The sequence below is a fragment of the Helianthus annuus genome, chromosome 8, assembly GCF_002127325.2.
Source record: "Helianthus annuus cultivar XRQ/B chromosome 8, HanXRQr2.0-SUNRISE, whole genome shotgun sequence".
Lineage (NCBI taxonomy): Eukaryota > Viridiplantae > Streptophyta > Magnoliopsida > Asterales > Asteraceae > Helianthus > Helianthus annuus.
This window is the reverse complement of record NC_035440.2, coordinates 165,181,681-165,325,859: the sequence shown is the minus strand read 5'-3', so window position 1 is coordinate 165,325,859 and position 144,179 is coordinate 165,181,681. Positions and strand designations below refer to the sequence as shown.

At 37.9% G+C, this 144,179-nt stretch overlaps 3 protein-coding genes across 3 annotated transcripts; 2 read left to right on the top strand and 1 right to left on the bottom strand.

Annotated features, from left to right (window-relative positions):
- Nucleotides 1–7,046: 7,046 nt before the first annotated feature.
- LOC110873903 (mitochondrial import inner membrane translocase subunit TIM10) lies at nt 7,047–8,890 on the top strand. The gene is made up of 5 exons (XM_022122932.2): nt 7,047–7,207; nt 7,346–7,398; nt 8,311–8,349; nt 8,425–8,494; nt 8,604–8,890. The coding sequence occupies exons 1-5, from the start codon at nt 7,163–7,165 to the stop codon at nt 8,652–8,654; spliced, it is 258 nt and encodes an 85-aa protein (XP_021978624.1). The 5' UTR covers nt 7,047–7,162; the 3' UTR covers nt 8,655–8,890.
- A 352-nt stretch (nt 8,891–9,242) lies between these two features.
- Nucleotides 9,243–12,257, bottom strand: LOC110873902 (serine/threonine-protein kinase BSK5). The gene is made up of 10 exons (XM_022122930.2): nt 11,989–12,257; nt 11,682–11,908; nt 11,308–11,443; nt 11,097–11,230; nt 10,664–10,769; nt 10,512–10,597; nt 10,217–10,405; nt 9,959–10,123; nt 9,768–9,881; nt 9,243–9,635 (listed from the first exon to the last, which is right to left on the bottom strand). The coding sequence occupies exons 1-10, from the start codon at nt 12,065–12,067 to the stop codon at nt 9,393–9,395; spliced, it is 1,479 nt and encodes a 492-aa protein (XP_021978622.1). The 5' UTR covers nt 12,068–12,257; the 3' UTR covers nt 9,243–9,392.
- Nucleotides 12,258–33,910: 21,653 nt separating this feature from the next.
- On the top strand, nt 33,911–90,114 carry LOC110870703. The gene is made up of 5 exons (XM_035976175.1): nt 33,911–34,026; nt 34,114–34,293; nt 35,464–35,853; nt 36,094–36,191; nt 90,023–90,114. Exons 1-5 carry the CDS (start codon nt 33,911–33,913, stop codon nt 90,112–90,114), a joined length of 876 nt encoding a protein of 291 aa, XP_035832068.1.
- The last annotated feature ends 54,065 nt before the right edge of the window (nt 90,115–144,179 follow it).

Below are 144,179 nucleotides of genomic sequence, written 5' to 3'. Positions count from 1 at the left end.
TTTCGGGTCTTTATATTGGGATTTCATTCGGAGGATATCATAGTTGCTCTTCTGCTGTACGGTGGTACTGACCTAGACGCAAATGCTATGATATTCTCTTATTAATAAGTGCCTATTAAAAAAAAAAAAAAAAAAAAAGGCCAAACCTTGTATAATAAGCGCCACTATTGGCCAAAATCCATAATAAGTGCCATCTTTGGCCAAATTCTCCGATAGATCAGTAGGCAACTCTGCTGTACGGTGGTACTGACCTGTTAGCCGAACCATCTATCTTAACCCTCGATAGTTCCTGGAATCTCTGTTGTACGAAAGTACAGACCTGATCTCCGATCTATCGTTGAAGAGAATGAATCCAATATACTCACCCGTTATGAGGAATCTTTGTGCATACCCTGATCGCGGGGGTATGTCCTGATGTGGGACTCACGAGGGCGTAATGATTCTATTTTCAATAGCTTGTGTGGGGGCCATCGAAGACTTGTCAAAGTTACCGAAAACATGATAAAACACGCTCTCCGAAGGTATGTTGAAAGAAGGATGCATGGATTTAAGCGGACAAACATACTGACAGTTTTTTTCTTGTGCCCTGGTTAGTAATAAAATGTTCATGTCCTAAGAAATTGGCGAGTGTTGGCAATATGATTCTCTGCAGGTAAGTTCGGTAAGCGTCAGTCATTTCAAGAAAATCTGAGCTAAATGAATCCTCGCAATGCAAGAAAGATGAAGTTCGGAGTCAAAATGGCCCAAATTTTAGCATCACTGTAAATATTCCAAAATAAACAAGTTTTCAAACATAAACGGGCACGTTTTTCGAGATCGTTTGAAATCCTCAAGCAAGAACCAAATATTTTGAAAATATAAACAATCCGGCGAAATTAAGATACCAGCGAACATATAAGTTCGCTGGTTAGCTTTTTGACCGTACCCCTATATACTTCTTTTAACCGTCATTTTTCAAATTTTTTACTTCTTCTTCTTCATTTCATCGCAAATATCTCCCTCTCTTCATTTTTTTTACTCTGTTTTTCATATCATCAATCAACACAAGTGCATTTCAAATCAAAGAATATCAGGTATGTTTGTCGGATTAAATTTAAAGTTCATTGGCTTGATCATTATCTGTTGAAATCGCCGATCATGATGGATACCATTGTGTCAAGTCTGTTTGAAGGTCTTGGGTTGGTTAATGGGGTTTGTCTGATGAATCTGTTTTTTAAGTTTTAGAAAGCTTTTGATCATGTTCTTGTTCTCATCCGTAAATCTTGTTAACATTCGAGTCAATTTTGGGAAAGTTAATCAAAAGATTTAAGAGGAATCGATTAAACATGAACAGGTTGGGGGTTTTGAAAAGGGTTTTTCAAGAAAAACATGAACACAGCGATGAATTCAGCGACGATAGCGAATTTAAGGGAAACCCAAAAGTCTCGAACGTGAGTTCGAGCAATCAGCGAGCGATTTAATTCGCTCGGATAGTGATCAAAGTCGCTATCTTCGCTGATCATACAATTTCCAGTATTGAATCAATGTCTTCGCTAAGTTCGCTAGCGAAGAATCACGTGAAATCATGACAGATCCACCAGCGAACATAGCGAATTTATAGATGGTTACCAAGATCAGATGTATTGGCGAAGTCAGCGAAGACCGCAAGTCTTGAACGCGAGTTCAAGCACCGAGTCACATACTCTATTTCGCCCGATGGCGATATAGATTGTGATCTCCGCTGACTAGTCTGTCCCGGGTCAAAACCATGTTTTCGTTAAATTCGCCAGCGAATTTGGCTTATCTATCCGGCAATCTGTGTCTATGGCCATCATTAGCGTTGAAACCATCTGATCTGGCAGCGAAGTTATTGTATATATTCATTTTTTTAAATTGATTTCTTTTCATGGTTAAATTGTATATGTCTTATGTAAATTCTAGTCTCGTACATAGTTTATCCGGTATCCGCACACTCTAACTTGCTTCGTTTTCTGTGCAGAATGGTGAAAGTGCTCGAATGGGATAAAACCCTCAAGCATAACCAGAGTATAAATCTTGATCTAGTTCCAACCGACTTCGAGGATGTAGCTAAATGGGTTCGCGATAGCAGAATTGGTCATGCAGTGGAAGCTTCCGTTCCTGTCTATCCTCTTCACATTCGAGAATTCTGGGAGAACGTAAAGCTGGAGTCAATAAACAACAAACCAGGAATTTCTTCAACAGTACGCAACAAAAGAATAGAAGTGACTGAAGAAAGGGTACGTATAGTTCTGAAGCTCAAAGACAATGGCGATGAACCACAAAGCATGAGTCAAGACGATATTCTTGACGGTTTCAAAGGAATGGGTTACGCAGGGGATTTCAGAAATAAGAAGGAGATTAAAAGGGGCGGTCTGACTCGAGATTGGAGGTTTATTGTTTATGTAATTTCGACGAGTCTAGCGCATCGAAAAGGCGGGTTTGATGGCTTAAATTTGGAATGGTCTGCTGCTATGCTTAGCCTATGTACTAATCAAAAGTTCAATCTCTCTGGATTAATATTCAATTATATGAGAGAGAATGCAAATGGGGCGACTTGGGCAATGTACCCGAGATTTATTCAGATGCTCATTAATGATCAAGAAAAGAACCTCCCAAATGATGGAAATACCTACAAATTCCACGTGCCCACAAGTAGACAATATACTAAAATCAAAACCAACGAATGGGTTTTGTTGCACGACTGGATGTACAGAGCTGAAAGACTACCCGTCGTGAAAGCTGCATATCAGAGGTACAAAGAAGGGGTCAAAGCTAAGCAACAGAGAGCAGCACAAGCACAGGCCGAAGCAGCCGCCAAAGAAGGAAGTAGCAAAGAAAAACGAAAGGGCAAGCAACCTGCAGATGAAGAACCTCCCAAAAAGAAAAAGACAACAGGGGGTTCTGAACGTTTGATGAGTTCTGCACTCAGAGCGGCAGAAACTGAAGAACAACGGAAACATATTCAAGATCTGAAAGCCATCCATGCAATGGAGGAGAAAGCAAAAAGAGAAAAGAGTCTGAAACGTAAAGAAATATCCCCTTCCGAAATGCCCGAAGTAGTTACTGAAGAAGCTCAAAATCTCAATGATTTCGTTGATCAAATTCTTGTTGACCCTGACGAAGCACAAGCAGGCGAAGGCACTTCAAAGGTTTCCCCTGTCAAACCCACTAGAATCTCAAAACCACCTGTTGTTCCACAAAGGCTACGTCCTTTTCAAGATCTGTATGATCGGCTCATAAAAGACACCGGGCCGTCTGTGGCGAAAGAAATATGTCTTTTAAAGAATCAGGTTAATGATACGAACATTCTAAGAGAGAAACTCAAAGAGCAAAGAAAGAAGAACAAGGAATTGAAGGAATACATGGCCAAGCAAGCCAAGTTTGTCAGATTCCAGCAATCCAGCTTAGAGAAGCTCTACAGGATGATGCGGGGAATATGTGAAAAAGCAAACATTGAGCCGATGTTTACATTTGATGAAATCTTCGATTTTGAAGCTTTCATTCAAGAAGAAACGGCTCGCAAAGAAAAGGAAGCCGAAGCGAAGAAAAGAGATTGGAATCGGTTGACAAGGCATTGGAGGGAAACGAAAGCGACGAAGAGGCAGTAGATCGAGAAATCATGCCACCAACCTTTGTTGAATGGGGGCTAGAAGACGAGGTTTTATATGAGCAAGAAGATGGCAAGACTTTCGCTCCTGAACATCCCGAGTGGTTCAGAAAAGAACGAGAAAAGCTCCCTGATCTGCATCAAGTGATAAAGGTCGTTAAATCTGAGGAGACTGAGAAAATAATAAGCTGGATGTATGACAACCTCAGGGGCATGTTTGTAGTAAAGAGACGGGGTGGTGTGATACAATATTTCGCAACTGGATTTGATCTCTTCTCGCTCCCAAGGTGGGATTTAAGAGAACTTGGGCGTCTGAATTTGTTAAACCATGGCGACAGAGGTATCGGAAGAGACTTTGAACGTCTAATTACGAGCGAATGCGACAAGAACTTCCCTAATCATGCTCCACAGCGCCCAAGACGCCGAGTGTCCAAAACTTCTTTTGATCCAGTAACAGGCAAGGGAAAGGTGACGTGGGTTATTAACCCTGCTAAAGTAGTCACCAGAGTCAAGCTTCCGGAAGAAATCCCTGTGGCACTTAAGGATTTCAAGAAATGGTTCTACGATAGTCAAACCGGTGAAGCTGTGATAAGATCGAACGACAATGTTGATATTCGAATACTGGATCCTATGGACGTGTTTCAATTCGGACTCTCTGATCTCACCATGCTGAATGCCAGTCGTATCAATGTCGGAGCTGGAAACGCAAATCTTGAAGAGGCAGCACTGTTTCAGCGTGCAGTGGAGCGTGCCTGGAGACTAAAAAGGGATATGCTCGACATGGTAGATAAAATAGAGAAGCGAAAAGAGAAAGAGCAGAAAAAGAAAGAAGGTCGAAGGAAAAAGAAACATGAGAAAACCATGGAAGGAAGCTCTGCCTCAACTGCAAATCCATCCACCACCGACTCTCAAGCCACACCAACACCTCCGGCCTCATCCACATATGAGGCCGCTAAGGAGGACCCAAAATCAAGTGAAGCTGTCATTAATCAGGAACCTCCGGTAGCACCAACGGAGAGTGTCGCACCACCTGAAACAATCGTTGTGGAAGTAAATCCCACCGAGCCAGAGAAACAAACTACAGAAGATCCAATGGTTACAACAGAAGATCCAGTGCTCACCACGGAAGAATGAGAAGACAAGCACGCAACGATCTAGGGGGGATATTGTTAGAACATGTGAGATCGTTGGTACTTGTACTGGATTAGTTTAGTTGTAGTTTGTATGCCTTTTGAATGTTTAGGGGCTTGTTTTGTAATTATCTAGAAGTTATATTCCTGACCTAGTGTAGTTAAGATACCAGCAAATTTATAAATTTGCTGGTTAGTCAGGATACTAGTATATAAACCCCAAGCATTGTAACATTCTCAAGCTTTTGGCTCTTGGTGCAATAGAAGTGTTGTTTACATTCTTATTGAGCTTTGATCTGATTTCCAAGGTTGTGTATTGTTATATCTTTCTGTTTGGATTCAATACAACACTAGTTGTATTCATCAATCCATTAGCTTCACCTTCATCTTCATTCTTGATATTTCTTGACTATTCATAGTTCAAACACTTAATCAATAGGTGTTTTGGACTAAAACAACCAACCACTGTGATCCGGATACGTTTTGGGATCTACAATTATCATGTACAGGTATACACGATATGCCAACCTACATAAGACCATAAGCACAAAGGCTCCAATATCATAGAAAACTCACCAAGATAACATATATTATTGTAAAAACAAATTACATTTAATCATATCTACATAATAAATCCTAACTAATAATTACTTCAAATGTATGTGTATTAGGCAAGCGAAGCAAAAGCAAAGCAAAGCAAAGCAAAGCGAGTTGGGCATGGTCAACTAGCTAGGCTAGGCTAACATTAACTCTTACTTGAACCCGTAAGACTGGAAGGTATGGGGGCCGGCTGATGCCCGGCTAGGCCCGGCGCCGGACCCCCACACCGCCCCCCTGGGGCTCGGCCCATCACACCCGGCGACCCACAGTCGGGTCAGCCGATCCAATTGTTTGAAAAGTAGTCGTTGATCAACGGCATTATTTAATAAAAAAAATCCTTTTTCTATAAAATCACCTATTTTCACCATTATTTACCCACTTTCAACCCAAAACCCTCTCACTTTTATACCATTTTCTCCCTACTTTTATAAAAACAAAATATCTTTTCATCCACAATGGCTTCTAATCCTTGGTGGCCCTCGTCTTCGGATGACGAAGAGGAGATGTTTTTCGCAAACGCTGTACTACGGGCAGGACATATTCTAATCGAAGAGGAAGAAGAAGAGGAAGACTTCTCGTCTGAAAATGTTATTACCAGACTAATACGTATTAACAGAGACCGCCAAGGTTTTTCATTACAAAATTTCATTGTTCTTATTTTTTTTAACGCATACTTATATATTTTATACGACAGGAGCGCACGAGAAATTGGTGAACGATTATTTTTCGGATGAACCACCTTACAACGCCGACATTTTCAGGCGCAGGTTCCGAATGAGTCGCCGCTTATTCACACGGATTGCTAATGATTTGGCGGGGCTAGACCCGTTTTTCACGCAACGACCTGATGCTCGAAATGGGCCATCGTTGCACAACCGGCACGTGCGTTCACACCAAAAAGGTTGCGTCTTTGTATGTACGCTTGCATTTTGCTCCATAACATGATTATTGAAGACGAAGGTCGGACGATTTGTGAGTATGATGAGAATGTATCTTATGGGAACACTGTCCCGGTTGATCCCCCACAACAGGATTTAAACTCGTTCTCGCTAACAAACGACTTCACGCATGCAAACCTTCAACAAGATTTGGTAGAACATATTTGGAACAACGTTAACATGGTGGACGGTGATGGAGCCGAAGACGAAGACGAGTAGTGTATTTGTTTTAAATTTTTAAATCTAGTCTTTTTTTTCAAATTTTAGGCAGCGTAATTTTTTATTTTTTAGGTTATGTAATTTTTATTTATGTTATGTAATGGATTTTATTATCTTCCTTTATGTCGTATTTTTATTTAAATGTTGAATAGTTTTTATAAAGTTAAACAAATAAAAAATAAACAATAAAACTTAAACAAATAAAAGTTAAACAAATAAAATGAATTAAACATAAAAAAAATATGTGGCGGGGCCTTATCCTCCATCCCCCTCCATCCTTCAAATTGGCTCATTCCATACTAGCCGCCTACGTGACGCCTACGTGGAGGCTGGGGATGAGCCAAACCATACCTTCCAGTCTAACAATACGAGTTAAGTTGGCTATACTCGTAATCTTCAATCTCAATCAAAAACCAAACTCGAATTCAACCCAAATCATCTCCCGACATCTAACTAGTCCATTTTTAACGATCTTAATTTATGAAACGTGCAGCACAAAAATAGAGTTAAAAGGTAAAATTGCGAAATTGCAAGTAGCAAGGGCTATAAATTGTCAAGACTAAAACTATTGTGGTCTGAAGTGGAAATTCAGAAGTATTACTTACCAAAAGGGGTCGTCCTAAAACCCTAGATCTATCGCAAAAGTTGCAGGTTACTCGCAATCAATAATGGCTGCCAACAACAATATGCCGACCGCATTAGACAAAGAACAGGTAATTGCGTATGTTTATGTTCAAATTGAGCTTCCAACTGCTTAGGTTTCGAAATTGAATGCAATTTTATATGGCCACGCAAATTGATTATTGACTGATGGTGTTTTTGAAGTTTGAAGTGAATGTTTTTGTCTATAGATCTTTGGAATGGCTGAGAAGGAGATGGAATACAGGGTTGAGTTGTTTAACAAGTAAGGTTTTTCATCTTTGTTGATAAATGTTCAAGTTGGTGTGCGTAAATTACAATGTTTGCTATCTAAAAATTAGGGCTGCAAATGAACTGAACGAACACGAACAAGACCTTGTTCGTGTTCGTTTGTTAAGAAATATATGTGTTCGCGAACCGTTCACGAACACTTATCGAACGAGATTTTATGTTCTTGTTCGTTTGTTAAGGAAATGAACTTGTTCGTGTTTGTTTGTTAATTTTAGGCAATGGACAAAAACGAATGCTGACGAACACAAATGAGCACAAACTAATGTTTATGAATACAAATGGAAACAAACGAACACAAACAATCGTTCATGAACAAAATATATATAATACACTGACACTTATTAGATATTTAATTTGTCGGAATTTTGAAATATTTAAATAAATGTAAAAACTAAAGACACGAATGAACTATCGAACACAAACGAACACGTTAGTGAACGTTCACGAACATAAACGAACGAACACGACCTGTGTTCATGTTTGTTCATTTAACTAAACGAACGAAATTTCTTGTTCTTGTTCGTTTGTTTAATAAACGAACGAATCCAAACTAATTTCTCGCCGAACTGTTCTTTAACTATTCGCCAAATGTTTGGTTCGTTTGCAGCCCTACTAAGATTATATGATTTGGTAGGCTTTGCGTTCTTTAGAAAATTAATTACAACTAAACAAGCTTTAACTTCTAAACTTGGTTTAGTCATATCAAACCATTGTATGCTAAGAATAACAAGTTTCGTGTTCTTTGTAAAGCACATGGATGATCACTAGAGTTCTCACTAAATTTGATATCAAGTATCAAGTAAACACATAATGGTTAAGTGCCAAGAACCCTTTTCTTATGTTTATGTATGTTTTTGTTTGACACTTGTCTGTACTTTTGATGCAGGCTAACCCAAACATGTTTTGCAAAATGTGTCGAGAAAAGGTATCGTCTCTGGATAATGTCGGCTATATTGCTGTCTTTTTTATCATGTTAGTCTAATTTGCTTACTTGTTTTAGGTACAAAGAATCCGAGTTAAACATGGGTGAAAACAGTTGCATTGATCGTTGTGTTTCAAAATATTGGCAGGTATATTTCCATTGTACAAACTACAAACGTCTGCATCATTCTATGTCAGGTTTAACTTGTGATAACAATGATGGATGCATGCATAACATAATGTCGCAATTATTTTCAGGTCACAAATCTTGTAGGCCAACTACTTGGTTCTGGCAGACCACCCATGTGAATCTTCCACCTCGTTGTTCAACAATAATACCTGATGATTTGTTATGCGAGTATGCCTGGCCTAGAAAGTTAGTGACCACATTTTAGTTTATTTTGGCAAATTATGATTGATAAATCATATAGTTTCGTTGTACCGCCTATATGGAACAAATTTTGGGTCCCTCTCAACTATTTCTTGGAATGATTTTGTGCGAAATTTGTTAAAAACTGTTATGCAACAAAGCTTTTTAGAAACAACTAGCAACTGTGATGATGCTTCTTACAGATTGTGATTTGCTGATAATGTTTGCTTGAAGAGTCTTGGGTAAGACGACATATTACACTTGTAGAAAAACATTTAGGAGTCGGCTGTCAACGACCGCTGTCATCAGCAACCACCAGCTCCTTGTCGTCAGTTGTCGCCCCTCACTGTTGATCGTCCGTGCTATTCACCACTGCTCACTATAGCCACCGCCCACCCCTCACAACCACAAGCATAGTAAATGAGATATCAATTTAGAGAAGTAAATGATACTTGGTTCATGGTTTTCTATATAACTTTTTACCAAGTTCTATTTTTTTTTAAATAATTTGCAGGAAAAGATATCAATTTAGAGAAGTAAATGAGTCGAAATTATGAACTATATCTTCTAGCGGAAACAAACATAAAAGGTTGCAAAACAAACAGTTGATTCATTACATGCCTTTGATGGGAACAATGCACATATCAACAAACTACAACCACTTTTCCCAAGGACTTTCAGTTTCCTTTCGTTTCCAAATCCAGCGAAGCCGCGTCTTTAAGCATTTCATGCCCATCTTTGTCCATTCCTAGGCTAAACAAAGCAGCTGCCTGAAGATAAAGTGCAGTTGACCATTCCGGATTTATCACCTGCGCTTGCATTGCATCTCCTAACGCTTCTTGTGCCTTGTTTATCATCAAATAACTCAAACAACGCCTTACATACATGGTTGGTGACACCATCGTCCCACTCTCTATGAACTACAAAACAAAATTCATGATAAATGATGTAAGAGGCTTTCTGACACTTAGCCCGGCTTGCAACCCGTTACAAATAAACTATAACTTGAACCAACTCATTCATAAATAAATGGGTCAGATTACATTACTTACATTTGTGTAACATTCTATAGCAGTAGTGAAATCTTTGGCCCGAAAAGCATTGTCCCCATGCTTTTTACCGTTTAATGTATCATGTAGCTGACTAGTCCACATTTGGAACGAAAGCTACAAAAAATAGATGAATAAAACATGTATTATTAGTTTTGTTACGTATACTAGTTTATGTCTGTTTGAAGTAATACCTCATCCGTGACCCCTTCATCACCACTATATCCAATCTTTTCCAGTATCTCGTGTATGGCAGTTAAATCCATTCTTGAGCAAGCATCTCCAAGCGGTGACAGGTTAGATATTTGTGTTGCAGGTGATGATTCCTTTCCAATTCCCAGTAATACAAGGGATGAAACCTGTTAAATTATAACCAAGTTAAATTAGTAATATGGTAACTTAAAGTATATTTATTTATTTATGGTATACTTATGAATAATAGGTGCATTTACATCTGTTTGTTTCTGCAGAGGAGTAAGAGAAGCCACAACTGATTTGGCATTGGGTCTCTCTCGAGGTTCATACTGCAAACACCGTGATGCAATTCTTACTAATTCCGTTCCATCGTCATTTGAGAAATGACCCTCTAAACATGAATCCGTCAGCATTTGAAAATTCTTCCCTTTTATTAAATCAAGGGCCTGCAAACATAATATGTTTAAAGATTCATAACTTAGCTATTCAAAGCTTTAGCCGGTGTTTAGATATGCATTTTGAATACACAAATTAAAACTCAAGTGTACTTACATGGCTCGGGGGAATATGTTTTCCACTCAGAAGATCGAGTAATATAGTACCAAAGCTGTAAATTACACTTTCTGCTATCACTCTACCTGCCAAACAAGAAAACTTACATTAATAAACTTTACCTTCATCAGAATTTTTACTATGTGTTATACCTGTTCTCATATATTCTGGAGGGGTGAAAGCTAAGTTGGTGCTATAGCTTTTTCCATCTCGACTATTCTTCATTAGGCCAAAACAAGAGAGCCTCGGATTGCATTCCTATCATATACAATTATAAGAACACAAGACACAAACAATAGAGCATAAAACTGTAATAGAGCCAGAGGTAGAATTACGACCCATGGGTCAAATTAGGATGTATTTAGTCTCAAACGGGTCAAATAAAAACGTTTAGTAAAAGGCGAACAAGTCAAATGCGTTTAAAGCCGCCGAAATAGAACTGTTTCTGTAAGCACAACCTTCTAAATTAAAAAGTGGACAAAGAAACTCTCCACTCGACCCCCAACCCATCCAACCCGAACCCGGCTTGACCCACTACCAAACTAGTTCGACCCGTCAATCTTGCCACCTACAGTGCATAGTTACCTGATCAAACAAAACTCTGTACGCATTAAGGTCGTGATACAGAGCACGCCCTTTACTGCTGCAGTAATCCAAGGCTTGCGCCAAATACAGAGCAACCCGTAAGCGCATTGCCCATTTTAACGGCTGACTTTCCCCTAAATTATGTTACACATTACAAAAGAATTATTACAAATCACAAACCTTTGCAATGAAAAATTAACAAGCAACTCACAATGAAACAGATGTTTGGATAAAGTTTCATGAGGCATGAACTCAGCCACCAGCAATCTTTCATTTCCTTCATAGCAACATCCCAACAAATTGGCTAATCTAGGACTCCTAAGCTGTCCAACAGCCTTTGCTTCATCCTATAAACCCATAATTAAGTTAATTAACTCCATCATTAGTTAACTAATCCCTCCTTTAATAACATATATGCAGCAGAAATTAACAATAACCAAAAAATGGGCCAACAAGAAGATGCTAGCTAGTACTACCAGATCTGAAGTTGGTACCACTAGCCACCATGTGCCCACCACACCACACCACTGATTTGGCCTTTTGTAGTAAACAAACAAGTATCAATTGGTTGAAACATAAACATACCAAAAACTGGCGAGTATCAGGCCAAGCAGACCGGTTAAACCGCTTAACCGCAATCAAGCGATCATCATCCTCAAGCTTTCCTCTATACACAACATTTGGCGCCTTTTCACCGTGCTCAGACACAATATTTTCCACAGAAAACCCACCAGTTGCAGCTCTAAGTTGATCCAGCTTGTACTCTTTAAAAGCTGGCAGCTTTAGCTTGTCACTTTCCGCACCACCGTTCTCTGAAACATATCGTCGAACACATTATAGGCATGATAAAGACACAGTTTATAAAAGGCCATCAGAATGGATGTTTGCATACCGAGATCAGAGGGGTGGGTGTCGTTGGATTTGGGGTTAGACCACCCGCAAAAAGAAAAGTAAAAACATCGAGCAGCCATTGATGAAAGTGTTTTGTGATGCAGGGGTGGTGGTTTGTGTTTATAAAGAGAGATGAAATTAATTAAGGAAGGAGATTAGTTTTGTTTAGGTGGGTTTCTCTCTCTCTCTCTGATACAGATACAGAGTCATCATCATTCTCCTCGTATATATGTCATGTGTCGTGCTTTTTCAACCTGCAAATTCATCATTTGGTAGTAGTAGTAGTAGAGTAGGTATTTTTCTTTCTTTTTTACTTTTTATTTATTATCATTTTCCTTGATTTCTTTGATTTGATTTTCTTTATCTTTGAATTTTTCAACTTTTTTTTTTTTTTGGCTAAACTAAGTGGATTGAATTTTTCAAATGGACAAGTAAGTGTATCTTTTTGGTACTATCTTTCCTTAAAACAAGGAATTTGTTATATCTAAGTATATTTGAAAATTATCTGTTAACATCTGTCAAGGTTTTTATTGTATTTGTAAAGATATAATAATCAATATATTTTAATTGCTTGTATCATGTTTAAAGAAATAGTTTTATTGTATTATTATATATATTTTTAACAACAAAATTACATTTTTTTTTATCTTCATAGGATTTGGATCCCATGTCTTTTGAAAATGCAAAGTGTTATCCAACTTTTAGGCATCGTTAGACCAAACACCATTGAATGATATAACAACAACAACCAAACCCAGTAAATCCCACCAATAGCTTATTGGGGTCTGGAGAAGGTGAGATATAGACAAGTCTTACCTCTATCCATATGGAAAGAAAGGCTGCTTTCAAAAAAGACCCCGGCTCAAAAACAAACTTCATGCAAACAATCTGAACTAAACATTTAGCAATATAAATCTACCGTTCATAAAATACGCACCATAACATAATAAAACATATATAACACCCTAGAGCAACATATACATACACACATGATAATAATCACAATGCAAAGTCCACATTAAAAGTAGGAAATATTAACCCCTAACCCAAGAAGCTCAAAAGAAAACATACATACACAAACCCACTTCATTACCATATCCTAAAAATTCTTAACCTTAATTTTACATCTCCACGAACTCCTATCTTGGACCATGTCCTTAGAAAGGTACAACTCTAGCAAATCTTGTCTAATCCACTCATCCCAAGTTAATTTAGGTCTTCCTCTACTCCTACTACCTTCCACACAAAGGGCTTCCACTACTCTAACTGGTGTCGTCGCCTGCCTCCTTTTTACATGCCCAAACCATGTTAATCTCCTCTCCTTAATCTTATTCGATATACTAGTCACCCCTAGCCTTTCCCTTAAAACCTCATTTCTCATACAATCTAACTTTGTGTGTCTACACATCCACCGCAACATCCTCATCTCTACTACCTCCATTTTGCGCGTCTGCGTCTTTTTAATAGCCCAACAATTTGTTCTAATGCTAAGGGGGCTAGATTATTGGTATTATATCATCATAAGAAAATTATTGGTATCAACTTGTATTATATCATCATAAGAAAATTATTGGTATCAACTTCGATTTTTCTAATGCTAAGGGAGCTAGATTTTATATTATGTTTTCTATTTTACATGCATTATAATGTTATACTAGTTTTATTTTGTCGTACGTTGCGGCGAAACCGAACAAATGATAATGTAAAACAAACGTAATTTGAAAATAAAGCATGTTGTTTAGAAAGTCAAACCATCAGAACAGTTTAGTTTATAATCGTATCTTTTTATTATACCAAATAAATATTTTATTTAGAGTACAACTTCGTTTTTAACAAAACTTTTCACAGAATGTCAGGGTAAAAATCAAGCACAACTACGTACTTAAGTTTTTAGAAAAAGGTTATAAACGTAAATTATTAAAGAAATGTCAAATTTATCGATAAATTAATAGATGTTCTAAAAAAAGAAAAAAAAAAGAATTATTAAAAAAATGGTATAGGAAATATATGGTTTTAAAAAAAGGGAAAAAATTAAAAGTATTTTATTAAAAGTAAATATAATAATAATAATATATTAAATAAAAGAAAAACAAAAAACTATATATTTTTATAAAAATAAAGTTACTATTCATCGTCCTTCGTCAACCAATACCAAATAAATACTTTATTTAGAGTACAACTTCGTTTTTAACAAAATGTCGGGGAAGAATCAAGTACAACTAGGTACTTAAGTTTTTAGAAAAAAATTATAAACGTAAATCATTAAATAAGTATCAAATTAATCGATAAATTAATATATATCCAAAAAAGAAAAAAAGAATTATTAAAAAAATGTATAGGAAATATATGGTTTTAAAAAAGGGAAAAAATAAAAACATGTTATTAAAGTTAATATAATAATAAACTATTATAACATATTAAATAAAAGAAAAACAAAAACTATAAATTATTATAAAAATAAAGTTAATATTTATCATTTTTCGTCAACCATATTATTCCATATATAAGTTTGCAACTTTTTTGTTCAATATCACTTGTACATTGTGCTTTGGGTGTTTTTCAAATAAAAGTTAATTTTTTATTTTTAACATAAAGGTTTTTACTTTTTACAATTTTAACCCTACATAATTTTTTTTAACTTTAACCCAAAACTTTTCATTATTTGCAATTTAACTTCACAACTTTTGTCACTTAGACTTTTCATCTTTTGTAAATTTTCGTTTTATGCATAGTTTAAAATTTTTCGAGTTAATACGACGCAACATGTATGTATGGTTCAACGTTTTTACCTCTATTTTTCCATGTTTGACAGGTTCGTCGCAACACGCATATCCTAGGTCGAGTCAGTGTTGGTGGTCGATGACGGTTGTGTGACATTAGTATTATTTGACACCGTTTTACGCCCCGTCGCAACGCGGGGTGTGCTTTGGGGGGTTTTCAAATAAAAAATGGTTATTCATATGGTTGTCGTAACGTTGGCATTGGGGGTTTTCCAAAAAAAATGATTTTTTAAATTTTTAACCCAGAAGTATTTCATAAATTACTTTTAACTCAAAACTATTTGTTTTTTTTACTTTTAACCCAAAATTTTTTATCTTTTGCAATCTATCCTCATAACTTTTTTTACTTTCAACTTTGTTCCTTTATAGTTTTCATTTTCCGCAAATTTTTCGTTTTATGCTTGGTTCTAAATTTTGTGACTTAACACATCGCAACGTACGTCTTTGGTTTAACGTTTTTACGTTTCGTTCTAAATTTTGCGAGTTAACACGACGCAACGTGCGTGTGTGGTTGAACGTTTTTACATCGTCTATTTTTTCCCCGTTTGACAGGTTTGATTGGTTAAGGAATTTGACTTTATTACGCTTTGGTCTTAGTCAACAGACAAGGACTGACTTCGTCCTTGTCTGTTGACCAAGACCAAAGCGCCCCGCTTTGGCCATAGCGCGGCGCTTTGGATGTTTTTTTTTAAACAGATGGGATATGGGTTGATGTGGGTTAGTTTGGTAGGGAGTTTTGGTTGAATTAGTTTGGTAGAGATTTTTGGAGGAAAAATTTTTATTTTTGTTTTATTACATATAATTCATAGTTGTTTTATAATTATGTCATTACGTCATTATTTTTATAGAATGTGTATAATATAAGTTCTTAACGTTGTTTATTTTGTTAAATAAAACGAACACGTTAAATAAAATGTACAGAAAGCCATAAGAATTAAACGTAAACAATCCAAAACCAACGTGATGTAAATAGAAGATTAACTGCAATATATATATATATATATATATGTATATCAGTTTGTACATACAATACAAAACAAAAAGGTACAACTGAGTACATAATACATAACAAAACACTAAACAAACAAAGTAAGGTACTAATCCTCGTGCGGTGGGGACGGTGGGAGGGGAAGTGGAGGCAACCCAGTGAGCTCTCGTAGATCAACTAGCGTCTCGACGATCCAGTCAATGCGTGCGCCCTGACGTCTGAGGCGCCGGTCGAAGTTCAGAGCCACCTCACGCGCTGCCGGAGGCAGGTCAGCGTAAACGTGCTGCGGGTACTGTGGCGGCTCAGGAACTGGCTGAACTGGTGGTAACGGAATCTCCTCGACCTGCTCCTCCTGAGCTGGATCCTGAGGCTGAGCCTGAGCCTGAGGCTGAGCCTGAAGCACACACGGGGAATTTGACTTTATTAAGAGGGTCTATTATTTAATTATTGCGTTTGTAGTACACTTGTCCCGACAAATTAAATTTCATCATGTTAAAAATCTAAAAACTACTCATTAGCTATAAAGCACCGGCGGCGCCTTAGGCTACTTGGTATGGGTGAGACTCATCCTTGGTGTTGCGTTTTCAAAATAGATTATGCGTTTTCAAAATAGATTTTGCATTTTCAAAACTGCGTTTTGAAAAAAGCATGTAGGTGCATGCTTCTCCAAAACTGCGTTTTGGAGGCAGATAATCACTTTTCCATCCAAACATTTTTTTAGATTATTTATGTTTTACAAACGCAATAATTAAATAATCATTTTAAAACGTAATCCCAAACACCCTCTTAATAAAGTCAAATTCCTTAACCAATCAAACCCTACCCACAAATCCCAATGGTCAACACATGCCTCAATCAACAACATTTCTTATGGTTTGGGTCATCCTCAAGGGGATGGACAGCTACGTAGACCGCCACGTAAGCGGGTGTGAGGATTGGCCTAAAGGGGATGAACCTAAGGGGTGGGGGATGAGCTCCTTTATATGTATATATGTATGTATGTATGTATGTATGTATGTATGTATAGGTGTGTGTGAGGGAGTGAGGCCTGACTTGGGCGGCGAGCAGCGGACGAAGAAGACGCCCCTAGGGCGGTGACAGAGCGGGGGGTGGGGGAGCCAGGGCGGCTGTGGAGGGATGGAGCTGAGGCCGGCCCCCATACCTTCTAGGTCTTATGGATTTCTCTTGTGACAAGCCACCTCCACTCACCTAACCCGCATAGGTGAAAATGGTTTTCTGGCACTAATCCCGGGACGGGGTTACCCGGATCTGCCCCGTCCCCCCTTATTTCAACCTTGTTATTCATTTACTGTGAAGATATATACGGATTATGAAGGTCGTGTTTCTTTAGTCAACTTATTAAATCCTTTTTAGTTTTTTTTTTCTTACTTTCCTTTATTTGTCTTCTAGAATTTCGAAATATGGATTACGAGGTCAATATGTATTAAAAGACGTGTGTAAAAGCCGTTAAAAAAAGACGTGTGTAAAAGTTGATTTTTGTTTCGTGAAGCTATATTTATATTAAACATTTATTTTTATCAAAGTTATTTGTTACAAATATATTTTCTTGATTTTTTATATCATGTGAATTAATTCACAAGTTACATAATATAATAATAGCATATGATAACATATAGTAATGTTTATAGTACACAAAATAATTTGAGTTATACAGATCTGTATCTTTATCTACAAAATGAAAGTAACGAGTCAGCAAACTTTTATAACATTATAGCATCCAATCTAATGTCATTACTATGGTCTTGTCTCTTGTTTTTATGAATTAATTTTCTAAAAAAGGGCCAGCACACACAATATTCAGCTAAATCCAGTTTTCATACCAACTTTTAGTCAAACTGTTTGTGATATTACTATAACAAAATCTACTTGCAAAATTTAGAATTTGATAGAATTTTTCTCATATAATTTGAAGTATTAAAAAACTTAAGAATTAATATAATAACACAATAAAATATTTTTGAATCTTATAAGCATGAACTAATCTGATAGTATTTAGTTTACTAAAATTAAAATGAAAATGCAATTATTAAATACCATAACTATTTTAGTTTATAATTCTAAGTTAACAAATGACATGAGCAGATGATAATATATTTTATTAAGATTTTATTTGTTTAATTTAATCAAAGAGGCTTTGACCCTCATACTCATCCTACTGCATCGATGAATCTCAAAAGAAAATGTTTAAGACATCCACTCAAATCGAAGGCTTAAGATTACAATGTAATACTCTGAATCTTAATGTGCTGATTATAAACGTGTGAAATATGTAATTTATATTTCATATATTGTTAAACGAGTAAGATGATTGTATGAAAGGTGAAATATCTTGACAAACCTTGGCTAATATAGGAGACCGTTAATATTAATAATTAAATATATTATTTTATTTACCTTACTCCGTTTTTAATGAAACTTAGGTTAAAACGTAGATAAAAATATGCTCGTTCTAATGACATATTCGTCATTTTATAAAACGTCATATTTTAAAAGTTATACAAAAAAAACGAGTTAAGCAGCTGAATTAATATATATAAGCAAGCAAGCTAGCAGGTCAAGCAGGTAGGTAGGCACATTGAATCCAAAAAGATTTGAGGTGCCTGCTTGCTTGCTTTAAATAAGAGTCTCAATAGTTTGTTTAGGTATCAGTTTCTTTAACGGGAATGCTCTAGTATAGAGAATCATGAGTATACGATACCCCGTTGGGTGTTGTTAATAGTCGTTTTTGGAGCGCGAGTAGGAGCAGGAGTAGGGAAATTCTACATCAACGTGCCGTAGATAGTTTTGAGGTATACTCTCGTTTAAGTTTATGTTTAGTTATTTATTATTTATTTTTAGTAGTTAATATTAGTTTTATTATTAGTAATAATATATTAGTAGTAGTAGTGTTAGTATTATTTTTAGGTACTAGGGTTATTGTCAGGGGCGGGTATTGGGTAGCCTAGCCTTAGTTAGGCATGGACTGATCACCCATGCTTAAACAAGGTAGGGTTAACCAATATCCAACCATGATAATGACTAGTTAGGTGTACCATTACCTAACCTAGGATTATGTAATTGTGTCAGGACCTTGAGACATAACCCAGTATTACTAGCGGCTGTTAAGCAATTGCTAATCAGGTGAGTCATCATACTTGTCTTTTTAAACTGTGATAGTATACTCGTCCAAAACTGGTAATAATGAGAATGTTGCAGTATGCATGTGTCGGTAGGGGTATATGGGATCCTATTATGCTTAATGAGGTGTGTCACTCTGGGAAGGGTAATAAGGTGTTGTACCCACAGGCACTTCGTGCTTATAAGGTCCAGCGACACACACTCATACCTATGTGACGGTCGTAGGGGGACACAGCTGGAGGACCAGTATGTCTCTTGTACGGTGGTTTGTGACAAGTCAAATGTGACCTATAAGGTTCAATGAGGCCCAACCTGACTATAATGTGGTCACATGCCCATATTGTGTATGCATATAATGTAAACTGTGGTCCGTCTTTATAAAAATTGTATAGTATGAGCTCACCAGTATATATCTGACGTCGTTTTGAGTATACTTATCTCAGGTGAGTCGTGAGGAAAGCTATAGGAACTACTTGATAGTTGTGGAGTTTTAGAATATCAAGGAGTTCTTAGTTGCCAAAAGTTTGTAAATAAATAAAGTGTTGTACTCAGACTATTATAAGTTTTAATGAAAGTTTACTTTGTTTCCGCTGTAAGTGTATCAATTGTGCACAATCACCCGGGTTACGGGGTGGGTGTTACATACAACGTTAGCCCTACTTAGTATTATATTAGTAGAAGGGTGTCCGAACGATGTGATGGGAAACATAGACACTGTCAGGTCTAGTTGTGCATTGTTTGGTTAGTTCGGTTATTATTCTCAACTGAAACCAAAGTCATCGATTAGTCTATTTTATTAACCTACCGGTTTTCGGTTTTTCAGTTCGGTTTATTTAGTCAGATTGGTGGTTTTTGGTTTGATTCGTTTAATTTCAGTTAATAGCTAAAACCAAACTTAGGCCAAAACTTTTGCTTCGAAATGGAATAATAAATACATAAAAGCTAGAAATATGAAATACATGAACTGAATGTGTAAATACATGAAATGCAAGTATAAATGCATAGAAGAAGGTATAAAATATGAAATATATGAAAATATGAATCCTTCGGTTCGGTTAATTTTGGTTAAACGAGAGTACAAAAATCGATATCCGGTTTTGGTTAATTCGGGTTCGGTTAATCGGTTTTCAGTTAACTGAGCTTTTGGTTGATTTCGGTGCGTTTCGTCTATTTTCAGTCCGGATTTGGTTAATGATTCAGTTATTATTCACCCTTAGACACTGTTAATCACGTAACATATCAATTATTCTAATTTAAAAAACTACAGCAATACTATACTCAAACTAAGGAAAATAAAATACTCGTTTTTATAGTGTAATTTTTTCAAAAAAAAAATATATTAACGTATAAAAAAGTTACGATCGATTAAAAATCGTGAGGGTATTTAGTTTTTATAAGGGGATAAATTGCAACCACTAACTAGTTATCTATAGTTTTGTTAAAGATGAGGTAATTAATTTGTAATTAAGATGAGGGGATTAGAGTGTAATCAGTATTTGAAAGATTAATTTACCCTCGTTTAGGTTATATTTTACACATTAAAGCAAAAAAAAAAGTTGTTAACTATTAGGTATCTTAAAATGTCCTTGTGTTATGCATTTCGACTATGTGTAGTGGAAGAGCATGTGAAATTACTTTTTCGACACGTGTCGTCCACGTCATCTTAACCATTTCACATACTGAAATGGTGTAGTGGTGAGACATGTGAAATTAGTGGGTAATATATGTGTTTGGAATTGAAAACAAAATGACCAGTCACATTTTGGAAATCATCAACTTCATCGTGGTCTAAACTACAAGATCCGGCCAAAAATGCCAATTAACGTGAGGTGGGGTGGTGTTTCCCTCGTGGTGGTGCGTGGTCTGGCCAACCACGTGACTAGTACGTTTGGTCATATATATAGCATAGATAAAGCTATGTGTTACCAGTTTAGAATTTCACTATCACATCAATGTCACATAGCCATCAGCTCTTACTCATTTATAACCACCTTTAATGTGTAATGGTTTAACAAGTTTTCGCTACAAGTCCTTCGTTAAAATTATATTTAGTTTTAATAATTTCTTAAAAAACGAATTGTGTTGATTGGTTGAAAAGAAGGGGCCCATCAACATTCCCCATCTTCAAGCCATGTGGCTTGCAACGCCCCACGGCCTTTCACCTTTGATAGCTCCCCTTGGGTCTTGGGGCAGTGTACAACGTCAGATCACACCGACAATTTTGCCACCTTACCAAGGCGTGATCCAAAGAGTGGCCTAAGTGTATATTCATTCATCAATGGATCTTTGGGTACGAGTAATTCTAATTCTAAGTAGCATTAATCTACTTTATTCTTCAATGGTCCTTATGGGACACATAACAACATTATTTGTCTCCTCTAGATGTTAATTTAACCATTGGACGGACCTAGATCAGTGGCGAAGCTTGAGATTTTCGACTGAGGGGTCGAAAACGTATATACCTAAAATATTCTATACGAAAACTACATACCGGGCACTACTGAGCGAAAAGTTCGAGGTGTCCCCCGACCCCTACAAAGCTGAGCCCCTGACATGGATCATGGTATGCCCATGAATTACATATTTTTATTGAACGACGAATTTCTTAATCCCCTGTCGTATGTGAGACTTAAACCCAAGACCTTGCCCTTCCAAACTTAGGTGTTTTTAAAGGCTTTGCCTTTACTAATGGACCACCACCCAATTGGTACCCATGTATTACATATATCATTAGCCCATCTCTAATAAGGTTGGTTTTTGTAAGACCACATTGTAAATTTACACGATTTCAACTTTAAATTACGCATTTTAATACAAAAAATGCGACTTTACAAAAACTTAGTTGTAAGTGTTTACATAAATCACTTATAACAAAACAAAACAAGATTTAACGCGGAAGCTTTATTTAACGCGTGTTCGGTTCTTGTTCGACGCTTGATCTTCATCCGGGACTTCTTGTCATTCACCTATGATCAAAACCAACTTAAAAGTTAGCTTTGATAATTAAATAACAAGCACAACAAGGTAAATGGGTCAAATAATCAAAATAAACAAAATTTTCAAGTTTTTACGCCGTCGCCGCGCGCCACGGCAAACCCCTTTGGCCGTGGCGCGACGCCACGCCTCCAATTTGACAGAATGCTTTGATCTGCAGCTGCATACTCCCAGCCAACCTTAAGTTTACGGAAACGAGCATAACTCTTTCGTTATTCGTCCGTTTTACACAATTCTTTTTCCTACACGTCCGTAATTTAATTCCCCATCACATGGAGATAAAATCTGTCATCCGGATTAAATAAATTCGAGACTTTTAAACCTTCGGCTTATTATATTTTTACCAAATTTTGACCCGTCTATGTATTTATCAAACAAACATGTTTGTTTGACCCCATTCGTCATGAACCCTTTAATTCCAATATTGTCTATCATATTAGGTTCCGAACACGGGTTTCTACGCATTATTGACCCGCTTTTGTTTAAAATCTTATTTTGACCCATTCGGGTATTTATGTCCTTTTTAAACATAAATCACGCCCATTTCTCGTATGCCTCATAATTTCACCCATTAATATTGAATGGTCTTCCACCACAACTCTGACGGTGGTGGAGTTAATGTATTAGACTACTAATTCTGAATTTTCATCCCTTGAATATATCATTTTACGGCAAGACGCATTTAAGGCATTCAACCCTGGAAAGTTTATGCCTTCAAATTTTATACGCATCTAAGAATTATAAAATCATAATATAAGTTTCTAAACAACCTCTAAGTGTTGTTTACCGGTTTACCCATCAACGGCTTTATGGTCATTTTTAATCCTTCATTTTTACGATGAAAGACTTCACTAAATATTCGACCTTACTTGCACTTTTAACTATAAATTATTATAAGCGTACCTGGCCCGGGTCAACAAATAGACCCGAATTATATGTCGCTTTAATTATCACACAATCTATGGCGACACAATTATCCGATTTGCTAATCGCTCCTGTTAACATAAGACTGGACAACCACATTAGTCGATATTGTCAAATGGTGTTATTACCACCATTCGACCCGTTTGGCCTATATGCCCAACGTTACCTATTTAATCAAAAACATGGTTTTTGATTTCCAATTCATACATCCATCCCATCCCGGATTTTATTACCAAATCCTTTTTCTCTTAAACTCTTTTCTTGCAAATTCAACCAATTTCGGCTTACGCCATGGGTATCCTTTTAACCTCGATTTACATTAGTCGACACCTGATCAATTTCCATTTTACCCTTTTCCACATTATTAGATTACACTACTAGGTAATCTTAACGAAAATACATATTTTCGATATTATCATTATCGCATTTATAACGTATAGAATAAACAAGTATTCTACATAAGTGTGTAAATTTCACTTACCTCGCATCCCGAATACGCTTTTCCTTTATGCTTGACTCGTTTGACCCGCTTTCACCCCAAGCTTAACCTAGCTTGTTTAAGCGCCAACTATTATTCATCATTTCACAAGGTGGTTAGTTTTATCACAACTTAATATGATTTTTCCACCTTACACATTTTATATCCAAAATTATCATTCATCGTATTATAGGCCGGTTTGACCTTTTAAAAGTCAACGGTCTAGTAACATTAGTAATTACACGATGTAGCTTGACTACTCGTTTAATTACTTGGTCAATTACCCGGTAGCATCCTTCTTAGTCTACCGTTTATCCCCTTTATTAACCAAGTTTTATAACCATTATTCATCGAATTAACACTACATTAATCTTTCTTAACACAATGATGATATCAACATCATTTTAAAAACGAGTTTATCATTATTTCCATCTTTTTATACCAAACCCAATTCATGGTAATTATGATTCATGTACTCAAACACCTAAATGGTTCAAGTAGCTTGTCTTTACTAACTAATATGATGATTCTAATCGCAATTTTAATACTAACATCACCATGTCAACAAAAACCCATTTCAAATCATGTATGGTTAAATACTCAAACTTGCAAATTGTTTAAGTATCTCGCATCAACCATCAACTATGATGATTTCTGACACAAACATATCATCATCTTCATTATTTAATCAAAACCCACTTGTCTAAGTGTGGTGAATCGTCTAATTATTCAAATCATAGCAATTTTACTTCAAATTTCTACTTAGGGTTTGTCCCTAAGCAATCACACTTCATTAATTCGGCCATATTCTTCACGATTCATGCATAGATCGCATCATGCAAAATCAACTAATTTTCACAACTTCGTGAATGTTAAAAATTTAACATACCTTACGGTCCCCTTGACTTGGTGATCATTTCTATGTATTCAAATCCGAATTTGGCCTTCGATTGATCCTCCTATTTGAAGGTTTTGTTGAGTTTAGGGTTAGCTCCCATGGAGCTTGTCTCCTGATCATTCTCACGCAGGCACACACACACACACTGTGTGTAGTGTTTTGTTTTTTTTTTAATAATTAAGTTTTGAATCTTCCATTTTTAGCCCCTCTAGTTTGTAACTTTATAAAAAAGGGTTATTACCCATGTTTTCTTCATTGTTTTAAGACACCTTTTTAACTAGGTTAATAATCCTAGCTACTTGGTGAATTCGGGAAAGTTATGACTTAGTTTATTTTAAGTCCCGTTAATTCGGGCCTCTTATAAACTTATTTCTTTAAAATCTTTTATTCATGTTGTATTTAATATTAGGATTATTTATTTAAATCCTAATATTTACCGGGTTACTTTTACCACTAACGGTACTTTACCCGTCTTTTAGTGTTAACGGGGTTTGATTACCAAACCCGTTTTCGGGGTGTTACAAGTCTACCCCCTTAAAGAGGTTTCGTCCCCGAAACCTTTCTTATGTAGTTCTTTAGGTTTAACTCTACGGACTTAGTTTCGGCAACTACTTGAGCATTGCTCGTAATAAACAACCTTACTAGAAAAGTAGGGTAGTGTGCTTTTGGTTTTAAGGCGTATGACGTATGCGCCTTTCACGTGTAAGGCCTCGTAGGCCGTTACTTTCAGCTTGTATTTCTTATTTTAGTCACTTATTTGACCGAGTTGTCATCTGATCACTCGGTTGTATTTATTTTCAACATGTTTGCTTCAAGCTAATCTTATTTCAACAGGCACTTTTTATAGGTCGTAACACTATTCCGACTTTAAAAAGGTTTTACCGGCTAGACTGATTAGTCGTCGTCACCTTATTCCTCGTCTTTCGGGTATATCTTATTGCCAACCCGGCCTTTTACGTGTTTTCTGATTTTCATATCTCGTAACTCACGTTACGACTTGATTGTATTCTATGTCACTTTTTGTGACCGTGATCACATCACATTTTGTTTAAGTTTATGTCGACTTTTCATTGTCGAAAATCCTTCTTTCAAACGTATCGTTTTACACCCTTCGATGTTGAAACCTATATCCTTTAATATTAACCATTTCCGAGTTCGTCTCATAATATTCATATTTGTTAAAACGTTATTTCTCACTAAAACTGTATTTTAGTTTCACGTTTTCTCTTTAACTCATGTCAATTCCAAGGAATTTACGTCCAAGGATTTATCCCCTTCCGTTGTCATTTCGGTAATGACTTCACCCAATTTTATGACGTAACACAATTTAAATAATTGTGAATTCTTTTGTCATTTTTTTGCTCGTTTAAATGTTTTAGTGAAATTCTTCACTTTTGTCAACCAGACTTTTCACAATCTCTTCGCTTTTACCCCATTTAATTAACTTAGCGAAACCCATCGCTTTTATACTAACTTTATCTCCCGTTATTATTTTACGCGGGAAGTTACAACCAGTTTCCTTGTTTTATACTATTGACCCGTAGGTTCTTTCACTTAGCCTCGTAGGCTATTTCTTTAGATTTTCACCTTTTTACCTTATTAAGGTGAGACCCCAACAATTAGTTTCTTTCTATTTGTGACCCGAAGGTCTTTTTGGTCCCGTAGACCTTAACATCATTTATAATCTCGTAGGTTATGATAATCCCGTAGATTATCTTTTATTCGTGTCTTTATTCAAAGGTATATACATTTATATATGTATATGGCGTTAAGGCACCCTTTTTATGTTCAAAATCATTTATTTTCGTTTTTGTATTTCCTTTGACCTTGACCGTAGTCTAAGGCTACATTTGTTTTCTTTCGGGCAAATTTTCCGACTTTATGACTTCTTACATTATTCATACGTCGGTTTATTCTACGCTTACCATTATCTGGTTCTCACCTATATTTCTTTGCTACCCACTACCCGGGTTCTTTTACCTTAAGGTTTTTAGCGCCCAAAGCCCCTTGCATAGGTTTATTAATATTTCGCGCTTTTATTTATTCGGTTCGCGCTTACTTACGTTAGCAAGCGTTATTCTTTATTTAATTCGTTTGACTTGTTCGTGTGAAATTTCATCACTTATGAATGTCAAACTTCATTCTTTATTCGACCCGTTCAACTTTAAAATAGTTGAACGTAATTTATCAAAATTTCTATTTACAGTATCTTATCATCTTTTAGTCATGACTCGAAACCAGAGTCTTTTGACTTTCCATCCGAGTTCCCGTTTCTCGGTCTACGCATGTGTTTAAATCCTTACCCATCAACCGGGTGTTTTACCAAAGTCGTTATTATTGCAACCCTTCCGGTATGCATTAAGACTTCGCTTCGATTTATTTGGTCGTTTTAGCGAAATCCATCGCTTTTATTCGACCATGTCTTTTATTCTTTATGTGACCATCCTTGACGGCCTTAAAGATTATGAGTTACGATTATCATCGTCATCCTTTCTTTACTATGACCAAAGTTAACAACTTTGATTATCTTTTTCGTGTGGGCAATACCTTCGCTTTTATGATCCGACGGATCATCTATACTTTGGTTTTACTTGCCCATTTTGTCAACCATGGCTCTTTCGTCCCTTCTCTTGGGCTCATTATTCTAACGTAATACAATTCCGTCACCCGGCTTTCATTTACATTATTCTCAAGTATTTTGCTTATTTGATTCATTTGGGTACTTTTAATTTGTCCCATTTACCCTGTCCTTACTACATCGTGTGACACCTGTGTCACTGTGACCGTCAAACAAATGCCAAACCAATGAAATTTTGTATTTCATACTTGGGAATTGTGAAAATATGTGTATCATTTGCACATATCAATTCTTGTTCGATTTCGGGCTTTAAGTCGTTTTCTGGAAGGTTATACACGATCTGATGCGTAAATATAACCAGTTTAATGCAACAAACACTCCGGAATAGTGACATAGGCTTAACATACCTTAAATAACCTTTACATAACTTAGAAATAAGTTTTGGATGGTTTGGTATGCCGAAATCAAGTTTATTCGCTTATAGGGACTATTTGCGTCAACTTGCAAAAGTCTGCCGTTTCGTAAGATAACTTATAGTCCGGAACTTGATCATAAGTTAAACATACCATATATAACCTAAACATGGCTTAGAAATAAGCTTTGATAGGTTCGGTGTGTGAAAACATGCTTATATGATCTTACAGGGACTAAAAGTGTCAAAAGCGGCGTAAGTTTGCATTTTCGCGCATATCTTACGTTCTGGACACATCTGGACATCCAAAATTTTTGTACACACTAAAATATTTTTATTTTAGTGATCGCCATGCAAAATTTCCATTCGTCGCTTAATTTGGATCGATTTTGCGTTCGTTACGACTTCCGTCGTAATTAACCGAACAACGCGATTGTACGATCAAACGAACCGACATCCGAGATATTTTTGAGCATGTTTTGAGTCCCTTATACTTTAACTTCATTTTAGAGCCTTGAAATGAGGTTAACGGGGTTTAAACGCATCGAAAAAGGCTTTAAACACGTGCAGGGACCATTTCTGCCATTTTTGAAACTTGCTGAACCTGATACATGGTAGCGTAGCGCGAGCACTTACTGCCTATGCCGTCGCGCTACGCGAGCATCACATCTGGGCAGAAAGTGTGTTTTCAGCAACAGTTTGTAAATTCAGGGGCCAATCTTGCAATTTCTTTGTGTGGTAACCAAGTTACCACCTCTCCAAGGCTTTGCACCTGCTCCTAACACTTGTATGGATGAGATTTATTCCTTAATGGCTAAACAAACCACTTGTGATGATCCTAGAGCATCACCACAACTATAAATAGCCATCAACTTTCATTCATTCCTTGCTCATTCTTCTCATTCTTCTCTCTACATCTGCTTTGGGAGCATTCTCAAGCAATTGGGACTTTGTCTTCTTGTTGAAAAGATAGCAAGGACCCTTAGTGAGCATTCTTTCATTCTTTTTATGGCTTTTTCCTTATGTAGTGCAGAAAGTCAAACGTATGGCCAACAGTTTGACTTTCGGTTTTGACCATCAATTGGTCAAGTCAAAGTTCAATTGAACTTTGAAACGTGATTGTAATCACGATAGTTATAATCCTTCGCGGTTATAGCTGCTGATTACCACGTTAGCTAGTTGTAGTGTCGAGTCAAAGTTTCGGTCAAAATGCGTTTTAGCACGCATTTTGCCTCGGAACTACTTTAGGGTATCAAAACACTTTGTTTTGATACCAAATCAGTAGGTTAGACATGTTTTGACATGTCTAACACGACACTATTAGTTTGTGCTTGTTTAGGGTCGTGAGGTAAGCGGTCTAAACCACCGCTTAGCCTTTCGAACCCGACCCGTTTGGTCGATCTTTAGGATCCGACCAAGCTTAGTTAGTGATCATAGTTACATAGGGAATAACCACTGAGGTTATACCATATGATCACATAGGATTGGTTAGTCATATGCTTGTTAGCTTGTATGCCCATAGGAAATGACCAAAATGCCCTTTTGAAGCATAAATCCGTATTTTGACTATGTGAACATAATTTTGACATGTAATCTGATTTAGTAACATGTTTAGGGATTATTGGGCATGTAAGACTTGGCATAGCACATAGTTAACCATCCGAACATAGTTTTACGCTAATGACGCATTATAGTGACTTATGTTACCGTAATGGGTCGAAACGGGTCAAAAGCACTTAGGTAGGCTTTCTAATCAGAATGTTGGGACTATTAAATCATACCATATGAGTTCAATTACTCATTTGATTTATAGGACCTCATTCTATCCTATCTCCCGATTTAGGAGCCGATTATTAACATAGTTACCTATACTAGGTGCCGGTTGATTTCCGTGATACTTGGAGCTTAAATTGGTCTTATTCTCAAGACTAATTAGCAATCTCAAGTGAGTACATAGTCCCCTCTTTTACTGTTTTCAAACTGTTTTGGGGTGGAACACATGTGCCTACTTGATACTTTCATGTTTCCCATGTTTTATATCATATACTTACTATGTTCAATAGTACATTATTAGTACACGATTTCATTATGTTTTGCTATGTATGTTCACTTAACATGCTAGCACATTGATTTCCATATACTTCATTTTGTCGCATATGCTCATCCAGCATATGGACACATTGTTTTACATTTTGAACCATTGTAACCATTTGATCATTTGAACCGTTGTAACCATTTGATCATGTGAACCGTTTATAATCATTTGACTATGTGAACCGTTAGTAACCGTTGCTTATGTGAATCGTTTGCAACCGTTAACTAGATGAACCGTTGGACTATATGAACCGTTTGTGACTACTTGACTATGTGAACCGTTTGTAACCATTGATTGACATGAACCGTTGAAACCTGTTTGAACCAATGGGATAGGGAAGTGATTAGGTAACGGGGCGGGTATAATGTGTTAAAAGCATGGTGGATACGCCGCTGGTACTTCCTATATATAAGTGCTTTTAATACATTATATATCGTTGCGTTATCTAGATCACTTGGGCAATGGTAAATAAAACAAAGTTGTAATACAAGGTTTTCCAACAATATATTATACTATTCGAGTTTTATTCCATAAACGATTTACAAATCTGGATTTAATTAAACAAATGTTTTGGGGTTAAGAATCATGGCTACGAGATTTTTATAAATTATAACCAATTTGATTTGAGTTGGTTATTTATGTCGCAATACTATACTTTTCAAAACAAGGTTTTTAAATAAGTATTGCAATATGTAAAACGAGCCATGAATCTGAAACTCATACAAAACCTATGTACTCGCCGGCATTTTTATGCTGACGTACCTATTTTCACATGTGTTTCAGGTACAATAGTTGATGATGCTTGATTGATGATATTGGTGTATTCTCACATAGGAATGGACAAGGCCTTAGCGACTTTAAAACTTGGAGGATAATAGTTGTATTTATCTAATCTGTATCAAAGCATTTAGTTCAATAATTCAATAAAACGAAACTATTTATTCCATGTTTGTGAAACAATGATTCTGTTACAACACTCCCCGACGTTTCCGCCACGTTTTGTTGTTTTACGTGGTCGGGGTGTGACACATCGGATGTAAGTATGTCCATCATAAAAAGTTCATGGTACCACGTGCTCACCGCTTACTTGGCCAGAGTAAGCGATCAATACCCGGTATACATGACCTTTTTATAATTTTCACATTACACCCCATGTAAGTAATGCCTCTATTTGTTTCTCTTGGAACAATATCCCGGATAGGTTTTCTATTCGGGATTTTCCAAGTTTTTAATCTACATATGCAACTTTCAATCTCTACGTGTTTGTTGCATATTACTATTCACGTAATAATTTAAAACGTGCACCTATTAATGCTTGCACTAACAGGCTCTCCTTGCCATTAACTTATTCGCGATCGTTACGCGATTTAGGTCCTTGATGAGCATACTCTTTGGACCGTTCCTTCATCAAATCCGCAATTTGTTAAACTCTCGCTATCTTCAGATGCGAGTGTCCTTCAATTAAAACATTTACAAGAATTAGTAACATCAACTTCAATAATCGCCCATATTATAATACAAGGCTTTTCTACTATACGCGTCAACGCGCGCAATTTCGTCAACTATATTTATCATTTAATTGAGGTAACGTGTATCACATGATAGCCCTATGTGTTGTTCACAACATTTTAACTCATACTAAACCATTAATATACATGTACTTACCGGATTTGCGATCAAGCCTCGAACCGAACACACTTTATTGTTTAACCTTGAGCTCTGATTACCAACTTGTAAGACCACATTGTAAATTTACACGATTTCAACTTTAAATTACGCATTTTAATACAAAAAATGCGACTTTACAAAAACTTAGTTGTAAGCGTTTACATAAATCACTTATAACAAAACAAAACAAGATTTAACGCGGAAGCTTTATTTAACGCGTGTTCGGTTCTTGTTCGACGCTTGATCTTCATCCGGGACTTCTCGTCATTCACCTATGATCAAAACCAACTTAAAAGTTAGTTTTGATAATTAAATAACAAGCACAACAAGGTAAATGGGTCAAATAATAAAAAAAAACAAAATTTTCAAGTTTTTACGCCGTCGCCCCGCGCCACGACAAACCCCTTTGGCCGTGGCGCGACGCCACGCCTCCAATTTGACAGAATGCTTTGATCTGCAGCTGCATATTCCCAGCCAACCTTAAGTTTACGGAAACGAGCATAACACTTTTTTTATTCGTCCGTTTTACACGATTCTTTTTCCTACGCGTCCGTAATTTAATTCCCCATCATATGGAGATAAAATCTGTCATCCGGATTAAATAAATTCGAGACTTTTAAGCCTTCGGCTTATTATCTTTTTACCAAATTTTGACCCATCTATGTATTTATCAAACAAACATGTTTGTTTAACCCCCATTCGTTATGAACCCTTTAATTCCAATATTATCTATCATATTAGGTTCCGAACATGGGTTTCTACGCATTATTGACCTGTTTTTGTTTAAAATCTTATTTTGACCCATTCGGGTATTTATGTCCTTTTTAAACATAAATCACTCCAATTTCTCGTATGCCTCATAATTTCACCCATTCATATTGATTGGTCTTCCACCACAACTCTGACGGTGGTGGATTTAATGTAATAGACTATTTATTCCGAATTTTAATCCCTCGAATGTATCATTTTACGGCAAGACGCATTTAAGGCATTCAACCCTTGAAAGTTTATGCCTTCAAATTTTATACGCATCTAAGGATTATAAAATCATAATATAAGTTTCTAAACAACCTATAAGGGTTGTTTACCCGGTTTACCCATCAAGGGCTTTATGGTCATTTTTAATCCTTCATTTTTACGATGAAAGACTTCACTAAATATTCGACCTTACTTGCACTTTTAGCTATAAATTCATATAAGCGTAACTGGCCCGGGTCAACAAATAGACCCGATTTATACCTCGCTTTAATTATCACACAATCTACGGCGACATAATTATCCGATTTGCTAATCGCTCCTGTTAACATAAGACTGGACAACCACATTAGTCGATATTGTCAAATGGTGTTATCATCACCATTCGACCTGTTTGGCCTATATGCCCAATGTTACCTATTTAATCAAAAACATGGTTTTTGATTTCCAATTCATACATCCATCCCATCCCGGATTTTATTACCAAACCCTTTTTCTCTTAAACTCTTTTCTTAAAAATTCAACCAATTTCGGCTTACGCCATGGGTATCCTTTTAACCTTGATTTACATTAGTCGACACTTGACCAGTTTCCATTTTTACCCTTTTCCAAATTATTAGATTACACTACTAGGTAATCTTAACGAAAATCCATATTTTCGATATCATCGTTATCGCATTTATAACGTATAGAATAAACAAGTATTCTTCATAAGTGTGTAAATTTCACTTACCTCGCATCCCGAATACGCTTTTCCTTTATGCTTGACTCGTTTGACCCGCTTTCACCCCAAGCTTCACCTAGCTTGTTTAAGCGCCAACTATTATTTATCATTTCACAAGGTGGTTAGTCCTATCACAACTTAATATGATTTTTCCACCTTACACATTTTATATCCAAAATTATCATTCATCATACTATAGGCCGGTTTGACCTTTTAAAAGTCAACGGTCTAGTAACATTAGTAATTACACGATGTAGCTTGACTACTCGTTTGTTGGTGCATATTTCTGTCGACTTCGTCTTGTATAGAGTCTTGTTTTAGGTTGATTAGATCAGGGCACGTAATACGAGAAAAGTGTGAAATATGTGGGAAAGACCATTTCGCACGAAATGGAAACTTGGCCATTTCGCACGAAATGATGTTGCCATTTCGTACGAAATGACATTTGTCATTTCGTGTGAACCATCTTGTACGAAATGGGTCTCCCTATAAATACTAGCCTTGACCATTTCATTTGTAACGTTCTGATTCCGGTAGCGAAGCTCTGCCGAAGTGTCTCCAGCATTGTAAGACGATCTGATATCAATACAGAGACAGTTTAAAGTGATTTTGTGTACAAACCAGCTGAAATAACTCCGATACGTTTGTTTCCGCCTCTCGTATTGGATGAGATCTCTTCTGAACGACTCGTTTGGTCATGCTAACGATCCTACATGTGGTATCAGAGCTCATGAGGAAGAGTTCTTACTGATTCAGCTCGATTGCTTCAAAAATTCTGATTTCTACTCACTTTCTTCACATTTTTTCAAAATTAATCAAGATTTTAAGATAAAATGGTTTGATTTTCACATATAACACGTGAAGTATAGTTTTAATCAATCCTTGAAAGAATCAGACCTAAAATCGAACTAAAAGTTGATCAAATTGATAAAAATCCAGCCGATTGAATGACATCAGCATGATTTCGCACGAAATGAATTTCCATTTCGTTTGAAATTGTCATTCCGTTTGAAAGAGACATCATTTCGTACGAATTAACCTCAAATTTCCATTTCGCTTGAAACAGCTTTCCATTTCGCACGAAGTGGGTAAACAGGTCCATTCCGTTTAAAAAGTCAATTCCGCGTGAAAGGTTCATTCCGCTTGAAAAGTGTATTTCGCTTGAAAGGCCCATTTCGCTTAAAAGGATCATTTTGTTTGAAGAGCATTTCGTTTGAAGAAATCCATTTCGTTTCAAAGTGTTTAGTTTGTGATCTTTTGATAATCGAATCATGGAAAACGAGTTCTATAATGCCTTTGCTAGCCCGATGACTATAACTCAGAATACGATGTTAGAAAATGAAACAGGAACCACACAAAAACTGCCTAAGCTTATGAGTATTGAGGAGTATAGTGGATGGGCCGAACGTTTTGAAAATTGGGTTCAAGCATATTACCTAGATGCATGGGAATATACTGAATTTCGATATATTAGACCAGTTAAGGACGACGGAAAGAAGGTTGATATTAAAGATTTAAGTGTTGAAGAGAAACAGAAATACAAAAATGAAAACTTGATGGTTAGTCTCTTGCAGCAAGCTATTAAAGAAGAAATCTTGATTTTACTTCAACACAACGGAAGTGCTCATTCGATATGGAAAGAATTAAAATCAAAGTTTGTTGGAAGTAAAGAGATGATCAAGAACAAAACGTCGCATATGAAGAAAGAATTTGATCTATTCTGAGGATTAAGAACTGAAAACACCAAGCATATTATAGAAAGATATTGCAATTTGGTGAAGAACATGAAGAGATTAAGTATCAATAAAGATAAAGAAGAACTGATTGAAAAGTTGGCCAATGCGTTGCCACATGATGTTTGGGGCACGTATCTTATGATGTTAAAAAATAAACCTAAATTTGACAATCTAACGCTGAGCGATTTTATTGAACAACTCGAAGCTCAAGAGATGGAACAAAGAAAAATAGAGAGAATGAAGAACTATGATGGAGAACAAGACATTGGTCTGTATTACAAAGGTGGTGTTAGTGATAAGACCAACATTGCACCAAAGATTGAAACTGCTTTCAATGCAAAAAGTTCTTCTGAAAGTTCATCTCAAGGATCAAGTAGCAAAAGGAGATTTTCTTCATATCCATCATTCGATCCAAATTTTTTAGCAACAAAGAGTGGCAAAGTTCTACAATGCAACATTGCACTAAATCTTGAGAATGATAGAAATTATTCTGAAGAAGTAGCCAAAAGTCATATGTCTTTGTTGGTGACTGTGTTAGAATCTTATGGAAGTTTAGTTGCAGGAAGGATAGGAAATCCAATGTTGACAAAAGAGGATTACCATCAAATTGATGCTGAGGAGATGGAGTTGATGGATATAAAGTGGTGTTTGGCGAGCGTGTTGAGAAGAGCTGAAAAGTTTAAACAAATTACGGGAAGAGATGATTTTCGTGATGCAAATGTTTCTACTTTAGGATTTGATAAATCTAAAGTTATTTGTTTTCGTTGCAGGGAAAAAGGGCATTTCAAACGAGAATGCATAAATCGTGAAGCAAGTGGAGCTCAAAATCCTTTCAGCAACAATGATTACTATCGGAAAGCAATTTATCATCAAGTTGCTCAACAGCCGTTTCAACAACAACAGCCACAAACTGCACATGCTAGAAAGGAGATTGAAGAATCAAAGAAAGCTTATCTGGTTAATCAAGATGATGGAAGATTGTCAAAAGGATTCAGTTGGGATAAATATATTTCAGCTGAGAGTAAAGCATGTCTGATATGATGAAAGGCTTCCAAAAGATTTTAGTTGGATGATTCTGATCCTAACAGAAAAACAGATCTTAAAGCCTTTGTTGCTCAAAAAGTTGAAGATGATGATAATGATTATTGGGCAAATAGTATGAAAGAGTATTTAAAATATCTAGCTAAGAGAGATGCTGAAAAAGCTCGAATAGCAAAGAAGAAGGTTGAAAAACAAGATGATAGAGATGATGATTATTGGGCAGACAAAATGAAAGAGCATTTAAAATTTCTATCCGAGAGAGATGCAGAAAGAAGGAAAGGTAATAATGATGAAGAAGAGGTCCGAGTGATAAAGGTTAAAGAAGTTCCAGCTTTCGAAATTAAAAAGGAAGCTGATGTAAAAAAGATGTCTGAGAATTGTGAAAATTGTGAGACTCTGAAAAAGTACAATAATGAGTTGATTCACAACATGAACAGGTTGAAAGAATCGTATGATGTCTTCAACAAAGCCATGAATCAATACAATGAGTCAAGCAGTGAACAAGCTACAGCCATGAAGACACTCAATGGAGCATACATGATAAAGCAGGAAATGGTTAATTATTACATTGGGATGTGTGCTGAGCTTGAACAGAAATTGGAAACTCAGAGAATTGAAACTGAGAGAGTAAACAAACTATTGGAAAGTTACTCATGTTCTTCTTATGTGATTGATAGGATTTACCCCACAGTTGAAGGCATGAAAGCATTTGAAGAAGAAACAGCTGAAGTGAAGAAGTTCGAAACAAAAGAAGATATTCAAGTGAAGATCTCTGGTAAGAAACAAAGTGTCAGTTACAACAAATGTCCACCCCCGCTTGAAAATGGATATTCTCCACGAAATCCAAATTCAGAAAGAGTCAAAAAGGCAACCAACTTAAAGTGGGAATCTGAGCCTTCAGATAAATTGGCAGACAACATTGATGTCACGTTCACATCATCTGACACTGATCATGAGTCCGAGTTAATAAAGAAAGTGGTCGATCAGGTGTTGGATAAAGATGAAACGGAGGAGTCAAAATCAGAGTCAAAGTTTGAGTCCGACACGTCAATTCCATCAGTCAAAAAGAATAAACGGGTTTATAATAAAGAATTTCTGTTATCACAAAATAATTTGAATGACGAAACATTTAAAGTAGCTTATACTTTGAATGATTCTGACAAATTATATCCTGATGAGAATTTCCAATAAGAGGTGTTAAAGCTGAAATGATCAAAAAGGTTTTCAAACTAACAGAAATTAATATTTCTGAAATAAAAGATGTAAATCTTGCTGAAAAACCTAAACCTTACACCTCAAGGGTTCAACAAAGATTGAACAAGAAAAAGGGTTACAGTTCTGGTTCAGGTTATCGAAAGAAACCAAACCATAACGGTAATTTCAAAAAGAAGGGATTGGGTTTTATTCCACCAGAAAATTATAAAAATGAGAAAACTTATAAACCAAAAACTGTGTTTGTTTCAGGAACATCATCTGAAGAAGAAAAAGAGCATGTGTTCAGGAAGCTGACAAACAAAGAATTCCTTGCTTGGAAGCTAGAGGAAATGAAGAAGAAAGTTGCTCAGAGGAAGAAGGAGACAAGAATCTGTTTTCAATGCAAAACAATTGGTCATATTGCCAGCAATTGTCCAAAGGCAATCCAAGCAAAACAGGGAGTCTCTGAAAAATTCAAAGGAAAAATGGTTGAGAATGAACCACCAACCAAACAATTCAAAGTTTTTAAAAATTCAAAATTTGAGGTTGGTGAATGTTCAAAGAGTGATTACAAAAGAAAAGCGAAGACTAACAACCTAAGATGGGTTGTTAAGAAATCTGATGATAGTTCTAGCAATGATTCTGATTCGTCAAAATCAGAGGAGCTATTTTCTGGCGATGAATCTGACTCGTCAAAGTCAGAGGAGCCACAAGTTGAGCTAAAAGAAGAAAAATCAGTACCGCCATTGGATGATGCAAATTTTCCATCATTGCGGGCTGAAAAATTAAAATCAAAAGTTGGAAAAGTTGAGATTTCAAATCAATTCTTTTCTGAAAAGAAAGAATTTGATGTTGAAAAAGCCTTTAACCCCACTGTTCAAAATATTTTTGGAAAAATGATTGACGGGAAGGTCAAAGGGGTAAAGGAATTTTATGAGAAAAAAACAAAGAAACCAGATGAAGATGGGTCATCCCAGGTTAGTAACTGGGATAGAACCTATCATGACTAAACTCTGGAATTACCGGAGCTCCCAAGTTGGTAATCGTGGAGCAGGAATTGGCATCATTCTTGAAATATTTTTGTTTGAAGAACCTACAAGTGGTGGAAAAAGAGGTTTTCACCTACAAGTGGTTAATCAAGGTCATTAAGTTGAACTTGATTTAACTTTCATATGAGAGGTTGATAGAACAATGTGATGAATCCCTTAACCTACAAGTGGTTTGTGAATTTCAGCAAAACTAATTTTCTGGAAAAACCATTTTGATTAAAACAAACTTAAGTGTTTTGAAATCATAATGGGAAAATAATTTGTTGTCAGGGGGAGTTCTGATTGTTTATGACAAGAGGATGGAGAATTGAAGCAATTCAAATCAGTTTGTCAAATTTTCTTTAAACGTTTTTGAATTTTTAGGGGGAGTAAGAAATTTGAAAAATCCAAAAACATGATAAAATCAGAAAAAGTCAAAATCATTGAAAAATTCAAAACGAGTTTTGTTGTGAAATAGAGGAAATGATAGTACATCAGTGGACTATCACAACACGCTAAAGAATTGGAAAGTCAAATGTGATAAACGGTCTCACTGTCGATATGCCAGTAGGTTTTTATACATTCAGTAGTTTGTTTTCGAGATATAAACTTAAATATCAAATGCTTACTTATCTTGTGGGAAACATCTCTTGGATATAAGGGTAACCCCCTAAATCTTGTTTGAAGGGCTTTCTATTTCTAACATACTAGGTCTTTGTGCGTGATGATATCTGGGGTTTTATACCTGGACTTCTGATTTTGCGGGAGCAATAGCCTAGTCCTCGTATAATGCTTTGCACAGCTTTAATTTTTAAGCTCACCCTCAGCATAAAAAATGATGAAACATTAAAAAATGCTAATCATGTGCTGTTGAAGAAAGGATCCCCAAACGGGACACACCTAAAGACGAGCCATCATCTCTCTGATTGAACGGAAGTTCTAGCCTGAGCTCTCATGGTCTCTCATTTACCCGTTTACAGATATCATTAGTGTACACTCACCTGTAAGACTGAATATAGAAGTCTGGATACGGGAATATATTCTGAGGTGGGACACGCGAATAAGTCTAAGCCATTAAAACACTAAACTCGTATCTCGAAACAGTTGAACTTTATGTGAAAATTTAAGTAGATCCGTATACTGACAATCTAAGTGAATCGTTTAGAACTTAAAATGTTTAAAGTTTAACGGTGTTAGTGATTTGTCTCAAAAACTGATATGATCCTCTTACACAAACTCACAAAAATATTGTCTGTAAATATTTCTTTACTGTATTTCATTAAAATCAAAAATCCAAAAAGATTTTCAGTATGTTTTAGCATAAATTTTTGAAAATACAAAAAGATTTTCGACAACTGATGATGAAAAGCTGATTTTCAAAATTCCGAGTGCTAAACATGATGAACAGGTTTGGGAGAGTTTGTTCAAGATAAAATGTAAAGTTAAAAGGTTGAGATAATTTGAGAAATGTCATATTATAACAACTGATGTTTTGAGTTTGTTTCTACAAGTGGTAAGCAGAGAATAAATTTGTCAAATTTTAAATTTGTAAAATTTATTGTGAGGTAGAGATTTGTGCAGGTTAAAGCCAGGTTTCTGATCCTGTTGCTACGGAGAGCCAGGAGATATTTCAGAGCCTGAGAAAGCCTGAGCAGAGTGTGAGCCAGGTCACGATCTTGGAACAAGAGCTATTCCAGACTGCGATCCCAGCCTATCGAAATGAGGAGTCTGAAGATGCAAGAGCCAGTTTCTGATTCTGGATCAACATTCAAGAGAGAGTTTGAATGGTAAAGAGCCAGGTTCGAATCCTGTGATCCACGCAAGCTGCTGATGCTGAAGAACTTAAGGAATCAAGAGATCTGATCAAGAGAAGATAGAGTCAGATTGAGATTCTAAAAGAAAGAGAAAGAGATTGATTGAGGATGCTTACAATGGATAATCTTTGGAAAGAGCGAGAAGACTGATAAAGACTGAAGATGTGACATACAGAAGACTCGACACTGAAGACTTCGTCAACATCCAAGGGGGAGTCTGTTGGTACATATGTCTGTCGACTTCATCTGTATAGAGTCTTGTTTTAGGTTGATTAGATCAGGGCACGTAATACGAGAAAAATGTGAAATATGTGGGAAAGACCCTTTCGTGTGAACCATCTCGTACGAATGGGTCTCCCAATAAATATTAGCCTTGACCATTTCATTTGTAACGTTCTGATTCCGGTAGCGAAGCTCTGCCGAAGTGTCTCCAGCATTGTAAAACGATCTGATATCAATACATAGACAGTTTAAAGTGATTTTGTGTACAAACCAGCTGAAAGAACTCCGATACATTTGTTTCCGCCTCTCGTATTAGACGAGATCTCTTCTGAACGACTCGTTTGGTCGTGCAAACGATCCTACATCGTTTAATTACTTGGTCAATTACCCGGTAGCATCCTTCTTAGTCTACCGTTTATCCCCTTTATTAACCAAGTTTTATAACAATTATTCATCGAATTAACACTACATTAATCTTTCTTAACACAATGATGATATCAACATCATTTTAAACACGAGTTTATCATTATTTCCATCTTTTTATACCAAACCCAATTCATGTACTCAAACACCTAAATGGTTCAAGTAGCTTGTCTTTACTAACTAATATGATGATTCTAATCGCAAGTTTAATACTAACATCACCATGTCAACAAAAACGCATTTCAAATCATGCATGGTTAAATACTCAAACTTGCAAATTGTTTAAGTATCTCGCATCAACCATCAACTATGATGATTTCTGACACAAACATATCATCATCTTCATTATTTAATCAAAACCCACTTGTCTAAGTGTGGTGAATCGTCTAATTATTCAAATCATAGCAATTTTACTTCAAATTTCTACTTAGGGTTTGTCCCTAAGCAATCACACTTTATTAATTTGGCCATATTCTTCACGATTCATGCAATGATCGCATCATGCAAAATCAACTAATTTTCACAACTTCATGAATGTTAAAAATTTAACATACCTTACGATCCCCTTGACTTGGTGATCATTTCTATGTATTCAAATCCGAATTTGGCCTTCGATTGATCCTCCAATTTGAAGGTTTTGTTGAGTTTAGGGTTAGCTCCCATGGAGCTTGTCTACTGATCATTCTCACGCACGCACACACATACACACTGTGTGTGTAGTGTTTTTTTAATAATTAAGTTTTGAATCTTCCATTTTTAGCCCCTCTAGTTTGTAACTTTATAAAAAAGGGTTATTACCCATGTTTTCTTCATTGTTTTAAGACACCTTTTTAACTAGGTTAATATTCCTAGCTACTTGGTGAATTCGGGAAAGTTATGACATAGTTTATTTTAAGTCCTGTTAATTCGGGCCTCTTATAAACTTATTTCTTTAAAATCTTTTATTCACGTTGTATTTAATATTAGGATTATTTATTTAAATCCTAATATTTACCGGGTTACTTTTACCACTAACAGTACTTTACCCGTCTTTTAGTATTAACGGGGTTTGATTACCAAACCCGTTTTCGGGGTGTTACAATTTTGATTTTTATTAGGGTTGGTAATAGGTTACATGTTTAAGACATTCTTTTTACTTTTTTTAAATAGAAGGCTAGGACTTATCATTTCTTCTTCTTGATACATAAAACATACAACTGAGTGGGACAAGTAGAAAAGAAGTGATGACATGGAAGTGAGATGGAGAGATACAGGTGAAAAACCACCAAAACCAAATTGTATGAGTGGAGAAACAAAGATGAGAAAGTTGGTTTTTATGGTGTGTGAATTGAGTGGGACAAGAGAGAAAACCAATGTCATTGGTTTGCAGTGGCCAACTCGACATATCAAAACCATCGAAACCCATACCCATTGGGAATCCTCTTATATATCGACTCAAGATGTAATGATCAAAATAAAGTATCCAAAATGCTCATTTAGGAGAATGATGCATGTGTCACGTTATCATGGCGCTTAGACTACTAATCGGGTTCCATTTGTCACACCCCAATATCGGAGTGAGACGAACAAGATTGCTCAAAGAGTTCATAACATTATGTGACAATAATTTAAATCAAAACCGATTTCATTCATAACAATAAATTGTCAAGTACAACAAAAGAAATACAAGTACAACATCGAAAAGAAAAAAATGCAACAAGTTCAACAAAGTAAGATATTTAAATCTAGTATTTCAAGTGTGTTTCTAAGTCGTCCCTACTAGATTCGTCACGAGCATCATCATCAACCTGTAACATGTTAAAAATATGGTTCAACGCAAAAGCATTGGCGAGTACACAAGTTTTTAAATACATAGCATAAGTATAAAAGAATTACTCGAATCCAACATGGCAATTTTGTATACAAGGTTAAACTAGCATGCAATACTAAGAGTCAAACCCGAGTGTCCACGAGAATTATGTGCATCCCTCGCCACTAACGTGAACGAGACCGTTTATGTATAATAAGCTTAACAATACCCGACGGGCGGCATGCTATTCATATAGCGCTATATATGTTAAGATGGGTTTGCTAAGTTAATGACAAGTAGCATGTATGTAATCTAGCATGTAACCTAAGCATAACAAATAACATGTATATCGGATTGAGCGAATAAAGTATGTTTATGTGAATTTGTGTATTTTGGTAAGTTAACATGTTACAACCCAAAAATGCGTTAAAGCGAAAAAGGGCCAAGTGTACCCACGATTTTGCAAGCTCCAAACTTGTTAATCCCGTGAAGAGTTGTTTGATGAGGATGGAACACCGAGTCACCCTACAAGGGTAAACGAAGGTGTGTAAGTTCATGGATTAGGAATGGAAGATTCGGACTTGGAATTTAAAGTAGTAAAAGTATGTATATGAAAGTAATATCTAACTCTAAGATTTCGTTTATGACACTATAGTAAGTGGTTTCATGGGTCCCAAATTGCCCATTAGAATCGTAACAACTATATTAGATTTTTAGATATATTAGTCAAGGTTTATGACGAACAATCATGGCTTGATTATCATCACAAACTCAGCCATGTTTTATATATTTATATGTATGTTTATAAGGTAATAATATAACCTAAAACTATGTCCAATCAAGAAATGTCATATTATCATGTATTGTCAAGCATGAAGGTGAAAACCTCATTATATGATTCACCACTACACACACCATCATGAAGATGGTGGAAGAGTCATGAATAACAAGAAAATAAATCTATTCTAACAAAGTGACCAAGTACACTACAACCAAAGGTGTGCCAACACGATATGGAAAGGTAATCCTAAGTGTCGGAGGCTAGACGGGGCTAAGGTACTTTGATTCTAGCAAGTCACAAGAGTGTTCATACACAAGGTTAAGAATAAAGGAGAGGAACTTAGTTTGGAAAAGCCCAAGCTTCCATTTGTTCACACCTCACAAGTCATAAGTTCATCATATGGAAGATGATGACTTGTGCTTGTTTTCATCATTCAATTAACATGTATGAACATAAATAAAAGGGGTGTTTGAACCCAAAACTTTGATGGAAATCACCCTAGCATAAACCCACAACTATAGACTAAGTTGTGAGCTTGGTGGGAACAAGATTCCACCAAGTTTCTATAAAAAACATGAAGATACAAAGATATAAAACAAGCAGAAAGTTTACTTCACTTTGGGCCTCAAAAATGGTGAGGTTTCACCTTAGTTTCCGAAGCAAACTTGTGAAAACCTTCCTAGAGGTTCTCCAAGTGTTTTAGAAGAAGAAATGAGAAGAAAAGAGTAGAACAAGTGAGTTGAAACTCACTTAGAAATTCAGAAGGTTTCTGCTCAACTTGCTGAAAGGTTAGAGGATTTAGGGAGTGTTTTAGAGAGTGTTTGAATGTTGTAAAGTGGTAAAATGGCTGGGAAATGGGGTATTTATAGTTGGGGATTTAGGGTTAAGGTAGTTGGGTCTTAATTGCAAGTAGTTGGGGGTTGAACTAACAAAAAAAGAACAATTAAAACAGCCATACAAGGTGCGATCGGAACTCACAGCTTGTTTATTTTTATTATTTTTTTAGATAATATGTTATGTATATGTTGTTTAAGTTATGTATTTAACATGTTTAATGTATAACCTAACATGTTTAAGGTCTAATATGTATTTTAAACATGTTTTAATTAAACACAAGATGTGATTTACAAGCATGAATAATATGGTTGCAAGTATTTGAAATGAATTGATCAAGAATCATGTTTAGGTATTAAAACAAGTATTCAATCATGGATTATGTATTGCGAGAAGTATTTGCACATAAACAACGATTTGAGGTTACGAATTCACTGTGTTTGCAAGTTAAAACTACGTTTACGAGAATCATGAGTCATGTATCAAACAAATGTATGTATCAATGTATAAACACGTAACAACAATGTATTTTTCACATAAAAGGTCAATTTCATTACGATCGAAGTGTCGGATTTACCATGGTTTGAAACGAAATACGATTACAAAGGAAACGAGTTTCTGAAAATAGATTTATGATACAATCTTTCTAAAAACGAAAAGCTGCGAAAAAGCGGAGCATTACACCATTGACCGGGTGGGACTCACCATCTGAGTCTGGTTCAAGAGAAGTTGATGGCAAGACCTTTTAGTGGAAGGTTAACAACTTTTGGAGCTTGATAGTAAGACAACACACTAATCAAAAGTAAGTTAATTTAGACACAAAATCATCATCTGAGTCTGGTTCGAGAGAAGTTGATGGCAAGACCTTTTAGTGGAAGGTTAACAACTTTTGGAGCTTGATAGTAAGACAACACACTAATCAAAAGTAAGTTAATTTAGACACAAAATTAGTAAATAACTGAGGCAAGGCGAGGTGGTTCAATTTCATTGTTCTTTTGGCATTGAGATAATTAGCAAGGTGAGATAGTTAATGTCAATGAATTCAAATTCTCTACTTCACAAACTTTTTTTTAAACGGGTAATGTCTTTTAATCTTTGTTGTCTATGAGACTTAAACTCAAGACCTCCCCCTCTAAAATTCAAGTTTTGTCAAAATCTTTTATTTGGATTTAAAATTTATTTTTGACGCTAAATCATCCGAATGCGAATGTATCTCATCCACGCGATATCTAAGTCTGAAATAATATATATATATATATATATATATATATATATATATATATATATATATATATATGAGTTAAGAGTGTACAACATTTTATCTGATAACACCTACATACATATGTTAGTTGTGTGCGCACACACATATGTGTCTGTTTAAATATAGATGCAGAATAAAATATATAGATCTCAATATGAGAAACACATGAAGCAAAGTGTTTATATGTAAATATTAAAGTGTTGATATGTATAAGAAACAGTGCTGATATGTAACAATACATTGTGTAGTCATATAAACATTTTTTGTTAGATATTAGCACTTTATTTATTATATTTTTGATTAAAAGTATATTGTGTATCAGAACCTTCCTCTGTAAATATAAATAAATATACATACACCAAAACTAAGTTACAACTCTCTTTCAATCCCCTTTCCCTTGCATTTTGACATCACCTAGTCTTCTCAAATCAAACAAATTATAAAATAAGATCTTACAAAAATCTTTCATGATCATATGATATAAACAGATCCGTCTTGTAACATATATTTTATATATAAATTCTTGTCATATAAAAGCTACTTTTCTTAGGGGGTTATAAAGTCAAAAAAATAATTGAATGGAATAATTCAAACCAAATCCAAATCCTATAGGTTTTATTCTGTCCAAACTAGAGTCGTTGTCAACAGTATCTCCTACAATTAAATTAACTAAACCTGTCCATTAGAATGTATATAAACTAATTACAACTCAGTTACACTATACACACCCAGGGCCTGTTGAAGTATTCTTCTAAACATTTTATATGTTTCATAGTATAGAAGAAGTAAACCAAATTATATACATGAATATATTATGACAGAATCTCATATTGTTATCTATGTTTTAATGAAAAAATATTAGTAAGAATGGAATATATTATTGTTTAATGAAAAAGTAAGTATCGCTTTATTATTCTTTTATTTCCGGTTGATTAGATATGTCATGTTTGTCATAAGACGTGTTTGGATTCTTTTGAGGAGAATGCAGAGAGCTCACGGGGTTCAACTTCAAGTACCGATATGATTTGGTTAGGAATGTCCTTTTTGACATTCAGACGCGCTGGTATTTCTTTTAAGAAAGAGGCACCCGTTAATTTCTTAACTAACCCATTGGAAGGGAGATTTACCCTTAGACCAACCGACATTATGGTCTTTGGATGGGTAGGAGGAAAACATGCATGTGTAGATCTAACTGGGTTTCCCCGCTTGTGGGTTTAGGGTGTAGTGCTTTCACGATAGGTCAGGCTGCTTCGGGCAAAGTGACCAAACACGAGAAAGCGTGTCTTGACAACCAGCACATGTTTATCTCATTTGCTTTTAATACTTTTGGTTTCCTGGCATCAGAGGTGTGGACCTACTTAGTCGAGTTCAAAGGGTCATGCATAGTAATGTTATGACCCCAAGATCTATGGACGTAGTCTTTAAAAGACTTAGTTTTGCTATTCAAAAGGGGTAACGATGCAGCTTGTTGCCCATTTACCATCTATGACTTAGTAATCGTATTGTTTTAATTTTTAATCTGTTCCAACTGATCCGGTTAAATAATTAGACTGCTACGAAACATGTGTAATATTTCAAAACATTAGCATAACTTTTGGTTTTTAGTATCATCTAACTATCTTTTGGAATTTAGTGTACGTATAATTCCAATTTCAAGAATTTAACTTATTTTGTTCTTTTAAATGATATACAAGAATCATATATTAAGAAAAAACTTTAAGCAAATATTACATAAGCTCTGTGATATTAAGAAAAAACTTTAAGCAAACATTACATAAGTTCTGTAATAAACTATAAAGTTTGATGAACATATACAACGAATTTTACCATGGCTATTTATTGTATACCAGTAAGGTGATCGCGCGATGCAGTGGGAGCACAACACTTGGAGTGGTGCTTTTACTTGTACTGCAATTCGGTTTGGTTCGCATCTGTTCAGTTTTGAACCATAACTATAACGAAAACCAAATTAATTATCAAACATGGGATTCTAACCTGAATATTTATAAACATTTTGTTTTAGATCAATGATCACAATATTTATAATAATTTTTATAAAGTATACACATACTTTATATCTGAATCTATGATATCTTTACTCACTGTATTTTTAGGTGTATATTAACCAAAAGAATATATATTTTTACTTATTATTTATGAATAAGTGATTCAAAGTAATATTTCTAAATATTAAATGGGTAGAGGTATTATGTCATATGAAGTTAATACATTATTGAACACAGTGGCGGATCTAGAAAATCCGTCAAGCCGTAACGTTTTATAAAAAAAGCCGTAGCGAAATCGTAGAAACGTCAAATTTTTCCAAAATTTACACTAATTTTACACTACCGCCGGAGCGCCAAGCCATAGCGGAGGTTGCCCCTTCTTATATGCTAGGTCCGCCCCTGATTGAACTGATTAAATGATTATCGTTATATACTGAATATTTTATTTAGTAAATATTAGTTGAATATTGTATTTTTATTTAATAAATAAATGTGTAAACACTAATAATAATAATAAGTATACAATTTTTTGGATTTATTAATTATAATAAAATAGTTTAGGTTTTTTTAAAATTCAAACTAAACTAAAACGAGTGTTTCATAATTTATTTAAGAGTGAACTGCAAGTTTTGTCCTTTATCTTTATACCATATTTTAAGCGGTATCTTTTATCTTTAATATTAACGAGTTTTGTTCTTTATGTTCCAAAATGTTTCACGGTTTGTCCTTTAAACGTAACCCAGTTTATTTTTTCAGTTAAATCAGATCACACAAGGGCGATTTAGTCTTTTTACTCACCACCAACCACTCTCTCTCCCTACCTCTCTCCATCACCACCACTGTTACCATACCGTCACCATCAACCACCACTCTTTAATCACCACCAAACCTCCACCATCAACCATCACTCTCTAATCACCACCAAACCTCCACTGCCACTATTACCAAACCTCCTCCACCACCACTCTCAACATCACCACCGCTACCACCACTCTCAACATCGCCACCAAACCGAACCTGCAAAACCCCCAAATAAAACCGTCCAAACATGGGTCCAAATAAAACCAATCACCAAACCGAATATGTAGATCGACCACCATGACAAATAGCCTACAAACCTGCCACATCTCACACGTTTCAGTTCTCACTATACTCACTTAGGATCCAATTTCCCCAAATTCATACACCACCATAACAGACGCACCTGAACAACAACAACCACCGTCAACACCATCGTTACCACCACCACCACCACACATCAATCGTTGTCGCGAACCATTTGAATTCGAAATCGGCCTCATTCACCAGAACAACTACAATAACCACCGCCAACTCCAGTGTTGTGTCCGAACACCTCTAGATCTTGCCGGAACAAGTTGGAGTATCTCCGGCGTTCACTTTATCCTCCTTATAAAAAACTAACTGCCCTCGCATTTTTAAACGAACTTAGCTTCTATGTATGTTAGTATTTTTTTTTTAATTTCACGATAAAAACAAGCATTTTATTCTCTTTAATTTAAGTATGATGTATTGATTGTTTGTCCTGATGTTAGTGCTTTGTTGTTTTGATGGTTTGTCTATTGCTATAGCTGTTTTAATTAAAAAAATTGATATATTACGTGATTAATAGTGTCTAGAGGTGAGCAATAACTGAATTGTTAATAAACAATTAAGAACCAAAACTAAAAGCAGATAAAACTGAACCAAAGTCAACTAGAAACTAAAATAACCGAAAACCGATTTACCAAAAATTAAATTAATCAAAAAAACCAGTTATCGGTTTTTTTACCTCCGTTTAACCAAAATTAATTGAATCGAACTGAACAATTCACGTTTCTATATATCTATAGCTTTTATACCTCCAGTTATGGGTGAATAATAAATGAATCGTAAACCAAAATCGAATAAAAAATAGACTATTCCAAATGAAAATCCACAAAAAACTGAATTAACTAAAAACCGATTAACCAAAAATCGAATGAACCAGAAACCAGTTAATGGTTTCTTTTGTATCCCCGTTTAACAAAAATTAACAGACCCGAACCAACAATTCACATTTCTATATATTTTTAGCTATTATACTTCCAGCTTATGTATTTCATATATATATATATATATATATATATATATATATATATATACACCTCAATTTCATATCTTTATACTTCCATTTCATTTTTTATACATCCATTTCACGTATTTATACCTCAATTTCATGTATTTATACGTCAATTTCATTTATATTTAAATAAAAATTTTAACCAAGTTTGATTTTGGCTATTAATTGAAATTAATCGAACTGAACCAAAAACCATCAATTTAACAGAATAAATTAAATTAATTAACTGAAAACAGATTGGTTAATATAATAGACTAACCGATTACTTTTATTTCGGGTTCGGTTGAGGAATCAAAGCAATTGAACCATGCACATCCTTGGAGTATCTTTGTTTTCCGTAGCAACGCGAGGGCACCCTGCTAGTTACTATTAAAAGCTAAATACGATGTTGGTGCATGAAATGTCTGTTGACTACGTTTGTATTGAGTCTTAGGTCTAGATAGGTTGTACGAAGTCGAAAAACAGGATTTGAGATGTTAGAGCTGATTTCGCTCATAATGACATATGTGTCATTAAAAGCGAAATTAGTTCATAGGATTTCGCTCTTGTGTACATAGTTGTTGGTGATTTCGCTCCAAGGGTATCCAAGGGGTTTCGCTCATAAGGAAATCTGATGCCTATAAATACCAAGATGTGATTTCGCTTATGTAGTCTTTGGAGCGAAATTAGAGTCGAGGTGCTGCCGGATTTTTGTCAGAATTCTTGTAAACGACTCAGAATTAAGTAACAGAGAAGGAAATTGAAAGGAAAAGCTGTTGTTACTTTGTCTACACTGATTCCGCCTTTGTATACAAAGATGAACTGCCTTAACTGACTTTTTCGGGTCATAGAACGGTCCAACAAGTGGTATCAGAGCTCAGGACGAGGAGTTCATACTACTACAGCTTGATTCTACCAGATTCTCTTACTTCTACTCACTTCTTCTCATACTTTTCTGATTTGAACTGGTTCCTACAGTTGAAATGGACTGAATTTCGAATATAACGTGTAAAACATAGAAATAACAAACCCTAGAAAGAATCAGGTTAAAATTCGGACTAAAAATGGTGAAAATTAGCTAAAAACCTGATTTCGCTTTTACGGTCATCGAAGGGGTTTCGCTTGTAATTGCTTGATTTCGCTCATAAGGACATAAATTTTCTGATTTCGCTCTTAGACATTGTCTGATTTCGATCGTAGGGACATAATTTGTTGATTTCGCTCGTGTGACATTTCTGATTTCGCTCGAAAATCAGTCAAAAACTGATTTCGCTTGTAGGAACTTAAGTGTCTGATTTCGCTCGAGTGTACATCTGATTTCGCTCGAAACTGCTAATTTCGCTCGAAATCATAGTTTTTCAAAAATTTTGAAAATTTTTCTAAGTGTTTGCTGATCTTTCAGGTACATTCAAGATGGATGACATTTTCATGAACCCGTTTAGCAACATGTACGCATTTGCTGGAAATTCGGGAGATGATACATCTACAAGCAACAACAATGAGAACCCGCCAAACGCCAAGAAGAAATTATCGGATGCTTTGGAGGTTGAAAGTGCTTTCGGAACTTACAACAAACCACCGAAGTTGATGGCTATTGAGGAGTATAGTCGGTGGGCAAAGAAATTCGAAGATTGGTTGATGGCTTTTGCGTTTCTGAGCTGGAAGAGTCTCAAAAATGGATACGATAATGGAGGCAAAGAGGGTGAAACTTTATCAACATCTAATGAGATAGAGTCGTTTGTTGCTGAGCAGAAATGTATTGCGCTACTGTTTCAATCTGTTCGTGAAGATATATGTAACGCCCTGCTTTTTCATACTTTCCATAATTAGAAAGCTCGCCTTGTAATGCTATTTTTGGAAATCTTGTATTATTGTAGTCGTCTTTTCGTTGTAAAATCCGAGACTTGGATCATAAATAAAATTCGTATTTCTTTAAATTCACCATCTACATATTCATACATGTTCATAAGTTCGAATTCATTGTACATCGAATCCTTATTTGTAATTCATACTTATACTTATTCACGATGCACGTCCATGCTTGTCCTTATATTGTTGATACCTAAAAACCCCTAATAATATGCTCATTTATACAACGGTTAATCATCTAATATGTGACATATACTTGTCACTTACAAACATGTTACATACTTGTACATTACACTTTTTACCTAGTTAAATCATGTTTTATTTCATATTTCACCTTGTTACAAGTTAGGGGAAACATTGTTGCATATTATTACACAACTTAATTAACAAAATTACTCATTATAATGTTTTAAAAGAATAAAAAAATAAAGAAATATGGCAGCCCCAATTCAGCAAAATTCAGCCCCATATAGTTGGGCTTTGTGGGCTAGTTTCAAGGTGTAACCCCTTCTAAACACTTCCAAAGCCCAACCCATTGAAACCCTAATCCTTCCCCCTATAAATACCACTTATAACCAGCCTCCCTACCACTTTTGCAACACTAAAAACTCTCAAAACATCCTCCAAACCGTAGCTGAAAGCAAGGGTTCGAGCAGATTGACACCCCTTCACGAAAATGAGCATAACTCACTCATTTCTTAACGAAATCACTTGATTCTTTTTCCTACTTACTTGGATAATCATGGGGTTCGATTCCTAGACTTCTCCTTGGAGAAATCAGACCTGGAAATGCCCCGAAATCGTCCATAAACTTTCTGTTTGTTTTTATGTTCATCAAAAAACTTGTTTAAACCTATGTAACTTGTGTTCGACACATCTCATACCTATGTCCTAATGCTTACAACTTATCCCATGGTTGGTTAAGCTTAAAAACAAGGTTGAGACATTTAAAATCAGAGGATTAAACCTCATAAACTTGGTGTTTTGTTTAGGGTTCAACCCACAAATCATGTCAAACATAGCCTTTGATACATGAGTGATTATGGAACGACTTGGGTTGTCCTACATACAATCCTCACATGATTTGATGATTTCTCTATAGTTAGGTTGTTTATGTTATTGTGCAAATCCTATTTCGTGACCCTCCTTGGTTGTTGTTACACCAAGTAAAGTGGTGAACATTCAAGGGGTTCCTAAATGGAAGCATGTCCTTCCTACCCCATACATGACATCTATGATAATATGAGGTGCCTAAATGAAGATCCTAATCTTCTACCTCCTACTTGAATTATTGGACTAAATAATATGTAGTACCTAACCTAAGTATATATATACACTCATTCGAACCTTTGATGTTGAACTTGTGTTTATATGTTAAAGTAGTAGAACATCACCTAAGACCTAAACCTTGTTGTGATTCTTATGGGTGTTCAACTCGTGAAAGCATTATCATAACCCTTGTGGTTACCAAGTGTCATACAAGGGTTAAGTGTTGAAGATGATTATTTTCACATGCTACTCTCATATCTTACTTTTATGTTGTTTTAAATACCGAATTTCGACTCTAAGCATACTAGAACTTTAACCCTACACATTCAACTTTCTAACCCCATCAACTTCGTCACATTGGATAATCGGAAAGCATATGCAAATTTATGAGTATACTCGCAACCCCCTTTTTTATGTTTACCACTTTTTGGGGTGTAACATGTTTTACTATTAAACTACACTTAAACTTATTCTTTATGCAATGCACAAAACAATCCTTATACATGAATACTATGTTATGATACTTGATGCTTACGTGGACCATACTTATGTGATATGTTTTAGTCATTAGCTCTCACGAGCCTCCCTTCTACATGTATAGCGCTATAGGAGTAACGCACCGCCCCCCTTAAACTTGGGTCATGTTGAATTAATTAAACTTACTTGCGTAAACAGAGGTTGGCTAGAAATATTGCATGCCACGATAGGTTGATCTCGTATAAACTAAGTTGCCATGTGGATTCGTTTTAAACTTTTATACTTATACTTATACTTATGCTTAAACTTGTATACTCGCCTTTGCTTTTGCATTGAACTTTAGTTTAAACATGTTACAGGTTGAGGATGATGATGCTATGAAATGAAGTAGCGTTGATGCCTAGATACACATATAGACGTTTAGGTTTAATCGTTGTATCAATTTTGATTATGTTGTATTCTAATTCCTTTGAACTTGACGTTATTTGATTTCTTTGTAACGTTGACAAATGAATTATGAAATGAAATCGGTTTATTAAATATTGTCACAAATAGCGTTATGATGTCTCTAGCAATCTTCACACTTCGTCTCATCCCGATGTTTCCGCCATTGGTTGGGGTGTGACAGATTGGTATCAGAGCCATAACTATAGGGAATTAGGAAAAGTAGGAATGCTTTAACCTAGTCTATAGTTCTAGAGCCTTATTCGTACGTTTTACTAAAAACTACTTGCATGCTATCTTATTTGCTTTTATTTATTCTCTTGATCTTGTAAGCATATGTGTCACTTATGCGTTAACACTTAACATGCTATACTTATTTTTGTTATGTGTTAATACCTGTTTCATCGTCTTATCCTTTATGTGTGTTCTTGACATACTTTTTATGCATTAATATTCGTTTCATCATTTCACTTTTATTGTGATATTCTTGACATGTTATACTTGTTTGTTTAATCTTTAATATACACTTTTCCTCACGCGTTTTACTCGACTATTCTAAATCCGACAACACACATATTGCACAAACGAGACGAGTCCACCAAAATAGGCGTGAAACCCACAATTTGGTGAATGACTCTCAATCCTTCTACCTTTCTTTTTACACGGAATTCACCACCAAGTTAGGAGTGAAATCCTCACCTTGATGGAGAAATTCGAATTTCAAATTCTAGTGGACCCTCGTCAACACGTCGAAATTAAATTTTGACCCGACGAGTACCAACCACACTTAGGATACGAAATCGTCAAGTTAGGGGTGAAACCCGCACCTTGTCGACTAGTTCCACTCCTTGGCATTTTTTTTTTCATAAATCCCGCCAAGTCTCGAAATTTCGATTGATTTGGGACATGTAGTAACCGGAAGGGTAAATACCGTTAACCGACTTGTCGGCGAGAGTATTTTACCTATTAGGCCAAAGCATGCTCCTCAAATTCAAAAGACTTTTCGACCACATTGGTTAGTCAAAGTTCCGTTTTGGACCACTCCAAACTTTGGTCAAACATGTGTTTCTATTGTTCATTTTATACGATGCAATCTTTCAACCTCGAGTTTACCTTTGATTTCTCTTTTCACACGCACAACATATCGAACCTTTTCGATACATTTATATATGCATGATTTTCATATAATTTAAATTCATATTCCTTGTAACAACTAGTGGAGAGGTATCATCGAGATTGGAGTGATTTCCTTACCTTGACGATTAACTCCACTCCCCTTTTCTTAAAAACGACCTCACCAACGAGTTAGGGGTGATTCCCTTACCTAGGTGATCGTTACCAAAACGTCTCTTCAAAATATCTTATTATGCAAACTCGATCATATTTTATACCCAAATTGTTTATCATTATTCAAAATACCCACTCATACCAATTTCAAAATACATTGATTTGTCAAAACGTACTCAATTCATATACACGAGATTCTTAATCATGTCTTAAAACATTTTATTACGCAAACTTCAAAACCTTACGAAATGCTACCTATCAATTTAATCGGCCCAATGAAACTCTTGCCCATGAACTTCATATTCGACTTAATCACTAAAACTTGCTCACATTATATCGTCATACTAGAGACGTCCATTCTTAATTGAAACCAAACCAGCCTTTCTCAATTACCTATAGGATCTTATAGATATTATGAGATCGTTTTACCAAAGAATATTTCCAACATCAACGAACCATTTGTCAAAACCCTTTAAAATGAACACTAAGACCTTTGATAAATCCCTTTTCCAAGGATCAACGTATTCACAAAAACTCCAAAATTTCTTGTTTTGATGAAACGAACTTACCTTTTTCTACACCTATTTTTCAAAACACGTGGGCAAGAAGACTCCATGGGGACCGACCATCTTCGGATTTCGTAAACTCTTTTAAAACAAAGGTAGCATTTCCATTCATTACAAAATACGATATGCATGACCAATAAGTACTTTATATCCTCTTACATATGCAAACTATATTCTACCTTTCAAACCAAGCTCAATCTAAATTTGATTCAATAAACTCAACGTTTCGTTTAAACAACTATACATGCATATCATCGTACACATTTTGGTCGATACCTCGCGATAACATCATTTATATCATTCGTATTTACGTACTCGACCTTTTGAATGTTTATTACACTTAGATCTGTGATGTCCCAACGAACACTATATACGCAATATTTATTTTTCATGCCTACACCTATGTTCATACGTTTTATGCTTGTACTCATACACATACTACTTATACGTTTTACGCTTCTGCTTGTACACATACTACTTACACATTTTATGTTTATGCTCATACATACATGCGTATTCATACTTAAACTTATGCTCATACTTTCATCCTTACTCATGATTCATACATTCGTACCTATACGCGAGCGTAACCTGAGGGATTCGCTTGCGTGGGTCCCACACATACTTAAACATGGACTGGCTTATATACTACATTCTTGTACGTACACATTCTAAACCTTTTTATGTATACCCCGATTCATACACAACTAGTACAAGCTATGCGGATCATGCGGCGATCAAAATAATCACGGGTGCACACGGGATTATAGTGATAGGCGTATGAGAACCATAGAGTGTGCTACTGCGTATGGTAATACACGGAACGTAACATGACACCGGAGACGAAACGGACGTAACATGGTCAAAACATGGTGGATACGCCGCTGGTACTTCCTATAGATAAGTGTTTTCACCATGTTACCAAACCGTCGTAAAACGTGCCATGAGAAATTCAGTGTTTTGCAGACCCTTTGACCTAACACAAACTTTAAATAACTCACAAACGCATTATATCCGATTATCCATGACGAGACTTCATCTTTAACACGCTACTTTCGTCTATCTAATACTTATATCATTCATATACTTGCATTCATTTAGTGTCAATTGTTCACCCCATACTCCTATTATTCTCCATTATCCTTTCTTTCATATGAACCCCGTTCACATTCAAACTTATTTAAACTCCTTTGCCTATGCGCACGCATACCCGTTTTACCTATGCTTAAACGCCTCAACTCATTTTAGTCAAACAAATTCCTATCCTATCGTTCTTCAAAATTTCGTACTTTTCTAAACGTTTCAAAACTCCCAAGTCTCGATTCTTTTAGCCAAAATGCTTTTTCTCCAAGGTCTTCATCTTGAATAAATTTCGGGACGAAATTTCCTAAAGGAGGGGAGACTGTAACGCCCTGCTTTTTCATACTTTCCATAATTAGAAAGCTCGCCTTGTAATGCTATTTTTGGAAATCTTGTATTATTGTAGTCGTCTTTTCGTTGTAAAATCCGAGACTTGGATCATAAATAAAATTCGTATTTCTTTAAATTCACCATCTACATATTCATACATGTTCATACGTTCGAATTCATTGTACATCGAATCCTTATTTGTAATTCATACTTATACTTATTCACGATGCACGTCCATGCTTGTCCTTATATTGTTGATACCTAAAAACCCCTAATAATATGCTCATTTATACAACGGTTAATCATCTAATATGTGACATATACTTGTCACTTACAAACATGTTACATACTTGTACATTACACTTTTTACCTAGTTAAATCATGTTTTATTTCATATTTCACCTTGTTACAAGTTAGGGGAAACATTGTTGCATATTATTACACAACTTAATTAACAAAATTACTCATTATAATGTTTTAAAAGAATAAAAAAATAAAGAAATATGGCAGCCCCAATTCAGCAAAATTCAGCCCCATATAGTTGGGCTTTGTGGGCTAGTTTCAAGGTGTAACCCCTTCTAAACACTTCCAAAGCCCAACCCATTGAAACCCTAATCCTTCCCCCTATAAATACCACTTATAACCAGCCTCCCTACCACTTTTGCAACACTAAAAACTCTCAAAACATCCTCCAAACCGTAGCTGAAAGCAAGGGTTCGAGCAGATTGACACCCCTTCACGAAAATGAGCATAACTCACTCATTTCTTAACGAAATCACTTGATTCTTTTTCCTACTTACTTGGATAATCATGGGGTTCGATTCCTAGACTTCTCCTTGGAGAAATCAGACCTGGAAATGCCCCGAAATCGTCCATAAACTTTCTGTTTGTTTTTATGTTCATCAAAAACTTGTTTAAACCTATGTAACTTGTGTTCAACACATCTCATACCTATGTCCTAATGCTTACAACTTATCCCATGGTTGGTTAAGCTTAAAAACAAGGTTGAGACATTTAAAATCAGAGGATTAAACCTCATAAACTTGGTGTTTTGTTTAGGGTTTCAACCCACAAATCATGTCAAACATAGCCTTTGATACATGAGTGATTATGGAACGACTTGGGTTGTCCTACATACAATCCTCACATGATTTGATGATTTCTCTATAGTTAGGTTGTTTATGTTATTGTGCAAATCCTAGTTCGTGACCCTCCTTGGTTGTTGTTACACCAAGTGAAGTGGTGAACATTCAAGGGGTTCCTAAATGGAAGCATGTCCTTCCTACCCCATACATGACATCTATGATAATATGAGGTGCCTAAATGAAGATCCTAATCTTCTACCTCCTACTTGAATTATTGGACTAAATAATATGTACTACCTAACCTAAGTATATATATATACACTCATTCGAACCTTTGATGTTGAACTTGTGTTTATATGTTAAAGTAGTAGAACATCACCTAAGACCTAAACCTTGTTGTGATTCTTATGGGTGTTCAACTCATGAAAGCATTATCATAACCCTTGTGGTTACCAAGTGTTATACAAGGGTTAAGTGTTGAAGATGATTATTTTCACATGCTATTCTCATATCTTACTTTTATGTTGTTTTAAATACCGAATCTCGACTCTAAGCATACTAGAACTTTAACCCTACACATTCAACTTTCTAACCCCATCAACTTCGTCACATTGGATAATCGGAAAGCATATGCAAATTTGTGAGTATACTCGCAACCCCCTTTTTTATGTTTACCACTTTTTGGGGTGTAACATGTTTTACTATTAAACTACACTTAAACTTATTCTTTATGCAATGCACAAAACAATCCTTATACATGAATACTATGTTATGATACTTGATGCTTACGTGGACCATACTTATGTGATATGTTTTAGTCATTAGCTCTCACGAGCCTCCCTTCGACATGTATAGCGCTATAGGAGTAACGCACCGCCCCCTTAAACTTGGGTCATGTTGAATTAATTAAACTTACTTGCGTAAACAGAGGTTGGCTAGAAATATTGCATGCCACGATAGGTTGATCTCGTATAAACTAAGTTGCCATGTGGATTCGTTTTAAACTTTTATACTTATACTTATACTTATGCTTAAACTTGTATACTCGCCTTTGCTTTTGCATTGAACTTTATTTTAAACATGTTACAGGTTGAGGATGATGATGCTATGAAATGAAGTAGCGTTGATGCCTAGATACACATATAGACGTTTAGGTTTAATCGTTGTATCAATTTTGATTATGTTGTATTCTAATTCCTTTGAACTTGACGTTATTTGATTTCTTTGTAACGTTGACAAATGAATTATGAAATGAAATCGGTTTATTAAATATTGTCACAAATAGCGTTATGATGTCTCTAGCAATCTTCACACTTCGTCTCATCCCGATGTTTCCGCCATTGGTTGGGGTGTGACAATATAATCTCTCTGATCGAATACTCTAGTGCAAAAGATCTCTGGATAAAGTTAGAAAAGAAATGTTTAGGAAGTACTGAAATCGTGAAAAACAAAAAGAAACTTCTTAGAAAAGAATTTGATTTGTTTGGGTGTTTAAAGAATGAATCAGTTTCAAAAATGATCGAGATGGTTGGGCACCTGAAGCTGGAACTAGCTAGACATGGAATTAAGTATCCTGAAGATGAGCTAGTAGACAAATTGTTCGATTCGTTGCCAGACGAGATGGATTGGAGATATTATGCGCTGATGCTGAAAAATACTATCAAAGCGCCAGAAGAGTTGACTGTAGATTTGCTGATTGAAAAACTCAAGAGTCATGAGTTGGAATTGAAGAAGACACACAAAGTCAATCACTCATCGTACCAGCAGAACTTGGATTTGTATTATCCAAAAAGCATGATGCCAAAGAACAATTCTCCCAAAACTGCGTTTTCTGCTGAGAATGTCTCCACAACGAACAAAGAAAGTCAAAGCAATGAATATCACAGTGGTTATCACAGTGGATCTTCATCAAATTCAAACCAGTCTGATGCAAAGAATTTGTTTCATTGCAACATCGCTGTAGACATGAAGAATGCTCAGAATTTCAGCGAGGAGTCGGCTAAGCAGCAGATGGTTTTCCTAGCGTCGGTTTTGGAATCGTATGAAAGCCTTGTAGCTGGGAAGATTGGCAACACCAACCTAACAAAAGAAGAATATGATAAAATAGATCCTGAAGAAATGGAACTGATTGACATAAGGTGGTGCATGGCCAGTGCTGTTCGTCGAGCACAACGCTTCATGGAAATAACCGGCAGAAAGTCAATTGGTGGACCATCTACCAAGTTGGGGTTTGACATGTCACACCCCAACCGATGGCGGAATCATCGGGGCATGGCAGTGAGCGAAACAGATTGTTCAGAAGTTTCCATAACAACTATTTATATAATCCAGTTAAAGATACGTCCCATACCGTTTCCCGAATAAACAAACATGTCATTACAGATAATCATCCAAACAAGAAATTTCGTTCCGACAACTCAGATTCAAATATTATTACAACAGTTGTTTATCTGCTTCTATACCCCTATTTTGTTGACTTTCTGGCTGTAATGCCAGAGGACAAGATCTACAGACAACTATGCCCCAGACACTTGTTCTTGGCAGACAACCATTTGTTGGGGGCTTCTAGAAACTTATTCTAGCATCGCTTTCCTAGCAAATAAGCATCCTAAATACCTGTCACATACGTTAAAATAAAGTCAATACATATAATGTAAAGGTGAGCATACAAGTTTGATAGTAGCAAATAGAGTTTGAATAGTTTACGCGTAACCAGCACGTACACAGAGGAAAACGAAGCATGTTAATTATCGACATGGATCTATCGATACCAATGACTGCGGGTTGACCGTCCGAGACGGTTCGCAATACATGATTACCACCGTAATCCATGCAAGTAATTGTCCTTAACAACCCCCGTGTGAACGGGTGCTGAGTCCAAACTATAGTACTACGTCGTTAAGGCAGGTAGACAACATTCCACGTGTAAACACAATCAACAAGCATTCATTAAGTCACGTAATACATGCATATCGGTTAGCGTTTAAATAGTTCAAGTAGTGTGATCGTTTGTGTTTTGATATAGGCAACGTATGTAACACCCAAAAGTGCTAAGAGCAAAAAGGGATCGAGTATACTCACAGTGATTGATTATGGATTGAAGGGAGCGCTGAGAGTAGGGTTAGCCTGAATAGTTCGATAGCACAACAATGAGTAACGTGGAAATGTAAACAAATGTGAATGGATCGAATAGGCTGGTCGATCGAACGGCAGGTTCGATCGAACGGGCTGTTCGATCGGCTGGTATGTCCGTTGAACAGTCCTGTTCGATCGGCCGGTAGGCTCGATCGGCTGGGCCATTCGAGTGGATTGTTTCTTCCTCTGGTGTGTTTGTGTTTGAGGATTTGAACTTTTGAAGTTTTCGTGTAGTATATGAGAACACTAAAGTGTTCTTACCTTTCGGGTCGATCGATCGAACGGTCCGTTCAATCGGCCGGCTTAACCGATCGGCTGGGAACTTTAGAAGTGGTTCTCAACAGGATGTCGCTCGATCGAACAGGCTGTTCGATCGGCTGGCATTCCCTACTACGAACGAGTTGTAAAATCAATCAAGTGTTGAAGCATAGTATCTCATGATCCGAACAGTAATGTTCACCAATCGAGTAACATACTCGATCGAACACCAGTTCGTCAATACCACACCTCAGGAAGTTTGAAAAGTGAAACGCCATGTGCTAGCCGATCGGCTGGCCCGGTCGATCGGCTGGCATGTCCGATCGGCTGGGCTGTTCGAACAGCCTAGCCGTTCGGCCAGCAAGTCTGACCTGGTCGGCCTTTCGTCTAACTCTTGGCTGTTTAATTACTTGTTGTCATATCGAGGTAGTTTGATAACGAGTTGAACTATGATATCCTCCGTTCCTACTCGTTTCTTCGGCTCGGACAGGAATCACCCAAGTCCGGCCGGTGAACGGTTCGGAACGTCGGTTTAGAGTTTAACCCATCGTCGGTGAACCTTGTATATAGAATCTGAATCTTGAACCTCTTAACTGTTAGAACGATTAGTTAGCCGGTTCAAGCTTCGTTTCTACCGGTTTTAAGGTTTCGAGTGTAAAAGATTGAAGAAAGTTGGAAATTATTCATAAAAATGTTAAGATTCTTACAAATCTTAGTTTGTTTATGTGGAAACCGGTCAGACTTAAGCTATTCATGGTTGAATGAGGCCAAAGTTTGGTGTTCTTCAAGAACACCATGATGACATCACCCAAGAACACTTAGATCTTGGTGATTTCACGGTTAGAAATCAAGTTTTGAAAGATAGAAAGGTGTAGAATCATGCAATGATAAAAAACGTACAAGAATTAGAGTGGGAACTTACCGGAGTTGAGAGAAATCTGAGAAAAGGTGAAGAAGAAGGCTGGTTCGGTCAGAGCTTTCCGAAAATAGAAAGTGTGACAATGACAGCCCTATTTATAGGCTCCAAAAGAGGAAAGTGACAACCGATCGGCCAGGAGCTCCGATCGAATGGGCTGCTCGATCGGCTAGGAAGATGCTACCCGGTCGGCTGGCCTGTTCGATCAGGGTGCCTCCTGTTCGATCCGCGACCCACTTTGAGTATTTCGCGACGATTTTCGATGTTTCGATCTCGATTGGACGATAATATGAATACGATAGAGTTCCTAGTCAAATTACTTTTAGTCCCAACCACTATATCTAACATACAATCTTCTACAAGTCACGTTTCGATGTCGGTTTCGATTGAGTTCGATTGCTTTTCGAGTTTCGATTCGATTTTCGATTGATTCGCTTGAATACCACACCAAACATATAAGTATACACGCACAAGTAACACATAAGGCACACATACACGTAATACAATACCAGAGTTCACATAATTCGAGTCTCGAGCTTGATTGATGAATCGATTAGCTTGATTATTGATTGATTAACTTTATCGCATTGTTACTTCCTACTATTCACAGTCGTAAATCGGTCGCATTGATTAAACTTTCGATCATTACATTTAGACAACACTTACTCCACATAATACAAAAAGTAAAAAGAAACATTAACAGTCAAAGAAGTCAAAGTTGACTTTGACTTTGACATTCGAAAACACGGGGTGTTACAGCCTCCCCTTGGTTAGGGAATTTCGTCCCGAAATTAGGCTCGAAGCTGCACATCGTCGTGAGTCGTTTGACCAATTTGACGCTTCAGATCTATTTAAACAACTACAGGTACTTGGCCTTCATGTCGCTTTCGAGTTCCCAAGTGAACTCCGCGCCTCGTTTGCCTTCCCATCGGACCTTCACGATAGGGATGCGTGAGCGTCTGAGTTGCTTGGTTTGGTGATCCATGATTTCGACAGGATTTTCCACGAAGTGTAAGGTTTCGTTGACCTGAATATCGTCGAGTGGTACGATTAGGTCATGATCAGCAAGGCATTTTCGGAGGTTAGACACATGTAAAGTCGGGTGGACGTTACTGAGCTCCTTCGGTAGTTCGAGTCTGTAGGTGACTTTTCCGATCCTTTCCAGAATCTTAAAAGGTCTAACATATCGAGGCGCCAGTTTCCCTTTCTTGTCGAATCTGACTACACCCTTCCAAGGGGATACCTTTAGGAGTACGTAGTCGCCAACGTCAAATTCAAGGGGCTTGCGTCTCCTATCGACGTAACTTCTCTGTTTGTTCCGAGCTTTCATCAAGTTGTCTCGAATCTGGTGGATTTTGTCAGTCGTTTCTTGTAGAATCTTGGGGCCGGTTAGTTGCGAGTGACCGATCTCGTGCCACACAATAGGCGATCGACATCTTCTACCATACAAAGCCTCGAAAGGTGCCATTTGAATGCTGGCATGATAGATGTTATTGTACGAGAATTCCACCAATGGCAGGTGTTTGTTCCAACTACCACCAAAATCTATGATACACGCTCGGAGCATGTCTTCAAGAGTACGGATCGTTCTTTCAGTCTGTCCGTCGGTTTGAGGATGGAATGCAGCACTTAGATTAAGCGACGTACCAAGGGCCGCTTGAAACGTTTCCCACAATCGCGAAGTGAACCGAGCATCACGGGCTGAAATGATGTCACGAGGTGTACCATGATTACAAATGATCTCGTCGGTGTAGATTTGAGCTAGTCGCTCCACCTTGTAGTCTTCTCGTATCGGCAAAAAGTGGGCTGATTTCGTTAGACGATCGACTATAACCCGAATACTGTCGTGACCTGATGGCGTGGGCGGGAGTTTCGTTATGAAATCCATAGCTATACTCTCCCACTTCCATATAGGTATCGGCGGTTGTTCGAGTAAGCCAGAGGGTCTTTGATGTTCAGCCTTGACTCTTGCACAAGTTAAGCAACTTCCAACGTATAGGGCGATATCTCGTTTCATGCCCGGCCACCAGTACTTATAACGAAGGTTCTGGTACATCTTATTTGCACCGGGATGAATAGAATACTGGGATTTGTGGGCTTCATTCATGATAATCTTTCGCAATTCGGTCCGCTTAGGGATCCAAATTCGGTCCAGATAATAGAATATCCCATCAGATTTGCTTACTAACTGAGCTCCATCGTGATAGATCCTTTCTTTCTTCAATGTAAGCTCGTTAAAGCAAGCATGTTGAGTTTCGCGGATAAGGGTTTCGAGATTGTGCTGGGCTTGGATGTTTCGGGTACTGAGCACGTAACTCTTTCTGCTGAGCCTGTCGGCAACCACATTCGCCTTGCCTGGGTGATAACGAATCTCACAGTCATAATCTTTGAGAAGTTCTACCCATCGGCGTTGATGCATATTAAGTTCTCTCTGATTAAAGATGTGTTGTAAACTCCTGTGATCAGTGTAGATCGTACACCTAGTGCTATACAGGTAGTGTCGCCAAATCTTCAATGCAAAGACAACCGCGCCTAGCTCGAGGTCATGGGTTGTATAGTTCTTCTCGTGGATCTTGAGCTGACGAGATGCGTAGGCTATAACCTTGTCTCGCTGCATGAGGACACAGCGGAGACCAAGGTTAGAAGCATCACAGTAGACAATGAAATTGTCGCTTCCGTCGGGCAGCGTAAGAATCGGAGCGTTGCACAGCATATGCTTGAGGGTTTGAAAGGCGGTCTCTTGTGCGTTTCCCCACACAAAAGGCTTGTCCCTATGAGTAAGAGCGGTAAGTGGCACAGCGATTTTGGAGAATCCTTCAATGAATCGTCGATAATAGCCCGCTAATCCGAGAAAAGAATGAACTTCTGACGGGTTCTTAGGCGTAATCCAGCTTTTGACGGTTTCAATCTTCGCGGGGTCGACATGGATGCCCTGACTATTCACGATGTGACCCAGAAACTGAACCTCCTCCAACCAGGATTCGCACTTGGAGAATTTAGCGTAGAATCGGTTCCCCTGGAGTAACTCGAGAACCAAACGTAGATGTTGCGCGTGTTCGGCTTTCGTTCTGGAATATATCAAGACATCGTCGATGAACACGATGACGAAACGGTCAAGATAAGGCTTACACACACGATTCATCAGGTCCATAAAAACTGCGGGTGCGTTGGTTAGACCAAAGGGCATAACAATAAATTCGTAATGGCCATAACGGGTTCGAAAAGCGGTTTTGGGAATGTCTTCCTCTTGAATCCGTAGCTGATGATATCCTGAACGCAGACCGATCTTAGAGAAACATGATGCGCCTTGTAGCTGGTCAAACAAATCGTCGATTCGGGGCAAGGGGTATCGATTCTTGATGGTTAGCTTATTCAATTCCCGATAGTCGATGCACATCCGGAACGATCCCTCCTTCTTTTTGACGAAAAGGACTGGCGCGCCCCAAGGAGAGGTGCTTGGGCGAATAAAGCCTTTTTCGAGTAATTCTTGGAGTTGATTCGAGAGTTCCGTCATTTCGGATGGTGCGAGTCGGTAAGGGGCTTTGGCAACGGGGTTAGCTCCAGGAATGAGGTCGATGCGAAAGTCGATATCACGACTTGGTGGTAGTCCGGGAAGATCATTAGGGAACACCTGAGGAAATTCACGAACCACTGGAACGTCTTTGACTTCAACTTTCTTTTTCTTTTCCTTCTCCGCTACTACAATGTTGGCCAAGAAGGCTCGGTATTCCTTGCGGAGATACTTGTTAGCTTGGACGCATGACATAAGCTTGAGACCTTTCGACGTTGTTTCACCGTACACACACAATAGATCACCATTCGCGAGCGAGAATCGTATCATCTTTTCAAAGCACACAACTTCGGCATGGTTTTCGTGAAGAAAGTCCATGCCTATTATGACATCAAAGCTTCCGAGTTGCATTGGAATAAGGTCGATTGGAAAGATGTGATTGTTAAGTTCGAGAGTACAATCACGGAGTACTGAATTAACGGCAATAGTTCTTCCTGTAGCGACTTCGACTTCGAATGACGAGGACAGATAAGAGCGCTTACGACTAAGGAGCTTCTCGAATTCAAACGACACAAAGCAGTTATCGGCTCCAGTATCAAACAAACATGATGCATAAATACCATTCACAAGGAATGTACCATTAACTACGTTGTTATCCGCCTGAGCCTGACGGGCATTGATGTTGAAGGTTCGGGTATGGGCTGCTTGCTGCTGTTGCTTAGGCTGCTGTTGTTGCTGAGGCTGCTGTTGTTGCTGCTGGGGCTCTTGCTTGACCACCCTGTTCGGGCACCTGTTTGCAAAATGGTTAGGGTCACCACATGCAAAGCAGACTCGAGCATTGGCTGCTGGTGCTTGAGCTGCTTGTTGGCCTTGAGGGGCAGGGAGTAGAGCTTGGTTGACAGTGGCATGAACTGGGGCTTGACGGGGACCATAGCGACAGTTCGCAGTGAAATGACCGTAAAGGTTGCAACGAGCGCAAAAACGACAGGCTAGACCCACCGGGTGATGATACGAACACGTTGGGCAGAGTGGGTGAGGGCCTGTGTATGCACGCTTCGCTGGCGGTGCATTGATCACTGGAGCTGAGCGGTGCTGTTGCTGCTGTTGAGCTGGTACAGCTTGTAGAGGAGCAGCAGCGGTTGTCACGGCACAGTTCTTGTTATTGGAGTTGTTGTTGTTGTGCTTCTTCTTTCTCATCGATGACTTGGAGGATTGAGCAGATGAGTCGGCGGGTGTTGCGGTGGCTTGGTGCAGAGACTTGGTTTGCTTATCCCAAAAACCAGACTTTACTCGCTTGTCATTGATCTCAGCGACGAGTAGGTAGGTTTCTTCGATCGTTGTTGGCTTGGCGGCGTGAACAAAGTCAGCTACACAGTCGGGCAGGGCTCGAATGTACTTCTTGATAGCTTGATCTGAGGTCTTGACTTGATCGGGACAAATGATGCTAAGCTGCTTGAAGCGAGCAGTGAGAGCAGCGTTGTCTCCATCCTTCTGCTTAATTACCCAGAACTCGTCCTCCAGCTTTTGGCGCTCATGAGGAGGGCAGAATTCGTTGATCATAATTGCCTTCAACTCCTCCCATGTTAGCTCGTAAGCTGCATCATTTCCGCGCTTGTTTCGTTCGGCCGTCCACCAGTCTAGAGCACGGGACTGGAAGACGCCTGTAGCATTGAGAGTGCGGAGATGTTTAGGACATCCGCTCTGGCGCAGAGTGACTTCGACTGAGTCGAACCAGTGAAACATGGCTGTAGGACCATCTTCGCCAGTGAACTCTTTTGGTCTGCATGCTTTGAACTGCTTGAAGCTGAAAGCAGCCTTGCTTGAATCCTTAGGGTTTTCAGCTCGGGATTCTTCAGACGTTTTGCTGGCATTTTCATACACCTCACTCACGGCTTTCGCCACTTTCTTGGAGTTGATAGCAGCGAGGCGTCGGTCTCTCTTTTCTTGGAGAGTCAGACGGTGTCGTGATCCAGACGACGACATGGTCTGCATTAGTCATCGTCACGAGACTCAACATAACAAAATCGAATCTCATCTCACACGTCTAGACTATTAAATCTTAGAATCACATCGAATCTCGTAACATATAAGCACAGATTCACAGATATACCTAATCATGGAGCACAGAAGCACATAGAGCACATAGGTCACAAAAGCACATAAGCACATAGAGCACAAAACACAGGAGCACATAAGTACCTAGGTATTTAATCACAGAAGCAGTCAGAAAACAGAAACCTATCCTTCAAAGCTCGTGTGTCATTCGGATGGCATATCGAATAGCATCATAGAGTATAGCCTAACTTAATCGTATAGCATAACGTAGTGTGGTATCGTCTAGGTTTGCGATAACTGGATGTTGATTTGAGATAGAACAGCAAATGCGAGTCGTGTGTGTTGATCGAAATGACAGCAAAATCGGATAAGGTCCAAAATATAAACAGATAAAGCACACCGAAACACATAAAATCAACGAGTCATCAGAGTACGCGGCTGCGGTTCTCAGAATCGAAACACATAAAAATCGAGGGGTAGATTGTCTCCGGCTACTAGACATCGACTACACAAGGCGATTCGACTATTCGCAACGGACTTGTTGTCACTTTCAACATTCGGGCTTGTGTCCTTGCCTCGATTCTTGGGCATCGGACACGTATTCCCTAGGTCATACTTTGTGAGTTCAGGTCATTGGAGTCCATCGAGGCCTTGGTGAGATAAATAAAGTCCAGAACAAACTGCCAAGGTTAGGGTTTCACCCCTTGGCTTAGCAATTTCTTCCTTGTTTTAAGAAAATTTAAGGAGAATTTTCATCAAAATGGGGATTTCACTCCTGATTTGGTATAATTCTCCTCGTATGTTATTGAAAATATTAGGATAAGCATGAGTTAAAGGGATAAAATCATCATAAGCCAGTCAATTTTGTCAGGAGTTTTGCGGTTTTCACACCTATTCACGACTGAATCGCCTGACTTTTAATTCGAAAATTCGAGTGCAGTGATAGTGAAGAATTTGTAGAATAAGGCACATAAACTTGGTCTGTTGGTTCCTAACTATAGTCTAGGTCTCTAAGACAGCGACCCGGACTAGGTCGTGTCTAACCTAATTCTCTATAGTTATGGCTCTGATACCAATCTGTCACACCCCAACCGATGGCGGAATCATCACGGCATGGCACTGAGCGAAACAGATTGTTCAGAAGTTTCCATAACAACTATTTATATAATCCAGTTAAAGATACGTCCCATACCGTATCCCGAATAAACAAACATGTCATTACAGATAATCATCCAAACAAAAAATTTCGTTCCGACAACTCAGATTCAAATATTATTACAGCAATTGTTTATCTGCTTCTAGACCCCTATTCTGTTGACTTTCTGGCTGTAATGCCAGAGGACAAGATCTACAGACAACTATGCCCCAGACGCTTGTTCTTGGCAGACAACCATTTGTTGGGGGCTTCTAGAAACTTATTCTAGCCTCGCTTTCCTAGCAAATAAGCATCCTAAATACCTGTCACATACGTTAAAATAAAGTCAAGACATATAATGTAAAGGTGAGCATACAAGTTTGATAATAGCATATAGAGTTTGAATAGTTTACGCGTAACCAGCACGTACACATAGGAAAACGAAGCATGTTAATTATCGACATGGATCTATCGATACGAATGACTGCGGGTTGACCGTCCGAGACGGTTCGCAATACATGATTACCACCGTAATCCATGCAAGTAATTGTCCTTAACAACCCCCGTGTGAACGGGTGCTGAGTCCAAACTATAGTACTACGTCGTTAAGGCAGGTAGACAACATTCCACGTGTAAACACAATCAACAAGCATTCATTAAGTCACGTAATACATGCATATCGGTTAGCGTTTAAATAGTTCGAGTAGTGTGATCGTTTGTGTTTTGATATAGGCAACGTATGTAACACCCAAAAGTGCTAAGAGCAAAAAGGGATCGAGTATACTCACAGTGATTGATTATGGATTGAAGGGAGCGCTGAGAGTAGGGTTAGCCTGAATAGTTCGATAGCACAACAATGAGTAACATGAAAATGTAAACAAATGTGAATGGATCGAATAGGCTGGTCGATCGAACGGCAGGTTCGATCGAACGGGCTGTTCGATCGGCTGGTATGTCCGTTGAACAGTCCTGTTCGATCGGCCGGTAGGCTCGATCGGCTGGGCCATTCGAGTGGATTGTTTCTTCCTCTGGTGTGTTTGTGTTTGAGGATTTGAACTTTTGAAGTTTTCGTGTAGTATATGAGAACACTAAAGTGTTCTTACCTTTCGGGTCGATCGATCGAACGGTCCGTTCGATCGGCCGGCTTAACCGATCGGCTGGGAACTTTAGAAGTGGTTCTCAACAGGATGTCGCTCGATCGAACAGGCTGTTCGATCGGCTGGCATTCCCTACTACGAACGAGTTGTAAAATCAATCAAGTGTTGAAGCATAGTATCTCATGATCCGAACAGTAATGTTCACCAATCGAGTAACATACTCGATCGAACACCAGTTCGTCAATACCACACCTCAGGAAGTTTGAAAAGTGAAACGCCATGTGCTAGCTGATCGGCTGGCCCGGTCGATCGGCTGGCATGTCCGATCGGCTGGGCTGTTCGAACAGCCTAGCCGTTCGGCCAGCAAGTCTGACCTGGTCGGCCTTTCGTCTAACTCTTGGCTGTTTAATTACTTGTTGTCATATCGAGGTAGTTTGATAACGAGTTGAACTATGATATCCTCCGTTCCTACTCGTTTCTTCGGCTCGGACAGGAATCACCAAAGTCCGGCCGGTGAACGGTTCGGAACGTCGGTTTAGAGTTTAACCCATCGTCGGTGAACCTTGTATATAGAATCTGAATCTTGAACCTCTTAACTGTTAGAACGATTAGTTAGCCGGTTCAAGCTTCGTTTCTACCGGTTTTAAGGTTTCGAGTGTAAAAGGTTGAAGAAAGTTGGAAATTATTCATAAAAATGTTAAGATTCTTACAAATCTTAGTTTGTTTATGTGGAAACCGGTCAGACTTAAGCTATTCATGGTTGAATGAGGCCAAAGTTTGGTGTTCTTCAAGAACACCATGATGACATCACCCAAGAACACTTAGATCTTGGTGATTTCACGGTTAGAAATCAAGTTTTGAAAGATAGAAAGGTGTAGAATCATGCAATAAAAAACGTACAAGAATTAGAGTGGGAACTTACCGGAGTTGAGAGAAATCTGAGAAAAGGTGAAGAAGAAGGCTGGTTCGGTCAGAGCTTTCCAAAAATAGAAAGTGTGACAGTGACAGCCCTATTTATAGGCTCCAAAAGAGGAAAGTGACAGCCGATCGGCCAGGAGCTCTGATCGAATGGGCTGCTCGATCGGCTAGGAAGATGCTACCCGGTCGGTTGGCCTGTTCGATCAGGGTGCCTCCTGTTCGATCCGCGACCCACTTTGAGTATTTCGCGACGATTTTCGATGTTTCGATCTCGATTGGACGATAATATGAATACGATAGAGTTCCTAGTCAAATTACTTTTAGTCCCAACCACTATATCTAACATACAATCTTCTATAAGTCACGTTTCGATGTCGGTTTCTGTCACAGCCCTCGATCCCTATCTCCCGGGAACGGGCGGCCGTGAGCCAGTTTCGGTGGTATCACATTTGCTTATCCAGTTTGGCAGCGGAAATTTTCATCAGGACCGTAGTTAGGAAATATTTTAATCAGAGTAAACCACCATGTTTTATAACAATAAACATATGGGTAAAACCCAAGTTTTCAATACACACGTTTCATAGGAATAAATCCTATTTATTTGAATAAAAACATCCATTTTATTATTAGGTAACTTTATTGCCACTTTTCCAAGCCTCCAGTGCTGTCCAGCTGGCTTCTATTTGGCTTTCATATTTTGTTACCTGAAACGCGTTTTAAAAACATTTTGTCAGTGGGAAATACTGGTGAGTGATTCCCAGTTTAATCAAGTTTAAGGAAAAACCAATTTGCAGTATTGAGGGCACATCCGCAATTACATTTGTATCCAAGACATCACAATTAACATCAGTGGTACGGTCATACTCAACTTATGGGATGTTACCACGCCAGTAACCCATTTTGTATACAAAACCCCAACATATCCACTATAATTGTATTCTTTACAAATACTCAATAACTGCTTTGTATGTATTTAATTAAGTGAGGTTTTGTAAAAACAGTAAACAGAAAGGTTTACAAAAATAAATCAACTCACATTGCTGTTTTAGGTTTTTCGTAAGGGTTTCCTGGAGATAATCTATAAATTACACAAATGCACGTGTGTTAGTATAATAACCCATTTTAACATTAGTAATACCCTCCCCGAGACGGCATTCCAACGACTACGTCGGGCAGAACCACGACAGCCGTTACGGAACCCTAGATCAATCGGGCAGCGTATCTAATACGTCTCCAGGGGTTATAATACTTACATCGTAGCAGAACCTCGCTATTTTGGGGGGTATAATGCCCGGGTATAGTGTATACTATTTAGAAAATTAAGAAAGAAAGAAAGAAGTTGAGCGAACGGACTGAAGGCCCGTTGCCTTCTATTTATAGTGCTGAAATCGGACATCCTCGCGGCCCGCGTGAAGTTAAGGCCAGGCCTTACGCGGCCCGCATGGCATAGGGGTCTAGGCTAGCTGATCCGGGTCACCACCTAGGTTCAACGCGTGTTATGACACGTGGCCTCTCAGGGTCGTGCCACACTCCAGATCGCTCGCGGCCCGCATGGACTTAAGCAATCTTGCACGCGGCCCGCTTTATCTTTAAAACCCAAACAAATCCGGATCACATCCCCGCGCGGCCCGCATTAAATGTTGGGGTGGGTCTATGCGGCCCGCCTCAACTTAATAGTTATTGTTTTTAATTTATTTTATATGTTATTTTGTATTTTGGGCTCGGTTTTCACATACGGGCACATATAAAGACACATTGAGATATTTAAAGATATATTAGGGTGTTTAGAAATATTATGAGGGTGTCGGTTTTATCGAGGGTTGTTATATCCTCCCCACCTTGTTTTAGAGCTCGTCCTCGAGATCTACTGGAACAAGTGTGGATATTTCTTTTGCATTTCTGATTCCAGTTCCCACGTGTATTCAGGTCCTCTTTTGGAGTCCCATTTCACTTTGACCAGAACTAATCTCTTATGCTTGAGATTTTTAATTTTTCTATCTTCAATCTGTAGAGGCTTCTCTACAAATTTGAGTTGTTCATTAACCTCTATATCCTTGAGAGGTACTACGAGTGATTCATCAGCTAAACACTTTTTGAGATTAGATACATGAAACACATCATGTATTCCTGCCATTTCCTCTAGCAGTCGTAGCTGATAGGCAACCGGTCCTACTCTTTCAAGAATTTTGAAAGGTCCAATATACCTGGGACTAAGCTTTCCTCTCTTGATGAATCTTACTACTCCTTTCCAGGGAGAGACTTTCAATAATACTTTATCTCCCACTTGAAATTCTAATGGTTTGCGTCTGTTATCAGCATAGCTCTTTTGGCGATCACGTGCTGTTTTCAGTCGTTCCTTGACTTGAATGATTTTATCAGTTGTTTCCTGTACTATCTCGGGTCCGGACAATTGTTTTTCCCCAATTTCTGCCCAACAGACTGGGGTTCTGCACTTTCGTCCATAAACTGCATCGAATGGTGCAGCATTGATACTTGTGTGATAACTGTTATTATAAGAAAATTCTATTAAAAGTAAGTGTTCGTCCCAGTTACCTCCAAAATCAATTACACAAGCTCTAAGCATGTCCTCCATTGTCTGAATTGTCCTTTCGCTTTGTCCGTCCGTTTGAGGATGATAAGCTGTGCTTAGATTTAACCTGGTTCCCATTGCTTTTTGGAAACTTGACCAAAAATGAGAAGTAAAACGGCTATCTCTATCGGAAACAATTGATAAAGGAATGCCATGTAAAGAAACGATTTCATTTACATACAATTTGGCTAATTGTTCCATACTAAAGGTTTCCTTCATTGGTAAGAAATGAGCTGACTTGGTTAATCTATCTACAATCACCCAGATTGTATCATTACCTTTCCTTGTTTTAGGCAATTTGGTAACAAAATCCATTGTTATCAATTCCCATTTCCAAACTGGTATCTCTAATTGTTGTAACAAACCTGAGGGTTTCTGATGTTCAGCTTTAACTTGTGAGCAAGTTAAACATTTAGAAACATAAGCTGCTACATCCTTTTTCATTCCTATCCACCAGAAATTTTTCCTTAAATCCTGGTACATTTTATCACTTCCTGGATGCATCGTATATTTAGACTTATGGGCTTCTTCTAATATACGGTGACGTAAATTTCCTAATTTAGGTATCCACATTCTCTTTTTATGGAACCTCCAAATTCCATCTGTTCCTTGTTCTAATTCCTTAATCATTCCTTTTAATTTTTCAGTATCCTCCTTGATTACTGATTCTTGTGCTTTTCTAATCTGATTGTTTAAATCTACTTGTAGATTTAATTTAAGAGAACGTACCCTTTTTGGCTTTTCGTGATATTTTCGACTTAAAGCATCAGCCACCACATTGGCTTTTCCTGCATGATACTGGATATCACAATCATAATCACTAAGTAATTCCATCCAGCGTCTCTGTCTCATATTCAATTCTTTTTGCCCGAAGACATATCTTAAACTTTTATGATCCGTGAATATGGTAAACTTACTACCATATAGATAATGTCTCCAAATCTTAAGGGCAAAAATTATGGCTCCTAATTCCAAATCATGGGTCGAATAATTCCCTTCATGACTCTTAAGCTGTCTAGATGCATAAGCTATAACCTTTTGACGTTGCATCAATACGCATCCATAACCTAATTTAGAAGCATCACAAAAGATTACAAAGTCTTCAGTTCCTTCTGGTAATGCCAGTATCGGTGTATGGGTTAATCTTTGCTTAAGAATTCTAAAGGCTTCTTCTTGTTTTGGTCCCCATTCAAACTTAACAGATTTACAGGTTAACTTAGTTAAAGGAATGGCTATTCTAGAAAAATCTCGAATAAATCTTCTATAATAACCGGCCAATCCTAAGAAACTTCTAACTTCAGTTGGTGATTCTGGGGTTTTCCATTTGGTAATTGCCTCGATTTTCATTGGATCTACATGAATTCCTTCATGGTTAACTAAATGTCCGAGGAATTGTACTTGTTCTAACCAAAACTCACACTTTGAAAACTTAGCATAAAGCTTCTCTTTTCTCAATAAACTTAAAAGTAAGTGCAAGTGCTTTGCATGCTCGTCTTTACTTTTAGAATAAATTAGAATATCATCTATGAAGACAATTATGAATTTATCCAAATATGGCTTACATATTCGGTTCATCATGTCCATAAATGCGGCTGGGGCATTGGTTAAACCAAATGGCATGACAGTAAATTCATAATGACCATACCTTGTTCTGAATGCGGTTTTAGGAATATCCTCTTCCTGTACCTTTAATTGATGATATCCTGATCTTAAATCGATCTTAGAGAAAAATCGAGCTCCTTGAAGTTGATCAAACAAATCATCGATCCTCGGTAATGGGTACCGATTCTTAATCGTGACTTTGTTCAATTCACGGTAGTCGATGCACATACGCATTGATCCGTCCTTCTTTTTAACAAATAAAATCGGTGCTCCCCATGGCGATGAGCTTGGCTGTATAAATCCTTTCTCTAACAATTCGTCTAATTGTTTCTTCAGTTCTTGCATTTCAGCGGGTGCCAAACGGTAAGGTGCTTTGGCAATCGGTGCTGTCCCTGGTAATAGGTGAATTCTGAATTCAACTTCCCTGTCTGTTGGTAGTCCTGGCAATTCTTCTGGAAAGACATCTGAAAATTGGGACACTACTGGAATATCTTTTAACTCTTTTCCTTTATTGTTATTGATTATAGAAATAAAATACACTATAGATCCTTTCCTTATATAACTTGCAGTTTTCATCACAGAGATGAATTTAGTGGATCTAGATGACTTATCTCCTTTAATTGTGATCTTTTCACCTCTTGGTGATTTTATCTGTATTGACTTTTGATCACATAAGATATTTGCTTTATTGGCTATTAACCAATCCATTCCTAATACGACATCAAATCCTACCAGATTCATTGGGTAAAGGTTTGCAATAAACTTTTGATTAAAAATTTCTATTCTTGCTCCCTGCAAGATTTCAGAAATTCTAACGGTTTCTCCATTTGCGGTTTCTACTAGACATTCTTGTGGTAGTTTAGTTAATGATTGATTTAGGAGTTTGCAAAATGAAGTATTAATAAAACTTTGGTTAGCACCAGAGTCAAATAATACTTTAGCAAAAATATCATTAACTAAAAACGTACCAGCAATGACGTCCGGAATTAGTCTAGCCTCGTCTGCAGTTAGCACGAATGCTCTAGCATTTTTAGGATTTTTGTTGGTTGCAGCTGGAGCCAATTTCGGACAGTTTGTCCTAATGTGCCCTTTTTCTCCACAATTGAAACACATTCCATTACTGGATTTCTTCTTGCAATTCTCTTCCTTGTGTCCTGGGGCCTTGCAAAAATTACAGTAAGTAGAGCATCTTCCAGAATGCTTCTTTCTGCAGGCTTTGCAGTATGGTGCAGAGGTAGAACCTATATTCCTACGATTGGAATTCCCAGAACGGAATTCTTGAGTAAGCCTTTGGGTTAGGTTTCTCCTCTGGTCTTCTTCTCTAGTACGGATTAACTTATCTGTCAAGGTATTGGCTAGTTCTACAGCTTCCTCTATGGTTTGGGGTCTAGCTGCCTTGACTACATGTCTAATCTCTCCAATTAATCCCCAGATATAACGGGAGATTAATACCGGTTCAGGTGATGCAAGGGTAGGTACGATCCTAGCATATTCAAAGAATGTGGTAGTGTAACCCTTACTGTCTACTCCGGTCATTCTTATATTCAGAAACTTATTTGCTATTTGTTCCTTTTCATTGGGAGGGCAGAATTTCCTTTCTACCATATTCTTAAATTCCTCCCATTCCATGTTATAAATCCTATCACTTCCTTTTGACTGGAGGATAGTGTTCCACCATTCTAAGGCTGCGTTTTTAAACAGATTTGAAGCAAACATTATCTTATCTTCTTCAGCACATTTGCTTATTTTTAAAACAGCCTCAGTTTTCTCCATCCAGCGTAGAGCTGCAATGGGTCCTTCATTGCCCGAGAATTCTATTGGTTTACAGGACCAGAATTCCTTGTAAGAACAACCATATGGCATGGTTCTTCTTCTTTTGGGAATGGGCGCTTGAAGTACGGGTCCATTGTTCACGCTGTGTTCTGGTTCACTTGGTCGCTTACTGCTATGCTTACTTTTATTATTCGCTTCTTGAACCGTTTGAATAATAAATGGCATTGCATCTATAATTCCTTGTGCCACTATATGTTGAACGACACTGTTATCCATTTGGTTTCCATTGTTATTGTTGTCCGGATTCTCATTAACCATGTTAATGTTACTCTGGTTATCGTTATTCAGATTATCCTGATTTTCCTCGTCGGCCATCTGAATTTTAAACAATTTACCAAATATTAATATCACAATTAATATTTGAATATATCCAATCACATGACACGCACTTTTAACCAAAAGCGTCGAGCATTGCGACTTTTACTCTATTTATATAGTATGCATCATTACACACTAGCACTGAAATTTAAATTACAATACTGACTGAAATGTAAAACTACAATACTAATAGTAGGCATTGTTTTTTTTTTTTTTTTTTTTTTTTTTTTTACACATACACACATATATTTTATTGTTATTATTATTATTACTACTACCGTTCCTGTCATCACATTTACTGATATGGATTCATCCAAAAATCCATATTACGCTCATCGTATTTCCATACGAGGCGTTCTCCCACCTGTCGCATTCGATCACTGCTTTCTAAAATTTCCTCCCCAAAAGTCCTAAGTTCCTGGACATTTTCTGCACTCATTGGGGGTGCAGGTTCTAGGACTGGGTTTGGAAACTGGGGTACGGGTTCCTGATACGGAGGCATAGGGGCCTGGTACGGGTATGGATTCTCTAAAATTTCCCTAACATATGCATCACTAATGTTGTAGGGATCTTGAGGATCTAACCTTGGGTAAGCTCCTAAGTTGGGCATTGGCACATTTTCCTGTATTGGGTTTTGTTGCACGTAGTCCTTAACATCGTCCCACCAGGGGTCGTAGTTGTTTGGGTCTAGAGGATCAGGTGCAGGTACCCTAGGTATTTCCTCCGGGTTGTAATCCAGCATTTCTACCTGGTTTTCTACTTCCATGGGTTGGTCAGGATTTTGTGGTTGGGGTGCTAGTATTTGTTCCAGGTTTGGGTCAGCAGCAGTGGTTGCTAAAATATGGATATTAGCGATACCCCTATTGAGCATACCCTGATTATAAGCATCAGTTTCTCTTTTTGCTGCGGCTAACACTCGCTGTTCCTGCAACTTTTTCATTCTTTTCCTACGCTCGTGCGCTCCCCTACTGAACCATCCCCTCTTTTTCTGAGGAAATGGCTCTTCAGACTGAGCCTTAAACACAAAGATCCCTTCTTCTGTATCAGCAGAATACCCTGAGAGGGCAGGCTGAGAAGAGGAGGTGCCTTCGCTCCTAGGCGAACCAGATAGTTGACGACAAGCGTCAGAAGGTCCTTGGTCACTCATACTGTAAACTAACAAATAGTCAGATAACACAGAACAAGAAATACAATTATATACGTATTTCCATAATTTATTTCCTAACACTTTGAATTTTGATGTCAGCAAAACACTTCTGTGGCTGAATCAGTGGCATAGCTCTGATACCACCTTCTGTCACAGCCCTCGATCCCTATCTCCCGGGAACGGGCGGCCGTGAGCCAGTTTCGGTGGTATCACATTTGCTTATCCAATTTGGCAGCGGAAATTTTCATCAGGACCGTAGTTAGGAAATATTTTAATCAGAGTAAACCACCATGTTTTATAACAATAAACATATGGGTAAAACCCAAGTTTTCAATACACACGTTTCATAGGAATAAATCCTATTTATTTGAATAAAAACATCCATTTTATTATTAGGTAACTTTATTGCCACTTTTCCAAGCCTCCAGTGCTGTCCAGCTGGCTTCTATTTGGCTTTCACATTTTGTTACCTGAAACGCGTTTTAAAAACATTTTGTCAGTGGGAAATACTGGTGAGTGATTCCCAGTTTAATCAAGTTTAAGGAAAAACCAATTTGCAGTATTGAGGGCACATCCGCAATTACATTTGTATCCAAGACATCACAATTAACATCAGTGGTACGGTCATACTCAACTTATGGGATGTTACCACGCCAGTAACCCATTTTGTATACAAAACCCCAACATATCCACTATAATTGTATTCTTTACAAATACTCAATAACTGCTTTGTATGTATTTAATTAAGTGAGGTTTTGTAAAAACAGTAAACAGAAAGGTTTACAAAAATAAATCAACTCACATTGCTGTTTTAGGTTTTTCGTAAGGGTTTCCTGGAGATAATCTATAAATTACACAAATGCACGTGTGTTAGTATAATAACCCATTTTAACATTAGTAATACCCTCCCCGAGACGGCATTCCAACGACTACGTCGGGCAGAACCACGACAGCCGTTACGGAACCCTAGATCAATCGGGCAGCGTATCTAATACGTCTCCAGGGGTTATAATACTTACATCGTAGCAGAACCTCGCTATTTTGGGGGGTATAATGCCCGGGTATAGTGTATACTATTCAGAAAATTAAGAAAGAAAGAAAGAAGTTGAGCGAACGGACTGAAGGCCCGTTGCCTTCTATTTATAGTGCTGAAATCGGATATCCTCGCGGCCCGCGTGAAGTTAAGGCCAGGCCTTACGCGGCCCGCATGGCATAGGGGTCTAGGCTAGCTGATCCGGGTCACCACCTAGGTTCAACGCGTGTTATGACACGTGGACTCTCAGGGTCGTACCACACTTCAGATCGCTCGCGGCCCGCATGGACTTAAGCAATCTTGCACGCGGCCCGCTTTATCTTTAAAACCCAAACAAATCCGGATCACATCCCCGCGCGGCCCGCGTTAAATGTTGGGGTGGGTCTATGCGGCCCACCTCAACTTAATAGTTATTGTTTTTAATTTATTTTATATGTTATTTTGTATTTTGGGCTCGGTTTTCACATACGGGCACATATAAAGACACATTGAGATATTTAAAGATATATTAGGGTGTTTAGAAATATTATGAGGGTGTCGGTTTTATCGAGGGTTGTTATAGTTTCGATTGAGTTCGATTGCTTTTCGAGTTTCGATTCGATTTTCGATTGATTCGCTTGAATACCACACTAAACATATAAGTATACACGCACAAGTAACACATAAGGCACACATACACGTAATACAATACCAGAGTTCACATAATTCGAGTCTCGAGCTTGATTGATGAATCGATTAGCTTGATTATTGATTGATTAACTTTATCGCATTGTTACTTCCTACTATTCACAGTCGTAAATCGGTCGCATTGATTAAACTTTCAATCATTACATTTAGACAACACTTACTCCACATAATACAAAAAGTAAAAAGAAACATTAACAGTCAAAGAAGTCAAAGTTGACTTGGACTTTGACTTTGACTTTGACATTCGAAAACACGGGGTGTTACATGACAAGTCCAAGGTGACATGCTTTAAGTGTAAGCAGAAAGGTCACTTCAAGCGTGAGTGCAGAAACGCGTATGCTGATGAGTCTGAGAACCCGTTCAGAGAAGATTACTACAAGAAGGCAATATATCATCAAAATAAATCAGAGCCGCCAAGAATGAAGCAGATTGAAGAGAACAAAGAGAAATCTAGAGCTCTTGCGGTGATTTATGATGATGAGGGTTATGACTGAAGTGAACTGCTACCAGAGGAAGATGCGGTTGGTTACGCTTTCATGGCAAAGAATGAACCTGTTCCGTGGAAAGACAACAGAATTGAAGAACAAAAGTATAATTACAGAATGTTGTTGGCCACAAACAGAATGATCAGAATATCTGGTATCTTTTCAGAAGCAAAGAGAGCAAATAGATGGGATCCAGACAGGGAGTGTTATCTTGACCCATATGGAAATATTGCTATTGATCACAACACTCTTGATTTAGAGGCCATAATCAAAGAGTTAAAAGATGATGATGATTACTGGCAGAATAAATGGTGGGGAACTGGGGACGAGAAAGAGAAAGAAGAGAAAGAGAAGAAGGAGAAAGAAAAGAAAGAGAAGTCAAAGAAGGTTGATACTGGGATCATTGACACTACTCAGGAGTTGACTGCTGAAAATCTCGGAAAGATGGCTGACAAGGTGCTAGCAGCTAAGGCGATTGAGGTAGATTCTAAATCCGTCTCTGAGTCTAAAAGCCAGGTCAGTTCAAACACGTCAATGACTGAATCAGGTAAGAAAGTCAATGGGGATGTTGATTGCAAAAATTGCATCAAAGAATGCAAATTTTGTAATACGATCACGTATCTCAACGAAAAGAAGGTTGATGATCTGACAGCTAAGGTCAGAAACGTTGAGGATCAAATTCTTGATCGTGACAAGATGGTTAAAGCTTCAACTGAACAGATAAAAGAATTAACTAACAAAATTGAAAATGATAAAACTGATCATGAGAGGATTAGAAAAGAAAATGAAAAGTTAGTTCTTGAAAACCATCAAATCACTGAAAAATTTGAGAAGCTTAAAAACACAATGAAAGATAATGATGATCGAAATGGTAAAACTTATAAAGAAAATGTTCAACTGAAAACTGTGCTTAGATTAAAAGAAGAATCAATCAACCAACAACTGGATGAAATCGCTAAATTGAAACTTAAAGTTCAAGAGGCTGAAATTGAAAATGAGCGAATCCAGTTGAAGCTTAACAGTTACAACTCCGCAAGCTTTGTTTTGCAACACATTGTTCCAAAACCAATCGGGAAAAACAAAGCAGGCGAAGATGTTTATTCTGATGGAACTGGGGTGGGTTTTCATAGAGTTCCACCTCCGATTCTGGAAAATTATACGAAAAAGCAATCTAGGTTGGTTGAAATCGAGGAAGAAAATGAAGTAAAACTTCCGGAGAACATTGATGTTACTTTTACATCATCCGATGATAGTGTTCAGACAGAGATTGTTAAGAGCACAGCTGAAAGTGTTTTGATGTCTGATTCAGCTGAAGATGATGGATGTTTCTTGGATAAATACATTCCGAAACAAAAGTCCAAAGACAACTTAAATGATGAACCTACTCTTGTCATGTACAAGATGTCGGGATCGGATAAATTGTATTCGGATTCAGAGTTTCCCATTGAGAATGTGAATGTGAAAAAGTTAACAAATGTTTTCAAGTTGGTCGAAGTTGAATTGTCGGAAGTGAACAGTCTGAGTCAAACAAAGAGACAAATGAATTTTGAAAAAGATAAATCATACTACAAGAAACCTGTTGTTCCACCGCGTTTTTATAACAAAAATCAAAACAACTGGTCGGGTGGTTATCAGGGTGGTAAGAATTATCAAAAGAGAAATGTTCAAAACAAGAGGTTTGTTTAAAAGAAAAAGTTTGTGAACAGTTCAAGTTCACTTGCTGATGAAGAAAAAGAACTTTTTTCAAAATCGAATGAAGAATTCTTTGAGAAGAGAGCTTCACAGGCTCAGTCTGAAGGCACAAGTCGAGTGGTTGATACTCGAACATGCTTCAGATGTAATCAAGTTGGTCACATTGCACGAAAGTATACCAACGTGAAGCCTAAGACTGAGACTGTAAAGATTCAACAGAAGAAAGTTGAGGTGAAGGGTAAAGCACCAATGGTTGTTGAGAAAAAGAGTGTGAAAAATGACAACACCAAAGTGAAAAAAGAACCCGTAAAGAAAGTGGTAACTAAAAATGACAAATTTTACAAATGGGTTGCGTTATCTCAACAAGTTTGGAAACCTAAAACTGAGAAAAAGATTTCACCTTCTGAGGATTCAATTCAAATTGATTATGATGCAAATTTTCCACCTTTGAAGGCTGAAAACTTTAAAATTCAAATTACGAGAGTTAAAAGTGTCAAGGTTACACCCAAGGCTGATGAGGCTTGGGTGGACACAATGTTTGACTAAACAGTTTGAATTGCCGGAGCTTCCTTGATCGCGAAGCATGAATTGGCATCTTTATTGAAGTGTTTGAATCATTTTTGTTATATGTGCAGGATCTTCCGAGATTAGTCTCACGCTGGATTATGGACAGTGGAGCGTCTCGACATATGACAGGGAAAACTGCATTGTTGTATGATGTGAAGAATATCAATGGAGGATATGTTGGTTTTGCGGGTAATCAAGGAGGAAGGATTATTGGTGAAGGAATGTTATCCAACGAGATTGTGACCTTTGAAAGAGTTAACTACATTGCTGAGCTGGAGAACAATCTGCTGAGTATCTCACAGATTTGTGACAGGATGTATACCACTCACTTCACTAATAAAGAATGTTTGATCTTGAAACCAGGATTTGTTATCCCTGAGGAATGGATTATCATGAGGGCACCAAGAGTTAATGATCTGTACGTGTTGGATATGAGCGTAGCTACTACAACCACGGGTCAAGCTCATTGTTTTGTGTCCAGAGCAACTGAGAATGAATCGAGATTGTGGCACTGGAAGATGGGACATACACTTCTTAGAAAAATGAATCACTTGGTGCAAAATGATTTAGTTCTTGGAGTTCATGTCAAAGGTTTTTATCTGGAAGGGGAGTGTATTAGCTGTGTTAAAGGCAAGCAGAAGAAAAATTCACACCCTACAAAGCAAGTCAATTCAGTCTCAAGACCCCTGGAGAGACTTCACATGGATTTGTTTGGTCCGGTGAATGTCAAGAGTATTACAGGAGACAAATATTGTCTTGTGGTTACTGATGATTATTCCAGATTTTCGTGGGTTTCTTTCTTGAAGACGAAAGACGAAACGTTTGACAGTTTGATGGCGTTGTTCAAGAAGATTGAGAATCTGTACCAAAGGCGTATCAAAAGAATTCGAAGTGATAATGGTACTGAATTCAAGAACAGCAAGATGGAAGAATTTTGTGATGAAAGAGGTATTTTGCATGAGTTTAGTGCTCCGTACACTCCGCAGCAGAATGGAGTCGCAGAATGTAAAAACCGGACACTAATCGAGACGGCTAGAACTATGCTCGCAGATTCAAAGTTACCGATTAATTTTTGGGCTGAAGCTGTTTCTGCCGCATGCTATAGGCTCAACAGAGTTCTCACTGTCAAAAAGTTCAACAAAACATGCTTTGAGTTAATCAATAACCGCAAACCGAATTTGAAGTATCTTGAACCGTTCGGGTCACCCTGTACTGTTCTAGAGCCTTATGGAAAGTTTGGTCCGAAGTGCATTGAGGGTATATTTGTTGAATATTCAAGTCCTTCGCGACGTGTCTTCTTTCCAAGTGAGAAGCGGATTATTGAAGCTGCAAATGTTGAATGTCAAGGTTATACTATTGCCGCCATAAAATCCAGAAGATTCATGGCGTTATCATTATGACAAGTTGTGGGATTTGTTTGACATGAGAGAAGATTCAGAGGAAGACGAAGATTTCTTTGATAAGTTGGATATTTTGCGTAAATACGAGTCACAGCAAAGGTTCCCAGCTGAGTATTCGAGGCGACCACGGGAAACTTCAAATGACGATGAAGCAGGTCCGAGTAATGCTGGTGAACATGATGATGTCCAACAGAATGAAGTTGCTCAAGATAATCAGTTGTTTGAGAATGATAATCAAGAAGCTGAAAACATGCCGATCTTGGAGATTCAGATTCTGAGGGGAAGCAGATTCAGGATTCAAGTCAAACAAACCAAATTGGTGAACAAGGTGCAAATCAAAATGTTACTAATATGGAAGGCGATGTGGATGTTCCTAGCGAAGCAATGCCGCGAACTCTTTCATACCATCCAGAGGAGTTGATCATAGGAGAATTGCAAACAGGCGTTCGCACGAGACGTCAAATTGACCAGGGCCTTACATGTTTTTATTCTACAGTAGCACCTTTACAAACTGAATTTCATTAAGTTGTTTTATTTCGCAGATCGAACCGCGAACTTTCAAAGAGGCGCTTACTGAAGACTCTTGGGTTATTGCGATGCAAGAAGAGTTAAGTCAGTTTGAAAAGTTGGGAGTGTGGAAGTTAGTGGATTTGTCGGATGGTCACAGAAAAATCAATACAAAATGGGTATTTAAGTGTAAGAGAGACGACAGAGGAGTTGTTGTAAGGAACAAAGCTCGACTCGTTGTTCAGGGCTTTAGTCAACAGGAGGGGATTGATTTTACTGAAGTCTATGCTCCTGTGGCACGACTAGAGGCAATCAGAATTTTCCTTGCATTTGCGTCTTGTAAGAACTTCAAAGTATTTCAGTTAGATGTAAAATCGGCGTTTCTTTATGGGAAGGTTAAAGAGGAGGTTTATGTCGGTCAGCCGTCGGGCTTTACCGATCCAATCCACAAAAAACAAGGTCTACTTATTGGACAAAGCGCTGTATGGTTTACACAAGGCCCCGAGAGCTTGGTACGAGACTTTGTCTCAACACCTACTAGCCAACAGTTTTATACTTGGAAAAGTGGATGCCACTCTCTTCACTAAAGAGGTGGACGGTCATCTTCTGATAGTTCAGATTTATGTGGACGATATAATCTTTGGGTCGACAAATGAGAATCTATGCAAAGATTTCGAACAGGTGATGAAGCAAAAATTCGAAATGTCATCAATGGGGGAGATGAAATTTTTTCTGGGTCTACAAGTTGAACAACTACCTGAGGGAATTTTCATTCACCAGACGAAGTACGTGCATGATATTCTAGAGAAATTTGGAATGTCAAGTTCTACTCCAGTTGCTACCCCACTTGCAACAAATCATGAGATTCACCCAGATCTCACCGGAAACAGGGCTGATGAAACGTTTTACCGTTCCATGATAGGTTCTTTGATGTACCTAACTGCTTCACGTCCTGATATTATGTACCCAACGTGCCTCGCAGCAAGATATCAATCTAACCCGAGAGCTTCGCATATAATTATTGTGAAGAGGATATTACGCTACCTGAAAGGAACTCCTTCATTGGGGTTGTGGTATCCTAGGAAAGGCGACTTTACGCTCGAAGGGTATTCCGATTCGTATTTCGGATGCTGCAAAGTCAATTCAAAATCAACAACTGCAGGATGCCAATTCTTTGGACCCCGCTTGGTCACCTGGCAGTGTAAGAAACAAATGTCTGTGGCGCTATCTACATGTTTAGCGGAGTACGTTTCTGCAAGCAGTTGCTGCTCTCAGATCATGTGGATACAACAATAGATGCGCGACTACGGTTTGCAGTTTCTTAACACACCTCTTTTTGTTGATAATGAGGCCGCAATACATTTAACAAAGAATCCAGTACATCACGCTAAAACTAAACACATAGAAATTCGTCATCACTTTATTCGCGATTGTTTCGAGAAAAAGTTGATACGAATTGAGAAAATCCACACTGATTAACAGAAAGCTGATTTACATACCAAAGCTTTTGATAAAAATCGGTTTAAATATTTGTTAAAACTGAACGGTATGAAGCTTCTTTCGGTGTCGGATGGCATTACTGGCGTTGATGAGAATACTGTTGCGGATGAAGAGGAGAAACAATCTGCAATGGTTTGTCGATTTTTTACTTGTTTTGGTATTTAGGGGGAGTAGATGTAAATAGTTTATTTTCAGAAAATACAAAAACAGTAAAAAATGCAAAAATACAAAAACATGATAAAATTCAAAAATCCAAAAACAATAGAAAACTGAAAAAGAGCTTGTGTAAAAAGGGAAAATAATAGTACATCGGCTAGACAATTACAGTATGCTAAAGATTTGTAAAGTTTAAAATGAGTTAGACAGTCTCACTAATGATGTGTCGATAGGTTTTCGCACATTTAGTAGATTTATTCGGGATATAAATCTAAAATTTCAAACTTGTGAAATTCGTGGGGAACACTACTTAGATATATAGGTAACCCCTGAAATCTCGTTTGAAAGGTCCCTTATTCTGAGATACTAGGTCTTTATACTAAGTGATATCTGGGGTATTATTCCGGGACTTCTGCTGAATGGAAGTTCTGACCTAGTCCCCGAATATTACTTTCTGCAAATGCTTGAAACATAGCATCGCCCTCAGCAAGCTGATGAAACAATAAAATTGATAGTCGCTGCTGTTGTAACTAAAAGATCCTCTAAAGGGGACACACCAAAAAGTCGAAGCCGTCATCTCTCTGCGTATACGGAAGTATCGACCTGAGCTCTCACGGCCCTCGCATTGAACCCCTAACAGATATCATCTGTGGTATACTCACCTGTAAGACTGAATATTTGGGATTTTGGATACGGGAGTATATTCAAGAGGTGGGACACATGAATGAGCTAAGTTCATAAGTCATCTAAATCGTATCCTGATTAAATTGAAATTTGTGTGAGAATTTAAGATGGATCAGTATATCGACAATCGACGTGAATTGTTTAAGTCTGATTATGAAATGAAGCTTAATGGTACTTTAATTTGTCTGAAAAACTGATATGATTTCTGACACGCTCGCCAAAAATATGTTTGTAAATAGTTTAATGTTTTTACATTCTGCAATTTAAGATTCTGTATTTCATTTCTATGTTTAGAATACTTTATTAAAATCCAAAAATATTTTATTTCTGCTTTATTTTTGACAAACCAAAGTGGAGAGTTAATCGTTGGATTCTCGGAGATTGAAGCAGATGCAGGAAAAGTTCTGAGCTGAAGAATGAGGAGAGCTTACTTTGACAGTGTTTGAGTTATTTTCAAGCTAAAACAAGTTCATTAATTTGATGCTTGTTACATTTTTCAGAAAATGTTTGAAAAAGTTTTACAAAATCAGTCTGTATCGTCAAAAGATCAACCAAGGTCATTAAATTGGACTTGGTAGATTAATTGAGTAAGCAGGGTCATTAACTTGGACCTAAATACTTGAGTGGATTTCTAGTACTGATTGAACGTTTGTTTGTGTGAAAAGATAGAAGTGTAATGTTTGATGTTTGAGACACAGGTTGTGGACTTCATCATTCCCACGGAAGCTAATTGTCAAAAGCTTGAACCAGATCAAGACCTCAGATTCCAGCATACTGAGAGGGGGAGTCTGTGAAAGGGGGAGTTTGGATCAACAGTAAAAGGGAAGTCTGAAGATGGAGCTAGGAAGTGATTCTGAACCTGTGAAGATAGAGTTGTTATGATGAAAAGACAGAGTTGGAGAAAAGACCAAGACTGAAGACTCGGAGCCGAAGACTTCATCAACATCCAAGGGGGAGTCTGTTGGTGCATGAAATGTCTGTTGACTACGTTTGTATTGAGTCTTAGATCTAGATAGGTTGTACGGAGTCGAAAAACAGGATTTGAGATGTTAGAGGTGATTTCGCTCATAATGACATATGTGTCATTAAAAGCGAAATTAGTTCATAGGATTTCGCTCTTGTGTACATAGTTTTTAGTGATTTCGCTCTAAGGGTATCCAAGGGGTTTCGCTCATAAGGAAATCTGATGCCTATAAATACCAAGATGTGATTTCGCTTATGTAGTCTTTGGAGCGAAATTAGAGTCGAGGTGCTGCCGGATTTTTGTCAGAATTCTTGTAAACGACTCAGAATTAAGTAATAGAGAAGGAAATTGAAAGGAAAAGCTGTTGTTACTCTGTCTACACTGATTCCGCCTTTGTATACAAAGATGAACTGCCTTAACTGACTTTTTCGGGTCATAGAACGGTCCAACATACGAAGAATACTAACTTAATTTTTCAAGTTATTTTTGATAACATTTAATTTGATTTTTCAAATATAATGTGCGTTAAAATAACATTCTTGTAAAAGATCTAAATAAACGGTTACTGATGTATTGAAAAATACATCATTTATTCGTGTAAAGTTTGTATAATTTTCGTTATATTTAGTTTTGATTTTCGGTAGAATATGTATACTATTGATCAAATCGTGTTTTGCAGGTCTTGATGCTCAAATATGCGAGAAACCGAGTAAAACGAGTTAAAATATTGAAGTGTCAAGTCTTGAAGCATGTTGGAAAGGTTGAAGAGTTGAAATAGAGTTTAAAAGCTGAAAAGTCACTTTCTGGCACCCCATCACCCACTGAGCAAGTTTCTGGCACCTGGCGAGAGTCTGAAGTTAGTTAATGAGCTGAAAAACAAGGTGGCACCCCACCACTAAGTCCCTGATTTTCTGGCGCCTAGCCAGAACGTTCTGATTGGCAATTATTACGAATTTAGTAAAGGGTTTTTATGGAAAGTGATATATAACCATAAAAACGTGGGTAAACCGTAATTTTCGATTAAGGGGACTTCTTGGGCGATTATTGAGCAATCTTGGAGCGTTTTCGGAGATCTTGAAGCCTAGGAATCATTGGTACGAGTTCGGGGAAGAAGACTTGAAGATCGGCCTCCTTCTTCCCCACTACAGCCGTAACAACTTCCCCCCTTCTCCTCCCATCCGTAAACCCCACACATCCACCGGTCACCTTACCTCTCATCCACATCGGCCGACCACTTACCCTTACACCCACCTCCAATCCCCAACTACCGTAACCCTTTTCCTCACCCACAGTCGCCGACCACCACCCCTCTCCCTTACTTTCAACCGCCGGCCATCCTCCCTCACCATTACTTCCCCTCAGTCGACAACCTCTTCGTCCCTTCCCACTTACTGCCGACTCCCCTATCCCCTTACCCTCTACCGCTGCTCACCACACCTAAGCCACCCCTACACCACCCAAATTCCACCATCGTCAACTATAACATCAAGCCCTGCTGAGGAGTTAAAGTTCAACCGAAATATTTCTAATTCTTTTTGTTTCTCTCAAATCCAAGGTATGCTTCTTGTAAATTCTTGTATTATGAGTCTGGTTATGTCAGTCTTTGCTTAGTTAGTGTTAGTCATTAGTTAGGTTTTGGGTGAGTGTGGTGTCTTGCACAGATTAGAAGACATTTGAGGTTGCGGTTGGGTTCGGGTTGGGTGTAGATTACAATGTTCATCCTACTTTGGGTTCGGGTTTGCTAACATTGAGTGTGGGGATGCGTTTGGGAAATTATTGAGCTTATACTCAGATTTATAACATCCTTTTGTAACCCGTTTCACTAAGGCGAATTTGGACTTATATTGGTTACACACAAGTTTCCACTTTATATTGGTTCGCACTCGATGTCGGTTTGGTTTGTGGTTTGGTTTCGGGATGTTGGTGATTTGCGGGTTGAATTTGGACTTGATTTGCTGAATTTTGAGTGGGTTGTAGTATGTTGACGTGTATGATTCCAAACTTGCAATTTTGGAAAGGAACTTTTGCAACGAATGGAACCTCCTTTAACTAGGCGGTATTTTTCAATGCTACAGTTTGTTTTAAATTAATTCACGGCTGATTTTAAGCAAGTTGGATGTCGATGTCGGTTGGGTAGGCACTTGGATTTACTTGAGGGCAAGTAAAGTGCCGGGAGAAGGTAATAGTTTGTAATTTGTGTATTTTGCGTCTAAGTTAGTTCGAGTCTAGTCCAATGGTTAGTTTAGGGTCTTTGGTGTCGTTTTAATTGTATTTGAGTCATCTTAGTGTCTTATTGCGTCTTTTGCTTACTTGAATTGTGATACCACTCGCCCGTACTCAATCTCCATTCGGGCGAGGTTCGGTTTATGCTTAAAAAAGGATTTGCAAAACGTCGATTTAATATCACTTTGTTTCTAAACTACGGCCGCGAACGAAATGCTATACGGCCGTTGTTTTTGTATATATTTGTTTATGTAAAAAAAAATCAAAAATACAAAAAAATAGTTTGTGACTAATATTCTGTTTGCTTCGTATTGCCATTATTGAATTGTTTTGCAGAATGTCACGTGCAGGAACTTCAAGTCGGGCCGACAGGAAACGAGGCTGAGACACTCGCTCAGGAGAGGGCCCAGTGGGACACAGGCGGGTGATGAGGTGTTGGATGATGCGGAGTAGAGCGAGGATGCAGCGAGGATGACAGCTTATATCATTTGTTTATTTTTATCTTTATGCTGTTTTTAATCCTCGTCTATTGGTTTGTACTTAAATACATTAAACAAGTTGGTTGGGATTTTGGGGTTGGTTGATATAATTGTGGATGGTTGTTGAACGTGATATATTATATTATCTTTTGCTAGTGTTTGGTGTTTGCGTGATTAGGTTGGTATTTGTAGCCGCTTTCGTTCGCGTGTCCGAGGTTAGGAGTTGTTTGCTGAGCGCGTATCGAATTGGAGGGCTTATGTGGAAACGACTGGCACTTTGACAGTCTCACATACACAGCTAAGTCGTTTCCCTTTTTGTTGTTGTACATTTTTTATTTATTTCGTTTGCAGTTTTTATTTTTAGGTAGTTGTTGAGTCATATTTTCGTTCTTGCATTAGGGACAATGCAATCTCTAAGTGTGGGGATGGGATACATGTAAATAATCGAGTCTTAATTATTAAAAAATACAAAAAAATTAAAAAATCCGAAAATCCAAAAAAATTAAAAAACCAGAAAATGTCCTTTGAAATAAAAGAAGTTTGCATTTTTAAACGGAAAATGATAGAAAAGATAAATGTTTGCTCGGGGTCGAATAATAATAATATGAGATTTTAATAAATCGAGCTTGCGTCTAGTTAGGGATATGTGGATAGGCCCGGGTTTGGTTTTAAGTCCCTTTGATCTAATATATCTTAATTGTCGGTTTACTAGTGGGTTTTCGCCTGGGAGATATGGGAAATTAAAACCGCCAATAATAGTATAAGGGGCACCGTTATAAATTAAAATCGTTAGAGTTTGTGATCATGAAAAAAATATAATAAAAAGTGGGCTAGAAACTAAATGAAAGTAATGCATTCCTATGTAATCTGAGCTGGGGATAGCGACTCTACAGCAAGATTACCGCTAGGGTGTGTGAAATCGATCGTGCAAAGAAAAAGAAAATAAGTACCGAAGCCTAAGTAATCTGTGGTTGGGGATAGCGACTCTACAGCCGGATTGCCTCTTGGTTAGGGAAAGCATCGTCTACGCTCACTTAGAAAAAAAAACGAAAGAAAAAGAAAAAAAATGGAAAAAAAGAAAAATATGATTGTAAACTCTTCTGGTTTTGATATAAGACAGTTGGGAATTGGTCCAGTGATCGTTCCTTTAGTCCTATAAGCTTGAGGCGAGAGTAGGTGGACTGTAAATTCTAGCGTGAGACCCTAGGTAGACTGGCCTCACTTAAATTAAATTCACATGATAAGGGCTTAGGATTGGATTCGGGTTTAAGGGGACAAGTATATTCGCAATCGCAGCTAACGCAAGTCTTGGTTTTAATTAAATATATCTATGCTTTTGACCCGAGTGAATATTTGTCTATGATTCCGTTGCATAATTCTTTTTCGAGGACGAAAAAAGAGTAAGTGTGGGGATGTTTGATGTATTGAAAAATACATCATTTATTCGTGTAAAGTTTGTATAATTTTCGTTATATTATTAGTTTTGATTTTCGGTAGAATATGTATACTATTGATCAAATCGTGTTTTGCAGGTCTTGATGCTCAAATATGCGAGAAACCGAGTAAAACGAGTTAAAATATTGAAGTGTCAAGTCTTGAAGCATGTTGGAAAGGTTGAAGAGTTGAAATAGAGTTTAAAAGCTGAAAAGTCACTTTCTGGCACCCCATCACCCACTGAGCAAGTTTCTGGCACCTGGCAAGAGTCTGAAGTTAGTTAATGAGCTGAAAAACAAGGTGGCACCCCACCACCAAGTCCCTGATTTTCTGGCGCCCAACCAGAACGTTCTGATTGGCAATTATTACGAATTTAGTAAAGGGTTTTTATGGAAAGTGATATATAACCATCAAAAACGTGGGTGAACCCTAATTTTCGATTAAGGGGACTTCTTGGGCGATTATTGAGCAATCTTGGAGCGTTTTCGGAGATCTTGAAGCCTAGGAATCATTGGTACGAGTTCGGGGAAGAAGACTTGAAGATCTAATCGGGTTTTCTAGTTCTTTGTTCTTGACTTTTCTTACGAAACTTGTTACAATGAATTCTTTGTTAAACATCTTTGAATTGTTTTCGTTTATGAACATGCTCGGCTAGATTTATTAACCACCTAGACTATGATGATTGGATTGATATAAAGATTTTACCTTTTTCGTTATTTGCACGATGTTTATGGATTGATTGTGTCTTGTAAAAGGTTTGATTTAATGATTTGATGTGTATGCGTGCTTTGATTCGGTTTATTATTGTTATTTGCTTCATATGATTCTTAGTGACGGTCTATATCACAACATAGAGTCATATTAGGGTTTAGGATTTCGGTGAGTGTCTATATCACATAAGAAAACCTTCACTCTTTATGGAGAATCGCGCGATAACCTCTAGAAGTAACTAATAATAATTTGCTAGGTCTTAGTGTTCTACTAGTCCTAATAACTGGGAAGTGAGGAGCTATTGGTAGGTCTTACCCGGCGAATTGCTTTAGATAGGCCTTGGGAAAGGTTATGTCTTGGTTTACCCGTCGGTCTTATTAGTCTGTCAAGTCAAATCTATTACTTCAAACTACCCTAGATCTAGGATTGGGAAAGAATAGGTCAACATTAGGGTACTTACACAATAATTAGATAACTGGGAAGAAGTCTAATAACCGGTAGGATTAACGGCCTAGGTTGTGTCACAGGTTTCTCCTTGAGAAGGGTCGAGGGGCCTCGTTGATTCTTAATAGGTTTAGTATCATACGATCCCGGTTCCATAACTCGTGCATTTAACTTTATTGGTAATTTCTTAAAAACAATCTAGGATTCTTGTCTAGGTGGTCCAGTTCTCATATAAGTAAAGTTCACAGTCTTCGTTCGTCTTTAATCTAGTTCTAGTTATTTTAGTAGTTTAATATAGATTTCCTTAGTTTTCAGTAACCCCCCCCCCCAAACAAATAAACAAGTTAAGTCGTGTCTGTCAGTGTCTAGTCAGAGTCTAGTCTATGTGATAAATAGAGTCTCGTGGTTCGATATCCGGACTTCCTAGTTTATACTACATTGATCGGTACACTTGCCGATTGTATGGTTTAGGTCGAGTCTAGAATTTAAAGCTTCGTAGTGTCTAGCTTAGGGAGTCTAATTTAGTTAATTTTTATAGTCTGTTTAGAACACATCAGTTACACTAAAATAACTATTTGTCAACATTTAGATATAAATGTTATTGAAAATTAAGTTGTATTAAAAAAATATTTTTTGGTGCCACAAACTATAACAAGTATTGGTACCGTATCCGTAGCGTACCGAATCGTTACTAATCGAACAACACTAGTACCAGACCTCTATTGTACCGATTATATTTATGGTTTTTAGTTTCGATATGAGTCAGTTTTGATATTTTTGTAATGCTGGTACCAAATCACTATTGTACCAAATCACTATTGTACCGGCATAATCGGTACGGTGTTCTATTTGTGTTTTTACTCATTTACGGTTTTGGTAGGTACCATGCCAAACTACATCTTTGGGCATGTCATGATTTTTTTTTTTTTTTTTTTGTAACTCGAGAAAACTTTTGTGTGATTTAACATAATACCATTGTAACTGTCTTTTATTTTATAATACATACATGTTTCCCACTACATTGGCAGGAAAATTTTCCAAAACTTAAACTTTTTGCATATATAACCGAGTTTAATTTTTTTTAAACTTACTCTTTCTAATATGCATGGACTATGCATAGCGACTTTATCATAAAACAATATTTTTCTAAATTTTAATTTCATCTTTTTTTATTTTAAGTAATATATATTTTTAACACATTTAATCTTAATTAAATTTGATTTTTCTCTAATAACTTTCGTATATTAACTTTTTTAAATAAGTTGAACGCGTATATGTGTTTAATTTTTTTAAACAAATTTGTATTTAAAATAGTGTACATATTAACCGATACCGACATTAGCTAGTATCAATATTATTGAAACCAGTACCGATATTCATTTTTATGGTTTTCGATCGATGTAAAACACACGTTGACATCCTTTCCGATTCAGTATCGTAAACTATACTTTGTATCGATGTATAACAAACCGAACCGATACCAATCGAAATCAAATTTTCGTCGTATCACATGAAAGAATCCTACCAGTTTATATAAAACACATCACAATGGTGTGTATAAATTAATGCAAAGCATAACATAAACTTAAAATTTTGTTTTAAATAAAAACTAAAAAATAAGATAAGATGGTCACATCATTTAATCAGTTTGCTGGTCTAGAATCGTGAATTAACAATTAAGGCCCTTTGAAATGAATAATATTCAACGGATGATATCATTTCCCATTAAGTTATTAAGCCTCGTACTTGAGTAAATCTTTTGTTTTGTAAGCTTAACTACAAGAATAGTAACAAAATTATGCAATTGACTTTTATGTTTATAATAAAAAAACAAGTGAAATGTCTAAAAGGAGAAAATGCATAGTGATGATTACAAACAAGAACTGTATGTGGGAGAAATGATAGCAAATCAATGTCTGGTCCTAAAATCCAACTTAATGATGCATTAACATAATAATAAATATAAAAAAGAAAAGAATTGGATTGTGCTAGAAGTAATATAATCACTTATGGTGCATGTATACATGTATATATTGTGAGGTTGAAAGGGGAACATTTAAAAGTGAGGAATCGACTCAAATGAATTTTGATTGGACTTATTTCAGTGATATTGGAACCGGCTCGTGGAAGGTTTAGTTTTAGAGTTTATCATTAGGATTAAGGGTTTAGCTTTTTAAGTTTATAGTTTAAATTTTACGGTTTTGCTCTTTGGGTTTATAGTTTAGATTTTACAGTTTAGTTATGTTTTAGTCTTATGGTTTAGCTTTATAGTTTAGAATTTAGGGTTTCTAGTTAGGGTTCGACGAACTGGTTTTAATACCGCTGAAATGAGTCCAATCATAGTTCATTTGACTTGGTTTCCCACTTTTTGAGTTTTTACCATTGAACCAGCCCTATATATATTTGTTGGTTTTGGCTAAAAAAGACCAAAATTTTAAAAACGCTAGGAACGATTCTAGTTATGACACGTGACGCGTGCTATATTTCACATGGATAGGTATTTTCGTCATTTTGTGTTTTTTTTTCTAATATCTGAATTTTTTTCATCATCTAACACACTCAATTATTTTGAATTTCATCTTCCTATTCCGTAAGACCTCAATTATGGCCTTTTTATGTTTTTGAAGAAGAATCTTTGCTAAATAACAATTTTTTTTTTTTTTTTTTTACAAATTATGATTTATAGGGCGTTGTTTCTTGTGGTCGTTGTTTCTAAGTATTTTCAATTTCCACTTCCGTGAATGCTCGCCCATGGCGTTGTGTGATACCTTATTTTAATTTTTAATGGCTTGTATTATACGTATCTCCTCCTATGATATTTACTTAATAGTTCCATTTGTTAAGTTGGTCAAACAATAAATGCAAAAAACATGAGGAGATTCCATGCAAATTAAGTTTAGAGTTAAATGCTTGGTTGGCAGTGGCGGACCCAGGATTTTATTTCAATGGGGTACATTTTCGGGTCGGTCCTTGTTCGGGTCAAGTTAAAGTGAGGTTTGAACTAGATTTTAAAAAAAATAAGAAAAATGGGCTTATCAAGGATTGAACCCATGACCTCGTGGGGGAAAAGAAGGAGATTTACCACTACACCAGCTTTCTTTTTATTTTTATGGTGTCCATCTAATTGTATTTATGGGGTCCATATACAATTTAATATACCGAATCTACTATTTTTTTAAAAAGATTGGGGTCCGGGGACCCCGGTGGCACCAATGTAGGTCCGCCCCTGTTGGTTGGTCCCTATGGTTTGCAAAAATCGAAGACTTGGTCCTAGTGGTTTACTAATTACACGCGTGGTTCCAAAACTTGTCAAAAAAGAACTCGGTTGGTTCCCAGCTCTCTAACATCAGTTAAATTTCTCAATTAACTATATGTGAAATGACTATGTTACCCCTGAACAATTAAAAGAAATAAAAACCCATCCCCTGTTCTTCCCCCTCTCTTTAAAACCCACCAGATCTGTTCTCTCCCTTCAATCCATCACCACCACCTCCACCTCCACCGTCACCTTCAACCCATCCAACCTCCACCCTTCAATTAACAATCGCACTCCAACCCAACCCAGGCCACCATCTCCACCTTCAATCCATCACCACCACCACCTCCACCGTCACCTTCAACCCACCTCCACCTCCACCGTCACCTTCAAACAGTGGCCGGCGGGTGCGATTCAATAACAATAAGCTTCTACAAAGGTTCCAGATCCACTCAATTTCACATTCTCATTCGTGAAATCTGAGGTTTGTTGAGGTGATACGATGGTTTCTCCGTCTTTGAGGGTTTGGTTTGGTGTGATGGTGTTTGTTGATGATGTACAAGTTGTTGATGCGTAGATTATAAGAAGGATGAGTGCGAATTGGAGTGGTTCCGGCATCGTTTCGGTGGTCATCCGACACCAGACTACCACGATTGTTTGTCTGTTTTTAATGTGGTTAATTTATTGATTAATGATTTATTTATGGTTGAGTTGGAATCTTGAAATTGAATTGGACAGAATGGAATGGAAGGAAGGGGAGATTGTCAATGATTAATGACCCTCGTCAAATCATCAAAGTTGGAATCTTGAAATTGAAATAGAATTTGACAGAATGGAATGGAAGGAGGTGGTGGTGATGGATTGAAGGGAGAGAACAGATCCTGGTGGGTTTTAAAGAGAGGGGGAAGAACAGGGGATGTGAGGTTGAAGAAGATGAGTACTTTTTATAGGTTTTTTATTTCTTTTAATTGTTCAAGGGTAATATAGTCATTTCACATATACTTAACTGAGAAATTTGACTGATGTTATGGCTGGGGACCAACCGAGTTCATTTTTGATAAGTTTTGAGACCACGTGTGTAATTAGTAAACCACTAAGACTAGGTCTGCAATTTTTGCAAACCACAGGGACCAACCAAACATTTAACTCTTAAGTTTAGTTTTTTTTATTTCCGTATTTCATCAATTCCCCTCTTTTAGAAAAAAAAATAATAAAAAAATAAATCAATTCCTCTCTCATTCAATTTAGCATTTGACATTAAAAGCTTTAAGATTTCATTTACATTTAATTAGTTATATATTTATTTTTCTGTTATTTTCATCATTTTAACTGTATGTAAAATTTAAATTGCAAGGTAAATACTCCTAACACTTGGCTAAAGATTTATGTTGTTCAAAATATTATTTACACATTACTTACACATATAAATGATTTGTCATACTGTAAAATTAAAACGCTCTTCGTATTTGACACATTAATTACAGGCATAAATGTATTTTTTAAGCAAAATTACGCTTTATTTTTAAAAATACTGATTTACATTGTCAAATGAGTCGTATGTTATATAAAATCAAGACCGAATTAGTGCTATTTTGTGGAGTTTGCGTCGTATTTTATGTTGTTGTTGCCTTTGGAGACTAGATATAAAATGAAACCATATTTGCATTAACATAAAATTAAAACGCTCTTAATTTGTATCCGATAAAATAATATAGTTTCCATGTATTATATAATTCTTTTTTTACGTTAAGATTAGGAGAAATCAATATTGTCTTAATATCTGCCAAGTATAATAATGTTATAACTTATAAATACCATCTACGTATTCATATCACGCTCATGTTTGAAAATGCAGAAAAGCATCATCATGTCTGTTATCTTTCTTTACATCGTTGGTTCAAATCTTATGGCTTGTATTGCTTTTCAACCCAAAGAAGTGTGTCGGGCATATGGTAAACTTTTTTAATTGAATCTATTTTCTACAATTGTCATGCATATCACTTCATCTAATTAATTATTTTTGGTTGAGAAACGGGTGCTGATTTATGTGGTTACTCTTTTGATCATGCACCAAGAGTCTGTGACGATTACCGGTGCAGAGAAGATTGCATCCGACTCGTATCGTTAAATTAAAGAATAACAAAATCATTTTGTGATGGCAGTTTTTGTGTTTGTTGCTCATATAGAATTGCATGATGCAATTGACCCGGGGCCGCATTCGCGGTCTGGAAGACCGGATTCGGGCCCTCCTCGCCGAATTCCAGGGTTGGGTCCTAATATTTTTATATGTAGCTACTAATAAAATAATAAGATAAATAAATATTTTGTTTGAAAATGGAGAAAAGTATTGAGTCTTTCTTTAAATTTATTCACCAAACATTTTGAATGGCATTGTTGTGAAGATGCGAGGCACGTGGTAATTATAATCAATCTTCTTCAACTGTAACGTCATATTATTATTATTATTATATATTATTATTATTATTATTATTATTATTATTATTATTATTATTTATTATTATTATTATTATTATTATTATTATTATTATTATTATTATTATTATTATTATTATTATTATTATTATTATTATTATTATTATTATTATTATTATTATTATTATTATTATTATTATATTATTATTATTATTATATTATTATTATTATTATTATTATTATTATTATTATTATTATTATTATTATTATTATTATTATTATATTTATTATTATTATTATTATTATTATTATTATTATTATATTATTATTATTATTATTATTATTATTATTATATTATTATTATTATTATTATTATTATTATTATATTATTATTATTATTATTATTATTATTATTATTATTATTATTATTATTATTATTATTATTATTATTATTATTATTATTATTATTATTATATTATTATTATATTATTATTATTATTATTATTATTATTATTATTATTATTATTATTATTATTATATTATTATTATTATATATTATATTATTATTATTATTATTATTATTATTATTATTATTATTATTATTATTATTATTATTATTATTATATTATTATTATTATTATTATTATTATTTATATTATTATTATTATTATTATTATTATTATTATTATTATTATTATTATTATTATTATTATTATTATTATTATTATTATTATTATTATTATTATTATTATTATTATTATTATTATTATTATTATTATTATTATTATTATTATTATTATTATTATTATTATTATTATTATTATTATTATTATTATTATTATTATTATTATTATTATTATTATTATTATTATTATTATTATTATTATTATTATTATTATTATTATTATTATTATTATTATTATTATTATTATTATTATTATTATTATTATTATTATTATTATTATTATTATTATTATTATTATATTATTATTATTATTATTATTATTATTATTATTATTATTATTATTATTATTATTTATTATTATTATTATTATTATTATTATTATTATTATTATTATTATTATTATTATTATTATTATTATTATTATTATTATTATTATTATTATTATTATTATTATTATTATTATTATTATTATTATTATTATTATTATTATTATTATTATTATTATTATTATTAACTGGATGATTGATAACACTCTTTCGGTTAGGCATAAGTACAATGCCAATAATATGAAGAATTACCGTTTTAGGAGGTTCCCATTTATTAGATTATCTTGACGTTTTAAATACGGATAAACATATACTAACTCAATAATCACTAACAGATAAACATATACTAACTCAATGAGACCAAAATCGAACCACCCTTATACTTTTCCGCATTAACCGTTCGGGTCCATAATGTTGGTAAAGTTTTATAGTTATGTAAATTTAAATTTTACGGGAATATTCATATCAGTGAAGGACCTAATTATTCTAGCAAAAACTTATAGGTAAATAAAGCATGTTTTCCAAATCCGTATGTTTCTATTTGCTTCCAATTTCTGACAAATTTAATATTTCATTTTTTAAAATTATTTCCTTTTCCAAAAATATCAAATAAATTAACTTTGTTTTGTGGTAAATCTGTAGCTAGTTGTGTCAGTTTGCTACAACATTCCGAAAATTTAGAAATTTTATTTTTTAAATTATTTATTTTGTTTTGGGTACAAATAATACAAAATTTTAATGTATTTTTTCTGAATTTTGTCGAAAAGCTAATTAATGTCGTGACGAAATTGCTACAACTGGTGTGACAATTTTGTCGGAAAATTGAAGAAAAATTTTGGGTTTTTTTTTTGTGAGAAAATTTTAGAAAAAACTAAGTTGTGGGAAATTCGTGGGAAATTTTTGTAGAAAAATATGTAGTTTTCTAGTAGTGAAACCTGCCCGTTGAGTCCAACACAAGACTGGCTGCTGAACCGAGATAGCATTTAAAATTTTTTCTGCTTTACATCACTTTATCTAGAGAGACCTTCCATGGTGTAGAATCAACAAAGATGAATCATATGTTGTATTCAGGTCAAATTTCTCAATTCCATCTTCAGTTGCTTGATTTATTTGGTTAATTAGGGTTAAATTATTATAATTTTTTTGGTTATTAGGGTTAACTTATTATAATTTTTTGTACAGGAGGTTATGAGATGTGGGACAGATTGGGTGGGTTACTACAAAAGGACAATGTTCTTGTTGAGGTATAAGTTTAATATTCTTGATACAATAAAATGCACGGATAGTCCCTGTGGTTTTGCAAAATAACACCTATAGTCCCCAACTTTTGGAAATTACACCGGTGCTCCTTGTGGTTTGACAGTTTGTCACTCGGATAGTCTCTGGAGTGGATGGCGGTTAGTTTTCTCTGTTAAGTGGACGTGAAATGACAAATTGACCCTTCATCTTCTCCACTCTATAAAAAACAAAACCCATGCGGCTGAACAACACCAACACTCATATCCTTCATACCACCACCACCACCAGCACTCTGCAACTCATGTTGCTACAACTGATGCTGATTAATATTAATATTATGATTATGCTATTCGTAGCGCATCTGGCTAGGGTTATCAATCAACTCCTCTTCTCCACTTGCAACATCATCATCTTCCTGCACAATCACATCTTCAACTATTTGTTGATGATGTTGATTAACGGAATCGTACATGGATTGATGCAGATGGTGCTGATTGTTTGTATTAGGTTCTGACATTGTGTAAAAGCATCAACTGAGGTCAAAATTGGAAGGATTTTAAGGTCGATTCATGGCGGACTGAAGGAATTGAAGCGATGCATTTAATAGAGTTAGGGTTTGAGAAAGGGGGAAAAGTGAGGTTTTTGGAGCTCTAATTGAAGATGAGGATTATTTCGAAATGTTCAATTTGATGCTTTTGTGTTATAGATATGCTTTGTCAGTTGTTCTATGTGCATGTGGTACCGTTGTGATCGTCGTAGTTGGGTGGCTCTGGAAGTTGGCCGGAGTTGGGTTGTTTGTTTTTATAGAGTGGAGAAGATGAAGGGTAAATTTGTCATTTCACATCCACTTAACGGAGAAAACTAATCGCCATCCACTCCAAGGACCATCCGAGTAACAAACTGTCAAACCACAGGGAGCACCGGTGTAATTTTCAAAAGTTGGGGACTATAGGTGTTATTTTGCAAAACCACATGGACTATCCATGCATTTTACTCTTCTTGATATTCAAATTCTAGTTTTTTAGATCTTGAATCATATAATATTTTAACTATTTTTTTTCATTTTTTACTTGGCTCATTCTGACTAGGGGTGCAAACGAGTCAAGCGTGTTTAACATATCAAAGTTAAAGCTCAAATGTAACAGAGCATGTCTCTTTCTTCCAAATACATTTCGTTTTTAGTTCTTTTACGTTATGTTGATAATAGATGTTTATTTTTTCTGCTTTATTACATGATAATGATAATAACTATGCTATTTTTTGTTGAACCATGAGTTGACTAATCAAATGCATTCATATCACATTCATGTCATATTTGTTGTTGTAAATTTTACTTTCTTGTGGTACTCATTTAGGCTATAGAATTTATTTCCATTTTCAATTTTCCTATTATTTTGAGGTCATTTAGTGATCAAACAAGGTACATTTTAGCCTAGAAAATGATGTTAGTATTAACTATTTTCAACATATAACGATCAGAACATAAATAAACTTTTGTTGCACTTCTCATGTGTAAGGTAATTTTGTAATCCAAAATGAAAACTAGATAGTAGAAATGGTTCGAAAGTACAATACGCTATCACATTGAGCGTGACTTGGATTTGGATTCTTCTTCTGGTCATCTCGAGACTTTGCGGCTTACACATTGAGATGCGGAAAAAGGTTGGATATCTAAAGAACCGGTTGCAATATATGTAAGTTTACTTGTTCATTTGTACCGCTTAATATTCATTATTTGGTAAATAGTTAATTTATTATGTCTTCTTTTTTTATTCCTAAAAGGAGATATAATGAACATACTTGGGAATCAGTGAGTGACAAGTCCCTTATTTAGAATTTACTTGGATGAAGGTCTATTCGCTTGCATGGGTGGGACGTGATGAATACGCAATGGGTACTACTAAAAAAGCAAAGCCACCAACTTACGAAGAACTAGTGGATGCACTTCAAGGTGATACACCAGAGGCTGGTGAAAGTATCGATGAGTGAAGTCGTTTTAGTAATTTTATATAACCTGTTATTAACTTATGACCAATTTTTATTTTGTTTGTTTAAGTATTTCATTTGGTTGTTTGAACTTTGATGTTTTGATTAAGAATGTTAATTTGGTCGCATAGGTTTCTATAATTGTTTTTGTATTTGTTTGTATATGTTTAAAAATTATTATTTACATATATCGTGGTTAATGTCTACAAATTAAATATGTTTACTAAATTGCTATGCTTTTAACTACACATGTAAGTTAGTTTTAGTCACACATATATGCGTAGGTATAGCGTTCTATATACCTACACATAACTGATGTGTGGGTGATGAATTATATCTACAGTTGCGAGTCTACACATTTTGACACTTAATTTTTGTGTAGGTAAACGCAATTACCAACACATTATATGCTTTTTCCTACATATACTATATATGTGTGGGTAAAGACCCAAATTTCTTGCAGTGAAAGATTGACTTTTAAACCCGATGCTAGATAGAAGAATCTTAGAATCTTTTATCATAGTGTATGATCTCATCCACATAAAACAGGTGTGAGATCGATGGCCCTCCTTCTCCTACTTAATACAGTGTAAATCCTTTATCACAAGCCGCGACATGAAGTGCCTCCATACCTATTATGAAGAGAAAGGGCGCCAACATGTATTAAGTCATCATAATTATAGTATTTATTATTGTATCTAATAGTTATTTTTTATTGTTGTTTAGTCCCTCTTATTGGTGTATATTTAGGTGTTGTATTTGTTCAATAAAATTATTCATTCAAATCCTATTATGGTATCATACGCCCATTGAGTTTTCCCCATCTCCTTGTCTGCTTCCTGCACCCTTCCCTTTCACCTCCTCTTCTTCTTTTTCACTTCATCTTCCATGGCTTCCCCATCTGATCAACCTGCATCTCCATCTCTTCCTACCGTTCTTGTTATCAAGTTATCACCCAATAATTATCTTTATTAGCATAATCAAATGGAACCACTTCTTAGCATTCACGGGCTTCTTGATCATGTTAACGGCACTGTGAATGCCCCCGCAGCCACCTCTGTTGTTGCTGGCAAATCCGTTGAAAACTCGTCATTTCCTGCTTGGCGTGCCTTGGATCAAAAGGCCATTGTTCTTATTACTACTTCCTTAACAGAAGAGGCATTGGCTGTGGTTGTTGGTCTTACCACAGCCTGTGCCATGTGGCTTGCTCTCGAATCGACATTTTGCAATGCTTCTCAAGAACGTGTTCAACACTTACGTGATTCCCTTCGTCTTCTCCAGCGCGGAGACAAGAAAGTGGCTGATTATGGTCGCCCTTTTAAGACCATCTGTGATCAATCGCAAGCAATCGGACACCCTATTGATCCTCTTGAACGTAATCACTGGTATTTATGTGGTCTCGGGGCTGCTTTTGAGGGGTTTTCCACGACAGTTCGGGCCATGCCTCAGCCTCCGTCTCTTACTGATCTTATCATCCGAACTGAGGATCACGAGTCTTTTATGCAGTCTCTTCATGGTTCCGCATCTCCGGCCGTGGCTTTTTCTATCAGCTCCGACCGCGCTCTGCGTCGTGACGGACCCTCTGGTGGCTCATATGGTCGTGGCCGATCATCTTCTCGGGGTTCCTATAATCATGGTGGTTTTCAGTTTGGCCGTGGTAGGCGTCCCCCCACATGCCAACTCTGCCGTGATCGTGGGTACTATGCAAATCATTATCCCAACTTCCAATCCTTTGCATCTCCCGTCACTCAGTCTCCCGATCAGTTGGCACATGCGTTTCACTCCTCCTGTAATATTGCTCCCACTATTCCAGATTGGACATGTGATACGGGTGCTACCGATCACATGATTCCCCAAGTCAATGCCATGCCTCATGCCGCTCCTACTAAAGGTAACCCTCGTGTTTTTTTTTTTTTGGTAATGGCCAGTCGTTACCAATTTCTCACACGGGTAACTCTACTCTAGTACACTTTTTGGTTCTTTGAAACTTAATAACATCTTGGTTGTTCCCCAACTGACCGAACCGTTACTCTCGGTTGGCAAATTAACTGAGGATAATTTTGTTGATGTTGTTTTCTCACATCCGTTCTTTTATATTCAGGATCGGGCCACCAAGCAGGTCCTGGCTTAGGGTCGTCGTGAAGACGATTTATACGTATTACATAATAAACATGAGGCTTGTCTTACCTCTTTTGTATGCCCTAGGGCTTCGTTTGAAGTGTGGCATTCCCGTTTGGGACATGTTAATTTTGACACTATGGTTTTACTTAAAAATAATGGTTGCTTGTCGTTTACCTCTTTATTGCCGAAACCTGTTGTTTGTTCCTCATGTGAACTTGCCAAATCTAAAAGATTACCATTTACCCTCAATGACAAACGTGCGTGTGCTCCGCTTGACTTAGTTCACTGTGATTTGTGGGGCCACTCACCGGTTCCCTCAGTTAACAATTTTTTTGTATTATGTTGCGTTTGTCTATGACTACTCTCGGTTCACCTGGCTTTATCCTCTTCGTGCCAAATCCGAGTTTTATGATGCCTTGGCTATTTTTGTTCCATTTGTGCAAACCCAATTTTCTAGGAAGGTTAAGGTGTTCCAAAGTGATGGAGGTGGTGAGTTTATGAGTCATAAGGTACGAAATCTACTTGAAGCAAATGGTACCTTTCATCGTCTCTCTTGCCCGCATACACCAAGCAAAATGGTCGAGTAGAACGGAAACATCGACATGTTGTTGAAATGGGCTTGGCAATGCTTTTTCAATCATGTGTGCCACCCACCTATTGGGTGTGACAACCCTCACTAAACCAGGTATCCGTACGATTTAATTAATAAATAATTGCTGCTTAATTACTGTGCTTAACTGAAATTGCCAATGAACTGCTACTTGATTTCTAGTACTTGTATATTCCTGCATCATACTTTGATTCCGTCACAACATTATTTACAAGTTGAACCTTAGTGACAAACATGATGCACTAAAGCACAGTAGCATTAGAACGGATAACCTATTGAACATGCTGATAAAGCCAGCATCAGGCAGACACTGCCTCTAAAGGCCTGTATGAGCCAGAAATATTTTACTACACCCATAGTGAGTGTAGGGATACAAGGGTTGTAAAATTGCGTCTCTAGGAATAAGATATAATGACTGGATGTGCCTAAAACGTACTCTAAGCACGAAACACAGCACTTTTATTAACATACTAGCTTCTGGCTAACTGATAAAGTGCCAAAACATGGGGAAGTATTCCTGACACTTTTGGAAATAAATTGTGTCACTAAAAATATTATTAACGACGCTTAAAAGTTTACTTAAGCACTTTAACGGATTTCTATCCAACCGAACAACCGGACTATACCCGGAACATAAAAATATTGCCAAAAATATTATTGGTCTTTTTCTGAGCCAGTTAGGGTCCCTGATTACCCTAACACCCGCGTTAAAACGCAACATGTAACTAACTAAGTTAACCCCTAATCTAACTTAGTTAATCTAACTAAACTCTAACTAAACACTTGAAATCGAACTAGATACCCCCCCCCCCCATTAGAAATCGGCCAACTAGGGGGAACCACAAGAGTACAATTTTGATTATTTAATTGATTTGTGCTTAATATCAAGAAGACATAGTGACCATTGGATTAAGAACAAGGAATTGTCTATAAATACAAACACTAAACACATGAGATTTCTCACACCACATTCCACCCAACACAACTCTCTCCTCTCCTCTACATAGCTCTCGGCCGAACCCTCTTGGGTCACCACCACCATTGTCGAGTTTTGATCAATCCATTCCAACATCACACAAGTATTCAAGGTCACGTATTAGGAGTCTTGGAGCAAACGGAAGCGGAAGGACCTCGTTATCTTGCTTTTATCCACCACATTTTCGCCTAGATTCTTCCCTAGCCCCGAGCTAGAGGTATAACACTTAAAACTCATACTTGGATCATTCTAAAGTGGTTAATAAGATTTGTAACGGTTAAAACTCGGAGACTTGCATTTTGAATCTTTAAAGGCTACTAAAACATGAATATAGTTGGTTAAAAGCTTAATACTTGTGTAAAGGTTGTAGTATTTGAAAGTGGTGATTATTGAGGCCCGATCTACGTAGTGGTAGCTCGGATCATCGTTTAACCCGACTTTGTTAAGATCATGGATCTTGAAATAAGCTTGTTTCTATCGGTACAAGGGTTAAAAGGTGAAACTCTACCACACGAGAAACATGAACTTGTGTAAAAGTATTTTTACTTGTAAAATAGTGTTTAAAACTAGCGGATCTATGTATCTGCAAGTGGTATTTTCGTAGAACCAAGTGTCGAGAAAATCATGTTTTATAAAAGTCGGATGACACACTAACAAATATGATTTTACAAACCACAAGTGTATAAACACTTGTGAAATGAAAGATCCGGCAAAATAACAATTTTTGTAAAAGATGACGGGAAGATGTAAAAATAGATTTATCCTAAAAACGAGGTTTTTACGATATTAAGTTATTTTACACATAGATCCACAAAATATAACAACACTATAGTTTTCGGAAAAACCACAAGTTCATGTGATTATGCGATTTACATACTTGTCGACTGGTTTGATGTGTCGGAAATTGATTGATTGATTTAAAGAAGTTGTTGGAGTGATTTTGTAAAAGAAAATGATACGCTTGAAAGCGTGGCCACCTCCGGTTACAGGGGAAACTCTGGCGAAATTTTTCTAAAAACCTAACACTTAGAATTATTTACAACTGTTAGAATTATTTTTGATATGTTTTCAAATATATTTCGCCACGACTTTATTTACAAATATTCGGAGGTGGGATTTTCACAAAACTAAACGTGATAAGTATATATTTTGTAAATATATTTTTCACCACACTGTTTATGATTATTTTGTGAAAATACATAAGTATTATTTTTAGAGTAAAAATAATATTTCGAACGATAACAGCTCCAAAATAATACAAACGCTTACACGACAAACATGTAAGTTACACCGGTAATTATTATTACCACTTAATCGTTAAAACGTAACTTACGCATTACGGAAATATTCATGAACGCGTATCTTGTCGACGCATTATTTTGGAAATATTATGTGAAGTGAAAATATAATATTTTTGAGAAAAATATTTATATTTTGGAAGTAGAAGTAAAAATATATTAAGTGGGACTTAATGATATAATAAAAATACACATGTATTAAATCCCCCATCCTTGGGAAGGAGATTAACTACCAAGTACATGCAAAATATAAACACGGAATAGTTGTCTAACTATTTCCCAAAAACCTAAACTATAAAGCTAAGGCACGGCCATCCGTCTAATAGAATTAGTACATGTAGGTCGTTGCACAGCTGCCTGACATCCGGAGTACTTGGTATAGCGACACACTGACTGTGAGTTCATGTCCCCCTTTTCTCTTAACTGTTTTCAGTTTTCTAAACTGCGGGGGTGAAATACATGTTACATTGATTATGAATACTTTATACATGGTATGGTTAGCGTAAGGAGGTTTGTTACTTAGATCATGTGAGTGGGTAGGCGGAAACTTGAGGCCATTAATCCTCATGGTAGGACCGAGGGACAGGAGCGGTAGATCTATCTGGGTGTAGCGAGCCCAGCCCCAGGTCCAGCATAACGGACCTCGGGGTGACTTAGTGCCCGACGCATAAATCCGCTAGGTTTGAGTCTTCCTACTTGCACTTCACACATATCGATGGCCTTGCAAACCATTGGTGATCTCTTTTTCCTTATTTGCTACATACCAGGATTTTTGATAAATACAAAGGTTTATTTACTCACATACACATGAACTCGCTCAACATTATTGTTGATTTTTCAACTTACATGTATTTCAGGGAATTAAAAGATCTGGCACGGTATGGCATGTTTTCCGCTGCATTAGTCACCGAGGTCATCCAGGGTTTGGGGAATGTGACTCTTTCCTGGACAAGTCACAGTCCTTGAATCATGTCTATGTTAAGATTGAATTTGTAATGTTTGGTGAACAAGTTTATGGTTGTTAGGGTGTTATCCCGTTAAGACAATGTTATGGTATTTTTATTTTAATGGATGATCTTGCATATTTTAATTCATATAGCTTTGTTATGATTAAGCTATGGTATTAAGAAGTCACACCAAATTAACCACGCTTCCGCAAAGCCAGGGTGTGACATTGGGTGGAGGCTTTCTCGTCTGCAGTGTTTATTATCCATCGGCTTCCTACACCCTTGCTAGACAATAAATCTCCCTTTGAGTTATTATATCACCGTACACCTAATTACTCGACTTTTCGGGCTTTTGGTTGCCAGCACGGACGACGACGACTTCCAGCCCTTCGCACTACCCGAGGGTGCTGATGAGCCTGCGGATGGCCCCCCTGCTGAGTACTTACCCCTAGTTGTGATTCCGGCTCCTGTTCTTTTAGCTGTCTATCCCGCATATGACTTACTACTCGACGCCGAGGCTGACGGCGATATTGATCTATTTGAGGACGAGCCTACTGAGGATGAGATTCCGGATGCAGCCCTTCTTCCCGCTGGCGATCTTCTGATGATCGCTGATGCCCCTGCCGAGGACTCACCCGCACATTCACCGGTCCCAGACTCCTTTGAGTCTGTGGCATCCACACCTTCTCACGAGGTGAGCGCACAGCACTTTGCACACGACTCGGATCCTGACCAGGCATCCTCTGCTGCACCTATTCCGAGCTTTGCATTTGAGCATGACGACATAGAGGATTCTGATCCCATCTTTCCTCCGGGATTCGACCCGGATCATGATATCGAGTTTATCCCGATGGACCAGCTCATGGAGGATCCCGCTGATCCAGTTGACCCTATTGATCCTGAGTTCGACTTTGATATGGCTTTTGATGACCATGAGCCTGCCTTGGCTCCTGAGCAGGCAGCTGCTCTAGATCCTATGCCCGAGCATGACCCCGTACATGCTGGCATCCCAGTTGAGCCCGTTCTAGCTGACCCGCCCATTGATGATCATCTGGAGGATGATCATGTTGTTGCTGTCGATCCTGTTGTTCCTCCACCTTTTGTTGATGATATACCTGTTGAGCACATTGCACCAGTTGATCCTATTGTTGCTCCCCCATTTGATCCCATTCCACTTGAGCCTGAGCACGCACTGTTTGCAGACCACATAGATCCACCGGATGAGCATGCACAGCACGGTTGGATACCTGCTGATGAGGACGTTCCACCTTTGCCCCCTCAGATCCCTGTTACACGACCTGTTGATTTCACTTTTCAGGTTCCTCAGTTCGTACCTCCAGCGAGGCCGGGAGAGGGCTCTTCAGCCCATCCTTTTGGGCACGTGCCGATGTCTATTCCCTTCATGCCCCAGATGTCATCTGTTCCACCCTCTACTTCACCATTTCATGTGGCACCATTTGACCCCACCAGTGAGCCTTTGCTTTGGTCGACACCACCAGCCATGCCACCTACTGATCCATACCATCTGTTTCATGTGGGACACACTATAGAGGACGTTTTGATGTCCTTCGTTCATCAGCACGAGTCACACACGCAGCGTCTCCAGGAGCTCGAGAGAGCTCAGCTGCCACCATGTTCATGCCATGGTCAGATACACTCTCCTCTTCAGCCATGTCGATCATTACCCCCAGATTTTGCTGCTCGTCTCTTTACACTAGAGCAGCAGGTTGCTTCCGTCATTCGCACTCAGCAGGCTATGGAGGAGGACTGGCTTCAGCTACGCCGCTTGCTTTACACTTACTTTCCCCCTCCTCCGCCGCCATCTAAATAGAGCTCATCAGTACTGCTTGTGTAGACGTTGGTGAGAGGACCGCGATTGCTTTTGGTTGCATAGCATTTTGGAGACTACATGATGATACTGACTTTTGACACATACTTGATGTATTTGATGTATTTGACACTGATTTGATATAGCTTTTGGACAGGGGTGATGTAGCCCCTAGTTGATTGATGATTGTATGACATAGTGATGTACTGATACACTTACGTTGTGGTCTCGATATATATGGCAATCGCAGTATTCTCATCATATTTGATTCGCTTGATTGCTTATTTACATTATTATGACGTGGGATGTTGTGTATATTTTATGACATGGGATGTTGTGTGTATAATATTTGTGACATGGGATGTTGTGTGATTAGTATTTGTGAAGTATTGATAACATGAGATGTTATGTGCTATTACTATTACTATATACGTACGCGTTACTATGGCCTGACCGACGTAAACACATCTTTAGAAGATGCCGCCAAGACGTCAACCACAGCAAATGCCCACTACTCAGGCCGAACTACAGCAAGTCATTGCTGCTGCTATTGCTCAATGTGCTGCCTCTCAAGGAGGGATGAGTGGAAGCAACTCTGGCAACACTGGCAACAACAACAATCCACCTAAGTCATTAAGACATACCATGACCTAAATGGATTCCTTAGCAGAAATGCTAATGCCAATCATATGTTATAATGTATGTGCAGGGTGCACCTATAAGCAGTTCTTAGACTGCAAGCCCGTAAACTTTGATGGCACAGGAGGTGCAGTCGCTTTTGTCCGCTGGGCTGAGAAAACTGAGTCCGTACTTCGCATGAGCAAATGCGCGCTGGATCAACAAGTCACTTACATCTCAGGGCTATTTTTGGATGGAGCCCTATCATGGTGGAATCTACAAGTCCAGACACTTGGCCAAGCTGCTGCTTACGCACTGACTTGGACCGAACTGAAAGAACTCATGCGCAAGAAGTACTGTTCTCGCGCTGAAATTCAGAGATTGGAGACCGAGTTCTGGCATCTAAAAATGGAAGGTCCTAAGATAGCTGAGTATGTTCAAAGGTTCCACGACTTGTCGCATGTGGTACCCTACATGGTCACACCTGAGTTCAAGAGAATTGAACGCTTCATTTGGGGATTAGCTCCTCAAATCATCAGCATGGTGACCTCCTCCAAACCTGCAACTATCACTGAAGCCATTGATTTGAGCGTGGCTCTCACCGAGGAGGCAATTCGTTTGAACAAGTTTGATGAAGCAGAGCCTAAGAAGAAGGAGACTCATGTGGAGTCGTCAGGTGGTAACAAACGAAAGTTTTCGAACTTCAAGCAGGGCACCGGAGTGGTGGTTAAGAAAGGAGAGCAGAACGCGCCAGCTCAGGATACAGCTGGTGGTAGGAAGAAAGGAAAGGGATATATGGGTGCACAACCCAAGTGCAACTCATGCCAACGACATCACTCTGGTCGTTGCAGGCTAAGATTTTGTGAATCATGTGGGAAGTCTGGTCATACGAAGGATTTTTGTTGGGCTAGTGCTGGCCGGGGAGGCCAAGGAGGATCTGGGAATAGGAATAATCGTGGTGGTAATGGGAACCGCCCCCAAGGAAACCATGGAGGTGATGGAAATCGGGTCAATCATGCAAACCAAGCGGGCGCCATGAATCGAAATCAGGGAAACAACCAAGCGGAAAACAATGGTGGGAACGGGCAGAGGCCCGGATGTTTCAACTGCGGCGACATTGGGCATTTCAAGAGGAATTGCCCGGAATTGAACCAAGCCCGCGGAAGGGTTTTCAACATAGAAGCAAGGGAAGCGCGCCAGGATCCCAATGTTGTCACTGGTACGTTCCTTGTAAACCAACGCTATGCATCCGTTTTATTTGATACTGGCGCCGATTATAGCTTCGTGCCGTTAGAATTTAAGAATATGCTTGGTTTAGCCGCTAGTAAGTTAGATATTCCATACTCGATCGAATTAGCAAATGGGAAGTTAGTAGAAGCTAATGAAGTGATTCGAGGGTGCGTAATCGAATTGGGAGAGCGTGAGTTCGCTCTAGATCTACTACCAGTCCAGTTGGGAAGCTTCGACGTGGTAGTAGGGATGGATTGGTTATCGAGTAACAAGGCCGAGATAGTTTGTCATGAGAAGGTCGTTCGTATCCCGACCGATGATGGTGAGACCATTATTGTTCACGGAGAGAAGCGTGAGACGCCGTTGAGGATTATTAGCTGCCTGAAGGCAAGAAAGTGTTTGCAGAAGGGATGTGCTGCCTTTCTGGCACACATTGTAGATAAGAAGGCTGCTGAGCCAAAGATCGAAGACATCCCTGTCGTGAGGGAATATCCAGAAGTCTTTCCAGAAGACTTGCCTGGATTGCCGCCTCAAAGACAAGTGGAGTTTCGCATTGACTTAGTTCCAGGCGCCGCGCCTGTGGCTAAGGCACCCTACAGACTTGCCCCGTCTGAGATGCAGGAACTGTCGACACAACTTCAAGAGTTGTTAGACAAGGGATTTATCCGACCGAGCTTCTCGCCTTGGGGAGCTCCAGTTTTGTTTGTCAAGAAGAAGGACGGTAGTTTCCGTATGTGTATTGACTACAGAGAGTTGAACAAGCTGACGATCAAGAACAGGTATCCCCTGCCAAGAATCGATGATCTGTTTGACCAACTACAAGGTTCAAGCTTTTATTCAAAGGTCGATCTTCGATCTGGATACCATCAGTTAAGGATACAGGAAGAGAGTATCCCAAAGACAGCCTTCAGAACTCGATATGGACACTACGAGTTTCTCGTTATGCCGTTTGGTTTGACAAACGCATCTGCAGTGTTCATGGATTTGATGAATCGAGTTTGTAAGCCGTACTTGGATAAGTTCGTGATTGTGTTCATCGATGATATTTTGATTTATTCAAAGACGAAGGCTGAGCACGAGCAGCATTTAAGAGCCATTCTGGAGCTGCTAAAGAAGGAACAGTTGTACGCCAAGTTCTCTAAGTGCGAGTTTTGGTTAAGAGAAGTGCAATTCCTTGGGCACGTGGTGAATGGAGATGGAATCCACGTGGATCCCACCAAGATCGAGGCGATCAAAGATTGGGAAACGCCAAAGACGCCAACCGAGATCCGGCAATTCCTGGGTTTGGCTGGCTATTATCGAAGGTTCATTGAGAACTTTTCAAAGATCGCCCAACCATTAACGCTCCTCACGCAGAAGGACAAGAAGTTTGATTGGGGAATCAAACAGGAGGAAGCATTTCAGATATTGAAGGATAAGCTTTGCAACGCGCCAATCTTAGCTCTACCGGAAGGTACAGATGATTTTGTGGTATACTGCGACGCATCGCGTCAAGGTTTGGGTTGTGTGTTGATGCAACGCCAAAAGGTTATTGCCTACGCGTCACGCCAGCTGAAGGTACATGAAAAGAACTATACCACACATGATTTGGAGTTAGGCGCAGTAGTTTTCGCTTTGAAGATCTGGAGACACTACCTTTATGGTACGAAGTGCACAATCTTCACAGATCACAAGAGCCTCCAACACATATTCAACCAGAAGGAGTTGAACATGAGGAAAAGACGATGGGTAGAACTGTTGAATGACTACGACTGCGAGATTAAGTATCATCCAGGGAAGGCGAATGTGGTCGCCGATGCCCTAAGTCGAAAAGAGAGGATCAAGCCCATAAGGGTTAGGGCTTTGGAGATGATCATTCAGACCGATCTTTCCTCACGCATTCGTGCAGCGCAGAAAGAAGCTCTCAAGGAAAGAAACCTTGAAGAAGAGTATCTCCGTGGGATGGAGAAGTTATTGGTACCAAACAGGGAAGGAACGTTGTGTTTTGAGAAAAGGATTTGGGTTCCTCTGTTTGGTGGTTTAAGGAAGGTTATTTTCGATGAAGCTCACAAGTCGCGGTACTCTATCCATCCTGGAGCAGATAAGATGTACCAGGATCTTAAAGATTATTATTGGTGGCCTAGGATGAAAGGCGATGTTGTTGTTTATGTGAGCAAATGTTTAACATGCGCCAAGGTTAAGGCGGAATACCAGAAGCCTTCGGGACTTCTGCAGCAACCAGAGATTCCCAGGTGGAAGTGGGAACAAATCTCTATGGATTTTATTACGAAGTTGCCAAGGCCAAGAGGCCATGACACTATTTGGGTAATAGTGGATCGCTTAACGAAGTCAGCACACTCCCTACCTATCCGAGAGAAGGATAATACGAGCAAACTGGCCGAAATTTACATGAGAGAGATTGTTACACGCCATGGAGTACCTCTCTCGATTATCTCTTATAGAGACGGAAGGTTCGTGTCAAGGATATGGCAATCCTTCCAGGAAGCTTTTGGCTCAAAGTTGAATCTGAGCACTGCTTTTCACCCGCAGACCGACGGTCAAAGCGAGCGGACGATTCAGACGTTAGAAGACATGCTGAGAGCATGTGTGATGGATTTGGGCGGTAGCTGGGATAAACATTTGCCTCTGGTTGAGTTTTCATACAACAACAGCTACCACACCAGTATTGGTGTCGCGCCATTCGAGGCTTTATATGGGCGCAAGTGCAGATCCCCGCTCTGTTGGTCTGACGCTGGTGATAGACAGTTGGTTGGTCCTGAAGTAGTCCAGGAAACCACCGACAAGATCGCACAGATCCGAGATCGCATCAGCGCGGCTCGTGACCGGCAGAAAGCCTACGCAGATCGAAGCAGGAAACCTCTAGAGTTCGAGGTTGGTGATATGGTTTTGTTGAAGGTATCACCCTGGAAGGGTGTGGCACGCTTTGGGAAACGTGGAAAGTTGAATCCGAGGTATATTGGACCGTTCAAGATCTTGGAGAGAATCGGATTAGTAGCATACAAGTTGGACTTACCTGCTGAACTGAATGGTGTTCACGATACATTCCATGTATCCAATCTGAAGAGAAGTCCAACACAAGATACCGTTGTCATTCCTACCGACGAAATTCATGTTGACGACACGCTCCATTTCGTTGAAGAACCTGTTGAGGTCACGGACTGGAAAGTTAACAAGACCCGCCGGAGTAGTGTCAAGCTCGTCAAAGTTCGTTGGAATGCTAGACATGGTCCTGAATTCACCTGGGAGCGTGAGGACCAAATGAAAGAGAAATACCCCCACTTATTTCCTGAGAACCCTGCTTCTACAAGCAGAGCTTAAAATTTCGGGACGAAATTTTTCTAACGGGGGGAGAATGTGACAACCCTCACTAAACCAGGTATCCGTACGATTTAATTAATAAATAATTGCTGCTTAATTACTGTGCTTAACTGAAATTGCCAATGAACTGCTACTTGATTTCTAGTACTTGTATATTCCTGCATCATACTTTGATTCCGTCACTACATTATTTACAAGTTGAACCTTAGTGACAAACATGATGCACTAAAGCACAGTAGCATTAGAACGGATAACCTATTGAACATGCTGATAAAGCCAGCATCAGGCAGACACTGCCTCTAAAGGCCTGTATGAGCCAGAAATATTTTACTACACCCATAGTGAGTGTAGGGATACAAGGGTTGTAAAATTGCGTCTCTAGGAATAAGATATAATGACTGGATGTGCCTAAAACGTACTCTAAGCACGAAACACAGCACTTTTATTAACATACTAGCTTCTGGCTAACTGATAAAGTGCCAAAACATGGGGAAGTATTCCTGACACTTTTGGAAATAAATTGTGTCACTAAAAATATTATTAACGACGCTTAAAAGTTTACTTAAGCACTTTAACGAATTTCTATCCAACCGAACAATCGGAGTATACCCGGAACATAAAAATATTGCCAAAAATATTATTGGTCTTTTTCTGAGCCAGTTAGGGTCCCTGATTACCCTAACACCCGCGTTAAAACGCAACATGTAACTAACTAAGTTAACCCCTAATCTAACTTAGTTAATCTAACTAAACTCTAACTAAACACTTGAAATCGAACTAGATACCCCCCCCCCATTAGAAATCGGCCAACTAGGGGGAACCACAAGAGTACAATTTTGATTATTTAATTGATTTGTGCTTAATATCAAGAAGACATAGTGACCATTGGATTAAGAACAAGGAATTGTCTATAAATACAAACACTAAACACATGAGATTTCTCACACCACATTCCACCCAACACAACTCTCTCCTCTCCTCTACATAGCTCTCGGCCGAACCCTCTTGGGTCACCACCACCATTGTCGAGTTTTGATCAATCCATTCCAACATCACACAAGTATTCAAGGTCACGTATTAGGAGTCTTGGAGCAAACGGAAGCGGAAGGACCTCGTTATCTTGCTTTTATCCACCACATTTTCGCCTAGATTCTTCCCTAGCCCCGAGCTAGAGGTATAACACTTAAAACTCATACTCGGATCATTCTAAAGTGGTTAATAAGATTTGTAACGGTTAAAACTCGGAGACTTGCATTTTGAATCTTTAAAGGCTACTAAAACATGAATATAGTTGGTTAAAAGCTTAATACTTGTGTAAAGGTTGTAGTATTTGAAAGTGGTGATTATTGAGGCCCGATCTACGTAGTGGTAGCTCGGATCATCGTTTAACCCGACTTTGTTAAGATCATGGATCTTGACATAAGCTTGTTTCTATCGGTACAAGGGTTAAAAGGTGAAACTCTACCACACGAGAAACATGAACTTGTGTAAAAGTATTTTTACTTGTAAAATAGTGTTTAAAACTAGCGGATCTATGTATCTGCAAGTGGTATTTTCGTAGAACCAAGTGTCGAGAAAATCATGTTTTATAAAAGTCGGATGACACACTAACAAATATGATTTTACAAACCACAAGTGTATAAACACTTGTGAAATGAAAGATCCGGCAAAATAACAATTTTTGTAAAAGATGACGGGAAGATGTAAAAATAGATTTATCCTAAAAACGAGGTTTTTACGATATTAAGTTATTTTACACATAGATCCACAAAATATAACAACACTATAGTTTTCGGAAAAACCACAAGTTCATGTGATTATGCGATTTACATACTTGTCGTCTGGTTTGATGTGTCGGAAATTGATTGATTGATTTAAAGAAGTTGTTGGAGTGATTTTGTAAAAGAAAATGATACGCTTGAAAGCGTGGCCACCTCCGGTTACAGGGGAAACTCTGGCGAAATTTTTCTAAAAACCTAACACTTAGAATTATTTACAACTGTTAGAATTATTTTTGATATGTTTTCAAAATATATTTCGCCACGACTTTATTTACAAATATTCGGAGGTGGGATTTTCACAAAACTAAACGTGATAAGTATATATTTTGTAAATATATTTTTCACCACACTGTTTATGATTATTTTGTGAAAATACATAAGTATTATTTTTAGAGTAAAAATAATATTTCGAACGATAACAGCTCCAAAATAATACAAACGCTTACACGACAAACATGTAAGTTACACCGGTAATTATTATTACCACTTAATCGTTAAAACGTAACTTACGCATTACGGAAATATTCATGAACGCGTATCTTGTCGACGCATTATTTTGGAAATATTATGTGAAGTGAAAATATAATATTTTTGAGAAAAATATTTATATTTTGGAAGTAGAAGTAAAAATATATTAAGTGGGACTTAATGATATAATAAAAATACACATGTATTAAATCCCCCATCCTTGGGAAGGAGATTAACTACCAAGTACATGCAAAATATAAACACGGAATAGTTGTCTAACTATTTCCCAAAAACCTAAACTATAAAGCTAAGGCACGGCCATCCGTCTAATAGAATTAGTACATGTAGGTCGTTGCACAGCTGCCTGACATCCGGAGTACTTGGTATAGCGACGCACTGACTGTGAGTTCATGTCCCCCTTTTCTCTTAACTGTTTTCAGTTTTCTAAACTGCGGGGGTGAAATACATGTTACATTGATTATGAATACTTTATACATGGTATGGTTAGCGTAAGGAGGTTTGTTACTTAGATCATGTGAGTGGGTAGGCGGAAACTTGAGGCCATTAATCCTCATGGTAGGACCGAGGGACAGGAGCGGTAGATCTATCTGGGTGTAGCGAGCCCAGCCCCAGGTCCAGCATAACGGACCTCGGGGTGACTTAGTGCCCGACGCATAAATCCGCTAGGTTTGAGTCTTCCTACTTGCACTTCACACATATCAATGGCCTTGCAAACCATTGGTGATCTCTTTTTCCTTATTTGCTACATACCAGGATTTTTGATAAATACAAAGGTTTATTTACTCACATACACATGAACTCGCTCAACATTATTGTTGATTTTTCAACTTACATGTATTTCAGGGAATTAAAAGATCTGGCACGGTATGGCATGTTTTCCGCTGCATTAGTCACCGAGGTCATCCAGGGTTTGGGGAATGTGACTCTTTCCTGGATAAGTCACAGTCCTTGAATCATGTCTATGTTAAGATTGAATTTGTAATGTTTGGTGAACAAGTTTATGGTTGTTAGGGTGTTATCCCGTTAAGACAATGTTATGGTATTTTTATTTTAATGGATGATCTTGCATATTTTAATTCATATAGCTTTGTTATGATTAAGCTGTGGTATTAAGAAGTCACACCAAATTAACCACGCTTCCGCAAAGCCAGGGTGTGACATTGGGTGGAGACTTTCTCGTCTGCAGTGTTTATTATCCATCGGCTTCCTACACCCTTGCTAGACAATAAATCTCCCTTTGAGTTATTATATCACCGTACACCTAATTACTCGACTTTTCGGGCTTTTGGTTGCCAGGTCTACCCTTGTGTTTTCATTGGTTATAGTACTAAATACAAAGGCTATCTTTGCCTTGAGCCGTCTAGTTCACGGGTTTACATCACTCGACATGCTCGGTTTAATGAAAACCACTATCCGTTCTCATCGACCACCTCACCACAACCTACTCATCACCTACCTTTAACCACCTTTCTTGATGTCCCCTCTGATATACAGACCACCCCTTTGCCCTCACACACATCCTCTCCACCTTCCTCACCCTCGCAGCCGACTACCTTTCCTGTTCCCCTTGATACCGTCATTGCTCCACCAATTTTGTCTCCAGATCTGGTTTTGTCCCCATCTGAACCCGTTTCCCCTCCGACCTCACCCTCGTCCTCTGAGGATTCATTATCCTCTCCTCCTAGTACTCCCGGTTCGGGTTCGGCTACCTCTACTGGGTCCTCGGTACCCACTCCACCACCAACCCCACTGATACCCCAACATCCGATGGTGACTCGGTCTCGTGCCGGGATCTTTAAACCTAAAAACAGAACCGACGTAGCTTCTCTTGAGGCTCTTCCTTTACATTACTCCCTGTTTGCATCTTCGGACCCTAAGACGTTTTGCCAAGCATCTTTGGAACCACATTGGGTCAGTGCTATGGAAGAGGAATTTCGGGCCTTGCTCAAGAATCGAACTTGGTCGTTGGTTCCTCGACCGGAAATGTAGTTGGATCTAAATGGTTGTATAGAACTAAGTATCGGTCTGATGGTTCTATCGAACGTTACAAGGCTCGGTTGGTTGCTCAGGGGTTTTCACAGGTTGAGGGTCTCGATTATTCTTACACGTTTAGTCCAGTGGTTAAGGCCACCACGGTTCGTACCGTCTTAGCCTTGGCTGTCATTAATGGTTGGGATCTACATCAAATGGATGTTAATAATGCTTTTTTACATGGTACGTTATCCGAATGTGTGTTCATGGAACAACCTAAAGGATTTGTGGATCCTTGCTTTCCTGATCATGTATGTCGTTTGCACAAGGCCATCTATGGCCTTAAGCAAGCACCTCGTGCTTGGTTTCAGGGTCTTAGCACCTTTCTTCTTACCACCGGCTTCACCTGTAGTCGTGTTGATCCCTCCCTGTTTATTTTCCATCAGGGATCCTGTGTCCTATTTCTTTTTGTCTATGTCGATGATCTCATCCTGACCGGTAATCAACCAGATCGAATATCTTCATTTATTCGGACTCTTAATGTTGAATTTGCAGTCAAGGATTTCGGAAAACTCAGTTACTTCCTGGGGCTTGAGGTTACCTACACTGATTCCGGATTATTTCTGAATCAATCAAAATACACTTTGGATATTTTAACGCGTGCTAAGATGCTTGACGCCAAACCGGCGCCAACACCCTTAAGCACACATGTTTCATTTGTGTCTACACGTACCCCATTTGAGGATGTGACATTCTATCGATCTCTGGTTGGGGCGCTTTAGTATTTAACCATCACTCGACCAGATATCGCTTATGCTGTCAATCAGGTCAGTCAGTTCTTAAAGGCTCCAACAACTGAACATTTTCGAGAGGTCAAGAGGATTCTTCGCTACTTGAAAGGCACGATTGCTTATGGGCTTCATTATTCTAGACCTTTGCGCACTGCTCTCGTTGGGTTTTCGGATGCTGATTGGGCCCGTTTCTTGGAAACTCGGAGATCCACTTATGGTTACTCAATTTTCTTGGGTGGAAATTTGATCTCGTGGAGTGCAAAGAAACAACAAACTGTGGCAAGATCAAGTTGTGAGTCAGAATACCATGCAATGGCTAATACTGCAGCTGAAATTGTTTGGATCACACATCTATTACGGGAATTACATGCGTTACCACCTGATCGTCCAACTCTTCTTTGTGACAATCAGAGTGCTCTCTTTATGACACACAATCCGGTCTCTAGTAAGCGATTAAACACATTGACCTGGACTACCATTTTCTTCGTGAGCTTGTTTCCTCTGGTAAACTATCCACCATGTTTGTTCCTACCACGCTCCAAGTGGCTGACATCTTTACCAAGAGTCTTCCAACACCTCAGTATCTTGACTTCCGGCATCAGCTTCGCATTGGGCCGCCACCTGTTCGCTTGAGGGGGGATATTAAGTCATCTTAATTATAGTATTTATTATTGTATCTAATAGTTACTTTTTATTGTTGTTTAGTCCCTCTTATTGGTGTATATTTAGGTGTTGTATTTGTTCAGTAAAATTATTCATTCAAATCCTGACGACGGGGGTAGCCCAAGGACAAATAAAACTATTAATATGCAAAGAGCTTAAAAGGTTGAAAGGTTCATCAGATGAAAAGCTGTATAATGAGGGAATCGAGGAACAGTAACTAGTCATGTCCACCAACTCGTCCCACCAACTCACGCTCACCAACTCACAAAGTCAGAGCAGGTCTGCACAGGCACACCCTATTAACCAGGGGTCCAAAGCCTTCAACCCCAAAAGGGGAAACCCTCCATAAGCAAACAGGTCTCACTAGTATAGTCCATGCCATTTCGAGAAGTGTCTTCCACTATAAGAAGACAGCTCAATAACACTTCAAAGACATTCCGAAAAGCACAGAGATTCCTTAATCTCTTGTCATTTGAGGAGTTCTTGTCACTTCCAAATAACTCTCCATCATATTCATCTCATTCATTCTATTTGCTTTCTTTTCTGGATCCGAGTCAACCTTGGAGAAAGAACTTCAAAGCAAATAACTCAAACATACTAGTGAACCTCCTTCCACGTTTTGCAAACGTGGAGGGACCCCGCGACCTGCGTTAGGCAAAATCAAACCTTTCAGCCCTTTTGCCTGACCAGTCCAGCTACCATCCTTGGTCCCGTATTTGTTGCATCAACAAGTTGGCGCCCACCGTGGGGCTACGCCGCTGTTTCTCCTCAAAAGAGACCTGGTACGTGTAGCTCCTTCCATTCCAAACCACTATGTCAGAAAGTGGATCTCCGGGAGAGGTAAACCAGATCCCTAACACCTCTACCCCAGGAAGTGGTCAAGCTCACACAACAATAACAACGCCTTTTTCAACTCCGGGGAGTACACCCGAGTTCCTCACCTTTAACACACCAACCCCATCCAGATCTGGAGCTCCGTCTCCCAACGTTGGTGTGTCTGACACTCCGACACGCGTTGAACTTACCCCCGAGGGGGTCGCTCATAACTTCCTTGAGCTGAGATCACTTCTTAACCAACATGTGAACAGAGAAAGGGAAAAGGGGGTAAGGATTCGTCTAGATTACGACGAACCTGAGCCAACGTTATCTCCTGGACCACCTCTACCACCCTTCGTTACAAGAAGTGAAGCCGGTCCTAGCAACCCTTCAAACCTTCACCCTTATCTGTCCACTGTGACAAACCCCACTGTTCATCCTATTCTCTCTTCCCAACCAACTGTTAGTGGTACTCCTCTGGGACACGAGTTAACACTCGACCAACTCCTACAATCCCCGGTGACCAGTTGTCCCACTTCTCTAACTACCACGTGGGAGCAAGCCCTATCCGTGCTCCCTTTAGCACGAAGTGCTGTGGCCAGCACCCCCCTTGGGGTAAGTTGCTCAGTTGGGCCGGGAAGCCTTCAAGGTTTCAATTTCATACCCAACATGATGTCTCAGATGATGGCCAACTTCCCCTGGCAACACTTCATCAATCAGGTGCTTGCCACCCAGGGAAACCCTGGCAACAACAACAACGTAGGTACAAGGCATGAAGAAGACCTGGCTAAACCTTACAAGCCAAGTAACCTTTCATGCTTTTCTAGACAGATAGCTGATTATGATTTTCAGTCTAAAATCAAGATGCCAGCTCACATCAGAACGTATGATGGGACTGAAGATCCCGAAGATCATCTTCAGATCTTCACTGGAGCTGCTCGAATAGAAAAATGGACGAACGCTGAATGCTGCCTGATGTTCATGCAGACTCTTTTTGGGTCCGCTAGAATCTGGTTCAACGACCTACCAGCTCAAAGTATTCGAAGCTTCGACGATCTCAGCAGAGGCTTCCTGGCAAACTTCTCCCAACAAAGAAGATACGTTAAAGACGCGACAGTGATCTTCCAGATAAAACAACGAGATGATGAAAGCCTACGAGCATTCATTGAACGGTACAAGAAAGAAGGGCTAACCTACGTGGGGGCTGATGAGAAAATGAGGGTTGCCGGTTTTATGAACGCCATAACCTCTAAGTATCTCACACGAGATTTCAACAAATCTCTACCCAAAACCTTGGAAGAAGCCCTTGAAAGAGCCGAGGCTCACATCCGAGGAGAGGAAGCTGTTGATATCAAAGAACAAAGAAAAAGGGGTTCTGGTTGGCGAAGCAGCAGCCCAGCCAGAAAGAGAGGAAACTTCAACTCTTACGACAGACGCTCAAAGGGTTCAGACCCTCGAAGGGTTGAAGGGCGAAACCCTCCAAGCAGAGATAAGAGTATGAGTTTCACTCCTCTCACCAAAACCCCTCAAGAAATCCTGGCAACGGAAGAGGTCAAGCAAAACTTCAGACCTCCCAGACCTCTTCCCAAAAGTCGGAAAAACGAGAACTCCACTCAGTTCTGTGAATTCCATGAAGAAAAGGGACATCACACCAACGATTGCTTCCAGCTGAAAAAGAGAATTGAAGAAGCTGTCAAGTCAGGGGAACTTGCCCATTTGGTCAAGGGAGTTCGAGACAAGATGGCTGAAAACAAAGGGAAGGAAGTAAACATGGTATGCTCTGACGAAAAGATCCCTTACAAGAAGCGACGGTTGGAGGATTGGGAGCTTCAGTGTGTCTGCTTCCCCCCAACAAGGAAGGACCCGCTCCCTGGTCCCCTTGTGGTTGAAGCCATCGTGGGAACCTTACAAACATGCAAAGCATACATAGACACGGGAGCAGCCACTGAAATCATGTTCGAGAAGTTTTTCAATCAACTAAGCAACGAGGAGCGTTCAAGGCTTCAACCCTCCGGGACCTCCATAAAGGGTATCGCTGACATAACCCTGAAGCCTTTGGGGCAAATAACCCTTGATGTCTGTCTTAAGGAGGGATCAAAGGAAAGAACCCGATCATTGACCTTCGTGGTTATCAACATCCCTTCCAACTACGACGTAATCATAGGGAGGCCCGGACAATGTGCATTTTACATGGCTGTATCTGTTGGCCATGGCACTGTCAAGTTTCCAACCGAGAGAGGGATTGCAACCCTTCAACCCTCTCAGGAAGCTTACCTGATCGAAGGAGAAAGTTCCAATGACGAGAAAGACAAGCAGGGGTTAGTCATCAACCCTAAGTACCCCGAACAGCGGATAAGGGTCAACCCCAACCTCTCTCAAGATACTCTTTCATACCTTGAAAAGCTGCTAAAACATCACAGCGATGTATTCGCCTGGTCTCCCGAAGACATGACCGGGATCCCTCGAAGCATTGCTGAACATGAGCTAAGAATACCACCGAATGTCAAGCCAGTGGTTCAAAAGAAAAGAAGTTTGGCACCTGAAAGAAGCCTGGCAGCTTGCCAAGAGGTTGAAAAGCTTGTATCAGCTGGCATTCTCCGAGAGGTTAAGTATCAATCATGGATTGCCAATCCTGTCATGGTCCGGAAACCCGACAACTCTTGGAGAATGTGTATAGATTTCAAGGATCTTAACAAAGCTTGTCCTAAAGATTGCTACCCGCTCCCAGAAATTGACCTTAAGGTTGATTCCCTCACGGGATACCCGTTCAAATGCTTCCTTGATGCATACAAAGGCTATCACCAGATCCTCATGAAAGAAGAGGATGAAGAAAAAACGGCTTTCCACACAGACAAGGGCATTTTCTGTTACCAAAAGATGCCTTTTGGCCTCAAGAACGCAGGAGCCACTTACCAACGACTCGTCGATAAAGCCTTCGAAAGCCAAATTGGAAGAAACATGGAAGCGTATGTCGATGACCTGGTGATCAAAAGCAAAACGGAATACCAGATGCTTGATGACATCCAAGAAACCTTCAAGAATCTTAGAAAGATCAACATGAAGCTTAACCCGGAAAAATGTTCGTTCGGATTTGATGAAGGAAAATTCCTGGGTCATATTGTTGGAAAACAAAGCATCAAGGCCAACCCCAACAAAGTAAAAGCTGTTCTCGAAGCTAAACCACCAAGAACCAAGAAGGAGGTTGAAAGCTTGAATGGGAAGCTTGCAGCCTTGAAGCGTTTTACCTCAAAACTGGCCGAAAGGTCTCTACCATTCTACAAAACGCTCAAGAATTGTTCAGATAAGAAAGATTTCAGATGGACCGAGGAGGCTGAGGAAGCTTTCAATCAAATGAAGCAGCACCTTGCTTCACTGCCAGATATTGCAGCACCAGAAACCGGGGAGCTCATATCGGTGTACCTCTCAGTCGCCGACGAAGCCATCAGTGCAGTCCTCACCATTGAAAGGGACAAGGCTCAGGTACCCGTCTATTTTTTCAGCAAAACTTTAAAACTAGCTGAAACCAAATATCCTCCCCTTGAAAAACTAGCCCTAGCCTTGGTCCAAACAGCCAGAAGGCTTAGAAGATACTTTCAAGCACATCCTATACAAGTGGTCACTGACCAACCTGTCAAGAACGTGCTTGAAAAGCCTGAAAACTCAGGTAGATTGGCAAAATGGGCAGTGGAACTAGGTGAACATAACATCACCTACGTCCCACGAAAAGCAATCAAAGCTCAGGTTTTGGCTGACTTCCTAGTAGAAGTCCCAAGCCAAAAGACTGAAGAAGTAAACACCACAACCACTGAACCCTCCAACCCTGAAGCCTGGAAACTGTTCACCGACGGGGCTTCAAGCGTTGAAGGGTCAGGAGCTGGTGTAATCCTAATCAACCCTGAGGGGCTAGAATCCACATATGCTCTTCGTTTCAACTTTCAGACCACCAATAACGAGGCTGAATACGAAGCACTGATCGCTGGCCTCCGGCTAGCCAAAGAAATGAAAGTCAAAAAGCTTGAAGTGTTCACTGATTCGCTACTAGTATCAAGCCAAGTCAATGACAGCTATGTCGCCAAGGAGCCCAACATGAGAAGGTACAAAGAAAAATCGAAGGAATTAATGAACACCTTCCAGGCATGCAACATCAAACAGATTCCAAGATCCCAAAACAAAAAGGCTGACGCCTTAAGCAAGTTAGCGTCCCTCACATTCGCCCACCTCACAAAAAAGGTGTTGGTTGAAGTGTTGAAGGCTCGTTCAATTGACGAATTGGAAGTACAAGATGTGGTCACCGAGGAAGATCCAAATTGGATGACTCCCATAAAGAAATTCCTTCAAAACAACGAACTACCGAGTGATCAAATAAAAGCTGAAAGGGTAAAGATCAAAGCAAGACAATATGTGTTGCAAGGAGAAATCCTCTATAAAAAAGGATACCTTGCACCATTGCTAAGGTGTGTGGGCCCTGAACAAAGCAAGTATTTGGTTAAAGAAGTGCATGAAGGAATATGTGGAGCTCATTTCGGAGCTAGGTCGGTGGTTGCAAAACTCATGAACTTGGGATATTTCTGGCCTTCAATGCATCGGGATACCGTCGAGCAATTGAAGAAATGCGATGCCTGCCAAATCCACTCCCCAATACCAAAAAGTCCAAAACATGACTTGGTCCCCATAACTTCAGCGTGGCCATTCCATAAATGGGGAATGGACATTGTTGGACCATTCCCTCCAAGCAAAGGGGGAGTAAAATTCCTTTTGGTAGCAATTGATTACTTCAGCAAATGGCCAGAGGTCAAACCCCTTGCCAAGATCACAGGAAAACAAATCATAGACTTTGTATGGGAGAATATCATATGCCACTATGGGCTGCCAGGGGTAATCGTCACCGATAATGGGAAACAATTCGCTGAGAAACCCTTCAGCCTTTGGTGCAAGGAGTACAGGATCAACCAAATCTTCAGCTCAGTGGCTTACCCGCAGTCAAACGGTCAGGTTGAAAGGACCAACAGAAGCATAGTGGAAGGCATCAAAACAAGATTGGGGAGATACGAAAGTAATTGGCTGGAAGAATTGCCTAGCGTTTTATGGGCAATCAGAACAACAGAAAAAGCAAGTCACAGAAAAACACCTTATAGCTTGGTATTCGGATCCGAAGCCGTAATCCCCGCTGAAATAGGAGTTGTAACCCAACGAATTGTCAACATGGATCCCGAGGTAAACACACAAGAGACCATGTTGAACTTACAACTCTTAGAAGAGGCCCGGGATCAAGCAGCAATACAAGAAGCCAAATACAAGCAAAGGATGGAAAGCTATTACAACAAGAAGGTCAAGAACGAACGATTCAAGCCAGGGGATCTTGTCCTCAGAAACAACGAAGCAAGCAAAAAAGAAAATCAGGGAAAACTAGGACCAAAATGGGAAGGTCCATACACCATCCTCGAAGCACACAAAGGAGGATCCTACAAGCTGGGAGATCTAGAAGGCAAAAGGCTCCCAAGGCACTGGAACGGAAAAACTTTAAGAAAATTCTATGTTTAGAAAGTTTGGTTTGTAGCAAAACAAAAACCTTTTGTAAAAGCAAATGTTGCTTGAATGAATGAAGTTACTTTATCAAACTTGTCTTTCTATCCTAATATCAGGTTGAGAACCTAGCAAAAAACTCCATGGCAAGGGCCATGTAAGGGGATGAGCTCCCAGGCCATATCGCTCAATAGGTTCAAGGGTTGAATGGACCTATATAAGGGGTGAGTTCCTAAATCAATACAACTCCATGAGACTTATCAAAGAAAAACAATAGTGTCTCATAGACAGGTTTGAACAGCCTACACCAATCGTTCCTTAAGTCTAAAAAATGTACTCAATAAACAGACTTACGAAATCAAACAAATTACAACAAAATAAAGAAAAGGATAGATACTACGTCTTGATGATAAACACTAAGGCAAAGTGACTGCAGCACTGAACCCTTTAAAGTGTAAAAAACATAAAGACAAAGTAAACAAAGACAAGGCAAGAGAATAAAAACAAACAAGCCTATCAACCAAACATACAAACCAATTCAGAAGCTACCCAAAGATCAACCAACAGGTACCGAGCTTGAAAGGTTAAAGGCTTCAACCCATCAGCAACTGTACAAAAAGCTTGAAGGGTTGAAACCCCACAAAACAAAACCAAGCAAATGGAACCAACAAAAACATCAACGACAACCATCATGTCATAAGTTAGAAAGGCCATAAAAGACCTTCATAAGACAGTTAAAGCAAGCCCTAGTGACTTGCAAATAAAACTAATGTTCAACGGCCATATAGGCCCAACCAACCAACCATAGGAACCTTAAGGGTCCCCAAAACCTAAACATTGTTTAAAACATTACAAAACATAAAATGTTTGCTAAGAAAGCTACGAATAAATGTCAGTTATCAGAGGGCTTAGAACTTTCACCCTTAGACTTTTTGGCTTTCTTGGTCTTCTTCACCTTGGGACCTTCTTCACCACCAACAGCAGAGGTTTCCAAACCGGCATCCTTCGAGGTTTCAGGCAGGCTCGAAAGGGTATCATCACTATCCCCAGAGTAGGACCTCTTCTTTGACAAGGAACCCAAAACCTCAGCACAAACCTTCTCATTTAACCCCTCAGGCTTCAACCCCTGTAAAACAGACAAAGGCTTACCAAAACAAGAGGATACCTCATGAATGAAGGGGTAGGTCAGCCTCTCCATCTGCTCAACAGAAGCCTTGAAGACATCAGAAGCCTCAGGGCGAAACATGGGTGACTTCTCCAAAGGTTGCCCAGATTCATGAAGTTTATAGCCAGCAGTAAGGCCTTGATGCTTCCCCAGGTTCAGCAGCTTTGTGTAAACATCACCAAGGGCAGAGTTAAATTCCTTAGAGTGCAAAAGATAAGTCACAACCTGCTGAAACCCATGCTCGATCAACCACTGATTATCCGCAGTCACCTGACCAACGGAAGCCTTCAACCCCTCCTTTTCTTCACGAAAAGCCTGCTGCTGGACAGATAAGGCCTCTCGATCAGCCTTCAATTTCAACAAATTTGCTTCAAAACTTTTCCTCAGGTCACCCATCTCAATGGCATGCATCCTCTTCAGATCATCAACCTCCTTCTTCCACGCTGCCTCCTTCTCTGCAAACCCAGCCACTTCCTTCTTCATCGAGGCTAGGGAGGATTTCATTTTGTCCTTCTTCTTAGAAAAATCCTCATACTCCCGCATCCTTTGGCGAAAGCGTGTAATCCCTTGGGGAAGCATGGCAGCAAGGTTGCAAGTAGTTAAAACCATGCGAGATAACATAAAGTCATCGTCCATCTCAGCAATGGTTTCACGAACAGAGGGAGGAGCAAGATGACTAAGAGCATCCTCACAAACGGCAGCATCCTTGAAGGTATCATCATTCTTCACTTGCCAAGCAGGCACATAAACACCTTCAGGGTCCAACCCTCCAACGTCCCTGCTTGATGATTCTTGAACAGGAGTAACCTTCTTACCTCGAACCTTCTTGCCATGAACAACCAACTCCTTATCTTGTTCAACACCCGCTTCAACCTGATCCTCTGAAACCTCAATATCATCAGTCAAATCCACTGGCTCAGTGGAAGTGGATTGAGGCCCAGCTTTCAGCAAACGACGAGAAGATCGGCGACTTGAAGACTTAGGGGCAGTAGACTTGGTAAAACCCTTAACATTGGCAACATTAGCATAACCCGTGCCCTCAAACCTTTGCTCAGAGGTTCTCACCACAACATTCTCACCCGGAACAGTTGGAGCATCTTCAAAAATAACATCGGACGTATCGTCACTCTTGATGAAGTCCAAAGCAGACATAACTGCCAAAAAACAAACAAAGAAAAATAAGTCACAAACAAAGTAAAGTAAAAAGGCATAAAAGGGGAAAATGCATACCAACGCCATTTCTCATTAACACCGGATCCCGATCGGCTTTAGCCCAAATATTACTAACCCCTAAAAGCACTAACAAATGTTCGGGAAAGGGACGAACCCTCGAAGGGCATCCCTGAATGGCTGAAAGAAAGGCATCGTTCAAATCAGACTCAGAAGGTTCCGGATCATTGAGAACAGCATCCGGACGCCTCCATATCATTTTAAAAGGGATGATAGAATCAAAAACCCAGAAAAATTGATCCTTCCAGGACCCAAGGGTTGTAACCATTGACGAAACAAGGCAAGTATCAACCTTTGTCGCTTCAAAAGTAAACCAATCGCCATTTTTGGCTAAACGAAAAAACCTCCGGAAAAGCAACAGAGATGGATCATAGCCAAGAGCACGACAGAGCACTTCAAAGTGCAAAACCCTAGCCATTCCTTTTGGATGAACTTGCCCAAAAGATACTCGGTAATACTCAAGCAAGTTTAGAACAAAAAGCGAGAAAGGGTAACGAAGATTGGACCATTGAAAATGGCGACAATACAAAGCAATCGAACCTGGAATCGGTTTGTCAATAGAAACATCACAAGAAGGGGCGGTGGGATTAAACTTTTTATCAATACCATATTCAAGGCAAAACAGGTCTACCTCCTCTTGTGTCAACCGAGAAAATGACCTCGCTAAATCCTTAAGGGCACCCATGATCGAAAAAAGTAAAAGTGAAAATGGAGAAGAAAACTAACCTGAGGAAGGAAAAACTGTGAATGATTGAAGGGAAAATGATGAAGTTTTGTAAATGTAAAAATGAATATAAGAGTAAAGTAAGGGTATTAAAGATAAAAATAAAAATCTCTGCCAATCCGCCGCCTGACACATGTCAAATCAACTGTCAAATCGATTAAATTTCAAAATTCAAAAAAGTAACCGCCTCAAACCCTTCAAGCCTCCAAACAACGAACCCTTGAAGCCTTTAAAAGACATGCATAAAAGCCAGAAGTCTTTGAGCATAATGCCCCAAAAACCTCTGACTTGGGGGGCTGACGACGGGGGTAGCCCAAGGACAAATAAAACTATTAATATGCAAAGAGCTTAAAAGGTTGAAAGGTTCATCGGATGAAAAGCTGTATAATGAGGGAATCGAGGAACAGTAACTAGTCATGTCCACCAACTCGTCCCACCAACTCACGCTCACCAACTCACAAAGTCAGAGCAGGTCTGCACAGGCACACCCTATTAACCAGGGGTCCAAAGCCTTCAACCCCAAAAGGGGAAACCCTCCATAAGCAAACAGGTCTCACTAGTATAGTCCATGCCATTTCGAGAAGTGTCTTCCACTATAAGAAGACAGCTCAATAACACTTCAAAGACATTCCGAAAAGCACAGAGATTCCTTAATCTCTTGTCATTTGAGGAGTTCTTGTCACTTCCAAATAACTCTCCATCATATTCATCTCATTCATTCTATTTGCTTTCTTTTCTGGATCCGAGTCAACCTTGGAGAAAGAACTTCAAAGCAAATAACTCAAACATACTAGTGAACCTCCTTCCACGTTTTGCAAACGTGGAGGGACCCCGCGACCTGCGTTAGGCAAAATCAAACCTTTCAGCCCTTTTGCCTGACCAGTCCAGCTACCATCCTTGGTCCCGTATTTGTTGCATCAACAAATCCTATTAACATGTACCTTGCTGAACTCTTATTTTAACCTTGAATTATTTATATGGTGCATCGTTGATGTTGATGATAGCTCGACTCCATTCAACCTATGATCCAGTTTCTCACATCCTGTGAATTCCATTTGGGACATTACTAAATCCCAAAATTTACAATTTATTGTATCAAATACCTTTTTAAAATTGTTTATGAAAAACATAACTCCTTTTCTTAGAAGAGAGTTGTAGTGCGAGATAGAAGAAACCTACACTGTTTAACTTTTTATTAGTGGATCATATATTTGTAAAGTTTTTAACTTTTTTTTTATATAAAATTGTAATATACCTAAAAATTGTTCATATTTTTATAACGTTTTAAATTTCCCTACACATGTGTTACGTTATGTGTATGTAATACTCCTACACTGCTACACATAACTTGAACATATATATATATAAACGAAATTGTTCATATTGTATTTTTTATTTGTGTTTTAAGACATAATTGTATTCCAATGACGTTCTATAGTATAGCGAATTACTATTCTATATTGTCACAAATATCAACTTCTCCAACGGCTGTACCATTTGCCATGTGATCTTCCTCCTGGTAGGCTGCTCTAGTATGGCACTTGTAATGTATGTTGAGTGTGTACTCTAACTTAGCCGAAGTTAGAACTTTTAACGATTATTTTTTCCAATATTATATGTGAAAGGTTATGGTTTAGATCGGGTGTTTTGAACCGAAAATAGAGGTTTAAGAAAGCTTAATGCTAGTTATTTAGAAAAATGGAACGTGTACCATATTAGATTAGGCGCCTTGGAATTAATAACCGAAACTCAAACTTATGAGTGAAATAAAAAAATCATATATCAGCTAAATATTTCCGAAAACATATTTATGAGATTTTTAATTGGGAAATAAAATAAAACGGCTTTGGAACATTTTTAATAATTTAGTGTAATAATCAAAACTCAAACATACCAGTAATGCACAAAATATATATAGTGTTAATGTTAATACTCTTTTCCCCCAACTAACATCACCTCTCTAATTTTCGTATAAAAGATTCATTACATACAAGAGTACATTAAGTCATTAAGCATTCCATTTTACAAAATATGCGTTATTTGAAAGGTTTAGGGTGTTAGGAGTGGTTAAACACTTTGGAGTGGCAAACCAAAAAACCGACCAATCAGAGTGTGCCATGTCAATCAGTCAGAAGTGTTTAAACTTTGCTGAAAAGTGTTGGTAATGGTTTAAACACTTGGTGAAGTGGTAAACTTTAAAAAAAGGAAAAATGTGTGATTGGTTGAGAGAAGACATGGACCCCACCCCACAATACCCCCTCTCTCTCATACACTCCCCCTCTCTCTCTCCTGCTCCCTCTCTCTCTCCTACTCTCCGCATCGTCAACCTCTCCCCGCACCACAACCTTCACCGATCGGCAAACCCACCGGCGGCGGTGTTACCGCGCGGCAAAGGCGGTTTGCCGAGTGGGTTTGCCCCCCGCTCCGAACACCCTTAGTATATATAATTATCTATTATCTATATTTGTCAATATTAAATATATAAAACCCTTCCTCGTTAGTTCTTCTTCACACCCCAACTCGTGCTGGATCGGCTCTCACACCGGAATTGATGACCAGATACCATATTTATTTCCTTTCTTATAATTTCTATCAATCATCTACATGTTTATTTTTAATTATTTAACCCGAATACCATGACACCACTTGACACTAATTTGAATAAAGAAAATTGAAAAACATTTTCCAGAAAATAAACTTTTAAAAAAGACAATGGGACCCTTATTTTTGCAATCATCACATGCATTAACCCCAACATTATTTCCAGATATATAAATTTAAAGCATAAAGACCACAATGACACCAAGAACTCTCTGTATATTTGATCTCCCACATTCTTTTTGGTACCTTTATTCATTATCTTTAAGCCAAATGACAAATATGTCAACCATATCAAATGACTTGTTGGGAAATCTTCTAAACGGTATGGTCAAAACTGTAATTCCAGTAGCTTTCAATAATATCTGAATTTTATGTAAGAAAATAAAATAAATATGTATTGCAATTGATTTTATCAATAATTTATAATGATTGTGAATGTGTAAATGAATATAAAGTCTGAATATTTTCAAAATTTAAAGTGTGCATGTGTGTGTGTGTTTTTTTAATAATTGGGGTAATATATCCGGTTGGTGAGGAGGATGAGTATGTGCCAGATGAATTTTATTTTATGTTTGTAATTGTAATAAGAAATCAAGTGCATCTTTAGGTGAGTTGTTACATTAATGGTTTGATAGGGAAAGAAGCCATACATGTTTGCCACAAGACATGCATCTCTACATGATATTTTATTATCAAATGTGCCCTTTAATTTAAACATTTTTATCTAAGTCAATCTATTGCCATTCTATTTAAATATATGTATATAAAAGAGTGGGTTCGGCCGCTCGTTGTTTGGTTTTGAATAGATATAATATCGAAAAGTAGATAAAGATAAGTGCGTTAGAACAGTGTGTTCGGAATTTTATAAATTAAAAAGACCGGTATTGGTATACCGGTGCCAACATTTTGCGGCCGGTATCGGTTTCATTCGTCATGATACCGATACTATACGACATCGACACTTTATATAACATGATACGAAACCAAAAAGACCTTAAGGGGGAGAAAAAAAAGTTATACACACATGCACATTCAAGTTTTTTAGAAGATATGAATGCATATTACCAGATAAAAACTAAATTTATAAAAAGTCAAATAGGTTAATATTGTATATTATACGCAGTATTGAAAATGAAAGTCAGAAAAAAATAATTACATAAACCTATACATACACAACTTTTGTTGTGAGATGACATTGTAGACGCGTTGCTTTTTGTAAGATACTAGTTTTTGCCCCGCCCGCGTTGCGGGGCAATAAGCCGAATATTTCTCTCTCATAACATGTATGTTTGTACAGAGGGCAAAATTGTAAATTATATTTTGAACTGGATGCGAAATCATAATTTTAAACTGAGAGCAAAATCATAATTTTGAGCTAGGGGGAAAATATAATTTTATTTTGAATTGTGGGCAAAAACGTAATTTTGAGGTGAGGGCAGAATCGTAATTTTGAGCTAGAGGAAAAAACAAAATTTTATTTTAAACTGGGTGCAAAAACGTAATTTTAAACGGAGGGCGAAACCGTAATTTGAAACTGGGAACAAAATTAAAGTGAGTTTTTGAACCGAGAGCAAAAGCGTAACTTTGAGCTAGCGGAAAAATTATAATTTTATTTTAAGCTGGGGCAAAAACATAATTTTAAACAAAGGACGGAAGCGTAATTTTAAACTGTAAATAAAATTAAATTAAAAATAAGTTGGTCCAATAGGGAAGTGCCATGCAAGCTGCGTGGCACTATTCCCCTAATTTAGAAATGTATAACTGAGAGCAAAATCATAATTTTGAGCTATAGGGAAAAATATAATTTTATTTTGAACTGTGGGCAAAAACGTAATTTTGAGGTGATGGCAGAATCGTAATTTTGAGCTAGAGGAAAAAACAAAATTTTATTTTAAACACGGTGCAAGAACGTAATTTTAAACGGAGAGCGAAACCGTAATTTGAAACTGGGAACAAAATTAAAGTGAGTTTTTGAACCGAGGGCAAAAGCATAATTTTTAGCTAGGGATAAAATTATAATTTTATTTTTAGCTAGGGGTAAAAACGTAATTTTAAACGAAGGACGAAACCGTAATTTTAAACCGGAAATAAATTTAAATTAAAAATGAACTGGACCAATAGGGAAGTGCCAGGAAAGCTGCCTGGCACTATTCCCTCAACTTAGAATTGTATATGTAGGAAATTTGTTTACAACTAGAGTTATGTGTTGGCCGGTTTCGGGACGCTAAAATGAACATTTCTTAGTTTAATAACATGTACGCCTTTATGTTAGTTAGGTATACATGCTACTTATAACACGATATCAAAAAAGATACATCAAGTTAACCAATTAAAAAAAACAGTACCATAGTTATGATAAAAAAATAACTAAAACAATGGCAAGCGTGTAATTTAGAGTTGGGGACAAAAGAATAATTTGTCAGGACCAATTAGTAAGTGTTAGGCAACTGTTTGGCACGAATAAAAACAAAATTGACTCAACCAAGTAAAATAAAACACTACCGTGGTTTTGCCCAAAAAAACGATGGCAAGATTGCAATTTTTAGCTGAGGTCAAATCCTAATTTTTTAATGGAGGTAAAATAATATTTTTAACTGAGAGCAAAACCATTTTTTTTATTTTGAATTGGGGGCAAAATCGTAATTTTTTAACTGCTGGCGAAATCGTAATTTTTAGCTTGGGGCAAAACCAAAGTTTTATTTTGAACTAGGGGCCAAATCGTAATTTTAAACTGAGAACCAAATAGTAATTTGGCAGGATTCTAGCTGGGGCAAAACCATAATTTTATTTGAACTTGGGGCAAAAGCGTATTTTTTAACTGAGGGCAAAAGCGTAAATTTAAACAGGGGCAAAACCAAAATTTTATTTTGAACCGGGGACAAAATCGTAATTTTAAACTTAGGATAAAATTGTAATTTGGCAGGACCTATAAATAACAATTATATGAAAAAAAAAACAAAATGGCGCCACTTTTGGCCAACCACATAACACAACTATTCCCGCCAACCAAAGTTTTATTAATTTTAAACTTAGGATAAAATTGTAATTTGGCAGGGCCTATAAATAACAATTATATGAAAAAAAACCAAAGTGGCCGCTACTTTTGGCCAACCACATAACACAACTATTCCCGCCAACCAAAGTTTTATTTTGAAAAGGGGCCGAACTCGTAATTTTAAACTGAGAACCAAATCGTAATTTGGCAGGACTCTAGAAACAAATCAACAGACATTTAGGTGATAAAATGTTGGTACCAATTCCGACAAAACGATTAGACTAATTTATAGAAGAGTAAATTTCAAAGTTCGTCCTTTATGTATGTCTAATATATCAAAGTATGTCCTTTGTCTTTAATAACCTCAGAAAACATCCTTAATGTTTGAAAAACCAATCAAGTTATGTCCTTTACCCTAAACCTTGTTTGTTTTCCCAGTTAAGTCAGGTCACATGTCAAGCACATGAGGGCACTAATGTCATTCTACCTACCAATATATATATACACCCACACATACATACAGAACACACACTCATCTTTCTCTCTGCTCTCTCTCTCTCTCTCCTACCACCACCACACCACCACCACCACCACCGCAAAATCCGGCGTCGCATTTTTCAAAATCCGGTAGTCTGTCAATAACCGCCTCCACTACACCTGCTTCCACGAAGTTTGGGGCAAAACAGTAAATTGATCTACAAAGTCAGTTACAAAACACGCCTTTCGTCTAAGAACGAGGGTTTGGGGCAAACAATACAACCAAGAAATGAGGCAGCGGAGGGAAGGTTTCTGAAGGGGGGTCGCCGCCCTACGCCGCCGATGACTTTCGATTTGCCCCCAAATCGACAACCCTTTTCTCTGTGTGTGTGTATATATAAGAGGACGAGACAGGCTTTGTTTTAGCAAGCCGTTCAAAAAAAAAAAACAGTTTTGGTTCCTGTGATTTAGCCAGAGTCTCGATTTCATCGTTTAAAGAAAGCTATAGAAACGAGCCTAATATGAGGCGGTGATGATGAATTTCTTGTTGTATGAGTAAATCAGCAAAGTTTGAGATGCTCCGTAACTTGGCGGGGCGATTCTCCGACTGTTTTGTGGTAGAAATCTACCATTGATTCAGCTGAGAGAGTTGCAGCCATGGCGGATTTATCCTCTTTGTTCTGATTCTTTACAGATCTGAGCCTCTTTTATACTCTTTATTGTTGGGTTTTTGGTTCATGTGTGTAGTTGGGTTTTGTTGGAGTAAAGTTGTTTTGTATTTACAGAAATGGGGGAGATGGAGGTGGGTCTTGAATTTAATGGAGTGTATGAGAAAGACTTATCCTGATTTGGGTTTTTGATTTTGTGTGTGGTTTTGTTTAGATATGAATTGGCTGAGGAGTGTGCAGATGATGATGAAATAAAGGTCTGCGTTCAAAGAGAGAGAGAGAGAGAGAGAGAGGAAGATCTGAATTTTTTATAATTTTTTTAGTATTTAGGGTAAAATGACCAATATACCCTCATGTGCTTCACATGTGACCTGACTTAACTGGGAAAACAAACAAGGTTTAGGGTAAAGGACATAACTTGATTGGTTTTTCAAACATTAAGGATGTTTTCTGAGGTTATTAAAGACAAAGGACATACTTTGATATATTAGACATACATAAAGGACGAACTTTGAAATTTACTCTTTATAGAAAGTTATAAATATTTAAATTAACCATTTTAATGTATAAGGGATATTATCCTACATATACAAAAAGAAGTTGAGGGAATAGTGCCAGGCACCTTGTCTGGCACTTCCCTATTGGACCACCCCATATTTAATTTAATTTTATTTCTAGCTTAAAATTACGGTTTCGTCCTTTATTTAAAATTACGTTTTCGCCCCTAATTCAAAATAAATTTATATTTTTGCCCTGGCTCAAAATTTATGCTTTTGCTCTCAATTCAAAAACCCATTTCTAAATCTATTTGTAGTTTAAATTTACGGTTTCGCCCTCCGTCTAAAATTACGCTTTTGCCCCCTTCAAAATAAAAATATGTTTTTGCCCCTAGCTCAAAATTACGATTTTGCCCCCAACTCAAATTCACGTTTTTGCCCACAGTTCAAATCAAAATTATGTTTTCTCCCATAGCTCAAAATTATGATTTTGCCCTCAGTTTAAAATTATGATTTCGCCCCCAGTTCAAAATATTTTTACGATTTTGTCCTCTGTTCAAAATTATGATTTTGCTCTCATTTCAAAAATTACGATTTCTCTCCGGTTAAAAATTATGATCTTGCCATAGTTTTACTTCTTCTTTTTTTTTTTTTTGCAAAACTATAGTACTGTTTTATTTTGCTTGGTTGACTCAATGTAACTTTTATTGTTTCAAGCAGTTGTCTAACACTTGCTCATTGGTCCTGACAAATTCGTATTTTACCCCCAGCTAAAAATTACAGACCTGTTATTGTTTTAATTTTTTAACAAAACTATGGTAGTGTTTTCGTTTAATTGGTTGTCTCGATGTATTTTTTTAGATCGTGTTATAAGTAGTATTTATAAGTAACCTAAATACATGCATACATGTTATGAAACTAAGAAATATTTGATTTAACGCCCCGCAACGCGAGCGGGCATGGGTGTAATGTTTATTCCTCCAGACATGCCTGTTACATGCTCATTTGTCCTGAAAAATTACAATTTTGCTCCCAGTTTTAAATTATAGTCTTTCTATCGTTTTAGTTTTTTTTAGTAAAAGTATGGTAGTGTTTTTGTTTTAATTGGTTGACTCGGTTTATTTTTTTTTGAGATCGTGTTATGAGTAGTATGTATAAGTAACCGAAACACAGAAATACATGTTATGAGAGAGAAGTATTCGGCTTATTGCCCCGCGGGGCAAAAACTAGTTGATAATAAAATGAACTCTTTTAGTTAATTTGAAGATATTTTATATGAATTTAATAGATTATTTTTATATATCTGTCACACCCCCAAATTTCACAAGCGGAGTATCACCGCAGGAGGCGTGACTGACCAGGATCCAGCCACCAATCATATTGAACAGTGTATAATAATAAAGATAAAACCAACCACAATATAATTGGTGTTCAAAACAAGTTATTCAAGTTTTAGTTATCAGCGGAAGCATAAAGTGTAAAGCCAAAACATAAGTTTTTAAAGTTCAAATATTTAACATGGAACTCAATAGTCCATGTCCCACAACGACTCCTCCTTCACGTGCAAGCTCCATAAAAGTACCTAACGACCTGCAAGGCATATAATAACGAGTCAACAACAAAGTTGAGCGAGTTCACAGTTGGTTGTCCATTTTAAAGTTGTTCCAAAAACCATAAGTTCTTTCGTAAACCATGTGTTAACCAATTCCTTGTTTCCCAAACCATAACCAGTGGGGGCTTCCCATGTTAACCACTAGACCCGTTACCATATCGACAACTGACTGAGAAAGTTGTGCCCTACATCAATGTCTATCATCATTGACTAAGTGCCCAGATCCATTAGTACACGCCCGTCCTCATGGCACGGTGTGAGGCTTGTCAACCCTAATAGCGCTATTAACTAATGACCTGCTCGCCATTGGCCCGACGATTAAGTCGATATAAAAATGAGGGACTTCATGATAGAGTTTTGTCTAGTAAGTTATATGTTGTCATCCTTACTATGGAGGAATGGAGGTACGTAATCTACCCAAGGAGAATACACAGGTTTAATGTTGTCATCTTTCCCATGGAGGATGGAGGTACATATTCTACCCAAGGAGAATAAGCAGGTTCCGTTTTATTTTCTTAACCCATTCCCAAACCACCGGGAATCCCATGCCTTACAGAAAGTGTGAACTCACCTTAGGTTAACTCGGCAGATACACGATAAGGTCACTTGAGCTATATGTGGTCAACCACGTCCTAACATGGTTACCATACAAGTCAGGTCTTGGTTCAAGTAGTGCACATAAGTTTTACACATAAACTAACAGGTTACAACACGTAATGATCATGGCAAACCGATTCAACACGTTAACAGTCAAGTACATATCATATCCGAACTTGTGCGACTCAGCTGATTGGGCTCGCACAAGTTCAATAGTCCAACAGTCTTGTGCGCTTCACTAATTGAAGCCCAATGGTACCCGGCCCAATACTGTGGTGCGTCCAGCACAACCTTGTGCGACTCACAACGGGTTGTGCGATCCAAAACATACCCGGCCCAAAATCATAAGTAACCCAACATGTATACGACCCCAAACAAATAACAGAAATCAACTTGTGCGATCCATTTAGTCTTGTGCGATTGGATTTTGGGCTAATCGGCCCAATAGCTTAAACAGTTATGCGGCCCAACATCTTGTGTGATCAGCACAACCTTGTGCGATTCACAAGATGTTGTGCGACTAGGCTTTAAGTAGTTGTACAGTGTTCCTAACCAGTTGTACTGTCACACCCTGGCTTTTGCGGAAGCGTGGGTTTATTTAGTGTGACTTCTTAATACCATAGCAACAATCATAACAATGCTACATGATAAAAACACAAGATGTTCATCCATTCATTAAGTTTAAAAATGCTACAACATCATTGTTCTAAAACGTCGATACCAAATAGGGTTACAGACCATAACATACTTATTTGAAAAGAGTTCATAAGACTCAGCAAAAGGCTTTAAATAAGACGTGGTTTAAAGACATGTGACCCGTCCACGTAAGGGTTACACCTCCTAAACCTACTACCCTGGATGACATCTTTATTTAGTACGCAGCTTGACACATCTGCAGACACTTTCCAGACCCGATCAGTTTCCTGAAATACATGTAGTTTGAAAAATCAACAAAAAGTTGAGCGAGTTCATGTGTATGTGAGTATGTATAAACCTTTGTAAACGATGTATGTATGTATGCCCCAGTATGATGGCAAACAAGGAAAAAATCACCAATGGTTTGCAAGGCCACTGATATGTGTGACGGTATAGGAAGACTCAAACCTAGCAAAGTTGTATCGGGCTCCCGGCTGGAAGACATAGTTCACCACTATGAGCCGCCCCGGCCTCATGGGTGTGGGCTCGCTACACCCAAATAGATCTATCACTCATGCACCTCGGTCGTACAACGAGGATTGATGGTCCCAAGTATCTGCTTACCCTATCACATGATCTATGGTTCTTTCCTAGGCTAATCATACCAATAGTATTGTAAGTATCCCTTTGTAACATGTATTTCACCCCCGAAGTAAGTAAACAAAACAGTTTAAGGAAAAGGGGGACATGAACTCACAGTATTGCGTCTCCTGTGCTCGTACTCACACCTTGTCAGCTACACGATAACCTACACCGTACTAATGTCTATTAGACGAACGGGTCGTGCCTTGCTTTCGTATTTACGGGTTTGAGTTACGTTACTTTGATATTATTCCAAGTTATAACTTCTTGTTAAAATAATAATAATTCTTTTAACTTAAGTGTTGTTTTTAGGGTTTTGGAATAATAGTTAGACAACTATTTCGAAATAATAAAAATTTAAGCCTTTTTTTAACTTGTTTTTATGTAAATTAAATATCTTTCTAAAATAGTAAAATGTAAATGAACAAAAAACGAGTTAAAAATGGCCTAATTTTTTTTAAATGAAAGATATTTATTATTATTATTATTATTATTATTATTATCAATAACATATATCCAAAATTCAAAACGAGTAAGGTTTACATTATTTAAAACTAGTAAGAAATTTAATTTACATAAAACTATATAGCTAGTAGATTTTATTTAAAAAATCTATTTAAAAAAATACTGGTGTAACAAGTAGATTTTACATTAAATAAGAAATTTAATAAAAATATGAAAATAAAAAAAAATAAATAGACTTTATGTTAATTAAGAGATATAATAAAAAGATGAAAATAAAAAAAATAAATAGATTTTGTAAAATTGATTTAAACTTAAATAAAATTAGGTGTTAGTACCCAAATGTGTTACATTGATAAACTTAAAAAAATGCAAGGGTATTTTAGTCACTAATTAACTAATTTTGGTGTTAGTACCCAAAGGTGTTACAAAATTGAAATCATAGAACCTAAATCTGTTAAAATAAAAAGTTAGTACCCAAAGGCGAAATTAGATATAAACCACAGGACCCATTTGAGCAATTAACTCTAAAATATATATTCTAAATATATATTTATCCGCTTTTATTTACGAAAACCCACCTCTGACACTTTGAAATTTCGTAACAAAACTTATGGCGAAGTTTACTTCCGAAAAACAACGTTAAACACATTTGTAAACATTTGTTAAAATAATTTCTAAGTCTTGCGATTTTTAGAAAATTTCGCCAGAGTTTCCCCTAAAAACGGAGGTGTCCATGCTATTAAGCATATCATTTTCTTTTCAAAATCAATCAACAATCAATCCTTAAACAATTTTACATTTCCAAGAGCAAAAACTATATGTGTTACATATTAATCATAAACTTGATACATCTCGAAAACGCGTAGTAACTTGGTAAAGCTTTTAGTGGACTTAGTTACCTTTCAAGGTGCATTTATCTCTTTAAAAATCATTTTCTTGAAAGTGTTTAGTGTTTACAACTTGTAAATAATTTTTTACAAAAATTAATCTTTTGAACTCTTCTTGTAAAAAAAATGTTTTCACACTTGTTTTAGTTCTAAAAATGGTGTAAGTGTATGTAAAGTCATGATTTTCCAAAAATCGATTCTCTAACTTGGTTTATTTAGAAAAGTCTTTTGTAAAACTTGGATCTACATGATCATCAACTGATATTCGCTAATTTACACATATTTTAGTCCCCCGTTTTACCCCTATTTTATGCGTTTTCGGCCGTAAAACCGTCATTCGGATACTTAATTATCTACGCTTTTGTTTACAGGCCTAAACAACATACCAGACAAGATGATAGCAAAAACGAGGACTTTCCGGACAAAACGACGAAGCTGCGAACCTTCTGTTAGAAAAACTGACCTGGGCGTGTGGCACGGTCGTGCGACCTGATGCACGGCCGTGCATCTCCGATAAACCAAGAAAGGCCCGGCAGTGAACGAGGGTGCAACTCCGCGTGCAGGGCATTGAAGGCCAACCCGGAAACGGACGGTCGTTCCAGATCTTGCACCCCGTGCGGATCCGATGATCAAGCCAACCTCGGAACTGAACGACCAGTGCGACTAGGCGTGCAACAACAACCCAGAAATGAACGACCGTGCCATATGGAGAACGGTCGTGCGATATCGAATCTGGTCAACGATCTGCTGATGTCATGCAGTATGGTGGACCACCACCGATAATTGCTTAAAGTGCACGGTCGTGCCACAAGAAGAAGGACCGTGCGACATCGAAAAAATATAAAAACAGAACAGAAACATTCTGTTAGAAACTCTGGAATTTTGGAGAGCTTTGCAGGCGATTTTGAGGCTCCGAAGGCTTCTGCAGTCACCCGGATTCAAGCCACATTGCCCGGTTTAGCTCGTTTACTATCCGGATTCTTAATCTTGTGCTTGTTTATGGTTTGGATTTCTAATCTTTCCATAATTTTGTCAATGTTTCAAGCATTTAGATTAATATTTATGTACTATTGTAGCCTTTGGGCAAAAACACAACAATCCCTTGCTTGATTATAACCATTAGTATGTTAATCTTTGTTTGTAATGACATTTTGAAGTATTTTCTATGATTATCTTTGATGATTAGTTTGCAACCTTGTTATTGATATTGATTTCTTGATTATAAGTAATTGTGTTGGATGATTGGTACTTGGTTAGTTAAGATAGTTGAAAAATGAAGCTTAATTAATCATGTATTAGTAAACTTTTAATTTGGTTAACTAGT

What these genes read in the sequence shown, in the direction of transcription:
- LOC110870703 (XM_035976175.1), top strand. Translation starts at nt 33,911, where the DNA reads ATGGAAAACGAGTTCTATAATGCCTTTGCTAGCCCGATGACTATAACT. An exon ending in TGGAAAGAATTAAAATCAAA is followed by an intron (nt 34,294 to 35,463) that starts GTTTGTTGGAAG and finishes TGATCCTAACAG; the next exon opens with AAAAACAGATCTTAAAGCCT. An exon ending in TATTCAAGTGAAGATCTCTG is followed by an intron (nt 36,192 to 90,022) that starts GTAAGAAACAAA and finishes ATTGTTTTGCAG; the next exon opens with AATGTCACGTGCAGGAACTT.
- LOC110873903 (XM_022122932.2), top strand. Translation starts at nt 7,163, where the DNA reads ATGGCTGCCAACAACAATATGCCGACCGCATTAGACAAAGAACAG. An exon ending in CCGCATTAGACAAAGAACAG is followed by an intron (nt 7,208 to 7,345) that starts GTAATTGCGTAT and finishes TTTTGTCTATAG; the next exon opens with ATCTTTGGAATGGCTGAGAA. An exon ending in GCAAAATGTGTCGAGAAAAG is followed by an intron (nt 8,350 to 8,424) that starts GTATCGTCTCTG and finishes TACTTGTTTTAG; the next exon opens with GTACAAAGAATCCGAGTTAA.
- LOC110873902 (XM_022122930.2), bottom strand. Translation starts at nt 12,067, where the DNA reads ATGGCTGCTCGATGTTTTTACTTTTCTTTTTGCGGGTGGTCTAACCCC. An exon ending in ATCCAAACATCTGTTTCATT is followed by an intron (nt 11,231 to 11,307) that starts GTGAGTTGCTTG and finishes AACATAATTTAG; the next exon opens with GGGAAAGTCAGCCGTTAAAA. An exon ending in CTCTGCAGAAACAAACAGAT is followed by an intron (nt 10,124 to 10,216) that starts GTAAATGCACCT and finishes ATAATTTAACAG; the next exon opens with GTTTCATCCCTTGTATTACT.